Source organism: Anomalospiza imberbis, chromosome 28, assembly GCF_031753505.1.
Source record: "Anomalospiza imberbis isolate Cuckoo-Finch-1a 21T00152 chromosome 28, ASM3175350v1, whole genome shotgun sequence".
NCBI classification, from domain to species: Eukaryota; Metazoa; Chordata; class Aves; order Passeriformes; family Viduidae; genus Anomalospiza; species Anomalospiza imberbis.
The window spans coordinates 3012560-3136923 of NC_089708.1; the positions used below are offsets into that span (position 1 = coordinate 3012560).

The 124364-nt window shown below is 46.0% G+C and overlaps 2 protein-coding genes and 3 long non-coding RNA genes across 8 annotated transcripts; 2 read left to right on the forward strand and 3 right to left on the reverse strand.

The window, feature by feature from the left end:
- The first annotated feature begins 20541 nt into the window (after window positions 1–20541).
- On the forward strand, window positions 20542–73443 carry DPYSL2 (dihydropyrimidinase like 2). Of its 4 annotated transcripts, none has more exons than XM_068174529.1 (15): window positions 20542–20626; window positions 21002–21368; window positions 34470–34558; window positions 35813–35997; window positions 53205–53369; window positions 54156–54217; window positions 55294–55374; window positions 56245–56313; window positions 60269–60389; window positions 63484–63640; window positions 63800–63941; window positions 64132–64302; window positions 67375–67554; window positions 69497–69662; window positions 70652–73443. In XM_068174529.1, the coding sequence occupies exons 2-15, from the start codon at window positions 21018–21020 to the stop codon at window positions 70741–70743; spliced, it is 2031 nt and encodes a 676-aa protein (XP_068030630.1). In that variant the 5' UTR covers window positions 20542–20626; window positions 21002–21017; the 3' UTR covers window positions 70744–73443. The 4 variants fall into 4 exon arrangements, with proteins under 4 accessions (XP_068030630.1, XP_068030629.1, XP_068030628.1 ...); XM_068174528.1 differs by having other exon boundaries at window positions 20552–20626; window positions 20999–21368; XM_068174527.1 differs by lacking the exon at window positions 20542–20626 and having other exon boundaries at window positions 20992–21368.
- On the reverse strand, window positions 72097–74162 carry LOC137463379 (uncharacterized). The gene is made up of 2 exons (XR_010993901.1): window positions 74050–74162; window positions 72097–73907 (listed from the first exon to the last, which is right to left on the reverse strand). It is a non-coding gene; the product is annotated as an uncharacterized lncRNA (long non-coding RNA).
- A 14474-nt stretch (window positions 74163–88636) lies between these two features.
- Window positions 88637–89954, reverse strand: LOC137463430 (uncharacterized). Its single transcript, XR_010993918.1, has 2 exons — window positions 89756–89954; window positions 88637–89719 (listed from the first exon to the last, which is right to left on the reverse strand). It is a non-coding gene; the product is annotated as an uncharacterized lncRNA (long non-coding RNA).
- Window positions 89955–90186: 232 nt separating this feature from the next.
- On the reverse strand, window positions 90187–104682 carry ADRA1A (adrenoceptor alpha 1A). Its single transcript, XM_068174614.1, has 2 exons — window positions 103800–104682; window positions 90187–92846 (listed from the first exon to the last, which is right to left on the reverse strand). The coding sequence occupies exons 1-2, from the start codon at window positions 104680–104682 to the stop codon at window positions 92335–92337; spliced, it is 1395 nt and encodes a 464-aa protein (XP_068030715.1). The 3' UTR covers window positions 90187–92334.
- Window positions 104547–106475, forward strand: LOC137463429 (uncharacterized). The gene is made up of 2 exons (XR_010993917.1): window positions 104547–104687; window positions 106391–106475. It is a non-coding gene; the product is annotated as an uncharacterized lncRNA (long non-coding RNA).
- The last annotated feature ends 17889 nt before the right edge of the window (window positions 106476–124364 follow it).

Below are 124364 nucleotides of genomic sequence, written 5' to 3' on the forward strand. Positions count from 1 at the left end.
TATCAGCAGCTGGACTGATAAGGGACATGGTTCAGGTTCCCTGTGCACAGTCTGTCCTTTGTGGAACCTGAGGCGGCCCAAGCCAACTCTCAGAGCTGCTGAAGTACACACTGAGCTCTCCTCCATCCCCAGTGGTCTCCGGGGTTGCAATGGCCATGCACAGAGCCTGCTGCTGGGCCAGGGTGAGCTCCCACTGTCCCGCTGCAGGCACTGGAGTGAGGGACAGAGCAGTCACAGGGAGGGACACAGCCGTGGAGGCTGAACTGGCAGCTGTTGTTCCTCCTGTGTCTTGTCTGTGCTCCACAGCTCCAGCCTGGAGTGGGATTTGCTGGGTCTGGCACAGGGAGCTCTCAGTCCAGCTCTGCCTGCAGGTGATCTCAAAATCATGGAATATCCTCAGCTGGAAGGACCCACAGGGATCATAGAGTCCAGTCCTGGCCCGACACATGCTCAGGGTCACGGCCTTGCTGGTTCCCAACCCTGCAAGTGCATCCCTAGCCAACCCTAATCCAGGGATGGAGATTTCCTGCCCCAAGCACACATTTGCCTTTTGTTCCTGGAACCTCTAGTCCCTAGCAACTGCTCACAGGGATTTTCCCCCACCTCATGTGTTTTCTGACAGGTAATTAACATTTCAGCAGCTCGATTAGCCAGGAGCTGCTGCAGCCCTTCCTGATAAAGCAGCAACTTCCCTAGAAAACCACACTTTCTCTCATCCCAGATTGATTTTTAAAAGAAAAAGTCAATCAATCGACACTGATTCTTCATCATATGACCTTTGCATGTGTTGATTCAGGGTAACATGAAGAAAAGACAACATTTGGCTGGTGACTAGTGGCAAGTTATTGTCTTTAAAAGTTTTTTTTTTTTTTTTTAATCACCTATAACTTGGGTAAAACTGACCCTGTATTTTTACACAGCTGTGGAGATATTTTAGTGTTCCTATTTGGAATGTTTCAAGGGAAGTCTGCAATTCTAGTGGTGATTTTTTCCTCTTCCTGAGATGGGGGATGCTTTGAGATAAAAGAAAATTTCCCTCAGTGCATAGACTATATTGTGTTTCACTTTGAGGATAAGAACAAGGAGATTTGGCTCAAGATGAAGGGGCATAAAATGAGTAAAATCTGTATCTCTTTGCATGGTTATTGGAGCAAGGAAGAAGGTGTGATACACATTTGTAGCATTAGGCTCAGACAGGGAAATAAGGAATAGGATTTGGCCTAAAGATGCTTCTGTAAAGCATTTAATCACAGCAGCCTGGACAGCCTTGTGTGTTACTCTTTAGGTCCTGGTTTTTCTAGCTGTATTTTTCCTCTAGAAACACTACAGGGTGGGATAACACAGACTTTTATAAGGTCATTTATACATCAATTGAATATAAAGTTTGTCCTAGCTGTCTGTGCTGAGCTTTAGTCTCTTGCAGGGTGCTGGTAAATGCTTAAATATTCTGACCTCTGTTGCTTCTACCTCCCTTTGATTTTCCCTGGCCAGGGAGCAATCACCCAGAGTGTTTGTATTGCCAAAGGTATCGCTGTTGCTTTCCCTAGGTTGCAGCTGTATTTATCCTCCCACCTCTGCTACTCCAAGCTTTGTTCCAAGAGGGATGTGGAGTCCCCTGCCTTTAACCAATGAGCAGCTTCTTGTGTTTGTGCTTTCCCGGCTGCTTTCAAACAGCTCCAGCCTCAGCAGCATCTCCTAGCTCCTCAATTACTGCCCTGAGCTTGCCGTGGGCTGTTCTTTCACTGGCTGACTGCTAAAATAGCTCTGCTTCAGAAAGGTCATTTCCCAAGAATTTATAGGGGAAATTGCAGGTATATTCTGATAGATTAGAATCTGTTATGCACCTGGGTTTGCTGAGGAAGGTGAACTCCTTGAGGTGGCTATAGCAGAGCCATGCCAGCACTTGAGCTTCTCTGCTCCCACTTTCAGCAGAGCAATCCAGGTTTTGTTCCCCTGACCTGAGAGTCTCTCAGGGCTTTAAAGTTCCTGCAGCTGAGCCCCCTCTTTAGTGGCTTCTTCTTCCCTCTTTGAGGATCTCTGTCTGACAAATCGTAGAATGTTTTAGGTTGGAAGGGACCCTAAAAATCCTCCAGTGCCACCCCCTGCCATGGCAGGGACACCTTCCACAATCCCAGGCTGCTCCAAGCCCCGTCCAGCCTGGCCTTGGACACTACCAGGGATCCAGAGGCAGCCACAGCTGCTCTGGGCAACCTGTGCCAGGGTCTCATCACCCTCACAGGGAGGAATTTCTTCTCAATATCCCATCTAACCCTTCTCTCTGGCAGCTTGAAGCCATTCCCCCTTGTCCTGGCACTCCATCCCTTGTAAATTTTCTCTCTCCGTTTTCCTGTCAGCCCCTGTAGGTACTGGAACACCCCAATTAGGTCACCCTGAACCTTCTCTTCTCCAGGCTGGATAATCCCAATTCTCTCAACCTTTCCTCACAGCAGAGCTGCTCCATCCCTCCAGTAGGAGGATGAGGAAACAAAGAAAAAATAAAAAGCAAAACCTTCTTCCTTCCCTGGATCACACCTCTATTTCCTTGTCATGGAACGTGTCTCTGTTCACATGTGCCAGGAAACTGGACGCACAGCCTGCTGGAGGCAGGCACACCAAGAGTTTGGGCCTCTGTAAGACGTCTCAAGTTGGGAATCTTAATTGCTAAGCCCTTTTGAAACCCTTGCTGTAAACACTTCAGGGGTTTTCTTGTCAGGATGGGCATCTGGACAGTGGATTTCTATTGTGCCCCCTCCCTTTAAAATCAGGATCTTCAGAAGAGCCCTTCCTGACAGTGGTGCTGAGTGCTGGGCTGATCCCAGCTGTTATTTCTAGGATCAGCTGCCTGGGTTTGCTGGTCCAGAAATCCCAAGATAAACAAGCAGGCTGGCAGGAAGGTGCTGCCCTCCAGCACTGCAGCCAGGCTATCAGACCCAGTATTTCCAAACGTCAGGGGGATCCACCCAGTCTGGAATGTGAAGCTGTTTGCACTGGCTTGCTGCTCCCTGACCAGACTTGTGTCTGGGGCTGGGCTCCTCTTGAGTTTATCTGTGCTTAGGTGTTAATTCAGGGGCGAAGGATTATGTTGTTCAGAATCCAATGGAATTATCAAGACCTGAAGGTTTCAGAGCCTCCCAATCTCCTGATGGGGCTGAGCTGACAGGACTGGTACAGCTCAGAGCCTCTGTTCTGTGTCTGTGAGCAAGTGGAAGGAGGGCACTGCAGAATGACTCAGAGTCTGGATGAATTGTTCTGGCAGGGCCTGACCCTGATGTATTCAGGTTTATCCAGGCATAGCTGAATGAAATGGAATGGTCTGGAGTTCTATGGTGATCTTTGCCTAAATTACAGTGAGGTTTCTTTGATATTTTCTCTGATATTTAAGTCCCCTCTATTCCTTTACTTTATCCAAGGCTTATTCCCTTCCTTCCTCCCAAGTTTTAAATTTGGAGGGCCATACAGATGCTCTTTTATCTTTCAAAAAAAAAAAAAAATCCCCCAAAAACATAGAAGAAACCTGCATGTTTTCAGCATCCACAAAGATCCCAGGCAAAACATGTGTACCTTCTGCTGTTCACTGTGGAGTTCAGTAGAGAGCATCAACCCCCAAAGTGTTTTGGAAATAAACATGCTGTGAGGTGTATAGAAGCCTCGGCAAGATGATTTCAGAGGTTGCTTAGGATTTCTCCTTTTCTTTCTCCACTAGAAATGAAACAACATTTTTCGCAAAAGTGGAAGAAATCCTTTTTTTCTCACAGATAGGCTCCTGCAGGAGCATTAAGTTCTTTTTTTTAGTTCTATGATAGTTCTTTTTCCTCAGCTGCGAGGAATAAATAGCAAAGTATGGCCGTTTGCAGTAGTTCTTCTTTTGGGATGACTTCCAGGGGTTTTACTGCTGTGCTGCCATGAGAGAGGGGCAGCCTAAATTAAGGCGAGAACATAAAAGAAGATCAGAAGCTTCAGTGGACTAAAATAGGAGGAGAGACTTGGCACCTGTCAAGATCAGCACAGCAGCGGGAGACAGTCTGAGGAAAGCACCGAGTGGGAGCAGCAGACACTCCTAGAGCTCTGTCAGCAATGGCTGTTCCATGAATTGGAGCAAATGATGATTGAAGGGGTGCATTTGGAGCAGGCTCAGCCTGACTGCGGGGACTGACACCCCCCACGCCGTGGGTTTGCACTTCCCATGGACAGTGCAAACAGCTGCAATGAAAGTGTGAGTATCCAGCGGGTGGTAGCACAGAGAGCTCAGCAGGGCTTAGTTTTGGTGGAGAAGATATGTCCTCATCAGAATATGAGTAGATGAATAATTGTGGGGAGGCCCTGGCACAGGTTGCCCACAACAGCTGTGACTGTCCCTGGATCCCTGGAAGTGTCCAAGGCCAGGCTGGATGGGGCTTGGGGCAGCCTGGGACAGTGGAAGGTGTCCCTTTCCATGGCAGGGGGTGGCCCTGGATGATCTTTAAGGTCTCTTTCCACCCAAACAAGTCTGTGATTCCATGATAACTGCATTCTCCAGCGTGGTCCTGGCTGAAGACTTGAGAGCAGCTTGGCAAGGGACAAGTGGCTGCAAGGCCAAGTGTTTGTCCACACAGCAGGGACAAAGCGTGGCCAGCAGCCATGTTACCCCACCAGAGGGGCCCCTCATTGTGTCCAGGACATCATCAAAAAGGGGAGGTTGGTGATGCTGAGGAGGGTGGGGGTAGGACCCTGGCTGCTGTGATAAGTGCATAAGAACGATCAAAAGCTAGGCATTTTTGGATAATTGATTAATTACTCTTATTTTATTAGGCAATGTATTAAGTAGGGTTCAGTGCACTAAAAACTCATTAACTGGGGCAATCAGGGACAAGCACAAGGAACACATGCAATCTGATTTTTACAAGGCTTGCAAAACACCCTCACATACACACAAAACCCCTTTGAAGTCCCAAGGCATCCTATCCCTGCAGCCTGGAGGAGCAGCACAGCTAAACTGCTCCACCTAGGCCTGGCTGCCCTGCAGAAGGGCTGTCAGGACCCTGCCCTGGGAATTATTGGGACTTTTACTCTGACATTGTGATGCTGACAAATAAAAGATGCTTGTAAAGTTTGCTTTAAAGCTGTGGGAAGAGTTGGGAGTCCTCTCCACAGCCCCATGAAGGAGCAGGTGTTGTAGAGAGCACAGAGGAGTCACCAGGATGATCAGAGGGATGGAGCAGCTCTGCTGGAAGGAAAGGCTGGGAGAGCTGGAATTTTTCAGCCTGGAGAAAAGAAGCTTTAGGCTGACCTCATTGTGGCCTTCTAGTGCCTGAAGGAACCTAAAAGATAGATGGAGAGAGGTTTTCCAAGAGCCTGGAGTGGCAGGACAAGGGGGAATGGCTTCTCACTGCCAGAGAGAAGGATTAGATGGGATATTGGGAAGGAATTCCTCCCTGTGAGGGTGGGGAGGGGCTGGGATGGAATTCCCAGAGCAGCTGTGACTGCCCCTGGATCCCTGAAAGTGTCCAAGGCCAGGGACTTGGAGCATCCTGGGATGGTGGAAGGTGTACCTGCCCATGACAGGGTGGAACAGGTTGATCTTTAATCCCTGGATCCCTGAAAGTGTCCAAGGCCAGGGACTTGGAGCATCCTGGGATGGTGGAAGGTGTACCTGCCCATGACAGGGTGGAACAGGTTGATCTTTAATGCCCTTTCCAATCCAAACCATTCTGTGACTCTGTGATGTAAATGGACACAAGTCCATAGCCTAGGCTTGGAATATAGTTCTGCCAGACTTAATTTGGGTAGGAGCTTCTGACAGGGTCTGGGCAGTGGGTAAAACCAGAGTGCAATAACTCCCTAAGAAAGCCACCTCAATCCCCATCCTCTCAACTCCTCTTCGTGCCCAGCAGAGCACTGCCTGGTGCAGCACAGACCAAATGGGAGCTGGATCTCAAATCCCCTTGGCAAATCTTTGTCTAGGCCGTCAGGAATCGGGGTTGTCAGCTTGTTGTCAGCCTTGAATATTCTGTAGAGATTGGGACCATTCCTGGTGGAACTGAGGAGCTGCAGGTTGTTTTAGTGTGCAGGGCGGCTCAGTTGGCTCTTCCCCCATCGACATCCGTGCTCTGCAGTGGAGAACCATTGACTTAATGCAGTGCTGAAAGGTAATTCAGCTGTTCAGGGTGATGGATACAGCTCAGGAACAAGGGTAGAAAATGGTGTTTATTTATAGGCCTCTCATCAAGATATATGAACTATACAATGAAATGTTTTCCCAGCAACAAAGCTGAGTGTGAGGACTGCTGACATGTTGGAGCAGGGCCTGTGGTGGGGCATGGGGAGGCAGCAAAGATGGATACAGCAGTTATGATGAAGGCAAAACCTGCTGACAAATTGGCTGGTTCCCCTTTTTCCTTTCAGTTAGGAGTGAAAAATGATTTTATTTATATTACTTCCTACATTAAACAACAGCATGGCCGACTGCCTGAAGATCCATCTATGAACGGACTTTAATGTGTTCTCTTTTGAGAGGTTCCCAGTGAATTTTGCTTTTGGTTCTAGTCTGTTAGGTCCCTGCAATGTGGCATTTGCAAGAAGGAAGGATTACAGTGCAATTAAAATTCCTTTTTCTTTCTCCTTACTGGAACTCCTGTGTGAGGAGTGGATTGCTTCTGTCTGGAAGATCCAATTAAGATTCAACACTGAAAGCCTTAGAGGTGGCCTTTACAACTCAATATAGATGGAGCAGGAGTGCTGCAGGATATCTTATTTATTTCACATTCTTAAATGATTTTCACTTGATATGACAATTACAAATATCATAAACATATATAGGAATAGCCCTTTGGTTTACAGTGCTGAAAATGTCGCCTGTACTTTCCAAAAATGGGATTAACCAAATATAACTTGCTCTCTACACAGAAGAATGCAGAGACCTTTCTCAGTAAATATTAACATTTTAGTGAGCTCTGATTTAATTCTCCCAGACAGTGTTGAAAATTTTAATCAGGTGTTATTTTTAACTATGGCTACAGAAAATAGCGGATTTCTAGGAACAGGAGGATAGCGAACAGAAACTGTGAGCGCTGCTTTTGTTGGATTTGGTTTTTTCTTCTTCTTTGGGTTTACCCACTGACACATCCAAGTTTTTCTCAATGTGTCTGTTTGTCCAAAGCAGCCTGTGATGAATCTCTGTGAGTAATTTTGGTCTGTGCTGTGCTGATGAGTGTTCAGCACCCTGAACCCACCCCGGTGTGAGTCTTGGTGCCAAACACACCCCACCACTTGCCAGAGACCTGCTTGTAACCCTGAAATCTGACAATCCTGCTTCTCCCTCTGTAAAATCAGCACAAAGGGATTTCTTTCCTCCCTTGCCTTCTTTGGATTTTGGGCTTTGGGGCAGAGGCAGCCAAGGGCTTTGGGCACAGGCAGCACCAGTGGCGCCCTAATTTTAGTTCTGTCTTGCCACTAATGGACAACAGAGTTGTGTCAGCTCCAGCTCCTCGGGAGGAGGACACAGGCTGAGCCTAGAGTGCTCTGAGACCTACTTTGTGGCCAAACTGATACAGCAGTGCATCCTCTGCTGCTGGTTTTGTTGTCTCTGACGGGGATTTGTACAAGACTTCACAAATGATACACATCCAAGGGCATTTCCCTCAGGTTTTTTATTTATTTGATTCATGTAAATCCAGCTGTGTGAGAGCAGAAATTCCTCAGTAACATGGAAAACAGGAGCAATGCAAGGCAAAGGCAGATTCTGGGAGAGGCTTGGCAATGGGTAACCAAGGCAACGTGGCCTGTTTGGAAATCAGTGCTTGCAGCAGCCCCCCATTTTGTGTGCAGAATGGTCAGCATTAAAAATTACAGAAGACAAGGTGAGACATCTGAGGCAGACAAAGTCATCAGGGAGGGTGTCAGTGGTGCTGTGTGGAAGCTGGACAAGATGGGGATGGATGGTCATTGCTGGTGGGGTCATTGCTTCACAACCGGTGAAAGAGTCTGGTTCTGCTAATCCAGAAATGAAAATAGAGATTGCAAGATTTTTGGCTAAAGTGGTCCCAGCTTGCTCCATTTTTACACTGTGAATTTTTGGCAGAACTCAGACAGCAACTGTTTATTAATAGAGGGAGGAAATGTAGCCCAAAGCCTTCCCTGAATGGGAAAATTCCTCTGGGTCTGATTTGAACCACTCAGTTGGACGTGGGGATAAACAGGAGGGAGATACAAGGAGTGTTTTAAGCCATTTTTGTGTTCCCATCATCTGTTAAAAGCCGCGGGGGTGAACAGGTATTGTGGCTGCTTTGATTTACATTCACTCTGTGATATTCTTTGGCTGATCATGTCTTTCTTTTCACTGAATATCCCTTCAGCATCTCTCTTGGTCAATACAGAATTCTAGGGAACGATCTGTGGAGCAGGGAGATTATCTTACATGGATGTATCTGAACCAGACCTTAGCTTTGGAGTTTCTTACAATTTCAGGGGGCTGCTCTCTGTCCCAGCCAGTCCTTCTGGATCAGCATTCCCCAGGGCTCTCCCGTGTTTATGTGGGGACAATCGGATCTGCTGGGAGATGGGCTCAGTTTTGTGCCAGCACACGTGGAAACTGTGACTCCTGGAGCTGACCCAACAGCGTTGCATTCATTTCACACGAGCCCCATCCAGGTGCTGCTGAAGTTGTGTCAAACCCAGGCCCAGGGGCTGAGTCGGTTGCTAAATCCAGCTCTGCAGGAACCTCATGGCCAGGTTTGGAGCTGGTCCTGGACACCTGAGAATCCCTTGTGCCACCTTTGTCACACTGCTGGCTGGTGGGATAACGTGCCACCACCAGCACAGCTTTAACCTGCTGGAAGTGGATAAATCCACAGCTGATAAACTGCCTGGAAAAGGGCATTAGGGAGGGGGTCTGTACCCACGGATGGTTTTATTGCCCAGAGCTGTTTGTCATATAAAGTGAACCCAATCTTTTTATTGTGCAGAAAGGGGTGATTTTTTTGTCTGCTTCAGCACCTGGAGAGTGAGGGGGTGGATGGCTGTGCTTTGTCTTTAGCTGGGCCTCGTTTCAGTGAGGTTTAAGCTAAAATTCAATAATCTAAATAATCTACAGTGCGAATTTCATGGAGAGGAGGGTATGTTGGTGCAGTGGAGCTGATGGGAGTTTGCAGCCCTGCAGGACGGGGACACAGAGCCCCGGTGTCTGCAGGAGCTCTCTGGCCTCTCAAGAGCTGCATTCTGCTGCCATTGCTATAGTAACTTTCTGCCTCCTGATTTTGTTATGAATGGCAGTGGGAAAGCCTCCGTGCCGGCTCCAGCTGATGCCCTGCTGTTCCAAACATCCTCACAGCTCGCTTTCCTTTTTAACCCCTGAGTGCACAGCGCTTTTTAGCCGGGGGTTCCTTTGTGAGCTTGTGCTTTCTTCCTTTGTCTCTGCACACTCCACAATGAACCGTATGTCCACGGCACACAAAGAGGGGAAATTTGGGAGCTTTGTACAGTTGGATCTTCACAGGAGGGAATGCTGGTGGCCATTCTGGGGAGATAGCAGCTTACAGTGGTGTTTTTGCAGGATGAACTAGAGCCAGTAGGTTCAGCAGCTGCCAGTGCTCTGAAGACTGACTTTGTGCTCCTTTATCACGATGCAGACGTCCCCTCTCCAGACACAATGCAGCTCTTTTCCTTCTGCCAGCATTGCTCTCCCTCTGGGAGCTGTTGCTGCCATGGAAAACATCAGAGATCAGGGATGGTCTGTCCTGTAACCGGTGGGAGCAGAGGCTCGATGTTATCCATGCCAGTTAACAGACGTGTCCCACCGGAGGGACGAGGCTTGTTCAAGCTGAAGGACGAGAGACTCCCCTAGAACTGGGGAAGGAGCTCAGAAATTGGCCCTTGCTGTCACATTAATGGTCTTTGTTTAGGACAGAACTCAAATAACCTTGAAAATGACCCAGTGCTAAAGGCTGCACGCACACAGGAACTCCCAAAAGAACCACGATGGGAGAGAAAGTCACAGGTGAGAGAGACTGATCCATCTCCAAGGAGGGGACAGGTTTCCGGTGACCACATTCCTTGTGTTCTCATAAGGAATCAAACTCAGCTTCCCAACTTAATTATTCCTAGAGATAGTGGTGACTGTTTCCTCCCAGCACCCTGCAATTTATCCTCAGTCAGAGCATCTTTTCTATCAGACCCAATCATTTATTCCCCCCAGGTACTGGTGAAACATTCTTCTTAACTTAGTTTCTACTGCTGTTTGTTAAAGTTAGAGAGTGGGAATATATTTTGGGCTCAGGGAACGTGTCCTCTCTTGAGTTGAACGAGAGAGATACACTGAAAAATGATGTGCTTTAAAATCCTGCTCCACCAAATTGACGGGACTTTCATGGATTTTCTGATGTTGATGATATTTCAGGTAATTCTGTTGGTGCTGAGTTGTGTACATGTTCTTATTAGTAAATAACTGCTTGTCTTAGCACTAGTATTTCTTAAACCTGATTTTTGAGAAGCTGATTAATTAGTGCCTAATGCAGTACACATCTTAAGTAGTTAATTTTGTTATTATGTCTTTTTGTCTTTAATCTCCACATCTAATTTTCTATCCACTAAAGAATTAATGAATTAAAAGATCGATGTATCAATTTACTCAAGTTATCAAAACATTTATAAAATATTTATAAAATATTTATTCAAATTATCTTTGCAGGTAGTTAAGTGATTCTTAAACTGCAGCTCCTAATTTTGAAGTCAGAACTTTTCCTCTTGCAAATATTTTCTTTGATCCTACAAAAGTTCAATTCAACCTGCTTGGCCTCCAGAGGAGACGTTCCCTATCAGATGGAAACCTGAAACTTTACATTTTGATTCACTCAATTTTATTTAACAGATTGTTTGGAGTTGACCTCAGATCTTTAAAACAAAATGCCAGCACACCAGGCCAGTAAAGGCCATTTTGCACAAAATGTAACAGAAATTCTGCACCTCCTGGTACTGCTCCCCTCCAAGAGTTAGTGATACTCTGTGTTTTCATTCCAGCAGGGGTTTTGGGTGATTTTAAACAAATCTTTCCATGTGTAAAGCACATATTGAAGGGAATGCAACTTGTACTCTTTTTGAAACACTGGTACCAAGTTTATGGGATGCTAAAGAAGCATCCTGGATGCTCCCACCCTCCCTGTGGCCCATTCCAAGTGCTCCAACTTGGCAGCAATGGAATCACAGGGATGTCTGGTTTGTCAGGAGTGCCTTCTGCAAGGTTATGGAGAGGAAAAGCAGAGCCCAGGCAGGAGTTAACTCTCTGGGTGATCTGTAAGGCAAACAGATTTATGAAATAAAAGCTTGTAATGCAGTTTAATAAGATTAGATTTATTTAATAAGTGCAACATGAGGATGTTGGTTCATGGCAGCAGCAACAGCAACGCCCCAGACTTTGTGCAGAGCAGCACAAAGAGATCTGAGGCTTCAGGGCTGTTAGTCCATTTAGTCCCTTTTCTTACCACTGATGCTATTCCTGCCTGGAAATAGGGACTGGAAACTGTGAGGGCAGAGCAGTGGTGGAGGAGGATCCCCAAACAGGGCTGGCTGCACGAAACAGGAGCCTGGCCCAGTGTCTTGCTCTGTCCCAGGCTGTTGCTGTGGTTGGAGGTGAATTTGAATTTCTATGCCTCATTTCCCATGTGCACAGTGAGGCCAATAATGCTGCCTTTGTCTGTGGGACTGTTTAAAATGTAATGAGATGAGATTTTCAGAAATGACAAATGGTTTTTGGGGCTGTGTGCGAGTGCTGAGATGAAGGCTTTTCAGAGGGGCCTGGGCTCTCCTGCTGGGCAGCATGGCCTGATTGGGTTTTCAAGCTGTGTCAGCAAAATGAAGAACCTGAACAGTGCAGAGACAGCCCAGGGCACATCACTGCTTGAAATTGAAGCTTGAAGCTTCTTCTTAGCTTTATATTAAAATTCAGCAACACTAAGGTGTCTTTCCAGTTAGCACTGGCTCTCCCAGACATCACACGTGGAGAGGAGAGAAATCTTTGTGAAAACAAGAGGGAAAATAGAAGTTTTTCTTATATGGGGTTTAATGACTTGGTTTGATTTTTGCTTTGATATTTTCAGCAGAAAATTTTCAGCGCAAATTTTCAGCATGAAGTTTTTATTTAACTGTTTGTCGTCCCTGTTCTTCTTTCTGATTTTGAACCAAATTCCAGTTCCATGAGAACACTGATCATCAAGAAAATCTTTGATTGAGGCCTTTGGGAAAGGCTGCTGCTTCTGTGTATGTTTATAATATTATACAGCTCATGACCTGCTGCAATAATAATGTGAAGCATATATGAAGCTTTCGTTCCTTCTGTTTCACTTGAAAGAGTTGCACTGCTTGAAAATCTGTTTTGTGTAGTTATTTCCCATTTTTTTCCAGTTGGAATTGGTACCAATCTGGCACTATGGCCCATTTTAGCCATAGCCATTGGATTTCCAGTGCAGCAGTTCTTTCTTGTCTGTTACTGTCTCTGGTTGGCATTTTTATTGCAGAATAAAGCAGGACAGACTGTTTACCTCTATCAATGGACTCAAGACATTTTTCCTCTCCTCCACCTGGGTTCACCAGGTCAGTGATTGTGTGCATGTAAACCAGCAGGGCATTCAGGGCTGTTTTTCGGAGCCTACCTGTGCAGAGAGGTGCCCTGCATTTAAAATAGGCTCTAAAGCCATCCCCAAATACAAGGTGAAGCTGCTTAATGCAGCTTAATGGTAAGATGCTTTTGTGCCGTGAACTGGTAGAGATTCCAGCCTGTGAAGCTGATAAACAGAACCATCAGCACAAGCCACACCTTCTGAACTCACCTGGGCATTTTCATCCAGCATTCCTTCCTCCCCTGGGGCCTGATGGGCCCTCCCCTTCTTTTCTTTCAGCTTGTGGAGCTTAGACATCCACAATGAACTTCTCACAAGGGAGAGGGGAGGGATTTCTGTGCTGGTGGGATGTGCCTGTGTGAATGTGTGATGAATATTCTCAGCTCTGAGCCAAGTGGGGCTTCTGTTGCTGCCTCTGGGTGCTCAAAACTGGCTCCAGTGCCCAAGGAAGCCTTCCCTGAGCCCAGCATCCTGTAATGTTAGTATCACATGGCAGGTGATGTTCCAGGATATCACTATGTTATATTTAAGTAAGGAGAGGCACATTTCACTGAATGGGAAGTGCTGTAAGAATTGCTAGGGAAGAACAGGGACAGGAGAGAGCAATTCCAGAGCAGCTGAAAGGAAAGGTGAAGCTGGGCTTCACCCCTGATTCAGTTGCAGTATGTTAATCCAAGAATAATTTTTTTTTCATGAGCCTGGGCTCCTTCTCCTGTGGAATTTACATCTGATTTTTATTTTTAGTGCTGTTGTGCCCTGTCTCAGAGGAACCCAGGGAGCTGCCAGCACTCAAAGTCAAGCAGGTGAAATACTCACAGGCCAAGCTGTGCTTTATGACCCTTGCCATTATTTTTGACATCATTATTTATTAACGTAGCCCTTGGAAGGTGTGTGAAGTCACATGGAGCACAGCTCTGGCATGTCTGCAAGAGAAGACCTTATCTGGGGAGGTGGGGAGCAGTCAGGAGATCCCAGTTACAGGACATAAACTGATATTCACTCATTCCTCTGTCCTTTTTGGCCAGTTCTCCCTGCCTTGGAAGGTCAGATTTTAAGCCATGTTCCAATAGTAAATGTTGCCATTATCCATTCTGGCTTCTTTTGAGACAATGCTGGAAAAACTTCAGACAATTTCCAGTCCCCAGATCAATGGCTATTTCCTGCCCAGTACCAGCTCCACACGAATGTCAGTGATGGTGAGCCAGGAGCTGTCATATTCTGAGAGAGGAGTTCGAGGAAATGTTAATATTTAATGCTGCCTTTTTGTGGTTAGATGGGTGAGTTCTCTTAATGACACTGTCTGGAAGAAGCATATCTCAGTCATCAGCTGTAATTCAGCTGTGGTGGGGCTTCCAAATGTCACAGGACACTTATGGATCTCAAGGAAATCAACAATTTTAGAAATTCTGTCTTAAATACTGAACATTTCAGAGATATTCCCGTTGCTTCTGTCCATGATCATCCTAGGAACAGCTGAGAAAAATCTGATTTTAGGGTGGGTTGGTACCTTTCACATGCTGGATTAGTCAGGAGAGATTTTGATAGCAATGAGGGTCTCCACTCCCTCTGGAAGTCACTGAGTATTGTGGGCCTCATTTCCATTTGGGCCTTTGGAAAATCTTCTGGTAATTGACTCAGTTTTGTACTATTGCAGGGACCAAAACTGTTTGCATGGACTAAAACCCACTGGCAACAAAATCTGAGTGGCAGAAATTTGCTAGGGCTACTTTATATTAGCTGAGGTCACTGAGGAAAAAAACATAAAGGAAAAGTGAGGCACAGGATAAACAGAAGTAAAAAGGACCATGGGAAAAAATTATCTTTGTCTCAGCATTTGAATGGACTGTATTCATTTATCAAAAGACTTTCTGCTGGTCTTTAATGTTCCTGAAATAATGTGTCTCATCTTTGAGTGCTCACCGCCAAGAAAAGCTGTCAGCCACTCCAGCAATTATCATATCCCAAAGGGAAGTTGGCTAATGATTTCTCTATGGACAACTTGGTCTTTCAGATTTTGTGCTCTGCCAGAACAATTTCCAATCCAATTAAGCATTTTAGGATTTGATTTGATTTATAATACTCAAGGAATATTCTGGAAATGGCAGCTATTCATTGCCACATCTTGATCATGTGCCTGTGCCTTAGAAAATTCAAATGCCAGGGTGGGATGCAGGGAGCAGCAATGGGTGAGGCAACACACAGAAAGAGGGAAGGTGCCTTTCCCAGCTTCTGGCCAGGCAGGGGAATTAAGATTATTGCAATGCCACATGCAACAAGTTGATGCTTTTAAGGGCTGCATAACTTTGTAAGCAGTGCTGGTTGCAGAATTCAGCACAGCCTAAAAGAAATCCTTGCTCTGAGCATCCCTAAAATGTCGTTGATTTATATTCAAGCTTTGTTGAGCTTCTCTTTGAGAATCAGAGTGGTTTGGGTTGGAAGAGACCTTACAGATCATCCTCTACAGAGATCCAGGCTGGAGCTCTCTAAGCCATCCCTTAAATTACCACAGTGGCTTGTGCCAGGTTTCTTTGCACATTTTCACTGGAGAATTGACTCAGTGGAGTTCTGCTTCTGCAAATACCCAAATTTCACTGGGACCCTGCCTTGCATGATAAATCTTGCGCCCACTGGAAGTATAATAATTAATTATTTGCAATAGGAAGAGCCCCAGATTTGGAAGTAGTTGCTGTCATTTAGTTTAATAATAGCAATTTAGTGGTGGAATATACTGCTGTAATTTCTGTCTGTGTTCTTAATTGTTAAATAATGAAGAAAATCCTGGATTTGCAGCAATTATCTCACCTAAGGATGGAAGACAAAGCAACATAGAGCTCATATTGCCTTGTTTCTAAATCAAATCAAGTTTAATTGTTCTCTTGGAAGTAACTGTGAGGATGGAATGGAATAAAGCACCATTAGACATTTCATTCAGGAGGAGTGGAATCAGAGAACCCCAGAGCAATTTGGGTGGGAAGAAACCTTAAATCCCACCCAATCTCACCCCGTGCCTTGGGCAGGGACACCTTCCTCTGTCCCAGGTTGCTCCAGGCCCTGTCCAGCCTGGCCTTGAACACTTCCAGGAATCCAGGGGCAGCCACAGCTGCTCTAGAATTCTGTCCACTCCCTCACCACTCTCACAGAAAGGAATTTTTTCCTAATATCCAATCTAAAACTGCTCTCTGTCAGTTTAAAGCCATTCCCCTTTGTCCTGCCACTCCAGACTCTTGTAAAAGCTGGGATTTCTTGGCCAGATGGAACAGGAGATTGAAATTGCTGATCACCATTGGTGTGGCACAGGGTTTTCCAGTCAGATTCCAGGGTTCTGTGCACAAAGGAAATCTCAGTATGAGAGTAAAGAGACAATTTTCCCCTTGTTTGACAAGGAGGCAGCCCACTACCTATCTTTGTGCTCACATTTCCTTTCTCTCAGTGTAAAGTTATTTTTGCAAAAGAAAATTGAGCAATCCAGGCTCTTCATGCCGTCCTTCTCCTCATCTCTGCCAAGGCAAATCCCTAGACAGGGATTGTCTCCTTTCATGGGGTGCTCAGTGCTGAAGTCAGGGAGTACTTATGGCGCTCAGGACTTTTGTGCAGGAGCATAAAAGGATCTTAAATTAGGCCAATTCTGCCACTCTCCTCTGCAGTTTCAGGTAAGCGCTCCATTCATCACTTTTCTGAGTGTTATTCCTGTTGGAAGTCACTTGCTCCAAGGTGTCCAGAGTTTTAAGATGTTAAGAAAATCTGAAGAAGTGTTTCTACTTAGTTTCCCTCTTTTGTTCCTTTTATCAATTGATATATCCACATACTATATTATAAATTTATCCCATTTTCATGTGTTGCTAAATGGTTTATCTGCAAATAAGCATTCGGCTTATTCTGCTCTCACACCCCTATAACTGATACAGCAAGAACTAATTAATGCTCATTACAGGAGCAGAATAAAAAGCTGCTCCATGGAGACTGAAGCTGCCAGTGTGATTCCAACTGCCCTGATTCATTTCTAAGGTTGTGCTTAGGTTTCTCCAGTGTTTCCCCACCTTTGTAGGGCCAAGTATGAGCAATTTTCTGAGGAATTTTCATATTGACGCCAGGTTTATGAAATTCAAATGAGGGTTAGTGTCATTCTCAAAGTCATTTATGTGGTTCTCAGTGAAAATAGAAACCCCATGGGATTATTAAACACATGGATTATCAGCTCCCAGTGATTTTTCAGTAAAATGTTGTTATTTCTGTGCATAGAGCATGGGCATATCCAATTGCTGGTTTCATATGTTACCACTCAGGAATTGTTCTGTGTTATGTAGCTGTGAACTCAAATTGAAATATAAATTCCATCATCCCATATTCTCTTTATGATAACAAAGTTGATGGAAATCTGATAATATCTGACTGAGAATTCTGGAATCTTAAACAAGAATCGTGTGTCAGGCATTGTAGAGGTTTAATGGGACTCATGTAGGCAATAATTTCTCTGTCTGGTCCCAAACCCAGAGTGATTTTAGGGGTCTGAGTTCTCACTGCACTGGCTGGTGCATCTTTACTCATGCTAAGACTTTTCCTGGAGGAAGAAATATTTGAGGAATAAAGCTGTGGAATCATGTAGACACATTTAAGTGTTTCAGTTCAAGTGTAACAGAACAGATAGAATTTGCTACAGCTGGGAGTTTTGCAAGGTCTGATACTTGGGTTTCATAGGTGGAAATAAAAAAAAAATTATGGAATCACATCCAGCTGGGACTTTTGCCTCAGCAGCATTTACAGGAGGCATCACCCTGAGGCCATGGGAAACAGGATACTAAGGGGGGACACCTAGCCAGGTCAGGGTGAGAAGAGTGGGGTGATGGGAGCCAGTATGCTAATAGAATTATCCTGTATTTGGTCAGGCTTCTGGTTCTTGTTCTCACTTGGTTCTGGTACATATAAGGTAGTGTTCTGAGTTCACGATTGGACCCTTGCCCTCAAAGATCCCCATACCTGGTTGCATTTGCCACATCCCTGGGTCTTTGGATCTTGCCCCTCAGATGATGCGGTTTCTGCAGTTGTTATTTTGCCATTAAAGATCTTTATTTTTCGGCAAGTTCATCGTACCCATTCCTCTATTTTATGCCACGCTCACACTGCCAGAGCCAGACTAGGGGTCACAGTGAGCTGGACTGCGATACTTTTTAAAATTGCCTCCATTTTTTTTTTTCAGTGTCCATGACAGGACCATAAAAACAGAATTAGTAGGCAGACACTGTGAAATACCCAAAAAGGAGAATAAAGCCAAAGGAGGATGTCTTTTAGCAGTTCAGTCATTTTTTGGAATGCCTGAATTTCCTCTGGGTGATTGAAATCCTCTTTGGTTTGATACGAGAGTACAGCCAGCGTCTCAGCAGATCAGCAGACACAGGTGAGGTCAACAGAATTGCCATAAGCCCAACTAGAAACACAAACCCCAGATAACTGAAATACTGCTGAGTGTGTCCTCGAGTGCCTGTGGAAAGGGGAAGCACTTGGAGATGGATATTCAGTGTGAGGTTATCTGTGTGTTGTGGGGTTATTGTAAAACAGTCAGATCTGCACAGCAGGAAAACTCAGCCTCTGGCAGTGACCTTTACCAGCTCTGAGACATTTGGAGGTTTAGTGCTGTCTGCAGGATTTCATTCCTGTCTGGTTCCCTGCACAGCCTCTGGCTTTCCTGACAGATCCTTCCCACCCCTCCACAGAGCCTGTGCCTGTGGCCATCTGAGCATCTTCCAGGGCTATGCCAAGGGATGAATGAGCTGGATTCCAGGCTGTCCCTGAAAGCCACTGCCTTCATCTCAGCAAACTACAGAACATGTCAACACAATCACTCCAGGGCTTTCCTCCTGCTGGAACCTCCACCAACACTCGACACAGCTCCAGTGCTGCCTGAGCAGCAGTGCTGTGGCAATTAATATTTATAAACCTTAAATAAAACAGCACTTGTGTGTACCTGAGAGACCATCTGTTGGGCTGCAGTCCCCAAGCAAGCACCTGAGATCAGCATGGCTGTAACCCTGCTTGGGTCCTCGGGGAGGATCCCAGGAGGGGAAGGAGGTGGGGCTGTTTCCCTGGAGAGCCCCTGTCTTTGGATTCCTTCCTCCTTCATTAGTTACCAGAGCACATCATCCTCATCCTTCAGGGCCAAGCTGCAGGCTTTTTTTTTTTTTTTTTTTCCTTTTAGTCTGGAGTTTTTTATCACTGTGCTGTTCATTTACTACTGGGCTTTGCTCGGTTGTGACCTTGGCTTTGGTGATTTTCCACCTTTTGGATACAAATGCCTTGATTTGGGTGTGGTTTTGCAGGGAGAGATGGCTCTGTGATTATTATTTTTTAAATACACCTCGATTTATTTCTTTTAGTGTTTTTTGTTTTTTTTTTTTTTAATCTTGCAAAGGTGCTTGGTAGCCATTTGGACACAGATGCCTCTCAATTAACAGTTAATGCATGCATGTGCAAAGATGCCTATCAATGAATAATGCATGGGAATAAGCAGCCTGGCCATTGGGTTTGGCCTGCACAAATATTGCATATGGATTATCCTGAGGGTCCCAAATCACACATGAAAAACGTATTATCAGGTGGAGACAGCCATGTTCTACCTATTGTGCGCTGCACTTCTTACCTTTGTGACCAGACTGGCTCTGCTCCCACGCCCCCAGGGTCTCCCAGGCTCACAGGTTCTGGTGGACTCTGCTCGAAGAGTCCCTTTGGGAATGACCCCAGCCCTCCCTCCACCTCGCTGGCCCCGGAGCGGCTCGTTTAGGTACAAAGCCCGGGGAATAAGTCCCAGAGGATGCCAGACACGCGTAGCAGGCGCTGGGTTGGAGCCCGGCAGCGGAGGGGCTGCTCCGGGCAGCGAGAGTCCCCCGGGCTCCGAGCCGCCCTGCGCCGGGCGCGGCTGGTGCTGAAGGGACAGCGCCGGTGGCTGGGCCGGGACCAGCCGGGGCCCCCGCCTCTCCCTTGACCTCAACCCCTCGGCCCCATCTTCCCTCTTCCCCATCTCCTCCGCGCTGCATCTCTCCTCGCCCTGCTCCCCATCCTCGCTCTGCCCTCATCTGCTCTCCATCCCCCATTTCCCCTTTGTCCCCCGTCTCTTCTGTGCCCCCACCTCTCCTCGCCCCCATCTCCCCCCTGCCCCATCTTCTCTCTAGCCCATCTCTCCTTTCCTCCCCATCGTTCCTCTGCTCCCATCTCCCTTCTGCCCCCATCTTCCCTTTGCCTCCCTGCCCTTGCCCCCATCCTCCTTCTGCCCCCGTGTCCCCTTTGTCCCCATCTCCCCCACCTCCCCTCGCCCCCGTCGCAGGGTCACTGTCACCACGGGCAAGGAGCACGCGGGGCTGCTGTGTCTCCTCCTCTAGAAACCTGCCCTCAGCCGTAGCCGCCTTTGGCTGCCTCTCCTGGTCTCCCGCAGGGAGGAACCGGGGTCTCCTGGCACTGCAGAGGCTTAACTGACTCGCAAGGTCAATAATTTCGGCTCCTGGAGGTAAGTCCCGGTTGCCAGCTCGTTTTCCTCTCTCCCCCGGTTCCCATATCCCTCTCCCATCTGTGTCTCTTTTTCATCCTCTCTTCAGTGCCATCCCCCAGCCCTTTTTCCCCCCTGAAGAGGGTGTGCACCAGCGACGCCCGAAACCCCAAGAAGCTGAGTCAGCGTTCTGCTCCTAAACCCCACTGACCCAGCTGCGATCCCAGCTGCCCCCGCCCTCCGGCTCCGCGGCGCTCGGAAAAGTGAGGAACAATGGGATTCCCGGAGCACTCCACCATTGCTGGGCTGGGGGAGGCAGGGAACAGGCTGGTGGGAGGAGGGGACGGACAGAAGCAGAGCCCCTTTCTGCCCTGCCCGGGCAAGGGGAGCAGCCGGAGGGGAGGAGGTGCCCGGTCTCCATCAGCCTCCTGGAACAGCGAGATCTGCACGCCGGGGAAGGGGAGGGGGAGAGGGAGGGTGTGAAGGGGGCTGTTGCTCCAACCTGATCGAGTCCATTTGCCAGTTCACCATTCGCATCACTTCCGGAGCAGTCCTCAGTTTCTGCTGCAGAGTGAGCTTTTTTTTTTTTTTTTTTTTTTTTTTCCCTCTCTCTCTCCTTTTCCCTCCCTCCTCATCTGGATGCTGGGAACTTGAAGCCTCCTCCCTTTATTGCAGCAGGATCTGCCCCATCCTTGCCTCAACTTTGCGCTGCATCAAAGAAAGAGAGCGAGCCACAGGCTGGCTGGTGCCGATGGGGGCAGGGGACCTGCCGGGCACAGCCCTTTGCAGTTGATGTTGCCGTATCTCTAGGACCCAGATCCGTCTCTTTCCTATCGCTTTCCTTTTTCCCCCTCCCCACCTCTTCTCTCTCTCTGTGTGTGTGTGTGTGTGTGTGTGTGTGTGCAGGATCCTCCTGGTTACCGCTGTTATTATTCCCCCTTAGCAGGGAGACCACCCCAGCCATGGCAGAGAGGAAGCAGAACGGGTGGCAGGGCGAGGAAGAAGAAGTGCCAGCCTTCTTCAAAAACCTGGGCTCGGGCAGTCCCAAGCCCCGGCAGAAATTCTGTGGCATGTTCTGCCCGGTGGAAGGCTCCCTGGAGAACAAGACCATCGACTTTGACTCGCTCTCGGTGGGCCGCGGATGTAACAAAGTCGTGGCAAAGCAGAAGGATGTTGCCCACCTGGGTCCAGATGCTCAGTCCGTCTACTCCAAGCAGAGCGGGAAGGGAGGGGAACCATCTGTTGAATTCGGGAGAAAGGTGGAGATCAGGAGTGCCACGGGGAAGGAGGCGCTGCAGAACCTGAATGACAAGGTGGGTGCATATATATAGAGATATATTTATATATATATGTTGTGTGGGGCGAACTCGGGCACGCGATAGGCTGCAGAGAGGACGGATCCTCTCCACCTGCAGCCGCTGGCTTTTATGTCCCCTGCATCCGTGTGGCAGCCTGTGCTTTCCCCTGGGCAGCAGCATCTCTCGCAGAGCCTTCCCTCCAGAGCTCGAACGCTGTCCGGGTGCTCTCTGCAGGTGTACGAGAGGGGGGCACAAGAAGAAAGAAGATCCCCCCCCCCCACAAACACCCCGCCCTGCCCTCCTGTCTGGGGAGAAACAGCGACTTTTTTGTTTCTTAGGCGATTCCCCCAGCACGAAGGTAGGGAAATGCCCCACCCAGGCAGGGAATGCAGCTCACGGAACAGAAACGCGATTGTGAGCAAAAGAGCATCAGTGAGCCTCCACCTACCGGGATCAAATCCCTGCAGGCTTCTTCCAGGGGGGACTCCTACCCCTGCTCCCAGGGGAGGACAGGCGCCGGAGCGACCCCGGGGAGCTGCATTTCAATGCCAATTTTCAGCAGGGCTGCTGGCTACAGTGGGAATTTTTGACTCGGGAAGATCTGGGACTTTCACAGGAATGTGGCATCCTCGTAGCAACCCAGAACTCCTCCCAGGATTTTAAGACTGCTGCAGATACTTCTCATTCTCTGGATTTGTCAGGGTGTAATGAAGCCCATTCTCTTCCAGAGGCAAAACCCACTGAACCCATAGATCTCCCCGACCATGCCCATCTGCTTTCCTCAATCGATTTACACCAGCTTTACTCAGCTGTGAGCCAGGAAATACTCAGTGCACACCTCTGACAATACTGGCAGAGGCTGGAAGAGCAGAAATGAATGAATGAAGTACCCGCCAGCAGCCTGCTAAACTCCTGGTGTAGGGCAGGAGTTTTTCTGAGCAGTCTCCCAGTGGGTACAGAGCAGCCCTTTCTTCTGGAAGCTGCTCCTAGGATGTGCATTCTGGTTTTTAATTCTGATGTGGGTTGTGTATGCTGGGCAGAAGTCTGCCTGGAATTCAGAATATGGGCTTGTTCACCACTTTCTCCTGCTTTCAGAAACGTGAAGTATTACTGGAGGTAATATAAAACTATAAATTAATCAAATGTATTCGTTATAAAATATAAACTAGAGGCTCATCCTCCCCAAATCAGACTCTGCTGCAGTGACCTAGGGGCTCCATCCAGCCTTATTACCACATGTGAACCACTGCTGTTACAAAGAGCTCACAAAGGCAGGCACAGATTTTCAGAATTCCCACACACCAGCCCCAGTGAGGAGGAGGATGTGCTCCACACTGCTCCAAACCTGGTTTCCCAAACTCAAACAAAAAATTTGTCACTACAGATGCCTCAAGTTTGCTTGATCATGCTGGAGTGTCTATTAAAGGAGTAACTTTCCATGATTAATTAGTCTTGTTGGACCAATCAAGGTGCATTTCAAGAATAAATGGCTTTTTCATCTTGGGGAGTCAAAGGTTCATGACATTTTAAGAGCTAATTTTGGACAATCTGATGTCCTGTGGGACATAAGTATAAGCAGGATATACATTAACTCCAAAAAGATAAATTATTTTCTGACCAGTATAATAAAAATTTAAGTACAACATTGTGCAAAATCAGAATCCGCTGAGAATATTAATAATATTTTTTTAAAGTGTGTCTTTTGTTCTATTTTAAAGATTATTGTCTAAATGTTAACTGAGGAGATGAAATAATGGGATGGTACAAAACATTTGAGCAGTTTCTCGTTAGCTTTACTTAACACTGATGCCAATGGATCGTGATATGAGGGGTGGTGAGCACTGGGGTAAGTTAAGTCTCTTGGGATAAATGTCATGCTATGGATTGGGAATTTATTGCAGGAATGTTTTAGCTTTGGTTTTCCAGCTGACTGCACCCATAGCTTGAATCAATGGTTAAATCCTCAGCAAGTAAAATTGGCTTTATGGGTTTAAAACGCAGTCATCCTTTCTGTCACATATAGAAAGATCTTGTCCTAATCACCTTTGAAATAGTTAACAAAGCAATATGGACAAGCTATTTTTTATATTTTTCTCTGAGGTCTCAACTGTCAAGAGGATAAAAAAAGGGATGTAATTATTCCACATTAAATTGCAATATTTTGTTTTGTGGGACAAGATAAGGGCAATCAAATCTGTGTCTGTCTTGCCTGGGACATTCTGTAGCCATCTATCATGTGTTGCCCCTGGGCTGTGCTGCCTCATAATTCAGGGTTAAGATCATCTCTGGAGGCACCAGGAAGGCTCAGCCTCAGTTCCAGCAGCATTTGCAGCTCCGTCTCTGGTGGCCAATTCAACAGGTCTGCAGCTCAGCTTGGAGCCAAGCTCTGCTGCTTCCAGCTGCCAGGCCTTGGAGAACTGACTGTGCTTCTGTTTCCCATCTGAACTTTCTCATCTTCCCTGGTTGGGCTGTTCCTGTTTCTGGAGCTGCTGGTTCAGTGTCTGGCCCTGCTCAGTGCTCCGAGGCCCTGACCCCAACACTGGGATGTGCCAAGAACATAATCTTCAGATGTGGGATTCCTTAAATGAGGCAAGAGATCCTTGGTCTGGCTCTCAGGAGCTGCTGTGCACCTGGAAGATCAATTTCTGCAGTGGGATTTACCCACAGGACAATCCAGGTTGGAAAAGCCTTCCAAGAGTATCAAGTCCAAGCTGTGTCCAATTCATATCTTGTCCCCAGCACAGAGCTCTGAGTGCCACTGAGTCCAGGCGTACCTTGGACACCTCCAGGGATGGGCACTCCAACCCTCCTCGGGCAGTTCCAAGGCCTGAGCACCCTTTCCATGGGGAAATTCCTCCTGGTGCCCACCCTGAGCCTGCCCTGGCCCAGCCTGAGGCCGTTCCCTCTGCTCCTGTCCCTGTTCCCTGGGATAAGATCCCAAATCCCCCCGGCTGTCCTCTCCTGTCAGGAGCTGTGCAGAGCCACAAGGTCCCCCCTGAGCCTCCTTTTCTCCAGGCTGAGCCCCTTCCCAGCTCCCTCAGACTCTCCTGGTGCCCCAAACTCTTCCCCAGCTCTGTTGCCTATCAGCTCTGCTTTGTACTCAGTGCAGAAGCTGGAAGGTTCCTGGTCCCAGAGCAGGAATGGCATCCCAGGGCAATATTCCCCTTTTCCTTACATGACAAGTCTTGAGAGAGGGGCATTCATCTGGGGTTTGAGAAACTTTGGCCATTGATTGCTTGAGCTGGGTCATTTCTCCTAGTGTATTTCTCAGATTTCCTATATCTCTAATTGCTATTCCTTCCTCCTGCATTTCTGGGAGAATGACAGTATTTTAGGGAACATCTATAGAGAAAAGCAAGGTTTAATTGCAAGAGAGATCACAAGGGCTTTAATCTGGTTTGCAGAGAGAGCCTGAGTAGCTGCTCAGACCCTACAACACCAGTACAAGACCTGGGATCCCAGATCTCTCCTTCATTTGCCATCTCGTAGTTACTCCAGTGGTTCAGGTGTTTCCCCTGTGCACCTTTACATTCCTTTTTTGCCTCCCTTAAAACAGTTCCTGGCCCTCTGGGAAGCACAGAGCTCTGTGTGTAAACTGCTGGTCTAAACCAACAAAGCCTATTGTAACAAATAACAACGATGAATAAACAGACAGTAGGAAAATGTTTTCAGTTTAGAATTGATAGGAGAGGACTCACTTGCAAAACACTGTCATGAAGCTTGTGACATGACTGGACTTTTTCCTAAAACCTCAAAGCTCTCAGGATCATGGTTGTTCATTCCTGGAGAGAAATAATGAATAACAGGATGTTGTTGAGAGCTCAAATAATCACAGACTCTGGAACATTAATGGAACTGTTGTCTAAAACAAAGGAGCTGTTCCAGACAGCTGGAAATGCAGTCCTGAGTTTAATTTGTTACAATGCCTGCAATTTTTCTAGCCTTGTTTCGACAATCATTGCTTGCAAAATAATCATAAGGGAGGATGACTTGCACGCTCTTCCAATGGGTCAGGATGGTTTGTGGGGAAAAAAACCCAAAAAACAACAGTGAGGAGTAAAAATGCCAAAGTCCTCTTAACTTCTTCTCAAAGCCATCATTCTGCACAGCTGCTGTTCCATACGTCCAATGGGTGTCTTCTGGAGTGGTTCCACATGCAGAATTTACTAATACCACACTTCCATGCAGGAATGAGCAAGGGGTTTTGATTATAGGACCAGTGGATTATTTGGGCTAAAGATTTTATGGGAAAATTTAAACACTTGGAGCCAGATCTCCCTGCTCGGCTAGGAGCTCGGCTAGGCTGCATCCCAAGGGATTACTGGCACATGGGAGTGGCAGTTTGGTGTGCCACCCTTATGCCACCTCCCTGGACGCCACTGAACGGGCCCCATCTGGTTTTAGTAGGTGCTGAGCAGTCATTTAGGGTCTGCCTAAGGCTTTTTACCTGCAGGGCCGTGTCTGACTCCCAGTATCACACGTCTGTCTTGTGGCACATCAAATCTGGGTGTATCTCCGGGGATGTTGTTGTAAAGTTGGAAAATGACGTTGTCAACAAAGTTCAGGTGGGGTTGGGGGCATGTGTTCTCATGAACTCTCTTAGCTTATAAAACAACAGCATTTGGGAGCAGAAAACCAACAAAACCCAAACCTCTCTGCACTTCTGTGTGATTATCAATGTCCTGTCCTGTGATCCCCTCCCAAAGAGCAGGAATGACTCTTATGGTGGGAGAATACAGGTCGAAATTCCATTTTTTCCCTGAGTCATGATCATCCTCCACCTCAGAGGAAGGCAAAGCTGGCTGGCACAAGCAGGGACAGCAGTGGCTGAGAGCCTGATGCTTTGCCCTCTAAGTTTTTGGGGAAGGAGAAGGGATTATAATGATAAAAAGCGGTATAAATCAATGAAAACAGCCATTTCTTAGCACCTACCCATGCTTCCCATGGGCCTGGGGGTGCGAGGGGATGAAAGGGAGAGGCAGTGACAGCGAGGCCTGAATGTCCCATGCCTTTGTTCCAGAAATTCTGCATGGTGCAGGTCAGGGCAGCATGTGGCTGTGAGCAGTTTGGAGAGAATAGCACATTTTTTCTGTGAATTGTACAACCCCTGACAGAGCAACCCCTGTCTAGAACCCTGAAGAGAGCCTGGCTTGTTCCCAGGTACGTGATGGGGAATTGTTTAATTGCTGGGATTGTTTGAGGATAATTCACATCATGGTGCTCAGGACATTTCGTCTAAGAAACACACTCCAACATTAACAGCCTTCTTAAAATGCTATTTTTGAGCCTCCTGAAGGGTTCTCTGGATATTAAAAGAAAGAAAATAAATTGTAAGGTTAATTTTAATTTGCAGATTGAATGTACATTTTGATTGACCTGTTTGTGTGGCTAGAAAGTGAATCTTACTCTCAAAGAAAGTGATAATCTGTATGCAAAAAAATCAGGCTGTTTCTCTGAGAAGCTGTATGATTTTTACCTCCTCACAGTAACATGTTTGACCCCCATGGTCATTTCTACGCTATGACTTAATTTTAATTTTCTGCTCTAAGATAATAAAACAAGAGGTGTCCGTTGTCAAGTACAACTCTCCTCAGTAAATTTAATTTAGAGTGATTAATGAAGGACAGTTCTTACATAATCTTTTGGGAAGGACCAATGTAACTCCTCCTACCATGTATCAGCCTGGATTTAATCCTCCCTACTCTTCCTAGGATGCAGGATGTTCGTGGATCCATGGAAAACTCCTTTAAAAACATTGAGAGTTGGAGCGGATGCAACAATTGGCATTGGCAGGATCATGGCAGAAAATTAGGGCCTGATGGGTGAACTCCTGGAAGCTCTTTTGGCCTAATTTATTTAAATCCATCTCTGATCCCTCTTTTCATTATGTTTTAAAATGGATATTTCCACTTGCAGGTTTTTTAATTTCATGGCAAAATGCCATTGTGGACACACCTGTAAGTATTCAGTAGAAGAAATCTGAGTGTTGAAGAAATCATGTGGGCTTTGTTGCCATTACAATAAAATTCCACAGAGGAAGAAGCTCTTTTTAATAGTTCTTTTCCCAACCATCCAGTAACTCCACAGTGGGAATGAGTTTCTTTTCCAAGTGCTTTATGGTAATTCACAGAATCTGTAAGTTAAGATTCAGAGCTGATGTAAATTGATTTCCTCTGATGCCTGCGCTGATTTATTTCAGCATGGATTTATTTTGATGATTTTAGCATAGATTATCACTGCACAGGGACTCTCATATTCCTGTGCCATTCTCCCTGTAGACATTTGCAGGATATAAATTTAGACACATATATGTTCCTGTAACATGAAGTAAGTTTTTTGCAGCCAAGAGCCTCACAAGAAGTGCTGCAGCAGCTGGGCAGGAAGGGCTGATGGTAACCCGGGCCAATACTCCCCCAAATACCTGAAGCCTGAGGATGGGTCAGGGACACTCTTGTCTTTCCCTTTATTAGCATTAATTAGACAGTGCTCATTGATGTGACACCTTTAATTTTATCCTGTTCAGCCCCCTGTGTGCATGAAGAGACATGTGGAAGACCAAGTGCATCAGCATTATCCAGAAATCCCATTACTTCTCAAAATATCCTAGCACTGCTGTAGGGCAGCAGGGCTGCACCCAGCCCAGCCAGGATTTAACAAGGAAGTTCAATTCTCGTCTTTAAACAAAGGACCCAACTCCTGCCCCTGACATTTCATGAATAGTTACTTTTCTTCATTTGACTTATGGGGGAATTTATGCAGAAACTAGAGATTTACCAGATGAATTACTCAGAGAATCATGGAATGGTCTGGGTTGGAAAGAACCTTAAAGCTCATCCAATTCCAACCCCCTGCCATGGGCAGGGACATCTTCCACTGGACCAGATTGCTCCAAGTTCTATCAGAACCAACCAAAAAGATGCACTTAAGTAATTCCAAGTTGTTCCCCACTTGTTCTCATCCCAACATTGTCCATTAGCTCCTCTCCTCTCCTCTCCTCTCCTCTCCTCTGAGATTATACAATAGGCAATTTCCATTCCTCACCTTTTTTTTAGCAAGGCTAAATAAACCAGTTTGCAACTACAGTAATTTAAAAATTATGTATTTTGACAACGTTTTAGCTCATTGTTAAAAGCAAAGAAAATTGGGGCATATCGGTGTGCTGTAATGGAGCTAAGAGACATGCTTGGGAGCTCAATTCTGGTCCTAAATCATGGAATTCTTAAAAATTTGGTGCTGTGTAGATGTTGCATTTTCAACAACTGTGGTTTTCCAGCCCTTTAATCTCTGAATTTACTTCATTCTGTATTACTTAGGTTCTTGCAACAAGGTGATGAGAAAGACAAGGCTAAGTGTCACGTGAAGATTGGTTATTGCTTTCTGACCCTAGTCACTGCTGGATCCAAGTTATGGAATATATGATTACGGAATACTCAGTGCTCAAGAACTGCTGCTCTGAATTAAGCCCATGTTCAGTAGGAAGCCTTTTTGAAATAAGAAAAGAAAAACTGAAATAGGTGTGTTTGGGCAGCTGAGATGGGCTCTAGGTGTGTTGGTGTTGGTGCCAGCTCCCAACCTTGAGCAGTGTGTGATTCCTCTCTGCTACTCTCCTACCTGCAAATAAAAAGCATGGAACCATTCAGACATTAAACTGAGGAGGAAAACAAGCATCAAAGAGAAAAAAAGGGAACAGTTGCACTGTCTAAATTTAGAGACCTGATATAGACACTTGGTGCCATGTTCTCAGCAAAAATATGCTAAGGTTTCAAATCTTCTTCAAGCCCACATCAGAGGCTCAGGATAACTCATTCAGGGTTATCTAGTCTAATCATTAAATCAAAATAAACCCTACAGGCTGACAAATTAATCATTTTGTCACTGCCATAATAAGCCACTTTTTCATTTGTTGCTAATTGGATATTAACTGATTGACACATCAGCTCCTTAAATGTTGTGTGATATCCTACCTATACCCAACAAAAACTACTTCCCTATATTCCTTAGAGCTTCCTGTGAATAAATGAACATAAAAGGTCGTGGTAGAAGTCTGTTTGAATAGATGTTGTCTTTATAATGATTTATTGCTCTCCTAGACCAAAGGTTTCATTTCTTACTGGCTGTGCATGGTGTGTTTGGATATGTAGAGATCACAATTTCATGTCAGGCAAAGATGCCGTTTGTGTGATGTGAAATTCATCGTGAGTGAGGGAAGGTAAGTCTTTGATCATTAATTATTAGCTATAATCTTCAAGCAGAAGTGAATTTGTGGCATCGAGTTCTCAAAAAATTGTGTTGTACCTTACCCCAGCACAGCTGATGTCCGAGGAACCTGTTTGGCCACGGATCCCACCACCTTTCCCTGCACTGAGACAAGTGCACTGTAAACAATGAGGAGATATTTATGCCATTTAATGCATTTCTTTCCTTGAAGTACCAGCTTATGGAGTTCAGGGACTGAGAAATTTGACTCCAAGTGTGACTGCAACATGGAACACGGAGTTGGCAGCACTGGAGTAGTAAGGAATGGCCCGAGGGACCATGGAGAGGACCCCCACGCCCGGGTGCGTAGCTCTGAGCCCACATTTCCCTGGCACTAAGGTTTCAGGTTAGTGACCACAGGTGTCTGGGGGGGGTTGCATCTGGGCTGGATTTTCTGGACGAGGTGTGGGAGAAGGCAGACTGGGAAAACAAAGCGTCGGGAGCGGCTTCAAATCTTCATTCCCTTCCCCCCCCCGTCCGCCAATTTGCTAACTGGGAGCGCCAGGAAGGGTGGGGGTAGGACAAAGGAGCTCGAAAGCAGCGAGTTCCCCAGCGGGCATCCTCCGCTCTTTTCGTGCGGGGGCTCGGATGGAGGGCTGTCCGCAGCGCCGGCAATGGGGGATGCTCCCGCTCCTCCCGGGACGCGGTACAGCCTCAGTGGGGGATGCATGGGCGTGTCCGCACACCTGGGAATGGTGGGGTCGTTCCTGCACCGCGCAGCCCCGGCGGGGAATAAAACGCCGTGTTCGCATCTCCCGAAGGGCTCATTTCGCAGAGCCCCGCCCAGCGCTGCGGCTTACTAACCCGGGGCCCCATGGAAGCGTTTCGGTGGGAGCGGGGGGCCGGCCGGGCGGTGCCGGGCGTATCCCGATGGATGCCGGCTCGTGCATCCCGAGCTGATTTCCCGACACGTCCCGACGCCTTCCCGCCCCGCGCCGCCGCTCCCGCGCCCCGCGCCCGGGAGCGCGCAGCGCCTCTCGCCGCTCATTTACATTCCGCGCGCCCCCCCCCGCTCTCCCATTGGCTGGAGCCCGCCGTTGATTTGCATCCCGGCGGGCGCTCAGCCAATGGCGCGGCGCGCCGGGCGGGCGGGGCCCGGGAGGGGCGGGGGCCGCATGCGCGCCTCCCGCCGCGCTGCTGGGGGCTGGGCCGGGCTTGGCTGGGCCGGGCTGGGCCGGGCTGGGCCGGGCTTTGCCGGGGCTGGGCCGGGCTTTGCCGGGGCTGGGCTGGGCCGGGCTCCGGGCACAGGGAAGAAAGGGAGGCGCGCAGGGTTGGCTGCTTCTCCCGTTCCTGCCATTGCGGAGAGCCGATCGCCTCTCGCGGCGCGCCGCTTTCCCCCCCCCCCCCTCCCGCGCTCCCCTTCCCTGGATCGCAGTGATTTGGCTTCGGGGGATTTATTTTTGTTCTGGTTTTTTTTTTGGTTTTTTTTTTTTTTTCCTTGATCTGCACACTGGTGAAGGGGAGATCGCGGAGCAGTTGCTGCGCGGGAGACAATAGCGGTGCAGCAGCCGCCGCGCTTCTCTTTTTTAAAAAATATATATATATATAACATTATTGACTAAATACATCGGGGGTTGATTTCCCAAGATGTCTTATCAGGGGAAGAAAAATATTCCGCGGATCACGGTGAGTGGAGCGCAGGGGGATAGCGGCGGGGAAGGGGGAGGGGTGCGCGGAGATGGAGCCCTTTGTGTGCCGGAGCGATGCGGGGCTGGGGCAGGATAATGGGATCAGGGATAATGCGGCGCTTCCTGTGCTGCAGCGCCGGGGGGGCCGGGGTCGGCGGAGCTGAGCCCCGGCCGGGGGCGGATTCAGCGGCATCGCCCCGCGGCAGCGCAGCGCCGGCCCCGGGAGAACATCGGGGACCCCCGCTCGGGCGCCCTCGGGTTGTGCCCGGGGAGGGGTCCCAGCCCTCGGGTTGTGCCCGGGGAGGGGTCCCAGCCCTCGAGCTGTGCCCGGAGGGGCTCTCCCAGCCCTCGGAGTGTGCCCCGGAGGGGATCGGTGCCTCCCCCGGGGGCTCCATCCCCGCCCGCCCCAGCCCGGCGAAGGGCGGCGCCGGGCGAGGGCATCAGCTCGAGACCCCAGTCCCCGCCGGGCTGGCGCTGGGGATTTTCCAGGGTAGCCTTTTCTTCGCCGGGAAGCTTCTGGCAAGGCGCAGGTTTCGGTGCGGTCCTGGGGGAGCAGGGAAGGAGCCGTTATATAAACCCTTCCCTCGGTCTCCTTGTTGTGGGAGCCGATGTAGGGCAGGTATTGCAGATCCAAGGGTACCAACTTTTGGTTACGTAAGATATCCTCAACTAACGGGCTGCTGGAGCCGCTTATTTTTTTGGACCCAGGAGTTTTTCGTCCTTGGCAGCGGTTCCTCACCTTCTCCACGGACACACCCTTCCCCGTCCTCCTTCCTCATCCTCGGGGGCAGGAAAAGGAGCTCCGAAACGGGGCTTTGGCGTGTCGGGTTTGGGCAGGAGTCGCTGGATTGTACAATTGCAGTGTTTAAGGAAGGGAGAGGATGTGCAAAATGGTTATTGATAAATGGAGCATCCTTCTTTTTTTTAAATTATTTTTTCTCTGGAAAAGGGAGTCAGTTTCCCTCCAAGAGTCCAATGGTAAAGAGTTTAAAAAGCTGCCTCTGTTTAAAAGGGCGGTGGAGGTTCCTGCTGAATCCCTGTCATGGGCCAGGAGTAGCATGACGCATTTTTTCTTCTGGCTGAACGCTCTGATTTATGTTCTGTGCACCCAATCCTCCTGCAAAGGAGTAGGAAAAATCAGATTCTGCTTCTGTTTGCTGTTGTGCAAACCTGGGATTATCAACCGAGGCTAACGCTGGAAAAAGGAGGATAATGGATGTGTGGCTGCCCTGATTTTGCTGCTGAATAGACACAGATTTGGTGGCAGGCCCTCGCAGGGATGTGAGCTGTGTGTGCTTTTGTCTCCAAGGTGGTGGAGATGAGCAGGAGGATTCGTCCTGATCTCAGAGCCTTGTCAAGAGCACAGCAGCAGCCCTGGTTACTGCCAGAAGCATCATTAAAATGCTCCAGGCTGCGTTTTTGTGGCCATTTTACATATATTTTTTCCCTTCTTCTTCCCTAATTAATGCCCAGTGTGTGAGGATTTGGGCTGTTGGTGGCATCCATGGCCAGGCTTTCCCATTTTAATGGCACGAGGAGCCTGCAGTGGAGGTGGGCATCAACACTGCAGTATTTCTGGAAATGGTAAACATGTAGGACAGTTTGCTGGAGAGGCTGGTATTGAAAGACAAGTGGGTTTTTCACACCCCACATTTATTCGCTCAGGTTTATTGGCATTTGCAGCAACTCCTAAATTTAAATTTTGAGGGTTTCTTTGTATTTGAAATCAGTAGCATTTTCCAGGGGAACTCTCCATTGCAGCAGGAGGAGGAAGGAGAAGCAGAAAAGGAGGGAGATGGACTTAACATCTCCTAGATGTTAAGCAGTGATACAAAAGATGGATATAATGGTATAAATCAGTATCTGATGCAATTCATGGAGCCCTTTTGGTGTTAAAAGAGCCGTGTCAGTTGAGAATTGGGTGCTCCAACGCTTCGGCTTTATTATGAGGAATTTGGGAAAATGCCCGATTGTGATGGTTCCTTCTGTTCAACCAATGGAGTTGGCACTTCAAAATCAGGGCCCTGAGCACCACCGTCACTGTTCTATATGTATTTTTCTATAAATTATTACATATATTTTCTATAAGTCCGTGGCACCTCTGAGTTAAAAGCGTAGCTTTTGATTTCCCCCGCCTTTGGCTGCGCTGGTATTGCTTTGTTCTCTTTCAGAGGTGTTTCTGTGAGAAGGGAGAAAAGAATCAGAGTAAGTGCAAGCACAGATCTGAGGGCCAAAGGTGGGGTTTAAACCAAAGATTCGCAGCATGTATGTGCTTTGCTTTAAATATTCATCTGCTGTAAAAATGCATCTGTGATGTGGGGAATGAAGGAACCAGGGGGATGTAGCAGCCAGACACTTTTAACTCTCCTCCCCATCAGGAGCTCTGCAGTGAGTTTGACTCTTGTTTATGACTACTGCAAGGAAGAAAAAAAAAAAGAAAAGAAAGCCAACATTTGTTTTCGACCTAAAATCTTGCAGAAGCAAGCTGTAACCTGGGCTGGGATAAAATCGCGCTGCCTGATAGCTGCCTTTTTATAATTGCCTTCCTGTTCCTGCCAAAGTGTCTTCTAATTTGAGGAAATTTTAATAACTGTTTTGTATATCCTTCCCTTAACCCTAATTTGCTAAATACGTGCATCTATTCCATCTGGTTCTGCAGTGGTGCTCTGGATCCACTGCATCAAAACATCACCGAAGTGGACCAAAGGAGTTTGTTTGTGTTGTGTAACCCCTGGCAACAGACTTTTGGGCCATTTCCCTGACAGCAGTTGACTCACGTTGAGCCAAACAGTGACTCCACTGTGTGGATGCATATAGGAAATTTTGCGTATGACCAAGGCAGAAAGAAAGAAGGGATGTGGTTCTAACACATCCCTCCAAGTGTTATTTAGTGCTGCTGCTGCAGGTGGTGGTGGCAGGCTTCAGGTAGGAGTGAAGCTGCCAGAGCAGATAAGATCACTGGAGCCTAGCTCTTTCCTCATTCTGATTTTGGTTTTTTTCTTTTTTTTTTTTTTTTTTTTTTGGCTCATCAGTGATGAAAGGCCTTGCAGATGAAATAAAGCATTTTATCTTTCCAGTTGAAAGTGCAGCAGTTGACTCGTGTTTTGATGTGTGCTGGTGAATAATGTAGAGGTTGTTGCCTTCCCTCCTCTTTCATCTCTGGAGTGACACTGCAGACTGTCAGCTCTCCCATTGAATAATTGTGGCTTGTGCTGTGCTTCTTTTGTTGTAGAGCGATCGTCTTTTGATCAAAGGTGGTAAAATAGTTAATGACGACCAGTCCTTCTATGCAGACATTTACATGGAGGATGGGTTGATAAAGTAAGTGAAGCCTCATCGTGGGACTGGGTATGTACAGAAATGCACTGCAGAATGGCTGGAATAGCTTTATCTCGAAGAGATCTATTCAATTGTAGTGAAAAATGGATATTTCCACGTCTATCCGGGTGTTTAATGAAGGAGCTTTAAAAGCAGGGTATTGAATAAATAAACAACTGGGCCCAAACCCTGCTGGCTCCGAGGAGGTACTTACATGTGCTTAATTTTAGCCATGAGAGCAGCCCCATGCTGAGATGACACATGTGTTTGAAGTTATCTGTGCTGTAAAGTTTCACTGAGTTATGACTTCAGATATTTTGAATTCAGAGTTCAGCGTCCTAACACAATTCTCTTTTAGGCTTGGAGGCTGGACTTAGGTGACCTCTGGAAGTCTCTTACAGTGCTGACTTGTCTGGGTCTGTGATGCAGAGATCAGTCCAACCCCCCTTCAAGTAAAAAAGGACCCTGTAGTGGAAGAGGTTCAGACCTCTTTCTGTGTTTTCAGGCCTGGAACATGTGTTCCTGGCATATTAAATGTGTAACAGATTTCTTTGGAAAATTACTCCTAGGAAAAAACAGACAAGCCAGAGGTTACAAACAAGGAATTTTCCTGTTCTGGCTAAACAGTCAGCACATGTGCTTTTTCAATCAAGGTTAAAAGTTAAAGGAGCCAGCCAGAGACAGCTAATTAATTGCATCCACTACTGCACTGCTAAAAATAGGTCTGTGAAGAGTTGGACTGGAGAGATCTCTGAGGGTCTCACCAGGAATCTGGTGACCAATTTCTGCTTGAATTTATGTTTGTGTAGGGACTCTGTAATACTTACATATGAGAGGAAGGTAGAAAATAAAGAAGCAAAAATTCTTTCAGTGTTCCCAAACCAATGGTAACATCAAAACTGCTGTTAGAGAGCTGGAGTCAAGTGTTGAGCTGCTGCTTTAAAAAGTCCAGCCCCAGGAAAGCTATGTTGCCTGCAGTGATTATCCATCACCAGCACAGCCCCTTCCAGAGGGGCTCCTTCTTTTCCTTCCTTTAATGTTGTCCCAAAGTCCTGAAGGAATTGCACACTTAACTCACCGTTAGGCAACTGCTTCCCCAGGAAGACTAAAACACCCTCAGCCCTGTGTGTGCTGGTCCTGTGCCCTGCTTCATATGGAAAAAGACAACTGCAGCTAGGCTAAGTAGCACAGGGGTGTTTGTTTACAGGCTGCTTACCTGGGTGTGCCTGACCTGCTTCTCAAAACCTCTTTCCCCAGGCAAATAGGGGAGAACTTGATCGTGCCAGGGGGAGTGAAAACTATCGAGGCCCACGGCAGGATGGTGATTCCTGGAGGGATCGACGTCCACACCCGGTTCCAGATGCCAGAGCAGGGGATGACATCTGCTGATGATTTCTTCCAAGGGACCAAGGCTGCATTGGCTGGAGGCACCACCATGATCAGTAAGTGCCTGCTTTCCTCTTCCAGCAAAGCTGGGCTTTTCTCTTTCCCAGATACGAGCAGGAGCTGCAGGAGTCACCTTGTTCTAGACCAGTGGGTGATGTCTGGCCAGGTTGCTGGGAAAGGCTTGTGGGAATAAGGGCGGAAAAGCAGGACTCCAGGATTTCCCCATCTTGCAGTTGTCACTCATTTCACTTGTCTTCCCTTGCTGGTGGTGTGACTTCAGCAGGTTTTTGGGTCTGCTCCTGCTGGAACCAGTGTCTCTGTGACCTCTGGCTCCAGAGTGAGGAGCAGATCCCCCACATTCCTGTGCCTTGGTCCCTTGTCTGTGGAGAGATCTATTGTGCTTCTCACACCCAGAAGCCTGATGCCAGTGTTCAGTGTGTCTTTGAAAACTGGGCCACTCATTTCAGGATCTGCTTTAGCCACCAGGATTTTTGTTAGTGTAGCTCCGCTTGGGCTCATCTCCTCCTCTGGAGACAGAGAGGAATTGTGAAGTGAAAATACCTCAAAATAAAAAGGACAGACCGACTGTTGTGCTGGCAGCAGGATTAGATACTTGGGGTGTTCCCTTCTGCCTCTAAAATGCCTCAGGAATGACTTCCAGGCTATCTGTCCCTGCTTATGATGGCCACAGGATCTTAAAACTCCACAAGCAAGTCATAACCTTGTAACTTTGAGCCAGAGGAAAAATCCAAACCCCTCTGTTTGTTGCAGGGCAGCTGATCAGGTGTAAAAATCTACCATGGTGTCCCAGGCTCTGTTGCTGCATGTGGGAATGAGGGATAAGGGTGTGAAGTGATCCAAAATCTGAGCATCTCAAGTCTTTCGTGTACTCTCAGGTGCTGGCATTCCACAGGATGGGAGTTCAGGTACAGAGGAATAAAAGAAGCTGATTCAGAACATGTATTGGTGTCTATTGTCCAGCCCATGGGTATAAAGAGATCTTAGGCACAGCCAGGAACCAGCTTAACTCTGCTCAGTTCAAGCCAAGCTCTGCATGGGCTGGAACATCCTCATCTCCCAGAGCAGGATTGTGAGCAGTCCTTGATCCCTGGCCTGGTGGGTGGACTTGAACTGACTGACAGGAGGCTGGAAGCAGGTCTTAGTCTGATGCTTCAAACAAATAAAATAACTCGGGGAAATTATTTTTCATAACATTATCACTTCGGAGTGTGAGGTTTGTGTGTGAAGATAACCTCACCCACACAGGGGATGCGGCTGTGGATGGTTCCTTTGTGCACACTAATACCCAGTTCTCCTTCAAATCTTTGCTGTCAACTTAAATCAATAGCACTGAAATGGTTTTTTATGTTCAGTCTCAGTTCATTGACTTTGTTTCGTTGGTTGTTCCTTTGTTAGAGTACCTGGTTCACACTTGAATTATCATTTTGTTCTTCCTTGTTAAGTTGAATTAGATCAAAATAACATTCTCTGTCATCTGCATGTGACCTTTCAGCGGCACTGTTCCCCTCAGTGGCACTTTTTGAAAGTAGAAATTGGTTTGGCAAATTTTTTTTGGAGTAGCCCTTTACTTTGGTTGCCTAATTTTACCTCTGCATAGCTTCCTGCTTCAGAAATCCTTTATCTGTGTAAATATTTATTGCCTTTATGGCTGTAGTACCTGAACACCTCACTAATGATAATGTATCATTTTTCTGAGTTAGGGAGGTGGAAGGAGAATACCCCATTTTACAATTTCTCCTTTTACAGCTATGAAAGTGAACATAATTTGGATTATGACCATGGGCAAGCCATTGAGGAGGCTAGGGATTAAACTTGACCATCTTGAGTATCTCAGATTAAGACACCAAAATACAAAATCATCTCTGAACAACAACAACAAAAAAAATCTTCCTGAGACTGCAGCAAGGACTAATTGGACTAAATAGGATGATGGAGAGACATTTCTGATGGGTGGGAATCAGCAACTGGAGCAGTGGAAAGCAGGATGAATGATCCAGAGTAGACTTCAAAGCTTCAGAGCCTCTGCCCTGTGTCAGCTCAGCTGTTTCTCTGAGCAAAATTACAGCACTTGGAAAAGTTCTTCCACAGTGAAGCTCTGGTGAACACTCTCTTGGTGGGTGGCCCTTGGGCTTCACCAGAGCAGGTGGGAGTTGTGGTGGATGGCAATATTTTTTCTCTTATCACTAACAGGACAATATTTAGTGAGCTGGATTTGCGATATCACAAATTGCAGCCTGAAAATGACACTCTTATCTCATTGTATGTTTGAAATGCTGGGATTTTGCAAAGGAAATCTGCTCCTCCCATGGACTTGTATCCAGCTGTGTCTCTGTTCTTCAGTCTTTTTTAGGAAAAAACACTTCTTTTTGGATGTGAGATTTGTGGAAAAAAACCACCCAATTTCTCATTAGTGCTTTAAGCAAACCTTGTGTGATTTATTGACAAATACCTTTACTCCATCTGTTTCTCTGCTTTATGCAAAACCCTCACTTTGGGCACACAAACAGCTTCCTCAGCTTCATGCTTCAATTTATTTCACATTTTTGTGCTGGAGGGCACTTTAAGGCAGTTTACAATCATTTTAGGGAAATACTTGTTTTGCATGCAGTTTTCAGTGAAATTGAACCAAGAACCTTGGAGAGACTTCCACTGAAGGTTGGTCTACAAAAATTGTGGGTGAAATTCTGACTTTGTTGAGTTTTGGCATCAATCTGCATTGCCAGGAATCCACCTGGAGGATCTGCTTTGGTGAACCTCATTTTCAGGTCAGATCAAATTCAATGTTGCTCCTTTGAGTCTCATGGCAGACACATCCAAGGAATGCACAGGAATGTAACCTGTTGTTTCCAAGCCCTGTCCTCATTTGCTTGTTCCTCTCTAAATTCATCCCTGCAGCATCAGGGAGGGGGAATCAGATGGATCCTGGTGTCAAATGCAACAATTGTGTGGTTTTTTTGTGGCACCGGGGGAAATTTATCCTGGTGGGAAGCAGATCTAGCTCCGATCCAGGGCTTCCCAGCCGATCAGGGGAAAGGGGCTGGGGGTGAGGATCCAAATCTGCCCTTTTGTCTCTCTGCCCCTTGCTTTGCTGACCCCTCCCTAGGTTGCTCAGCTCAGGAGTTAGGGCTGATTGCTTTTTCTGCTGGCTCCCCTGAGGCCATCTGAGCAGGAATTCCAGCTATGATCCTTCTGTCTCTCCCCTCTGCAGTGCCAAAGGCAAAGTTCCAGCTGACTTTGCTAAGGGAGGAACAAACAGAGTTGGTTTTGCCTGAAATGACGTATTGTGATATCTTTGTTTTTCTGCAGTGACAATTTGCACAGTCCTTTTCTTGGCCCCCACCTTAGAAAAATATTGGTGTGGGTATGTTAGCTGAAAAACCCTCCCTCTGGGTTTTAGGATGACATTGCTCTGGGAAAAAAACTTGGATTGTCGCCCTTTTGAAATGTCAGAATGCAGTGTTTGGGCATTAAGTTGAAAGGAGAATTCCAGAATGCTCTGCAGAGAATTTTGATGGAGAGAGGAGTATTAAATATGCCCCAACCTGTTCTGGTTGCTTCCCTAAACTTCCCTGTATTCCATGGAAAGAGAACAGTCCTTCCAGAGTTTTGGAAAAGGACTCTGCCTGAAGTTTCCCTCTCCAAGAGGCTAAAGTTTTGGTGAGCTAAAAAATGGCATTTTTCATAGACTCACAAACCATCCTGAGTTTAAAGGGATGATCACCAAAGCCCAATGCCTGGCTCTGCACAAGACACACCTATTTTTGAGCCCCTGTTTTCAGAACCTGAGCTTGGTTAACACCCCAGGAAATAACCCAGTCCCTGGAGCTGGGAGAGGAGGAAGAATCCCTGCTAGGAACAGGGTGGCCTCTCGGAACCTGTTGATGGTTTGGTTGCTGCTTAACTGTGATGGGTGAAATCCCCATCAAAATCAGTGGAAATACTCCCCCTGATTTGAGCAGGGGCAGGATTGCCTCTGTCTGCTCCCAGCCCTGCAGAAGGGATGAGAAAGTTAAGCTCTGTATATTTACTGGCTCTCTGATCCCTGAGCCTGGTTAATGTCCCAGTGAGAACTCCATCCATCCAGGCCAGCTCCCACACACATTTGGGCCCCTCCTCCCAGACTCTGCTTCTTCTCTGGTATCTGCTGTCCCTGGGTGAAATCTCTTGCTGACATTGCCTCTCTTGACTCAGTCAACCACTGTTATAATCATAGAGAGAAATTACAGTGAGAGAAATGATAGCTTTTTCTGGCCTGGTGGCTTGGAAGCCAGCAGCCTTTTGAACTCGAGTAGCAGTTATCCTAATGACATGGGGAGGGAAGGCTGGGGAGGGGAGCCTGTGTATCTTGGGAAGTTCAGGAAATGAAGGGGAGCCTCACATGGGCTGCTGTCGGCTCCCTAATTCCTGACCCTGCTATTAAAGAGCTCCTGTGGGCAGCTTGGCAGGGGTTTGAGCAGGGTTTGAGCTGCCCAGCCACAATCAAACTCAAAGTGAGGTGACACCAGGTCTCCCAGGTCTTTCTGAAGATCACCACCTTGCTGGAAGGAGATGTTTCTAGTCAGGAATGATTCCTCACCTCTTGGGTTTTGATCTAAGTGTGACAGAGAATGCCCCAAAGGAGATCAGACTCTGTGATAGTCTCAGCTTAAAGTGTGGTTTAGACAGAATGAGGGTGTGGGGTGGTATTTAAACCCACCAGTGGAGATTAAATCCTATTCTACCTGACTGGGTGCATTTATTTTCTATTATCAGGGTTAGTCTTGTGCTGGTCTAGAGTTTAAATGGCGAGAGGAAGAGGAGGGAAGCAGAGACAGAAGGAAGTGACAGCAGTGGTCAGGCGGGGACTTGTGGCCAAGCTGGAATTATAAAACCAAGTGTTTTGCATCCAAGAGCAGCGACCACAGAGCTGCAGTGTCTCCCCAGGTCCCTGGCTGTGTGTACACAGCACTGCATTGTTCCACAGGCACCAGCCCCAGTCTGTTTCTCTTTGCACCCAGAGATGAAAGAGGAACTGTGCCCTGGGACCAGCCCTGCAGACGGGCTGCCTCGGCTCTGGAAGTCGTTTCTCTTTCTGGCAGCAGTTCTTCTGCCCCAAAGAAATGTTTAATTCTCTAGAAACATAGTGAAAATGTCCACACATTAGTGGGAATTTCTATGAGTGGGAGTCCTTGCTCTCTCTGACTGGAATAATGGCATTGCCACACAGAGGTGCAGAGTCCCTCCTGCCCTGTCCCTCCTCTCTCCAGCTCCCCTTGGTCCTTTTTACAGCCCCAAAACCAGCCTTGGCCCTGATTCACCCTAAATCTCTTTGCTTCACCAGCTTCCAGCTTCCTGCTGCTGTGTTTGTACCTTTCATTCAGGGCAGGCTTAAAATCTGTAATGAGAAAGTGGGGCTGTAAGCAGAGCTGGGCAGTTCCCTGGTGTGAGCTCCTCTTCCTGAGCTTTTAAACCCCTCTAAGTCCATTAGGCTCTGCCTGCAGTGGGCTGTGCAGCCTCTGTCCGGGGCTTGCTCCGCTCCCAGCATCCCAGCAGTGCTGGATGGGATCCCCCATTGTTCTGGTGGGGATTCCAGCGGGGGCTCATGGGGATCTGCCAAGTCCTTGATGTCCCTTGCCAGAGAGCACAGGAGGAAACAGCTGTGCAGACCTCAGATGTGTTGTGTGTTTCTGTGTGTGCTGAGGGGGCATTTTTTGACCCTTTGGGCTGTAGCTATTGTTTGCCACCTCTCTGTGCTGTGAGGAACAGGCTCCTGCGGGGAGCACACAGGGGCTCAGGAACTGCGTGGCTGTGTAGGGTGATGCAGGAGACCTGTGGTGTGGTGCGGTGTTTAACGCTGGCTGTCACATACTCAGCTGGGCCATCACCCCCCCTCAGTGCTGAAAGGTGAAATCACTTGCCCGCTGTTGGGCTGGAGTCCTGTGAAAGCTCTGCAGTCTAGCCTGGCTTGTTTCTGAGTCAGTCAGGAGATTTTTCCCTATTTTCCCATCTTTTCCTTCCCTGCTGGAGACCCCGCTCCTTGCTCCTCTCCCATCCTTCTGCCTCTTGGTAGCACTGATTTTTTTAAAGAGCAGGTGAGGAGTCCCTTTCTCCGTTTGCTTTGACCCATTCTGCTCCAGCCCCTCCCTGAGCAGGAAGGAGGGGTTGGAATCAATTCCATGCATGCTGGAGCTGGGTTTAGTTCTGAGCACACAAGTGCTGGAGTGGCAGCAGTTCTGACAGTGCAGATGTGACTGACCTAGATTTTTCCATGCATGCAAAAAGAGGGATTTATTTCAGGAGAAATTAACCTGTGTTGTCTGTTGATGCAATAGCACTTAATGCCTTTTATTCCATTTAATGCTGGGGACCAACGGTGCTGCTTTCCCACTGCGTGGGGAAGAGTTCTTTTGCTTGAAGAGCTGCTTTGAAGTGCTTTTCTTACAGAATCACAGAATGGTTTGGGTTGGAAGGGACCCTAAAGATCATCTTGTTCCACCCTCTGCCATGGGCAGGGTACCTTCCACTACGCAGGTTGTTCCAAGCCCTGTCGAGCCTGTCCTTAAACACTTCCAGGGATGGGGAACCTAAGCCAGGGCCTCACCACCCTTATAATAAAGTATTTCTTCCTAATACATCATTTAAACCTGCCCTCCTTCTGCTTAAGGCCACCCCCCCCGTGTCCTACGACTACATGCCCTTGTGAAAAGTCCCAAAAATCCCCAAATTCTTGCTTTCTTTGTCCAGCATTCTCATCCCCAAGTTCCAGGCCTTAGAGATGACACGGAAGTTAAAGAGCCAGTGGATCTCTCTGATGTATTGTTTCTCACCCAGCCACTTACATCAATGGACTTGATGTTTTCATGGGGGCAGGTGCAAAAGTTGGCTCCTCCAGGTCTGCCGTGGATGGAAAAAAAAAAAAAATCTTAAAAAATAAAATGAAACTATCCACCTCGCTTCATATAACATCATTAGCTGCTTGGGACAGGTTTTCAGAGCATGTGTGTCAAACCTTGCTAGATAAAGTGTCTTAATCACCTTCAAGTTTTGACAAGGTCTTCAAGGAGGCAGTAGGAACAAGCTCTTTTCTTGGCCTCTTTTCCTGGGCAGGGAATTTTTGCCTCCCCACCAAGTGTTCAATGCCTTGGCTGCTTTTGCCTTCCTGTGAGCTTGACTCAGCAGAAAATGCCCTGGTCAGGCAGGGCCTTTCAGCTCTCCACGTTAGAAACTAGCTCTGTGTGCCATGGGAGGGCAGCAAGTGGAGCCTGAAAGAAGCAAAGGCTGTAACCAGCTGCAGGATTCCCCACTTGGGATGGATTTGGAGTGCTGCCTGTGGAGTGGGATTTGCTGTCTTTGATCAGCAGAGCCTTTTTTCCCTCTTTCCTTCAGCCCCGGTGCCTTTAGAGTTCGTAGATCCCATCTGTTTCTTAGAAACTGGATTTTTAAAAAATCTTTCTGGTGAGAGGGAGAATCGTTTGAGGAATACAAATGAGCTCCTCCTGTCTGGCACACTTAAATCACACTCAGGAACTGCCAGTTGTTAGCAGCTTGGGGCTGTGCCTGCATCTTTTCACAGCCCTCACTCCCATGGAAGCCCTGTGCATTTGCAAGGAATGCAGGGATGGACATTTACAAGTTATGGCTTCTGGGAGAACTCTTTTCTTCCCTTAGTACCCCGCAGTTGGTGTTGGGACCCTGTCTGTGACAGTGGGAATGTTATTCCATTTCTCCGTGCCGGTTGCTGGCTATCTATTATGGGAGGTGGCTTTGTTGCTGAGGGGTTGTGGTTTCAATTCAAATTAATTAAGCTCACCTAGAGCCTCATATCATGAGTAAAAAGTGATTATTTTTACGAAGAGCTACCTGAGAAGCTGGTGTGGGCAACACTTGGAAGTAAGGGGATAATCCCTGTCCCTCCCACTTGGCATCTGCAGATCCAGAGGAAAGTGCTTTTTGGCTTCCTATTGTAGGTAAAAGAAGGAACTTGTAGATTTCACTTGCAAATATTAACTGGGAGAGGCTTTGGTTGGTTTCCAGAGCCCACCAAAAAGGGCTCAGCTTTTGGAAGCTTCTCTTTTGGCCACTTGTCCGAGTGTGTTTCCACCACGTTGCTTTTGTCCCTAGAAGCAGCTACATATGTGCAGCATGGATATTTTTGGAATCTGGGGGACTCAATGGTAGTGTTTTACATATGAATGAAATTCCCTGGCACAGCTTCCAAGCAGCAGGAGCTGGGGAAGGAGTTCCTGGAGAACCCTCCCAAATTATTGCACAGCCCTGAGCTGGTGGAGGGAAGGGGAGAAGCTCTCAAACAACAAAACCCTGAGTGGTTTGTGCCTCCAAATTGGGGTTCTTCATGGGCCTGGCAAGATTCCAGACTTCTTGAAAAGCCGGGCAGGGCCGGTTCAGCATCCAGGGCTGTGTCACAGGATTGTCTATTCAAATATCCCAATATTGCTTCAAAAAAATCTCATTCCAGAGTGGCTGTCAGTTAATGATACTTTCCACCAGGCTTTTCTTTACTTCAGATAAGATTTCTGAGGATTAGTATCAGTGTCCCAAGAGAAGAGTTTGGCTACTGATGGGCTACAAAGGACTTTTCAGCCTGATGGGCAGAGACTCTTTCCACTGTGAATGGAAAAAGTTTTGGAAAGCCTTTGTAGTGCAGCTGGGAAAAATGTAGGTGTGCAGTGTGTTCTTAGAAGTAGAATTAGGCCGTGGAACCAGGACCAGAGTTGAGGACTCTGAACCAGTCAGTCCTCCTGCAGTGCAAACACTCAGTCATAGAGGGGAAGGTGGCAGCTGGATGGAGCAACTCCCACTGAGCCATCCTGCCCAGATCCAGGGGCAATTCCGGCTGTTCACGGAATCCCAGAATGATTTCAGTTGGAAGGGATTTTAAAGTCCATCCATTCCCACCTCCTGCCATGGGCAGAGACACCTCCCACTATCCCAGATTGCTCTGACCCCTGTCCAGCCTGGCCTTGGACAGGGATGGGGCAACCTGGGCAAGCTGTGCCAGGGCCTCCCCACCCTTATAGTAAAGAATTTCCTTCTAATGCCAGGTTTGAGACAGGGAATTAAGCCGAGGAGGTGTAGAAAGCAGCAGTTGTCCCTAAAGACTTGGTGCATGGAAAAAACAAAAGTAAGATCTTGTGTGTAGGAGTTTCCCGAACCAGTTTGCTGCAGGATGGGTGGGCAGCTCAAGTGCTGCCCAGGAGTGATGCTTTGTGCCCCAAACCTTGGATCCTTCACAGGTCTAGGAAGACACCAGACAGCTTCTGAGGCCAGGCTGGGCTGGCTCAGGGCTGGAGGAGGAAGTTCAGCCGCTGGGGAAGTTAGGACCTCCCACAGGTTAATGATTTCAGGAAGCACAAGAGCTAATTTGCAGGCAATATCAGTGCCACAGAGTGGAGGGAACACCTGCAGATGGGCAGGTGTGGGCAGGAAATGGCTGTGTGAGGGCTGGATGTGCTGCTTGATCCTCGTCCTTTGGTGGAAACCAGGTTCTGCTGCACCTCCCACCGGGTTTTCTCCATAAACACAGGAACGTTTAGGTCTGATTCAGCCCTCGCTTCCTTGCCTGAAGTTGTGTGTGAGAGTTGTCAGCGGTTTGAGTGGGAACAGGATGGGGACTGCCGATATTGTAGCAGAAGTGGCCGTGGTTTGGTGGTGATGGGTGACAACTTCCTCCTTGGAGCATGATGTGACCTTGTCACAGTCGTGAGGAGAGGAAGTGTCTGGTCCTCATCCAGGCAGGGGAGATGTTTATTTGACAAATACAGGGTTTTTCTTTTCTCCATTTCTCTCACAAGATGTATTAATAAAAAGTGCTTTTATAGAATCAGAGCTCTTCACATTTAGTTTATATTTTTGGGGGGGGGTGGAACCAACTTTTCTAATCCCAAACACACAAAGCCCTCTCAGAACCACCACAAATTTCCATTGTAAAAACTGGCCTCCTGCAGTCGTGTTCCTCTTCATCTCCAGCACCCTGAGACAGCCCCAGGCCATGAAATGAAGGTGGGAATCCAAAACTTGCTGCTAAGAATGCCAGTCCAGAGCTGTTCCATGTTCCCAGTGAGTGGAAAAAGCCTAAGGGACAGGACACATCTCCAGTGACCTGAGAGGGACAGAGCTGGCTCATGGCACGTGATCTTTTGTCCTCCTGTGTCTGATCAGCTCTTGCCCCTTGGATGTGTTATTAATCCTCGTGTTTTGTCTTGACTTGAAAGTCATAGCTACAAACCGAGGTTTTCTTTCCATCTCAGTCCCTCAAGGTTTACAGACCAATTCATTTTGAAGCCTTTGAAGTCCTGTGTGCTCTTTTCATTGCCTTCAAGTGTGGAGTAATGCCTAAAAGAAAGAATAAATCTTGGAACCACTTACTTACATGTCTCTTTTGAGGTTGGTTCCCCTCCCTCTCTGCCATGGTGACCTCCTGAGATACAATAAATGCACAATAAACCTGTACTGGGAAGAGATGCAGCCTTTTTTTTTTTTTTTTTTTTTTTGATCTGACCTTAATATGCTGCCATGGCACCTGCTGGGGAGGGTTATTAATTATTGTGTGAATTCTTTATGTTTGTGTCCAGGCAGCCTCAAATTGTTAATTGCATTTTGGATGTAATCAGCCAAAAGGGCAAGTGAAATATCTGTATGACATCAGTGAGGGAATAAGGGAATGTTGCATTCTGAAAAAAGAATCAGTGGAGCACGGATGTGTCTGATTCTTCTGAGCCTGGTCCAGCGTCTGATTTCTCTGCATCACGTCTTATAAACTGGATCTGATCTGACAGAAAACAGCGTGTGGTGTCATTTAGGCTGCCTTTACTATCAGTTTGGCAGGCATGTACAGGAGAACAGTCCTTAGGTAGTTGTATTAGCACCATAAATGCTGTTCTGTGCAGGGCTGTAACTCTTCAGAATAATCTCTTTATTCCAGTATCTTTTCTTGAGGGAAGGGGGCAGCGGGGAGGGAACAAGAATAAAATACTTTGGGAATAAATCCCCACAAATACACAGAGCTAAAGATCTGGTGGCTGGAGCCAGGACGTGAAGAAAATTCTTTATTTGATTTCTCTTTGGCTGTGGTGTGTCAGGTCCATGGAGCCGTTTCCTTCAAAGCGATTTTGTCGCTGTCCTTCCTTTTCCCAGATCAAACCCATGACCCGCAGTGTGGTTTAGAGGAAGAATTGGGATGGAATCAGAAAAAATGAGGTGTGAGGCTCTTCTGGATCTCTTGATTTGGGATTTTTGAGCTCAGAGAAGGGCTGTGGTCTCGGGATGGGTGCAGGGCTGCTGAGCTGGAAATTGGGGTTTAATACTTAAATCAGAATTTTTGCTGCTGAAAACAGCTTTGTTACTAGATGAGGCAGGTTTTGGTAGCTCAATTCCTTGACACATAAAAGGGTCATGATGCATAAAGGTAGAAGGAATTGTGATATTTTGCCAGCTGAGAACTGGAAGCCTCTGGATGAAATAAGGTCTGTGATTATGGAATAATCTATGGGTCAGTCAAGGGCCTGACGTTCAGTTCACAGAGATTGATTTTATTCCTCTTGCTTTCACAGAATTACTCCCACTTCACATCAGTGCCAGGAGAATATTCCTGCAGCCACAGCCTGACAACTCCAGACTTCTAAGTAGGGACCTGTGCAATTACCAGGGCTGAATTTAATTACAGTCTCTCAATAAAATGCCTTGTGACAGAATGTACAACTCAATAAATTCACCAGATTTCATCACATGCAGTTGCTGTGGGGATTAAGCAGTATTAAAAAGGCAGATGTGTTTATAGTGACCAAACTGCTATTTAAAGTTTTCGGTTGGGGAGATCTGCCTGCTAACAGTTAAGCTTAAATATTAAGGATTTTCACCTTATAAACTCCTCTTAAACAATAGGCACATTTAGTGCTGGTAGGAGCAGGAAATAATGTGTAAAACTGCAGTCTGTAATAGCAACTGGCACCCTGAATACATGTTTTTTATTACATACACAATTTTGGTAACATCTGACCCTAATTCATGTTTATATTGTCCATTTCAAACACTTTTTCTCCTTCCTGGTAGTGGCATTCATGAGCTGAAGCCCCAGGAAATTTTCAGGCATGTTTTGGATGACACTTAATGAAACCAGTTGAAAAAAATCCTTTCCAGTGGAAAGCTGGAAGCATGGGCTATTAATAGAAGCTCCAGGAGTGGGCTGTTTGCAAGCCAAGGCTTGCTCAGCTGAGGCAGGATGCAAAAAAGAAAAAAAAAATGCACATGCCACAATGCCAGGAAGCTATAAAACCCATTAATCCCCACCCATGAGCACATCCATCCCAAAAGCAGAGTTTTGTTTTCAAGGCAAGGCAAAGAGCTGGATCCAGCTCTCCCTCTGGAGCGATGATTTCTCTGGAGTTTAGCAAGGGGTCAAAAATATAAAGGCATTGCTCTTCATCTGCAATTTTTTTTTTTTTTTTAAATTTGAGAGAGATTCCAAGTGCCAGAACGAGATCATACGGGATTTTTCTGCCTCTGGTCTCAGAATATCCTGCAGGCTGTTGAGTATTCCCCAGCCTTCTGTGCTGGATCCCTCTTGCCCATCTCCCTTCTTGCTCAGGGTGCAGGTGCCACCCTGCTCCAGGAAAGCTCTTCAGGAGCAGAAAGCCCCCGAGCTGGGAAGAGGGAGCCAAGATGTGATGCAGCATTTCCTAAAGCCACCGTTTAAAGCTGAGATTGGCACCATTTTCAGTGGGCTGTGGAAGTGGTTTTAAAGTCTGGGAGCAGCTGGATGAAGACAAGGAGATGTTTCAGGCCAGCCTTAACTCTGGTTCAGCTTTTAGGCTGTCCTTTCTGGAATCAGTTGTTGGACTTGATCTGTGTGGGTCCCTTCCAGCTCAGGATATTCCATGATTCTGTGAATTGTGTAAAAAAAGCAGTAGGAATGATCTCAACTTCGAAATTACTTGTGTGTGGGGGGGATTGTGCTGGGACCTGATTTTAGTACAGGTTTTATGTTAATACATGGTAAGAATGTGGTAATAATGGGTGATGCTAGCACTTCTAACCTGTGTAGATTTTTCCATGGTTATGTTAAAACAACACTGCTTTATTTTCCCTATCCTTGGAGCATTTAATCCATTCCCCTAAGTTTTTGCCTTCCCCTTTCATTTCACACCCAATTATCTCCCCACCAGCATCTCACCAGTTTGGCCCGTGAGATGCAGAATATTCCAGCATGGCTGGGTGCCAGCTTTGGTGCAGAAGAGCCACATGGATCACCCAGTGCTGTTGTCTCACTAAAGCTCATTGTCTGCCTTTAATCCTGAGCCGATTAATCTGCCCGAGGAGGAGGGAAGGACCCTGAGCTGAGTGGGGCAGGCAGGAAAGCAGCCCTGGCTGGTGGGGGATGGCGGCTGGAACACTGGGAAGCAGGAGCAGATGCACCTTGTAAGCCTGAGTATAATGACAGGAGAGCCAAACCAGGAATGGGAAGGGTAATTAAGAGTCTGGATGATTAAGGCTGGAGCATGTGTGTCCACAGGTGTTCAAATCCCACTGCTCTCAGAGGGGAGGTGAGAGCTTGGATTGTCTGGGAGAAAGAGTATCCAGGTATTTGGAATCCTGTCAGTGTTCAGCAAGGGAAAAATTAGAATATTCGTAATGTATAAAATAGTTTTTCTCATTTTTTAAAAAGAAGTTCCTCTGCTGGTGTAACAGCCTTGTTTGCCCTCAGCCCTGGGCATTTTGGGTTCTGCAGCTCAGAAGGTTAAAAGATAATCTACAGAATGTTTTCTGCTCTTAGCTGAGAAACCAGTGTAACCCTGAGCTTGGCTTTGCCCTATGCCTTGCTGAGAGTGTGTTAAATAAAGAGAAACATTAGGATTAGGCCTGAATTTCACTCAGATTCAGGGAGCCACTACAGAGCCCACAAAGCTATTTAATTTCTTCTTTGAAGATTTCAGCACTGATTAAGTGATTCTTAAATTATCTTTTCTTTTTTTTTTTTTTTTTTTGTCTCCGTTTTGTTTCTGGTTTTGGAACAAGCTGTGACCTTAAAAATGAGCTGGCAACTTCCTTCTCAGACTTCAAGCAGCCGAATTAATTTGCACAGAAAAAAAAAAAAAAAAAAAAAATCAACAACAGGAAGAAAACATCTGGGCTGGGAAGCACACCAGATCAAGGCTGTGGTGGTGGAGGGAATAAAGGGGTGACAACAGCCTGTGTCACAGCAGTTTGTCCTAAGTGTGCCCTGCAGCCCTGGGGCCACCCAGGGGTTGAACATTCCTGGTTCCTGAGGTGATGGAAGGGAAGATGGGGGAGTGGGATGGGATGGGATGGGATGGGATTCCCAGGGAGAAGGAGCACGGTGGGGTCAGGACAGCACTGCTTTTCCCATGGGAAGCCTCCTGGGAATTCTCCAGGAGGGAGATTTGCTGTGAGCTGGGGTAGGTCAGCCCTTGTGTCCATGGTCGTGGGACAGATCATCCCCAGGGGTCATCCTGGAATCCTGGGGCTCTGGGAACAGAGGAATGGAGCCTCCATCAGCTTCTTGTGCTGCCCTGGAGCACAGGCATCTGAAAGAAAAAGCTTTTTGTTTTACTCTGAGCTCTTGAGCTGTGCCTGAGAGCTGGAATTCCTGGCCATCTCAACAGAAGCAGTTTGAGAGCTCAGTCCTTTAAAGAGCAGATAAAGAGTCAACCTTGACTACTCTCCTTTCCTGGATCTGCGCTCATTTTTACTTATTTGGTCTCCCCCAAAACCCCACCCTGAAAGAAGGGATGTAGGCCATGATCTTACAATGTGTTTGGCCCTTCCCATTGCACAGAGGATGGGAGAATGGAGGAGACAGCCGTTTGTGTCTGAATGGCCTCCAGACCAGGATTTGCTATTACACCCACCTTCTCCATGCCTTTTGTGCAGCATCCACCCCTCCTGCTTGCTCTGCTGTGGCAGCATTGCTTCCACCCTGGCCAGGTACAGCATCCCAGCTGATGGGCCCCTCTCCAGGGACATCCCTGTCACCATGGCTGTCTCTTGGTGTGCTCTGCTGGGTCCTTTCCCTGAGTCTCTTCAGACCAGTTCAGTCCCAGAGCGCAAAGGCTGTTGCTTACCTTGCACTCTCAGGCTGCTTTCCTGCTGAGTTCTTCCATGTGGATGTGGGGAAGTGGTTGTTTGCTGATGTTTGCCTGGCAGAGCTGCTGTGGAGAAAAAGTGTGCTGTGTTTTGAAGGGGCTAGAGAGTGATTTGGCTGTCAGGGAGCTCAGGGGAGCTGCCACAAGGAGATATTCCCAACCCCTGGAGCTGACTTCCCTGCACACTTGCACCAGCACCTCCATGCCTGACTCCTATTGCAACCAGCTGTGGTTTGGCTTTGTCAGAGAGCTAGGAGAGCTCCCTTACCCCTGGTTCCACTGCCTCCAGAAAATCCCACTAGTCATCCTTGGGCACTGCATGAAGTGAGGTGGTGATAAAGCTCTGATCCCTGACAACACAGTCATTCCTGGCAGCTCCAGAGCATTCACAGGGTCTCGGTGCTGGGCTTTGAGGACTCTCTGTTAACCCCTTGGTACCTTCAGGCACAATTTCCCAATGCCCACAAGCCATCCATCGTCTTCGGGCTGACAGAGCTCTGAGGGCACCTTTAGTCTCAAGTGGAGATGGATTTACTCCTGTGACATGTTAGAGATTAAATGGACGTGGGGTTTTTTTTGGCTTTTTAATTAGACTTGTGTGCAAACCTGGGCTTTCTCCACATCCCACTGGAAAAGCAAAGTGAATGTTATTTTTCTCCTTGTTGTTCACTCTACTTAAGCTAAAGATTAACTTTGGCAGAGTGACAGGGGCTCTGTACTGGCCAAGAAACAATTCAGGCTGGAAGTTAGTGGAAGGTTTCTGACCACTGGGGTGGAGCAGATCATGGGACAGAAATGGGATGATTTTTTAAAAAACACGTCAGTTTATTGTCTGCTTATATTTGGGCTGCTTTCTGCAAAAAAAAAAAAAGCAGAAAAGCACATCCTCGGAGTGGTGCCAGACAGGAGGCAAATTTCCAAGTTTTTACTCATAGATTGGATTTCTGTGATGGGTATGGAGGGAACAAAGACACAGACCACCAGCCATTCCTGGAGTGATTGAAGCTGCAGCTGCTAGGGCAGTAAGGATGTGCTTATCGTGTCCTTTCCTTGGTGTGATGCTTCCAGGGGAAAAGCCTTTTGGAAAGCACAAATATTCTAAGCTGTCTCCCTTTGCAAAGGGGAGAGGGTAGGCAGAGTTTTGCAGCAGGGATGGTTGTTTTGGGTGAGCTCTTGGCTTTCTGCAGTGTGTGCACAGCTCAGGCAGCTGAGAGGGCTCTGCTGACTTTGGTGACTGAGGCTCATGGCTGCTCAGGAGAGCTGGGCTGCCTTTTCCAGTGTGAATCTGGTTCTTTAGGCAGTGCAGAACCAGTAAATCTTGGCTGCTGTGTCTGCATGGGGGCAAAGCAAAGCTTTGTTCTGTCCTGAGATTGAGTGGAACCCACGGGCTCTCTCATCTTAGCTGTGACTTAGAGCAGCCCTGATCATCACCATAAAATTAAAAAAAAAGCTGCTGGGATTTCTGTGCTGATAATTGAAGCAACTTCTTGTTTTTCTGTGTGTTTTAATGAAGAATCAAGCCAGGCCCTCTCTTCCTCCTCAGCAGTGCTTCCCAGTTTATAACCCCTGAAATCCCCCAGGCTTTTCCTACTCTCTCAGTTCAATACTGGAGATACTGACTTGCTTTTTTTATTTCACTGTGTCTTTTGAAGATCTCAGAGACTCCGTGTGCTCAAATAAAAACCAGGAACACTGAACCTTCAGATCCAGGTCCCTTGCATCACCCTTTGAGGCTGTCCTGCAGCTGCAAGCTGCCTGTGAATCCACTTGCTGCTGGATTTGGTGTGAGGATCAAACTGAGCAGGTGCCAGAGGCAGCAGGACCTTCTCAGTGTCAGAGAGATCTCCCCAACCACAAATTGTTGGTCCTGCTTCCTCCAGTCCTCTGGAAGGTGCTCCTGCTTGGGATGTGTAGCACCAACAGTTGTAGTAACAGCTCCTTTTCCTTCAGCTGCTGCTCCATAATCAACATCCATGGCTGCATTCTCTAGAAACCACTGGTAAATTGCAAACTTAGAAATATTGCAAAGGGAAAGAGGATGCCTTGGTTTTGCAGCAGCCTCTGCACAGCTGTGCTCGCTGTCCTGGGCACCCAGGAAAGCTTCAGCACCAGCAGTTTACCAGTGCTTTGGTTTTCATTCCCAGTTGACCACGTGGTTCCCGAGCCTGGGACCAGTTTGCTGACGGCGTTCGACCAGTGGCGAGAGTGGGCAGACAGCAAATCCTGCTGTGACTACTCCCTGCACGTGGACATCACTGAGTGGCATAAAGGTGTCCAGGAGGAGATGGAAGCTCTGGTTAAAGATCATGGTAAGCTCAGGGAAGCCTTGCACCTCCTTGTTTTTCAGGATCCCCTATTATTTAGGGCTGTCTCTCGTGCAGTATTTTACTTTTATATCCCAATAAAGCTGTTTTGGGCCCATTCTGGCTCCTTGAGAAGGTTTGGGCAGTTGGGATTGCAGAGGGCTCAGGGGCTGGGGCACACTGGTGTTGCAGCACTGGTTTTCTAGAGGTGAATCTCCTCCTGCTTTTCCCATGCAGAGCTGCTCCTTTGTCCAGTAAAGGTCCTTTGGGTTCATCAGTTCCCTTGATGATACCTGCAGCCATTAAAGTGCTGTAAACAAGGAAAATAGGAGCCCCAGGAGGACCAATCCAGCTCTGGATGCTAAAAGTGAAGAGCTGAGTAAAATTACCTCATAGGTTTTCCCCCTCTTTATTTCCTTGGCATTTCATCCTCAGGCTGGAGTAATTTTCCATCCTATTTGTAGTTTCAAAACCCAGCATTTTATGCTGTAATGGGAGCTTCCCACACATGCTGGGTGAGAGCTTTTGCTGGTTCCAAAGGCTGCAGAGGAAAAGCCAGCTTAGGATCAGTGGGTCAGTTTGGACACATCACAGACACATATTTCCCACTGTTCTCCCTGGAGGCTGAGGGGGATCAGCCATGCAGGCCCAGTCTCTGCTTTTGTGTGAGATGCATTTTTGCTTTTATTTTGTTACTCATCCTCCTACAGTGAATTCATGGAATTATTGCTGGGGGCTGATTTAGGGATGGTAGTCCATGGTTTTACCTGCAATGTGCTCTCTTTTCCCCAGGTGTGAATTCCTTCTTGGTGTACATGGCTTTCAAAGATCGCTTTCAGCTCAGTGATTCTCAGGTAGGAAGGAAGGCTTCATGTTTAATTTGTCACAAATGAGTGTTTAAATTCAATATCCTGGGATCTGACACTCTCACCTGTTTCCAATCTTTATGTGTGTAACAGTACCCAAGGTCGGCAACAGCACCCATAGCTCTGGTTTGAAGATTGTATTTTTAATTAAGAATAAAACCCAACCAACAGCAAACCCTGGAAGACTTGGCTGAGGGAAGCAATAGTAAAACTCTCATTTTGAGAGCTCGGAGGTTTTTTCCAGCTCCTCTGGGGTAGAAGCAGTGGCAGTTCTATGAATTGCTGCTTTATGCCTCTGCACAGGGCAGTCCAGGGAGATCTCTGGGCTAATTATAATTATTCTGTTTAGAAGCTAAAACTGATCCTGGTCCAGAGGTGGATTTTTGGTGGTAGAATCACTGGGACTTTAGAAAGGAATTAATTGCCCTCCTGTTTGCTGTTCTGGTGGGCACATTTGGGCACATTTAGCTGTTCAGAGGGGCAGTTTGTGTTTCTGAAGGTGTGGGAGGAGAGGAATGCCTGGCGGTGTTGGTGTGTGAGTTATCTCTGAGGGCTCTGGAAACATTTTGATGAGGGAGCATTGGTGGCGCCAGCTGGGGGTTACTGGACCTGAGCCTGCTCAGACTGGGTGGAGTGGGGAATCACACTGCTCCTACCTCCAGATACTGGATTTCCATGGAGGACACGCCCCTACCACTCCGATATAAGGGATGGTTTTCATGCCAGGCATCAGTAAATGAAACATCCAGCAGGTACAACTCTGCAAGTCCTTTAAAATCATCCAGTGGTGGGGTTTGAGGTGTTGCTGTTTCTTCCTCCAAGGTACTCCAAACCTGCCACTGGATAATCCTTCTTTGCCCATCAGCAGCATCCAGCTGTGGAATTGGGAAATTCAGTGACAGGCATGAAAATGGTTTGCATCTGTCCAGCAAAGCACATCTTATATTGCTTAGTGCTCCTCTTTCTCTTTTCTCTTTGGCAAAATTCTGTTTTCTGTGGGGATCTGGGGCGTGGCCTTCCCAACAGGTGTGCTCCTTTTGTGATGTGTGTTATCTGTCACCCAGATTTATGAGGTCCTAAGTGTGATCCGGGACATTGGAGCCACAGCCCAAGTGCATGCTGAGAACGGTGACATCATTGCTGAGGTATGGTCTGTTTGTTCTCTCAGCTACTGGCTTCAAATGCTGGGAGGGGTTTAAATTCTGTCTCCTTCTTTGCAAACTGAGAGCCACCCAGCCTTTTGAGAGCATGGCATGGCTGTATCAGGGGTGTGAGGAGGGCTGTACAGCAGTTTTTAACCCCTTTGACACTAATAAAACAGGTTTTTGTGGCAGGCTACAGTTTGGGGTGGATATTGGGCATTTCTGCCTCTCTCCCCAAAAGTGAAAAGCTGGGTGTGACTGTCACTGTGTGCAACAAAACGTTCTGAAGGAAATAAGAAGCCGGGGAGTGGGAAGGGATTTAGCTTGATACAGTACATGAGGTGCTGATGTTTGGGGTCTGTTTATCCTTCAAAGAGCAGCAAGGGAGAAATGTTAATAATGTATCCAATTTAATCTTATCTCCAGCTCATTTTGTACATTGTGTCTCAAGCACCCAGAGGATTTCTGTGTTCTTTGGCTGGGCAAGAGCCCACCCCAGTCCTTGAGCCCAGTTGCAGGACGATTTTTTCCATGAGTTAACATTTTGCCACATCTTAAAGATGATTTTATAGATGCAAATGAGTGCTGAAAGTCGAGGGGCTATAAACCCAGTGTGAAGCAAATAGAAATAAAAGGTTTCCTTGAACTCCTGTGAACAAATCAGCAAGGTTTTGTGAGCTCTGGTTATTCTCAGCAAGGGGAGTTGGACAGGACTTTCTTGCAGGGCCCTTATGCAAAGCCCCATGTGATTTTTAGCCAGTACAGATGCTCAGGATCTCACTCATGCCCCTTTACAACAGCTGTGTGTGCTGCAAGAAAAATTCCCCGTTGCTTTAAATCTCATCCCTGCTCTTTTTTTCTTCTCTGCTTTAGGAGCAGCAAAGGATCCTGGAGCTGGGGATCACAGGCCCTGAAGGGCATGTGTTGAGCAGACCTGAAGAGGTGAGAACTCCCCTGTCTTTGCATCTATCCCCCCTCCCCAGTTTATAACATCTCTGCATTGCCATTAAGTACTTCATGTTGGGATGAATGTGGCTGGAAACAGATTTTTTCTGCATTTGGGGCTGTGTTGGTGGAATTCTGCTACTATCCTTTCCAGGTCCAGTGTCTTGGTCGTTATTTTGTCTCTCTTGGTTGTTATTTTGTCAGACTTACAGTGAATAGCAGAATTTTTAATATATGCCCAAATCGTGACATTATTTTTAGGTACTTCATAGCTTCCATTACTGTGATATTTGATATTTTCATGAAATATTACCAATGGGATGGGGGTTTTCACAGCAATGGATTAAGTGGTTTGCTGAAGGCACAGAAAATATGTACCAGAGAGGGGAGGTCACGCTCAGGCCTTAACCCAGCACTTTAATATAGTTACCCTTCATATTTCCCCATGGATTTCTCCAGGGATGAGCACTCCAATCCCTCTAAGCTTTTGAAATAAATCCCAGAAGTATGAAAGAGCCTTAAAACTTTGCCTTTGAGGTTGGTTCCCATTGCATTCTTCACTCACAGTCCTTCGCTGTCTCTAAGCCGGACACCTCACCGTGGCATTCCAGGATTGAGGGGTTCATCTGTTTTGTACAAGCAGCTCTTTTTGTTCTTCCAAGATCCTGGGGCTTTGCTGCCTTCCAGATGTGGGAGCTGGGGCTGTGAGATCATCCACACGTGCCCCTCATGCTCACTCTCCGTTTCCTCCCCTTGATTCCGACAAGCAGCATCCAGAGGCATTTCAGTAGGAACATAAATCATTCTGTTGCCTGGGGAAAAAAAAAAAAAATAAAAAGCTCCACTTGTAAGTGAATCCTCACAGAACACAGAATCTGTGTGTGGCTCCCAGAGCTGGAATCTTTTGCTTCCTGAAATTGTGAGCAAACACTTTGCACTGAGCTTTCCAGTCACCCATCCAATTTGTGGTTTTTTTAACATATTTTTTGGCCTGCATCAGGGGAATGGGAACAGATGCTGGTGTGACACTTCAGGGAGTTCAGTTTGTGTTGTTTTCAAAGGAACGCTGCTCTTACCTTAAAGGATCTGGACATCAAACCAGCCAAGTTGTGTCTGGCTGTTTAAGAGCTCATCCTTTATGGAGCAGGAGCTTTAAACTGTGAGTTGTGTGGTTCCAAGGCATGGATGGATTGTTAATCTGTGCAGGACTGTGCTCTGCCTCAGTGCAGGGAGGAAAAAGGCAGCCTGAAGACACGTGGCTGCCACAGATGAGGCTCAGTGAAGCCTCTCCCTGATGTCACATGGGGCAGCCTCTGTGCAGCTGAGCTCAGCTGTGCTCTGCCCAGGCTTGGGAGGCGTTTGGTCCAACATTCTCCTCCTTTAAAGTCATAGGAAACAGAGCAGGAAACGATGTCATCTGGTTCCCTCCTCCTCTTTCTGCAGCAGGGGAGTGACTCTGTGCTTTTAAAAACATCCAGCTCCCCTTGGGCTAGCTGGTGATAGAGGCCAAATTCCAAGGGTGGCAGCAGATCCCTAATTCCTGTTGACTTCAACGAAGTGGATGTTTGTTGTATCTCTCTGGGGTGCTGTTGACACTAGAATTGGCTTTTCCTGCTGTCCCCTAGGGAATGCAAAACCCGTCCTAAGGATGATTGGCATCTGACTGGAGAGCTCCTTAATTCAGACCTCCATCTACAGCAAACCAGCAGGAGTTGCTGAGCAAGTCTAAAACATTTATTAACTCAACACTCCTACTCATTTCAGGTAGAATAAATCAGAGTGAAGCATTCAGGGGCTGGCCACATGCACTTGTGTCTTGGAGTGCACACATCTGAATTCCCAGGCTGGCAGGAGGCTCACACTGAGGCTTAAGTTTCACTGCTGACTCGGGGGTTTAGCTTTGCTCACCTCGGTGTTCAGCACAGAGGTGAGCAAGAAAACAGGGCCTGAGTTAAGACAGCACCATCTCAAGTCAGCCTCACCCATCACTTTCTGGAAAACTCTACCCCTCACAGCTCAGTTCATTCTGTGATGACTTTTCAGAGCAATCCATTATTTTTTTGGTTTTTTTTCAGCCACAAAAATGCTGGAAGCACAAGCAGTCAAAATGCTCCAGGAAATGTCTGTCTTTTGTTTTGTTTTGTTTTGTTTTTTTTTTTTTATTTTCCAAGAGAACTGCTGTGCTAGGGCTTCTAATGCATCCTAGTAATTGCAAACATTCCCCTTTGGACTACTTGTTGGGTTATTGTTATATGCCTGTCACCATAGCATCTGGGCACAAGGCAGGAGTTCAGCAGCCTTGTTCAGAAAATATTCTCCTGCTGCTTCACAGTTGCACAAACGCCTTCTGCCCAAAAGTCTGGGAGGTGTGTGTTGTTTTATCCCTGCTTTGCCTGCAGGGAAACTGAGGCACGGAGTGGAAATGGGGTTCCCAGGTGCTGCAGAGGCAGAGCCGTGCCCAGACCCGCTCTAGAGGGGAGTTTGCAAAGGGAGGCCATGGCCTGGAAGTTCTGGCCTGTCTGAGTCCTCCCCTTGTCTCTCAGAAGGGACAATGGGCTTCTCTTGGCTCTTCCTTTCAGCCCTGGTGAGTGGTGCTGGCTGTGATACTTTGGGTCTAACATCCTGGAACAAAACCCTCCCTCACAGCCTTTCCCATTTGCCTGGGGCATCAGGGTGAGAAAATACTCCCTTGTGAGCATCCCCTGCCTGGGGCTGTAACCCTTTGGGCCCCAGAGAGCACCCTGCTGACTCTGGGGGGCTGGTTTGCTGTAAAAACTCCTGGCTGTTGTTTTCCTGGAGCATTCTGGCTGCAAACAGGGCATGGGTGCAAGTGGTGGCTTTGCTGGCATGAGCAGAGCTGTTCAGGACATTTGGACATCAGCCTGGCCATGGTTCCCTAAGCTGGTGGTTCTTTTCCTCCAAGGACAGCGTTAAGAGCCAGCAGTTACAGAAACCCAGAGTGGTTTGACTTGGAAAGGACCTCAAAGCCCACTCAGTCCCACTCCTACCATGAGCAGGGACACCTTCCACTACTCCAGGATGCTCCAAGCCCCATCCAGCCTGGCCCTGGACACTTCCAGGAATGAGACACAACCTTTCTGGGCAATGTATGCTGGGACAGGTGATGATGATTTGTGGCACTTGGGCTATCAGTCACTGCAGAGCAGATTTTCACAAATGCTGATTGTGTGCCAACGCCACCAGAGTCCATGGGAGGGGTTCTGGGAGCCTCTTGCATTGGGGAATCTGGTGGGGCATTGCTCTGGGTTTGTTTCCTCTGTCGTTCACTTGGAAAATGTCTGTGGCATTGCTGGCAGCAGGCACAGCGAGCATCACCCGGCCGTTCAATCTGTCATCTGGGTCTTTTGATTAGGACGTGTTTGAGCCATAAAATCAGAGCAATGCCCATATCATCCTGAGGCTGCAGTAGCAACAAGACCCTCAGTTTGGCTGAGGTTAATTCTGTGTACACATGCAAGGAAAAACAGTTGATTTATGGGGTGGTTCACACTCTCTCAGATCCCAAGCCAGAGATTGTAGTGGAGGGTACAATTTTAGGAGGCTTGTTTGCAGACGTGGTTTACCAGAGTATGTGGTGCAGCATCTCCCTTCTGCGTGGGCTGGAGCTGGAGCAGTTCTGTTGAGTCAACATTTAGTTGCTTATTTTTGTCTAGGTTAAAGAAGGGGCTTAATCATTCTGACCCTGAGCACCTGGACTGGTGTTTTAGTTCAAGCAGAGAGGCTCTGAAGCATCCTGGGGGAAAGGGTGGTAATGAGAGGGGACTGCAGCATGATGTCATTTAACTGTTGTGATTGCGCTGTGCCTTTTCAGGCTCAGAGGTGGGAAATGCCTTGTCACTCCCTGTTTTCTGGGAGAGCAGGGTCTGGGACTTGTGAGGATGAGCGGGGTGCTGTTGGGTGTCCCTGACCTACTGCTGCCTCTGTTCCCCAGGTGGAGGCAGAGGCTGTGAACCGGGCAATAACCATTGCCAACCAGACCAACTGCCCCCTGTACATCACCAAGGTGATGAGCAAAAGTGCTGCTGATGTCATTGCTCAAGCCAGGAAAAAGGGTAAGTTATTTCCTCCTTAGCTCATGCGCTTCAGCTCCTGCCAACATCAGCTTCATCCCTACAGGAAAGGTTTCTTTTTCATTTCCCCCACACAAGGATTCAGTGGTTGTGTCAGAGCCAGGAGCTGCTTGTTCTGTTCAGTCCTGAACTTGTCTATTCTCACTCATCCTCCCCCACCAAGCCATGTGCCTTCATGATATCACTGAGTCATTCCATGCTCTCTCCATGTAGTAAATTCACCTGGAGACTGCAACTGGGTCCTTCTTCCAGCTGCTGTGGTTTTCCCTTGGTGCTTTCTGCTGTGCTTCCTGGGGTCAGCAGTGATTCCTGACGGAGTTCTTGACTCACAAGCCCTCTTGTATTTAGCTGGAGTAGCCAAAGAGGCCACCAGTTCCAGCTGCCTGCTGTGCTTCTTGCTTGTGGGATAGATGCTTTCCATGTGGTGTAACTCATAGCCTGACATCCGTGCAGGGGTAGGAATCAGCAGGCTGGGTTAGGTTTGGGAATTGTGACTGCCTCTGATAACTCTGCTTGGGGATGCTGCAAGAAGCAAGACTCAGACCTGCTGTGGATGCTGCTGCCCGTGTCTCCTCTCTGACTGAGGCTTGTGAGGGAGCTGAATTGCTCTGAGGGATGCAGGAGCTTCCTCCAGCCCTGCCTCTGTTGCCTGGACCTCAAGGAGTCAGGATTGCTCATGGAGTGAGTGCTGTCTGCTGCTTTACCCTGTGACTAAACCTTTCACTTCTATTTAAAGCTGCTCAGGTTGGGTGAGTAACCAGGAGGGATGATTTACCCCCTTCTTTCCTCACAAGGCTTGGATTTAATTTTCTGCAGCCTAAATGAGCCTGGATGGGTATACAAATGACATCACTTTCCATCTGGGTGTTTGATGTGAGAGGAGCTGATTTCCAGCAAACAGATTGGTGTTTGTGCGTCGGCTCAGGAGTATTTTGGTCCCATGATTCCTGTTAAAGGAGTTGGAGAGGAGGACTGATTTTCAAGGCTGTCTGTGAAAGCAGCTCAAGCCGTTTGGAATAAACCTTTCTCTCCCAGCTCCATCCGAGGGGATCATCCTGAAGGAGGCTGCATTGACTTACCAATGCAGCTGCATGCTGCATCCCAGAAAAGAACTTGATGTCGTAGTGCAGCTGTATCCTGAGAGCCAGGGAAGCCTCTCTTCCCTTTTCCAGATAAAATATTGAAGGCATATGCCCCACAAAGGTGGAACATCAATAGAAACACTTCTTGCTACACTCAGTGTCCTGAGACCACCAGTTGCAAGTGGAGTGGGGCTTTGGGATGAGGGACCACACACCTGGATCACAGAAAGCCATAAAACACAACTTGGCTTGGGTGGATGTTACCCTGCCTGTGGAAGGTGCTGGGATTGTCCCAGATGAATGATCCACAGGGCTCACTTCACTCAGCCTCCTGAGCCAGCCAGAACACGCAGTTTTCATTCAAAATGCTTTTTCTCCTTATAAAGAGAATTTGGGGTATAAATGGTGCCCCATCCTCAGTTCCTTTATTCAAATAACTCAAGTTGAATGCTGTGCAGTAAACGAGGAGGGCCACACACACTGGTCTTGCCTTCCCAAACAATAGAGGAAACAACCAAGACTATCCAAGGCAAAACCAAACCAGGATTGATTTGCTAAATGACAAAGAACAGACATTATTTAAAGCCAGATGTTCCCAGTGGCTTTTGTATGGAGGAGATTCCCTGCAGACTCTGTTGCTGGCAGATCTGGAACCCGAAAACATCACTCCCTGCAGAACAATATCCCCAGTGTGCTGGACCACAAGCGGCCTCCCATTAACAGCCAGCATGTGTTAGGCCTTGCTTTGATTTCAGAACCCTATTTGTGGCCAGTGATGTCAGGGAGCCTCTTCCTCTGCTCCTGGAAACTCTCTAGCAAAGGCTGTTCCTGGACCTCCTGTGTCAGCAGGCTCCTGGGAGCAGCATTGAGCCAGTTAATCATCGTCCTGCCTCAGCTAGTGGGCTTTTTCCCAGCTGTCTTGAGACCCCAGAGACATAACAGTAGCTCTGGAAATATAGTGAAAGAAATATTCTGTCTTTTCACTCTGCATGGTGAGGTGTGTGACCCTGCTGACCAGCTCTGGTTGTCCCTCTGCCCATCTTTCCTGACTGAAGTATTTAGGGTTGGCATCTCAGCCACCCACATCTTTGGTAGGCAGATCCAAACCCATGAAGTTTGGAGGAGGGGAAGTTTGAAGCTTGGGGAGGCAGGTGGGTGGGCACAGAGCAGATTTTGGCAAGGTTGCATTTGGTGAGCAGATCCCTGGGACTGCCAGCTCGTGCTGCTTTTGAAGTTGCAGCATCTGCTTGGTGTGCAGATGGTGCTGGTACATTCCAGCTTGCAGAGTATCCTGGCCTTAAGGATCTGCTGTTCCTTCATGTGGTTCCAAAAATGTTAATGAGGAGGAAGGATGCACTGGTGGTGAGCGCACTGGACAGAGTCAGGAGATGCAGTTCCATTTCCCAGTTCTGCCACGGTTTTGCTGTTTGGGGAGGTCCCTTGCGCTGCGTTTGTGAGCCAGGAACTCTGATATTTCCCCTGTGATGGGTTTTCTTTGTAAAAAACTTTCCTGGTAGGAGTTTTCTCCCACGTGGTCTGTGCACAGACCCTACTCCAAGAAACCTGGCCTTGTTAGAAAGTCTTTAATTCATGCTATAATTTACAAAAACTCTTTAAAATTCTTTTTCTTGCACATCTCTTCTAGATCAGACTGAATTTCCTCACTCCCTTACAGTTGCTGTCAGCTTCTTCCACAAAGTTCTTGGCTCAGGATAAATAAACAATAAAATTATTATAAGCAATAAAAAGAATCTTTACAGTAACCATTTCAAGGACAATTAATCAGTGCCAACCTCTGCAGTTGTGTAGAGGATTGTGCACATTTTGCTGCTCCCAGCTCTGATCAGTAGCAATATCTTTATTTAATGCTTCAGAGGAAGTACCAGGCAGCCCTGCAGCATGTGTCCTTTCCCAGGAGGATGCCTTCTGCCAGGAAGCCAGGCTGGAAGTGCACATTCCTTGGTGTTCACAGAGGGTTTACGTGTGTCCCACAGGCACTGTGGTGTATGGAGAGCCCATCACAGCCAGCCTGGGCACCGATGGATCCCATTACTGGAGCAAGAACTGGGCAAAGGCAGCGGCTTTTGTTACATCCCCACCACTGAGTCCTGACCCGACCACTCCTGATTTTCTCAACTCATTACTGTCCTGGTGAGTAGAGCTTTCTGTGTTCAAACAACATGTGATTCATCATGAGGAAATGGGTGATAAAACAAGGGATGTTGCTGCCAGCAAGCAAAAAGCTGTTTTACCTTCAGGAGCATTCCTGTGACAATAAAATACCTTAAATACCTTTTGTTTTTCTTCCAGTGGAGACCTCCAAGTGACTGGCAGTGCCCACTGCACCTTCAACACTGCTCAGAAAGCTGTTGGGAAGGACAACTTCACCCTGATCCCTGAAGGAACCAATGGCACCGAGGAGAGAATGTCCATCATCTGGGATAAGGCTGTGGTAGGTCACACCTGTCATGGGTTTACATTTCAGCTGGACATTCAGAGTGGAAGGAGCTGCTGCAGGAATGTGTGATTTTCTTGTCATGGTCCTTCCACTTGGTGTTTTTACCCCTGTGGAGATCCTTGGAATCTGCTGCACTGCCAGCTCTTAGCTGGCTCATGCAGTGGCTCCTGTGGTGTCCCCCCAGGTGACTGGCAAGATGGACGAGAACCAGTTCGTGGCTGTGACCAGCACAAACGCAGCCAAAATCTTCAACCTGTACCCGCGCAAGGGCCGCATCGCCGTGGGTTCTGATGCCGACCTGGTGATCTGGGATCCTGACAGCGTCAAGACAATCTCTGCCAAGACTCACAACATAGTAAGGATGTTCCCTACTGTTCCCTGCTTCCTTCCCCGCTCTCTTCCAGTGCCAGGCTGTGCTGCCAGCAACGGGAGCTTGTGACAACTCAGGACTCATTTTCCCCGTGCCTGAAGCCCTCTCTGGTCTCACTCTGGAGCTCAGTTGTGTGAGCAGGATGAGTCCATCTGAAACCAAGTGGATTCCCCCTGGAGCAGGGAGCGTGTCTGCTCTTTCTGAGTGTTGGGTGCATAGATCTGAGCTCACAGAAAGCTCTTTAAATCCTCTAAAATATGCAAAGACCTCTTAGGACAATGTGTTGTTTATGACATCCAGGCTTGCCAGTGCTGGGAATGGCAACTGCCCCTTTTCACTGAAGTATTATCAGCTTGCAGACACTTTTTCTGGAAATCTGGCCCCAATCTGGGGTCTGAGTGGATTTATACCACCTACTGATGTGGCACATGTGTGTGGAGTCAGGATTTTCCTGGTGGTCACCCCCACATTAGCTGGCAAAGGGCAGTACCCAAACCAACCAGATCTTCCCCTTAGCTCTTCTGCAGCTTGTGGCTGTTAGCTTCTGCAGTGGTGGCACTCTTAGGGACACCTTTGCTGAGTCCCATGCCGTACACCTGTGCCCTGCAGTGGCCAAGCTGTCTCAGCCTGTGGGAATCTGCAGAATGGTTCCAGTGCAGGGGCCTGGCTGGAGTCTCCCTGTGACATTCAAGCCCTGCCTCAGACAAAGCAGCCACTGTTTGCATTTGTTGACAACTTGTTTCACTGTTGACCATGAACCTATGGAATCTTTCCCTGGGAAAAAAAAAAAAACTGCTTGTTCTTTCTTCCCATGAATGCTTTCATTCACTCTGGAGCTGAAGGAGCAAAATTTTCTTCGACACTTGGATCCCCGGGCACATTTACAAGGAAACAACTTTTTTTTTTTTTTTATTTTAAAGGTTTGGTTCACTTCCCCGTGACTTAACTCTCTGTCAGAATTGGTCACAGATGGTTTCGCGTCATCCTGCCTCTGCTTAGGCTTCTGACAGAGGAATTCCAGGAGTCTGGTCACTTCAGTCACCTTAGAGGTGCTTCCAGACTCCTTCCAATCTGGAGAGGAATGACTTAAGAAGAGGGAACTCAGGACTCACTGCTTTTAGGTGCCAGAATTCATGATCTGAACCTAGGCTCGTACTTACGAATAGCTCAGAGAGCTGGGAGGAGTTTGGTGGAGTGCTTGAAAGTAATTTCTATTTAGTGGCTGTTGTCTTTGGGAAATGAACTGGGCTCTTTCCGTTTCCTGACACAGAATTCATAGACTTTCTCTTTTGTGGATATGCTCTAGTGCAGTCAGGATTGGTTCTGTGATTTTGCTATGGATCTGGGCAAGGCCAAGGAGGACCAGCTCCATTCAGAAGTATTTTTGTCTGCTGAGAGCTGCAGATCCCCCAAAACCCTGACAGTGTGTAAGAGGCTCCAGCACTCAGCTGTGGCCAAAGGCTGCATCCTTAAGCTGTGCCAAGAGCATGGAGGATGAAGGGCTCTCGTTCCCAAGAATTTGAAAAGCTGAGCAATCACAGCTTGTTTGCTTACAAACACATCTCTGACCTCGTCCCCTGTCATTGCTTCGCCTGTTGTACCTGGCATCACACCTGAAGCTACATCAGGAGGAATTTCTCCATGGAAAGGGTGATTAGACATTGGAAGGGGCTGCCCAGGGAGGTTTGGAGTCCCTATCCCTGGAGGTGTCCAATGAAGGCAGCCTGGACATGGCACTCAGTGCTCTGGGCCAGCGACAAGGTGGGAATCAGGCACAGCTTGGACTCAGTGACCTTAGAGCTCTTTTCCAACCTTAATGATTCTGAAATTCTGTAATTTTTGGGGTCTTACGCTGCATGATGCCTTGTGTTAGAGGAGAAACTGATACAAGTGATGCCCTTGGAGTCCAGGCATCCTGGTTTGGCCAAGCAGAAAACAAAAGGCCCCTTGACAGTCAGGGACACCCTCTGATTATGTGGCCTTGGACGATTGCTACTTTTTGAAATGTTTGAGCAACTTACAGATATTTTCCAAGAATTCACACTGCTCTTGCCACTCTCTGGCAAGGAAGCAGCGGGAGCTGGAGAGGGAGGTGGTGTTGTTCTTGGAATCAGCCCAATCCATAAGCTCCTGACCCAGCCTCCTCCTTTACCACCCGTTTTTTTTCAGGCTGGACATGGTTCAGACTCGGTTTAACCACTGGTCTGGCTAATTGCAAAGCTGCACTCAGGCCTGCCCATACTTATAACACACTTCAAGGGCAAACTCCATCATTAACTTGGTAAAAAAGACCTGCATTTGACTCAGAGATGGTCACCAGAGTAACAGTCCCCAAATAACATGGTTGCAGTGCATCTCATTCCAGGATGTTTCACATTTGCAGTGATTTCTTTCAAACTTGTTTTTTTTCAACGGTGTGATGTTTCCAATCCAGTTAATTGAGGATGAGCAATCCCATTAAAATAAAATAAGATTGTCCTGGTCCCTGACCCATCAACCAAAACACTGGTTTGAAATACAGATTTTTCCAAATTATTCTTTATAGTAGGAAACTCACATAAAGCTTTCTGTGGCTCCTAAATCTGCCCCCAGCTCAGCAGAGATAGGTGCCTAAATATATTTAAACTTGGAGGCTCTAATTTGAAATTGTTTTTTCTCTTCCTCAGAGAAGCTGTGGCTGCTCTGTCCCTGGAAATGTCCCAGGCCAGGTTGGACAGGGCTTGGAGCAACTGGGTCTAGTGGAAAGTGTCCCAACCCATGGCAGGGGTTGGAATGGGATGAACTTTTAGGTCCCTTACAGCCCAAACCATTCTGGGATTCTTTGTGAACCTCATTTCAATGGGAATTTTGCATTAATAAACCCCTAAACTTAGACTGATAATTAAGAGCAGCCTTTATTAAATCACAGCAAATACAGCTCAGGTAAGCACTGTTGAGTTTGCTTCAATCTGTCTTTAAAATTTTGGCAATTAGCATGGCTGGTGATTACTGATTAAAGCCCAGCTGGCTCTGCTGGGTGAATATGTTTGCTTTATGTGCTGTTTTTGCTCATTGCAGTCTCTGGAGTACAATATCTTCGAGGGCATGGAGTGCCGTGGATCTCCCCTGGTGGTGATCAGCCAGGGCAAGATCGTGCTGGAGGATGGGAATCTGCACGTCACTGAGGGCTCTGGGAGGTACATCCCCAGGAAACCCTTCCCTGACTTCGTTTACAAGCGCATCAAAGCCAGGAGCAGGGTGAGTGTCAGTGGTTGGCTGCACATTTGTTCTCTGACAACCCCGAGTTAAAGTGACTGGAAAACAGATGCTGTCCCCTGGCTCAGGCCACACTGCTGTTCCCTGCAGGGGAGCCACATTTGTCTCATTCCTCTTTCGTTCTTGCTGTTCACTCAAGTCATTACAGGAATATACTTTGGGTTGAGCTTGGGTTTTTTGCAGGTTTTAATTTTTCCCTGTCTGAGGACAGCCGAGCTGAAAATGTGTCCAGGAGCCCTTGAATTTGGCCATGAGTCAAACTACCCAGAGCCCACCAGGTTTCTCCTGTCACAGAGGTCCCAGGAGAAGTTAGCATTAGCATTTATATATCAAAGCTCTCAGCAGCAATTTAGAATTGTAATTTATTGTTACAGATATGTTATACTGCTTTCCCTTCTGCCTAGATACAATCAGATGCTCTTGTCTGGTGATCAGTGAGTCACAGGCACAGCCTACAGAGTGCTTAAAAGGAGCAATGTTCTATTTTTAAGAGGCTAAAATAGTTAGAAAGTGATTCTGTAAAATGCACCCATTCGAAACTGAACCTGTCTTTTGATATGCCTGAATTTGCCTGACAGGGGAGATGACAGTGAACTCAGTTGCTGAGAATTGAAGAAGTTTATTTACAGATGAAATAATTTCTGAGAAGAAATTATTGTGCTGTTGGAAGTGTTGCCCTCTCCTGGACAACTCCTGAGCTGTGTTGGTTCTGCTGTCCACAAATGATCCTCCCACTCCTTGCAATTACCTTTCTTTGATTGTTCTTTTGAAGAAATTGCAAGTTATCAAAATTACAACCTGGCATAATTACGCCCCATGGAGAACACATCCCTGGTTTCTGCTGTGTCCTCCCACAGAAATACGTGTCTGACCCATAAATCAAATTGGGCAGCATCTCAGCTGGAATAATTGCATTTATCCCCATCTGCAGCTCCAGGGCTGGCAATTGAAGCCAGCCTGGCTCCTCTGGGCTGCCCTGCTGGTCTCAGCACTGCTTGACTTTTTGGGGATGAGTAATAAGGTGCATTTGAGACCTATCAGGAGCCTTTAATCCAGTGGCAGGTAGGTTAGGATCATGAAAGGATAGCACCCTTGGGGCAGGGGACAGACTGGCTGGAGCCACAGCACATTCCATATCACATACTAATTAGTAGGCACCTTGTCCTGCACAGAAATCCAGAGCCAAAATAGGAACGTGCCCTGTTCCCAGCTCACACCAAGGATGGTCCAAAAGTGGGGTTTTTGGGAGTGCAGAGCAGCCAAGTCCATATTGCCAAGGAGCCTTGGGGTGCCACGGACTCAGAGCCCCTCAACTCTCCCATCGTGGAAGGTGTTGAGCTGCACAGACACTGGTTTTAGCTTGTAGGAAAATAGTTGTTTGCTGCAAAACTCTTTGGGTTGGAGAGAGACACAGACATGTTTTATATAGATAGATTTATATAGATATGGATATAAAACAGAAATAGATGTAGATGCAATACTGTTATAGATATAAACTTATAGCTATATAGATATGATATAATATAGGTAGAGATATAGAATAAATATAGATATAATACAGATACAGAGCTAGCTATTAAATAGAAATAGACATGATATAGATGTAGGTATAATACAGATATAAATATGTTACAGATATAAAGATACAGATATAAAGATCTAGATATGGATATAATATAGATGTAAAATAGATACAGATAAAATCTAGATATAGATACAAAATAAATATAGATAGAGAGCAGCTCCCCAGGCATGAGTACGGAGGAGATGCTGTGTGCTTTCAAATTCTCTTACCAACAAGCAATCCTGAAATGTGTGTCACTGGCTGGGCCACATCTGGGCAGCTGTTGGGCTGTGTTGTGGCTGTGTTTTAAGGTTGTTTCGTGGCTGTGTTTTAAGGCAGTGTTGCCCTCTCTCCCTGCAGCTGGCTGAGCTGAGGGGGGTGCCCCGAGGCCTCTATGACGGCCCCGTCTGTGAGGTGTCGGTGACACCCAAAACGGTCACACCAGCGTCCTCAGCCAAGACCTCTCCTGCCAAACAGCAGGCACCCCCCGTGAGGAACCTGCACCAGTCTGGCTTCAGCTTGTCTGGTATGTGATTTTGGGAATGATTTATTGCTGAGTGATTCACTGTACTGAAATCGTGGCTGGTTTGTGTTCCCGGGCTCCGAGTTCATTCTGCTGGGATAGGGATGGAATGAGAGAGGCTGTGGGGGGATTTTAGCTGGGAGCTTTTCCCTTTAGGGGGGAAGAAGAGTAGTACAGGAGCTGTCCTAAATTCCTGCTTCTTCTCATGACGGCACATGAATGCTGAGCACTCCGATGTGTTCTGGGCTCAGTCCTTGGCTGGCTGTCTAGAGAGGGCAGATCATGGAATCCTGGAATAGTTTGGGTGGGAAGAGACCTTAAAGCCCATTCAATCCCACCTCCTGACATGGGCAGGGATATCTTCCATTATCCCAGGTTGCTCCAAGCTGCATCTAACCTGGCCATTGACACTTCCAGGGAAGGAGCAGCCACAGCTCCTGTGTGAATTTCATCCCAGCCCCTCTCCACCCTCACAGGGAGGAATTTCTTCCCAATATCTCATCTAACTCTGCCCTCATTCAGCTTAAGACCATTCCAACTGTGTTTAGAAATGAGAATTTTCTGGTTTTAAGAGGCTATAGCACAAAACCCTTTTTTTTTAAGATGACACACATTGCCAGCTGAGAGCAGCTGTGGATCTGGGATGTGGAAGATTTGATTTCTCAGCTGGTGTTGCAGTTGCAAGAAGGGCAGATTATAGAAAGGGATAGGAGAGCTGGCTAAGGGATAATCATTCATCCAACTCTTACTGTGCAGGGCTGGGTGCTTCAGGTGCTCAGGGCAGAGATATTATTAATGCAGAACAGATTTCAGCAGAATTAAGGCAGTGTGGGCCAGTGAAGTCTTTTCCTCCAAAGACAGAGTCACAGAATGGTTTAGTCTGGAAAAGCCCTCTAAGAGCAAATCCAGCCATTAAGGCAGCATCAAAGTGCCACATCCACATGGATTTTAAACACTGGCAGAGTTGGTGACTCCTCCTCTCTCTCCCACAGGGGCACAGATCGATGACAACATCCCACGCCGCACGACCCAGCGCATTGTGGCCCCGCCGGGTGGCCGTGCCAACATCACCAGCTTGGGCTAAGGAGCGAACCCTCCTGTGCCCACCGGGTACACCTGGGGGGGACCGGGGCACCTGGAGACCCTTTTTGATTCTTTTAGAGCCTGTGACAGTTACTGCGGGCACCCAGTGTGGGGAGGGGCTGAAGTAAAAGCACCTCTTTCAGTCCCCTCAGGTTCCTTTCTCATCTTCACCAACCCCTCGCACTCCCTCCCCTCAGCCCCTTACACATTTAAAGAAATAAACCCTGTTTTGACACCTCTGACATGAAAGAGTAAATGTAAAGAGGGTATTTGAGATATGGTCTCTGTCCTATTCAGCATCTTTCTTTTAGTAAAGGAAGGATAAAGTGAATTTCCCAGGAGCTGCCTTCAAGACACACACACACACAGAAAAAGAAAGAAATAAAAATAAATGCATAAAAAAAGTTTTTTTTAATGTCAAGCAGAAGAGTAGTTCAAGGGTTTTAAACTGGATATTCTGTAGGGTTCTGTGTTCCAGCAGAATTAGCTAGGCAAGCATGGAGGGACAGGAATCCCAGCTTGTCTATGACCATTCTCCACCACCAGCTCTGAGGTCACTAGATGCTGCCAGGAGAGAGAAACAGGACCCAGCACTAGGAATGGCAGAGAGCATCACCCCAGCCAGCGGGTGAGCCAGAATCCTTGGGGACTCCGTTCTGTTCACTTGGTTTTTCCTTGGTTTCTTTTATCTTCTGGATTTTGCTGCAAATTAGGTCCTTGAGGAAACTTCTTTTTAAATGTTTGTGTGTGTGTTTTTAATATGTTTGTGTCATTGTGTTTACGAAGCCTTATCTGAGAACTGGGAATCTCCCTGTTCTTCCCGAACCTCATCCAAGTAACAGACTCCTGCCAGTGTCACTGCCACTGCCACCCTGGTCCTTCAGGTGTCCCTTAGTTGCATTTTCCAGCCATTTCTTGTCACGTAGCTGCAGTAAGGGCATGGAGCAGGTCCATAGGATCTTCAGTCCATCATGTCTTGAGCTGGTGCAAACAGAGGAGCTGGACACCATCCGAGCTGCTGGGATGGAGTATCTGGAAGAGTTTGTAGCAGTTAGTTTTTCTTCTGCCCCTGAAGGTGGGCATGGATGGGCAGGGAGCTGTGGGCGAAGAGCAACATGTTGCTTGAAAGGTTTTTGTAGCAGAAACCCCCTCCCTGGCCATCAAGGAGAGGCTATTTAAAGCTTTGAGGGCTTATCTTTAGCTCTCAAAGGGCAGTCAGGGAGTGTGTGCTGAGCACCTGTGGCAATTCCAGTCCAAGCCCAGCTGCTGTAACTGAGAGCTGGCTGAGTCCCCAGCAGCTGGGAATCTCTTGTACAAATGTCACAGCTACCCAGCCCTGCAGGAATCCTGCACATCCCCACGGGAAGGCCTGGCTGTTCCCCACCCAGCCTCACATGCCTAGGATTTGAGACACCATCAGTGGTCCTTAAAGGAATGCCTCAGCTTTGGGGCAGCCAGCAGGGTCTGGGTGTTTAACCACCCTCTGGGATTGAAGGTCTGGTAGCTCTGGGACTGGAGGCTTCTTGTTTTTGGGACATGGAGGACAAGCCTGCGCCATCAGGTCCCTACTTAGGCATAGCTGGAGGGCTCAGCAGTCCCAAGGACTTGTCTTAGCACGGAGAGCTTTTATTACCACAGCGTTGCCTCCACTGTCTGCCTGCCCTGGCACTTGGCTGCGTCTTCTGCTCCCTCTTCTCTTTATGCTTTGCCACCTCCATCAACCTTGTTTTTCCATAGCTGTATTTTCTTAAATGGAGTTTACAGGTTCTTTTAGGAAAAAAACCTATATATATATATGAAGGCTTTCGAGAAACGAGTACCAAATTTGTTGTTATGAGGTGTCAATGCTGGGATTTGCAAAGTGTCTGGAAGCTACTCAGCTACCCAAACCTTCCCAGCTGCAGCACCTAAACTCTTTAGGCCCCTTTGAACACAAAAGTTTAGAAAAACTTTGCCATATTCCTCCACGCATTTTGCATTTAGGTTCAACTCCTGGGTCTTCTAGTTTTGCATAAAGAGTTTGCACTTTGTTTGTTAAGTAATCCATAAACTTAATATATATATTGCAGCTATTTTCATTTTTTAATTTTTTTCTTTGTCACCTGTATGTTAAAATCGATTTGAACGAGTTGGGGAGAAAAAAAAAAGAATTGTGGATCCGTTTCAATTCTACGAAACACTTGCGGCTCTTCAGTATTCACTTAAGTCTTCCTTTTTTTTTTTCCTTCATGACTCATGATTACTTGTTAAATTTTAATTTGTTCTTGAAAAGGAAAGAAAAAAAATCCCAAAAAAAAGTTTTTTGCAGGCTATGTAAGCATGTTTTTTCTGTGAGAGCTCGTTCGCTTTGTGTCTGTTTAATGAATGTCATATGTAAATGCTAAAAAAAAAAACCACGATGACTTAATGAATTAATTAACCGCAGTGACTTGAAGCTCTAAAAATAATAAAAGAAAAAAAGTAGGATTTAATACTAGCTGGATTTAACCCTTGGATTTGTGATTGTGAACCATGAGTGGAGGAGCTGTAAGTGCTAAAGCTGATCATGTGTGTAGACAAAGAGGGGTACTGATATTTGACCATTGTCTCAATGGCAAAAACAACCCCCTGTCCCAACCCCAAGTCTTGTGTTTTATTCCTTAAGAACTCTGTGTTATATTACCATGGGAACTCCTAATAAAGACAAAATGTTGTTGTTTCAGTAGGTGTACCTGTGTCTCGAGGCGCTGCGTGTTGTGTGTCGCTGCGTTCTGGGCTGTTGCCTTCAGCAAGGACAAGCAGCCCTGAAAACCAGGCTGAGGTGGGCTGATGTGGAGCTGTGCAGGGGCAGAGCTGGAGAGGAACTCCCGTGGTGATGACAAAGATGACTTGATGGGCCATGGAGTCCTTTCCTCTGGAGAAAGCGAGCGGTGACTGAGGGCACTTTGTTTAAAACAGCATTTGGCAAAGCAGAGACAGTTGCCTGAAAAATCCTGGCTCTGCATTGCACGGATCACTGATGGAATGTGAGCAAAAGCCCGTAAAAGTATTGGCATAGCTCTCAGCCCCGCAGTGTGGATCTGCTTGGACCCTCTGCCAGCCAAGGAATGGGGGCAAAAAAGCACAGTCATAAATAGGAGCCACAGGCAGCAGCTGAGTGGGGAGAGTTGGAGCTGGCTGGAGCAGCTCCAGTGGAACTTGGGGTGGTGGTGCTTGGGTTTTACAGGGAAAACACCAGCGGAACTTGGGGTGCTGATGTTTGGGTTTTTTTAGGGAAAACACCAGTGGAACTTGGGGTGCTGATGTTTGGGATTTACAGGGAAAACACCAGTGGAACTTGGGGTGGTGGTGCTTGGGTTTTACAGGGAAAACACCAGTGGAACTTGGGGTGGTGATGTTTGGGTTTTACAGGGAAAACACCAGCGGAACTTGGGGTGGTGGTGCTTGGGATTTACAGGGAAAACACCAGCGGAACTTGGGGTGGTGATGTTTGGGTTTTACAGGGAAAACACCAGTGGAACTTGGGGTGCTGATATTTGGGTTTTTTTAGGGAAAACACCAGCGGAACTTGAGGTGGTGGTGCTTGGGATTTACAGGGAAAACACCAGTGGAACTTGGGGTGCTGATGTTTGGGTTTTGCAGGGAAAACACCAGTGGAACTTGGGGTGCTGATGTTTGGGTTTTTTAGGGAAAACACCAGTGGAACTTGGGGTGGTGATGTGTGGATTTTACAGGGAAAACACCAGCAGAACTTGGGGTGGTGTTGTGTGGATTTTACAGGGAAAACACCAGCAGAACTTGGGGTGGTGGTGGTTGGATTTCACTGTCACAGGGACAAGCATCCCTGTCAGCTGCTCAGAATGTTGGATGCTGCATCCCTAGACCCACCAGCTCAATCCTCTGGGGGATCTTCCCCCAAATCTGAGCACAGCTGAAGTTTGTGACTGACTTTGTGAGGAGTTTTAGCTCTTGTTCCTCATCTGAACAAACCCAAATGTTGGGGCGCTCTGTGAAATGCATTGAGCTTCCTCCACACAACTTTAAACTTGGCACCCCACAGAGTGGCTTTTCCTTATTATCTGCTGTGAAGGGGTCAGTGGTCATCCCCTGGTAAAGAGACCTCTGGTTAACATGAGGATCCTGGCTCTGGCACCAATGACATGCTGTTATTTGGCCACTTGCATCTTAAATTAAGTATTAGTATCTGTGCAATCAGGTCACGTGGGGCAGGGTTGGTGGGTAGCTGTATATAAGATTTATCAGCTAATCCCAACCATAATATCCCAGTGAAAGATGCATTCAGCCTGAAGCACTGGTACTCAGTTAACACACACATGCAGAGCCTCCACTTGGTTTTATTCTATCATTAATTTTCTCCTCCAGCACCTGAATTGGAATGGAAGAAACCTCTTCCTGGGGAAATAAATGTCAGGGACTCCGGGAAGCTGTTGGAACTGGCAGAGTAGAGAAGGTTTTAAGGTCAGGAAGGATTGCCAACAGCCAGATCTAAAACGAAACATGTGCTGTGGGATCTAGGCAGGGAGAAAGCTCTGGGGGCTATTCGGGTCAGTGGGGCAGCCCTGGTTTGGTGCTGCACAGGAGCACAGGAATAGTTGTATTTGGTCAGCCCCTTAATCCAGGTAATTCCTGATCTGGCAGCCCACAGCTCATTAATAGGTGCTAATTTGGTTCTCTGCCAGCCCATTGTGTAAGGCCCAAATTAGATTCAATCTGACCTTAACATCGGTGGAGAATTCTGTGGCTGAAAGGAGTAGAAATAAAGCAGGTGATGAATGTGACTCTGACCTGGAACAGGAGCTGTCACTTATCAGAGATGGGGACAATGCAGCCTGATTTTATCCCTTGGTGGCAGAGCAATACATGTCACTATACTATAGAAGCTTTAGGATCAGTTTTCCTCCTTTTTTTTAGCCTCAAATTTGCCGGTTTTGCTCAGCACCATCAGGTGGCAGCAGGACGTGGGGAAAGGTAAAGGTTCAGCTCCCTCGAGGCACGTGGATCATCTCGGGAATGATCTGGGATGTAATAAATGTGGAAAATGCAGAGGGCTTATGATTACTGTGACGTGACACACACACACATCCTGTCAGTTCTATTAAAATATTGGAGGGTATTTCAATGTTAAACAGATATGAATCACCTGAGTGTGTTCTCTTCTTGTTAAAGCCTCACAGGACACTTGTCTCAAATCAGATACAGAGCAAGTTATAAACTTTACCCCTCAATTTATTGCATCAAACTTTCAAGACATCTGTACAAGGACTTTTGACACGGGTCTGGAGTGCCAGGACAAGGGGGAATGGCTTCCCACTGCCAGAGGGAATAGATGGAATATTAGGAAGAAATTTCTCACTGTGAGGGTGGTGAAGGGCTGGGATGGAATTCCCAGAGAAGCTGTGGCTGCCCCTGGATCCCTGGAAGTGTCCAAGGCCAGGCTGGACAGGGCTTGGAGCAACCTGGGATAAGGGCAGGTGTCCCTGCCCATGGCAAGGGGTGGGACAAAATTCCCTTCATTAAAGAGATAAAGTAAGCAATTAGAGGAAATTATTTTTTCTCTTCTATAACCCAGGCCAGAGGAGGTGCCCTCTGCTAATTCCTGTAAGCTGTGACTGACTTCCAGCTCTGGCACTCCAGCTGTGGATTTACCACTGTGTGCTTGAATGTGTTCTTTCCACAAGCATTTTTTTGACCATTAACCACTAAAACTTGGTGAGCGCCTTCCAGTGTTGACTTGAGGAACCTCAAATGGTCGGAAATCCCTTGGTAATTTATTCCACAATTAATCATCTTTATGGTTCATTTTTCTCTGCTTCTGATCTGAACTGGCCTACTTTGCATCTCTTGCCATCAGTTCTTGTTCTGCATTCCCACAAAAAAAAAAAAAAAAGAAGACCCCCCCTGACATGTGTGGGGCTGTTCTCTGGGATCTGGGGGCTCATTTCTGGAGCCATCCTTCCCCCATCTCCTGGGGCTGTGTTCTGTGGAATGATGAGAACAACCGATATCAGGGAACCGTGGACTGGTTTGGGTGGGAAGGAACCTCAAAACTCACCCAGTCCCACCCTCTGGCATGGGCAAGGACACCTACCACTGTCCCATGTTGCTCAAACCTGGCCTTGGACACTTTCAGGGATCCAGGGGCAGCCACAGCTTCTCTGGGAAATCCATCCTAGCCCCTCACCACCCTCACAGGGAACAATTTCTTCCTAAAATCCCACCTAACGCTGCCCTCTGGCAGTGGGAAGCCATTCTGTGTCCTGTCCTTCCTTGTCTTGTCCTTAAGTCCCACTCCAGCTCTCCTGGAGCCCCTTCAGGCACTGGAAGGGGCTCTGAGGTCACACTGGATCCTTCTCCTCTTCAGGTAAACACCCTCAGCTCTCCCAGTCTGGCTCCAGAGCAGAGAAGGATCTGCTCATTAAATCCACCCGGTATTTGCTCCTCTCATTTCCACAGGAGGGCACCAGATATCCGTGTTTAAATCGAGTTTTTATTCCTTTCCTGAGGCCCTTGTTTTCCTTCCTGTTCACATCACTTGTCCCCAAAGCATAGAGGCCTTGGCATTTTCGTATGATGCTTTTCAACACCAAAACCTGCCACATTTCACATTATCCTGGATTAGAAAAATGCTGGTTCAGGCACATCTGAAATAACCCTCTTTTAATTCTCTTAATAGAGAATTCATCAGCGCAACCCTGAAAAATCTCCCACTTTGTGTAGCTGAATGGGTCAGAATCTGGGAACAATACAGAGGGGAAAAAAAAAACAACCAAAAACGGTTCTTGCCCTTTTTGCTCCGGGGGAGCCCCTCCAGTGCTACCAGACACATCCTCTGTCACTGCAGGCTCGCCTTCCCAGCACACTGAAGTTGGCTGGTGGGGCTTTTTTCCTAACCCAGCTCTAGAGCAGTTTTTACTGATACTTGATTTTGCAACAGCCACCAGAGAGCAAGAGCCCTTCATCCCCGGCTGGAGACATCTCCCTGTGGACCCATCCTGGACTGAAAACACACTCACCCAAACTACTTAAATCAATAAGAGGATTTCCATCCATTTCATCTTTGGATTGGGTCCTAGCGTTCTTTAAAAACCACAAAGCGAAGCTGGCGAGATGTTTTATATAAACTTAGAAACAAGGTTTTATAAACTGCAAAAAGCCCCTGGCATTTATATGCTTTGGGTTTTGCTGTAACCTGTCACTTGGCTATGAAATAGGCCTTTTTATTTATAATAAATTTATTTTCTAAATACCCAACATGTTATGAACCGACCACGGCAACAGAGGGGACATAATCCAAACCCCTGCAACTTCTGTTTTAAATCTTTGAAGAGCTGTGTCAGCCTGGTGCTGTGTAATGGCGCTGGCAAAGCTCATTAATGCTCCCATCCAAAGGCAAGTGCCTGCAAGACAGCTTTAGGACATAATTTAGTGGAATTTGTTGGCTTGTGCTGGGTTTTAGGCATGGAAGCAACTCCCTGCCTGCAGTGGCAAAGGATGGAGCCTGAGGATTGAAATCCCAGAGGAAAAGCCCCACTCCTGATCACAGAATCATGGAATGGTTTGTGTTGGAAAGGATCTTAAAGCTCATCCCTGCCATGGGCAGGGACATCCTCCACTAGACCAGAGTCTAAGTCCATCCAGCCTGGCCTTGGACACTTCCAGGGATGGAGCAGCCAGAGCTCCTCTGGGCGAATCCCACCCCCAGCCCTGTTTGCCTGCCAGCTCCCATCACCAGCCCCAAAGACCTGCAGAAGGAGTGATGGACATGACCCTGGACACACCATTCCCACCGAGCACAGCGGAACCTTTATTTCCCATAAAACTGGAAAAAAACACAGATTACCCTGAGCACCCTCAGTTCTGTGTCAAGATTATTTCAGTCTTTAGGGTTGCCAAAACTCGCACCTAAACCCACTTTGCTTGGGCACCTTTGCTTGGGAAAAAGCTGCAGAACATCTGAGCAGATAATATTGGGACATATCCCAGTTTAGAAGGGCAGTTTGCTCCCCACCATCATGGCAGAGGGGAAACTCCTATTTTCAGAAAAACCTCCTGCCCTCAGGCCTGTCCTGTGAGTTTAGAAATCAGGTGAAGTGCATATGCCACAGGTCTGTGTGTGCTCTGGGAGGGAAATCAATTACCCCTGCCTTTGTGCAGGGTGAAAGTATTCCCAGAGACAAGCATTTGTGGGGGAAGGATGTGACAATGACCAGCCTGACATCCATAGGAAGGAAAATATATTCCAAAGCCTTGGGAGAAGCCTTCAGGCTTGGAGATGAGAGTGAAGTGAGATAACATGGCACAGATAGGATTTTGACTGGAGAACCTTCAGTGAAAGCAGCATGGATGGAAGTGTCAGGCTGAAGGCACAGGGAGATCTCCCTGGAAAGCTCCCTTCTTGTGTTGCCTTCCTGCTTCAAAGAGATTTAATTCATCAGGCACCAGTAATGAGTTGTCAGGCCGTGTCCAGTCCTGTTGCTGCTGGTTGCTGCACTTCTCTCTGGAATAATCTGTGGTTTAAGGATTAAAAAAAAAAAAAAAAACAACAAAACCACAAAATGCTTCTTCTCTTTAGAAGAAAAAGCCTCAAATAATGAAATATCTGTCTGAGAAAATGATCCATGTTTTGTGCACTTTGAAAGGAGAAAAATATTTCCAGTTTTGTAGCTGTCAAAGATGTTTGAATTCCTAAATGTTTAACCTGTATTTATAATTTATGGTTCTTCGGTCAATTCCCTGATTTGTTCCAAGACTAGGCCCAAGATTTTGAGCCTGAGCTATCATATTCTTTAGACACTCTTCTAGTTTCATTAAAATCTCAGCGATTGTGTTGATTTGGCACAGACTCCCTTTTGGTAGGGGGAGGGCAAAAGAAGTGTCTTTTCTGAGAAGCTGCTAGAAGCTTCCATCATGTCTGACAGAACCAGTCTCTGATGGCTCTGAAGATGGACAAGCTACTGAGCCAGTTAGAGAGGTTGGTAATGCCTCTGTGATGTCATATTTGAGAAGAAAATCAAAACAGCGCATGTCGCCGTAGAGCAGGATGGGAACAGAAATGACTCCAAGTCAAAGGCAAGAGAATGAACTCCTTCTTCTCCTTCTCCTTCTCCTTCTCCTTCTCCTTCTCCTTCTCCTTCTCCTTCTCCTTCTCCTTCTCCTTCTCCTTCTCCTTCTCCTTCTCCTTCTCCTTCTCCTTCTCCTTCTCCTTCTTCTTCTTCTTCCTCTTCTTCTTCTTCTTCTTCTTCTTCTTCTTCTTCTTCTTCTTCTTCTTCTTCTTCTTCTTCTTCTTCTTCTTCTTCTTCTTCTTCTTCTTCTGATTTATTTCAAATGCACCGCTCTATATATAGAGAACATCGTGTGGATTAATTTCATTGGTCTTAGAGTAAAAACATCTCACACCATTGGTGTGCAGTGAATGATGCACGGTGGCAGAACCTGTCTATAAACAATGTGAACAACAAGATAGATTAGAGAATTATTTTCATTCTTTCCCAACTGTCTCCCAGGCTCTTGCCTGGTTAGAAAACCTTCTCTTTTCCTCTCTGACTAAACTGAGAATATCCACAAGCACACATGCAGTTTTTTCCAGGGGTGGTGAGGCGCCGCCGCCAGGGCCATCCCTGGAGCCACCACGGCCACCTCCACCTCGGTGCAGCCTGCGGCAAGCCTTGCCTACTTGACCGCCCCTGGCCAGCCATGCCATGGGCAGAAGGGCAGGGTGGCACAAGGGCAGGGTGGCTTCTCCTTCCCAGCACCCTGTATGAGGAGAGGCGTTAAATAGTGCCAGCGCCACGGCGGCCACCACTGCCCACACCATGGCAGCGGGGCCGCCTGGCCGGCGGCAGAAGCATGACGAGCGATTCCCTGACGCAGAACCCAGGTGAGATCAACCTCTCAACACTGCGAGATCTTGCAAGGGTCTTTGCATTAGTGGAACTTGTATCTACAAGCAGCAATTTTTCTTCTAGTCAGAGAAGAGGAGGAAGTGAGGACATGTGAGGGAAAACAGCATGGTGACCCGAAGGTCAGTAGAAAAAGAGGGGGAGGAGAAGCTCCAAGAATCGGAGCCGAGATTCCTCTGCAAGCCGTGGTAAGGACTATAATGAAACAAACTGCCCCCCTGTAATGAATGAAGTCCAAGGGGGATGCAGAGAACCACTCGCAGCCCATGGGAAAAGTGCTCACGCTGGAGCAGATAGACACTAGAAAAAGCTGTGATCGAGTGGGAGACCCGAAGAGAGAGAGAGGGCCCCTGCTTCCAGATACAGAGAAAGAGAACCCTTGCTTTCAAACTAGAGCAGCCTATCCTTAGAGGACTGCACCCCAGGGAATAGTGACCCATGCCACAGCAGTTTTGGGAAGACTCTTTGCCCATTGGAGGGACCCCACGGCGTAGCAGAGAGAAGATTCCTCTCCCTGAGCAAACAAAAGAAGATCTCGAGTGATGAACTGACCAAAACTCCCATGCCCTGTCTCCCTGCACTGTCTGTGGGAAAGGAGGAGGGGCTGGGGGGGGGGCGGGGAGGGGAAGTGTTTTAAAGGCTTATTTTACACTGGGATCTATGGGATGGAGTGGATGGTATGGAATGGCATCAATGTCATCAATGGGATGGGCTGGGATCAATGGTATCAATGGGAACAATGGGATCAATAGGATTATCCCCCTCTGACTCTGTTAATAAAAAATTTACCTTGTAGCTTTAAATTTGGACCTGTTTTGCCCTTAGAGTCAAAGTCCTTAGCTCATGAGCCCTTTGTTAATTTTTTTCCCTCTCCTCTGCCCAACTATGACAAACAAAGGTAAGCAAACCTTCATGGGTGCCTGGCACTTGGCCACTGTCAAACCATGGCAAGGGAGGTGAACAGGGATTCTGGGGTGTTTAGGCATCATCTCTCGGCAGCACTAGGGGCATATCATTCTCAGGAATCATCAGAAGCCTTGCAATATGTCCAGATCCACATAGAAATATAGCTTGGGATGAGATTTATATTCAGATATTTCCTGGGTAGACACGGCAGGCATGTCGCAAATGAAACAACAACCCAACCAAGCTTTGTAATTTAATTTAACTGCCTCTCTTTGGGGTATGTGGCATGCATTCAGAATCAGGCAGCTGAATTCCCAATCCAGCATTCCTTGGGTATAACAAGAGAGTGTAAGGCATAGAAGTGCCTGAAAATAGCTTGCTAACAACCCCATGGAACCTGTGCTTTTGGCAAAAGGAGGAGGCAATTTATGGGTCTGGGCTCAGTGCTCATAAATAAGTACATGTTCCTTTTCCTCTGCATTGGCAGGGGTTTGGCTGTTCAGATACTCTATAATTCCTCATACACACTATAAATTCTCATACAACTCCTCAGGCAGTTGATGGGAATGCACAGACTTTTTGGGGATGTGAGTTTATCCTGTTTGAACTGGCACGAGTTCTCTGTGTGTACCTTGTGAGGAAATTCTTCCTGCACTGAGTACTCCAAATCCACTTCTGCTTCACCAGGCTGAACCCAAGACAAGCTGCTTGTCTTACTGAACATGCTTGAAATATTGTTTTCCATAAAGGAAACAGCAGCAAACAAAAATTTTAGCTTCTTGCCTTCATATTTTGTGACATCTGGTAGCAGCAAAAGTACTTTTTGAATTAGATAAACAGTAATGGAGTAATTGAAGTAGATAAATAGTGCGGAGAGGAGAAGAAATAGGAAAAATAGCAGAAACACTTTGAGTTTGGTGGTTAAATTCAGCTGCCCCAGTGCAGGGCACTAGGCAGCAGTGCCTGAACTGTGTACTAAAAAACAGAATGAAAAGGTCTTTTTCTCTGTGATTATTCTGTGATGGGGCTCTGACAAAGTAACACTGAAAGCAGAAAAGAGTCAGTTTTCTAAGAGTGTAGAAAAATGTAAGGCCAAGGGAATCGGAAGAAGAATAATAGCAATAATAAAGATAATGATCACAGAACAACAGAATGGTTAATGTTGACAGCAGTCACTAGTGGTGTCACAATAGTAATAATAATAGTGACAGAAATATTAATAACAATCCCCAAATAGCCCCCGTTCATCTCTGAAATGGATCTCTTTCAGGATTTTTGAGAAAACCGTGTTTCTTGCAGGTCAGCTGACACACTGGATAATAAGTAAGCAAAAGACAGGCTTTTATAAAAAATCCACCACATGTTAAGAAGTCCACAATGAGTGTGACAACTTCAAAGCTTGAATACAAACAAAATCTTGGGGGTTTGTAAGTATTTTAGGGACAGGCTGCTCATTGCAGTGCTGGCTGTGTTCTCCCTGCACACCAAGACATCTCTTTCAGGAATAACTGCTTTCCTAAGGGGAGCAGCTCCCCCTGAAATCCCTTTTACATGACCCCATTGGAGTTCAGGGATGGGATACTGCTGGACTGGGCATCCTCAAACTACAAAAAGCCAGTGCAAGAAGTTCTCTTTTCCAAAATAGCTGATATTCTCTAATTTTTAGAATTAAAACTAAATTAAAAAAAAAATATTAGCAGGTATTTGGTGTCTTTTGCTTTTGGGGGTTTAATTGGTGATCCCTGGCTTTAACAATAATTAAGTTTGTCCTCCATTTTCCAAGTGCTCATGGAAAGAAATGCTTTTAAACCCTGGCAGTGTTCCTCCCTCATGCCCCCTCCTGCACCACAGCTCTGGATATAGCCCCATTACTTTGAGATTTTTATGGCTCTCAGGGGAAACTCAGAACATTCCTGAAACTGAAGTAGCATTTTGGAGTCCCTGAGCTGGAGTTCAGCCTCTTTCAAGGATAAATCATGGGAGCTGCCAACAGACGGGATACTTAGGTTTAAGAGGCAGGGGGTCAATAAACACCAATACTGTTCCTTAAGTCATTAATAAATACTAAATGTTTCACCTCAAAGTAGCTCAGAGTGATTTCCAGCAGTGGGTTGATGATAAAGAAGCAACACAACTGGAGGAAGGGAGTGGTGACAAAGAACTCACTTGTCAAGAAGACTTTGCTTGCTGCCAGCTGCCTCTATCTCTGCAGCTGGAATGGGGGGAGGGAAAAAAGGCCAGGGAAGGAGCAGGTAGCAGCTCTTCAGCTTCGTGTCAGCACAAAACATCACAGTGCAATGGTGGATGGTAATAAAAAAGGCTTTTTAGTGATGCAAAACTCTCAGCCAGCAAAACAAAACCTTTTAATATAACACAGCCCTAACTGGGATGAAATACTGCTGTGGGTTTCATTGAGCGCAGGTGGAATTGCAGCAGTTTTCCCTCCTGAGGAGCTGGTGAAAAACTCAGGAGTATTTCAGGGGTATTCGATGGGCGGGAAATACTGCCCTAGACAGAGAATCTGTAATTGTGCCCAAATATACTTCACTCCTCTAAATTATTGCTCCTGGGAAGGTTTAACAGGAAAAATGGGCAGGAGGTGAGCTCAGCAGTGGGTGCTTACTGACTGGCTGGCTGCTCCCCTTTCCTCCTACAGCTCAAGACTAATATTGGCAGTATTATGTAGAATTAAGCCTGTCTAGCCCAGGATACTTTCCTGGGGAAACCCAGTTTTCTGTGAGCTTAAGCCTGAAGAAGAATACTGAGATGTGAAAGTGCTGTCTCCTGGGCATGGCCCAGTGGAGAACTTGTCACTCAGAAGGGATGCAGCTGCAGAAAACCCTTCTTTCCACAGTCTTGGAAGGGAAGCTCCACCAGGAAAGGAAAGGAAAATCAGGCTTTGTTGTTGGGAAGGACGGAAAAATGCAGAGCCACGGGCAAATGTGAGATTAGGGTTGTCCATGGGGAGGAAACAATCAACAAATGAGATATTTAATGAAGCCCTCCAGCAGTCTCTTCCCCTTCCTTTGAAGGAGTGAAAGAACATGTTAGGAATGTGCAGGATCAGGTGTATGCTCTTAGACAACAAGTTCAGGGTAGGTTTTTCTGTGTGAAAATAAATCTGATACAGAACTCCATTTTCTAAAATAACCCTTTGGATCAACTGAGAGATTCCAACTCCTCTCAGGCTGTATTTTTTCCCCCAGTTTTTCCAGTCTCAGCTATGCAAACGCCTTCAGACACTGAACAGGAACTCTGGGCTAAGCTTAGATGGGTTCTGGGTGTGCACACAAAGGATAATGTGATGCTGAGTTGGCTTCACTCTGTCTACTTTACCACTGAAATTTTTTCCTAATTGCTGGTAATTGTTCTATTGAGATGGTGTTTGCATTTATCAGGAATTCTTCAGCTTCAGGTTGAGAAGCCAGAGGTAATTCCACAGCAAACTGTCCTGGGGCTCCTTGTGACTGACTGCTCAATATGGATAAGGAGTGCTGGATCTGTTTCAACACGTATTTTTAATTGGGTTGAGAGGAAACAGAATCAGCCCTTCATTCTTTTCGTTATGGGAGGCATTAATTTTTTTCCTGTTTTTTTTTTTTTTTTTTCCTTTCTCTACTTTGCCAAAATATGTCAGGATGAAAATGCCAAAGAACAAGAAAACATACCCAGAAAGCTTATATCCATCATGTACTGTGTTCTCCTGAAAACATAACAGAGCACTTCAGTTATAACAAACTGTAAAAGCTAAAAGATGTAGTGTGGAAGTATATTTGGGAACGATTCTCAGCTGAAATCAAATCCCATTCCTTATTTTTTTACCTATCTTTTCACGATTTTAATTAAACTCTTAGAAATGTTTATGCAGAAATCTTACCCATCTGCCTGATGCAAACTGAGCAGGTTCCCCTTGCTTTGGGAGATGGATTATTAGATTAAAGGAGCATTTCTGATTGTATCTGGAATCTGTCCCCGATGGAGCTGATCATCATAGTGAGAAACCAAACTAGCAGTGCCACATCACTGGTGGCCTGTCCATGAAGCTGCTCCAAATTAATTTGTTTCATACAAAACACCAGCTGCATTTCCAGGCCAAAACTGGGGAATCTTGGTGTTAATGTTGATATCAGGGAGAAAAAAAAAACAACAACATTTTTTCCACAGTTGCTCTGACATTTCTACAGCTCCTGATAGAAATCAAGGTCTGGTAATTGTCTAGTAATTCATCATATGAACTGGTGGATTTAAACAAATCCAGTTTCAACAGAAATTTACTGCAGAAACCTTATTAGGCCAATAAGCAGCTGAATGAAAAACTGTGTGTTTGCTTCTCCTGTAATTACCAGCACGGTGTCCCTTGTGTTAGAAGTGTTTGAATCTCAGTAAAACTCCCAACTGCTTTGACCTTTGCCTGCAGCTCGATTAGCAAAACAAAATATAAGATTTTTATCTTGCAGGAGCCATGATTAAAACTGTCATAGAATTTCTCTTGAGGTCTGATTCTCAATAGACTTGAGAGCAGAATCTGTCTGGGAAATGAGGCAGTGCCATCATCACCAGCTGCCCATGGGTGGGCAAAGTATCAAAGAAATCTGAGGAGCCAGAAAGGGGTAAATCAGTGGCAAAAAAAGCAAAAGCAGAATTGGATTCATTCATGTCCTTGTAGTGAAATTCAACAAATACACTGAAATGTTTTATTTTTTTCCCTGACATATGTCAGTTTTTCAAAATCATCGATGGTGTTTTATGAGACTCAGCATTCCTGGGACAGCTGGGATAAATCACACCCATTGCACAGAGGGAATTTTGGACACAGAAAAAGTGGTGACTTGCATAAGGTCAAAAATTCACTACCCTGTTAGGAAAATCCTTATCCCTAAGGATATCCCTAATCCCAGAATCCTTAACCAAAATGCCAAAAAATGTGATTCCTTCCTCTCCTCACCTGGCAGGATCCAGCAAGGGAGGGTGACCTATAATACAAGGAAGGACCTACAGCCACATTACCAAGACTGATAATTATGTGTAATCTTAGCTGAACTGGATTTAAATTATAAAGCCAAGCAAAAATGCATATTTTATTTCAAAATTCTTCTTTTATCTGACAGCAAATCTGGTGGTCACAAGGGAATTCTGACACTCCAAGTTATTCCTTAGAGTTGCAACAGGTTTTGTGGCCAGCTGTAAGTTCAGGAGGGAATTTTTTAGAGCAAGGTCTGTGTCTATTAAAGACCAAATCCTGGTCCTTTGCTGAAGCTCCCAGACTCTACTGAAGCATGAAATTATTCAGGATAAATGCACATTTTAATCCAGAAAGAGAACAGACCTGTGGAAGAAGCAGGAGGACAACTGACGATTGATTTTGATTTGGTGTTTTGGTTTTTTTTTTTCATTTGAGTTTTCTCCAGAGTTTCCCTGGATGAAATTTCCCAGGGTTTCACTAGAGGCAGCCACAGTCATTTCGAGGTTCCTGGTGCATCAGCTGTTTCTGAAATCTGTCTTTTCCTTCCCTGTGTCTCAGTTCTCCCTTTATAAATCAGGAAATAATAACTCAGCGCTTGTCTTTCCCATTTACATTCTTGGGTGGATGAGGATTGTTCTGCTGGTGTTTGTTTATAAGGAATACAGCAAAATGAGCTGGATTTCATCTGGGACCTGATGTTTTACTGTAAGCAAGCTGAAAGAGGAGAGTAAGGACCCGGGGTCCAAATTAAATTGTTCAAAGTTTTTTTAAGAACTTCAACTTCTTACAGTAGAAATTTAAGTTTAATTCCTTTATTCTCTTTGCACCTTGCTCCTAATAAACCCCACTAAGATCAGAAGTATTGGGAAGAATCTCTACCTGATCCTCTGCCTGAAATGTTTGTTGAAAGGGAGAAGACAAAACTGTATGAATAATTTGGAGAAAAAAAAACAACCAGCCAGACCTACAGCGCACATATCCCAAAGTACACATTTCCCCCCCAATAATTTATTTGTTCACCTTAGCAAGATTTCATATGCATTCAGTATTTTGTTCAGGAAATTACCAGCATGAACTGTTCAAACATGATAAAGCTGGAAAACAGCATGTAGAAAATTCAATGACACAGGAATACCACATTCAGAAAATGCAGTACCTGTTTCAGGAGGAATCTTTTAAAACCAGCCAAACTTGTACAACATGCAGGCAAAAATCTGCTGCAGGCAGAAGGAAAAAAAAAAAAAAAAAAGCCCCCAAAAAAGTCCAGATCAGCTTGTATACAATTCTCACAGTCATATTGTCAGGAAGAATTGAGTATTCAGTGAAATTCAGGGAAGTTTTCTATTATTGGCTGAGTGGACTTACTTTGAAAGTGGAAATATGCTGAAATGCTGGGTAGGTTTGTGTTTTCCTACTTCAGAAAATGGTTTACTAGGGCTGAATTTTGGCAGCTGATTAGAAATTTGGATTAATGCAAGAAAGTCTCATTCTTTGGATGAGATGTTGAGCACTGAAAAATTATGTTTATTTTCACTATTAACACGTGGAAGTTTTTGACTCTGAAAAAGATCTTGATGTTACCATGATGATAAAGGAGAGGCTGTTACTCAATCTGGGTTTGAGCCCAGTTTTGCACTGAGAGAGAAATGTTCATTAAGTGGAGCTTTGAGGCCGTTGTGGGACTGACAGATGTGTTCTTTCTCACGTGATGGTTGCCATCCATAGCTCTCATCCTCAGCAATTAATTTCCCCTTAGCACACATTTGCTATTTTCTCCTTCTCTGTCAGCATGAGGAATATGCAATGTGCTCTGCAGAGAAGGAATGACATTTCACTCCAATCCCTGAGACAAATGCTCCATCTCCTCCCAGGAAATCAGAGATTCAATTACATCTGTCAAGCTGGGAGGAAGATCTGTATTTTAATGCACCACAGGCTACCTCTGTAGTGTCTTGTGCTTTTTGTGGCACTGTCATATACGAAATACCTTCATAAATATTTGAGTGTGTGAGAGGTGCAGGCAGAGAGCAGGTGCTGCTGTGAGAGCAGCTGTCTCATGACCTGTTGGATTTTTTTTTTTCCTTCTGGCAAAGGGTAACACTGGCGCAGGTCTCATATTTGCCTGGAGCTAAGTGCAACACTTTGAAGACCAACTGGCTTTCCTCTTTGGCTCTGCTGTCAGAAGAGAACATCCAGGAAAAAATTGGTGTCAACAACCTGTCCCCTCGAGTTCGTTTTCAACATTGTCTTCCTTATCCAAACCATATTAAGACAGGAAAGAAGATCAAGGTATCTCTGGGTAGGATGTGGAGTTAATTGCCCAGCATGGATTCAGCCTGGGACAGCTGAAACCTCGCTGGATGAATCACGGAGTTGCTCTGCTCCTCAGTAGCTTTATTTTAAAATGTAGTGCCTAATAAAACCCCACTGAGCCATGAGCAACAGTAGCTCAAGGCCAACAGGCACACCTGGGAACTGGACACTTCCACTTCAGCAAAGCAGTAAGACATTTTTTAACTGACTTCAATCAGTATAAGGTGCTGCAGCCTGTCAGTGTTGCCCTTCAGAAAACTGAAAAAGTCAGGAAGAAAAATTTTGTAAAGAAGCTTTGTGAAATCCATTTGCTTACTCCAAGCAGAGAAGCAAGAAATATTCCTGCCTTAATATTTCTTTTCATTGCTATGGGTCTCCAGTACATTAAGACCTAGCAAAGGAGAATATTCTTCTACACAATGCACAATTTATCCTTGGAGCTGGCAGAGAGAAATAAAGAATATAAAAATGAGAAGACATTTATTTGGATAGTGGGCAGAACTTAAATATTTTGGATTTGAAAAGTCTTGCAAAGTACATGAAGCCTCAAAAACATCAGGTAGTATATCTGAATTGACTGTGGCAACTGGACTTTACCTGCCCTGGGATGAAGAGGGGTTGGTGATCTGCTTCACCTCAGGCTGTGCAAATTAAGAGTCATCTCTGTGGTGCTCCAGCTCTCAGCTCTTTGCAGCAGATACTGTGCTCCACCCAACATGGAAATCTTGGCTGTCACTCCCAACAGAAAACCCTGACCCGAGAGGATGGTGGGATGTCAGAGCCATCACTCGGAGGTTTCAGGCTGGACACATCCACTGCCAGGTCAGTGTGGGTCACTGGATGTGGCTTTGAGGAGAACTCCTGGCACTCCACTGTTCTCACTTCCCATCTGGCCACTCTGATCTCTGCTCTGTGCTCCTGCCAGGTTTCACGCGACAGAATCCTGATGCTGGGAAGGTTTTACAAGTGATGATTGATGTCCAGCCTCTGGGAAAACCTCTTGTCCTCTTCATGCTTTTAGACAGACAGCTACATTTAGCCTCTGTGACTGCAGCTCTTTCAGCAGTGCCAAGTTCACTTTAAATAACAGAAAAATTTGGGCTGCCTAAATCTGCACTCCTTTTTTTTTTTTTTTTTTTTTTTTGTTTTTCTGTTTCCTAGAGCTCCTTCTATGGTTTTTGAGACTTCTCAGTCCAAATATCCACCAAAATGACAAATGCCAATGACCCTTCTTGCAGCAAGGGAACGGGGCCGTTTTCCTGCAGAAATTCTCTGAGGGAGCCAAAGAAATGATGCGTTTGTTGTTGCTGGCAAACCTGGCAGCAGCAGAGGTGTGGCTGGGATGAGGCTCACCTGATGCTGAGGACTAGGAGCTTTTCAGAGTCACTGGACACAGAGAGGTTCTTTAGAATCTGTTTGGTGACAAAAAAAAAGGATGAAGATGAGACCAAGACTTCATTATTCCAAACTCAGTCTCTGCTACACAGGAGAACTGTGCTACATCCATGTCCATCATGACACTGCCAGCAGCAGGTTGACTTATTTATCCTCGTCTTACAGGGTCAGATAATATTGCTACATCAGAATTGCTCTGGAGTTAAATTAATCCAGTTGTGGAAGCCTCCATGTGCAGCTCCGCAACAACTCCATGCCTGACACCGTGAAACCACAATAAATCTGGACTTACTGTAGCAGCCCTGTGTAAATCTCCCTGCTCCAAACAAGAGATGGCAAAAAGGGTCTTACTGGTCATAAAACAAATATTGGTTGTAGAATAAGACAGGGTTAGGCACCAAGAGTGTGCAGTGAATACTTTAAATCTTGCCAGTCTTGCTGAGTTTAAGGAGTGTTTTTTCAAAATGTTTCAAAATTCAGGTTTTGTCCCAATACACGTCCCACATATCTGAACATTTTTATACTGGAAAACTCAGCCATGAGTCTCACGTGACTTTCTTATGAGATTTCCAGCTTTTCTCCTTCTGCTCTTGGCTTGAAGCACCATAAGAATATTTTCTTACATGGTATTTCCACAATTTTAGCTTCAAATTCTAGGGCTGAAGATCCTTAAGTGTGAGGTGGATTTCTTATTTAAGCTAAAACTGGGATCATGCGACAGATTTGTGTTCTGCGAGTGCATAAATAAAAGACACATGAGGCAAATCCTCTTGACACTGGGGACTTAATACTGAGATAAATAATGATTTCTCATCAACACCACCAAGGTGTTGTTTCAAGACCCTGTCCTATGATAATGACTCTTATCTTGAGCCGTTTCCCTTTTGGAGGCAGTGGATCTTCAGCACAGGAGTTGACACAGACAAGAGTAGGGGCTCGTGTTGTTTCAAGGAGCTGAATTCTTGGCAGGCTCAGGAGGAGCTATGTCAAGAGCTGCTTATTTCTAATATTGTACAGAGAATTCCTCCCACTATTTCTTCCAGATGCTGGCCATCTCATTTATTTATTTATTTGGATTAGCTGTATTAAAATATAACATGCTTCCAAATGCTTTGCTCCCAAATTCCCAAGGGATGGCCCTTTCTCGTGGGGATGGATGTCCTTAAGCCTTTTAACATGTTTAACTCCCTCTGCTTAGAACAAGGGGAAAATTCCTGACTCTAGAGTACCCAGGATCTCACAGAAAGCTTTGAGCACTTGGTTACTTCCCGACTTGAAGGAGTAGGGAAAAGGAATGTGGCAAAACACTGGGCAGGGAGACAGGAAAGATCTGTAGCTTTTCCAGTGGCTGTGGCACTGATCTGGCCATTGAGCACCTGAGCAAAGAATTACTGAGCCTTTCAGCAGGTTCCTGATGGACTCAGAAGATGAAAAACAAAAGGATGAATGCAAGTGAGTTCTTTGAGCCTTGTTTGATAAGAACTTACCTAGTTTTGAGTTTTATTAGACCTGCATCAAGGCGCACGGATCGTCTGAACAAACCAGGGACACATGCAAATTTTCATTTGGTATGGTGTGAAGATTAGGGAGGCTGATTGTACAAAAAGGAAAAGTTCTCCTTGGTCTCTGCAGCTCGGTGGAATGCAATCATTTGGATCAAGTTTTCCTTGGCAATGGAGTTGACTGAAATCCACGGGTGAGGTTTGGCTTTATGGGGAGAGGTGGAATCACAAAGTGGCTCTGAAGGTGGAGCTGCCAGAGAGTGCTGAGGCTGAAATCAGCACAGGGTCTTTGTGGTCCTCACTTTCTCTTCCACTGCCCCTAAATGAAAGCAGTGGGAATTTAGAGGAGAATAGAGGGATAAAGCCTTTAAATGCCAAGGAAACATCTGGCAGATGCTGGACCCTCAGAATGCCATCCGCTGAAGCCATGCACTATCTTTGAGGAGCTCCATTCATGTTCCCAGCACTCATAGACATGCTTCCTCTAAAGATTTGGCCCTGTTTCACCTGTTCATACCTGGATCCTTTCAACTATCACGCCTATTCCTACTTCCCCATAAAAAGAGCAACATCCCATGAGGCCCCCAAACTGCCAGCCTGGTGCACCCAGCTGGTTAAACATCCTCCCCACTCTCGCTCAGGGAGATTGAGTGGATTTTAATGGTTGGCCCTTTGCAGTTCTCATGGATGAGACTCCCTGAAGTGCCTGCACAACAGCATTCCTGCAGGAACCCTTTGCTCTTGGCTTTGGCAGCTGTGCAGTCTTTGGAAACGGCGTTTTTGGTGGGCACACCCTGCACGGTGGAGAAGATCTTCCACTCGCAGACCCCGTCTGATTTGGAAATCTTGTAGAAGGTTTCTCCTGATCCCACAGGGATCCGGACCACCCCTTTGCCACTCTCCATGCTCTCGCCAGCAGGATGGTTGAGGTTGAAGCTGGGGGTTTGCTTCATTGCTGGCGGCTTCCTCAGGAGGCACTGAGCTCTCAGGACGTTATGGAACGCTTTCTTGAACTCTTGACTTGAGCATGGATAGATGATGGGGTTGATGCAGCTGTTTAAATATCCCAGCCAAAATGTTATTTTAAAAAGTGTGTCCGGGGGTTTGATTGCAGGAAAGAAAGAGCCTAAAATGGAAAATACACAGAGTGTTAGGGCAGAGGCAGTGAGGAATTGCAGGTAACCAAAGAAACTAAAACACTGGAAAAAAAAATAAATAGGATTCTGTTCCGTCTTGAAAAAATTATGATTGGAAACACAATTCCTGCAGGAACAAGTGTTTCAGGATCTGTGATGTCATACAATTGCATGGATGTTCCATCAGAAATCAAGTCAAGAGTGCTATTTTATAATTACAAGCATTATAATTCCATTTACAGATAGAGAGGCAGCCAGAGGGCTGATTCCAGGGATAGAGGAAAATTCCTTCCTCAGGGACTCCTACTTCAAGATTAATTACCCAAATGACAGCAATATCTTGGAGGTCATCCAAGGGGCTTCAGATGGCAAGAAAATGACACCATTTCAGAAGGGTTAGAGAAAAAAGGGATTAGAGTTGACTGTGTTACAGCTAAAAGTCTTTGAAATGATGAAGTATTGGGTACTCATATTCCCTGAAAACTTCAGAAAATCTAACTATCCACACCCTGCCTCAAGGAATGCATCTAAAATTGAGTGAAGTTAAAGGAAAGTTTCCTTCTCATATCAAGGAACACAGGGGAGGGTCTCATAGGCAGCCATGAGATGTGTGTATATATATTTTTTTTAATTTTTATTTTTATTTTTTATTTATTTATATACACACATATTCTGATATATACTTGCAAAGCTACCTTCCAAAGATGATTCAAAGAGCAAGAACTTTGACGGCTCCTTAGTAAGGAAAGTACTTTGGCACTTCTTTTTCTATAGAATGATGAGTTATCTGCTGATTTAAAATCTTCCAAATGTTTTTCCTGATACCAAACCTTTAGTTTTATTAAAAAAAAAAATCCCAGAAACAAAATTGACTTGTTTTGGATTTATAATTTATAATAAACAAATTTATAATAAACAGGACTTTTAGCACTGACAAATGCTTTTCTTCATGCTTCCCCTGGAAAAACTGTAAGCACGTGGAAGGAAATACTGTGGAAGGTTTAGGCATCAATGCATCCATCACCCTCTGCAAGTTTAACCGTGTCTGGGAGCAGCTCCTAAGCTTTACAGGGTTTGATCTGTTTGCTGGACCTCTCCTGGCCAAGGAAAAACTGATAATCCCTCTGAGGATGTGCTGATTGAAATCTGAGAGCTGCTCAACTGCTCAAAGCTTTTTCCTCAGTCTTCGTCAAATAAAGCTGCAGCACTTGCAGCAAATGCTTTCAAGTGGCCACGGCAATTCTTAGGGTTGTTTTGTCTGTGTGGGAATGCATCAAAATCCTGCCTGGGCCAGAGACGCTCTCGGTGCAGGGTGATTAATAACCTGCTCATCCTCCTGAACACAGAAGCTGCAGGGAAATGTGGAGCGATTTTGTGGTGGCAGCAGCTTCTGCGCCCTGAGCAGAGCCCATGGCCCAGGGACACTGCCGCCAGGGAGGGGACGGGACATGGGGCAGGGTGAGCAGCCTTGCAGGGGTCTCTGACCTGGGACCAGGCAGTGTGTGTGTGCTACAGCAGCAGAGAAGTGACACACAGTCAGGATCGTCACAGGATGCTTTGGGTTGGGAGGGACCTTAAAACCCATCCAGTGCCACCCCCTGACATGTGTAGGGACACCTTCCACTATCCCAGGTTGCTCCAAGTCCCATCCAGCCTGGCCTTGGACACTTCCAGAGGTCCAGGGGCAGCCACAGCTGCTCTGGGAATTCTATCCCATCCCCTCTCCACCCTCACAGAGAGAAATTCCTTCCCAATATCCCCTCCATCCCTGCCCTCTGTTAGTTTGAAGCCATTCCCCCTTGCCTTGTCCCTCCAGGCCTTGCCCCAAGTCCCTCTCCAGCTCTCTTAGAGCCTCTTTAGGGGCACTAAGCCTTTCCCAAAGCTGTCTCTTCCACAGGCAGTGCGGGGCATGCCACAGGAGCTCTGTGTCTGTACTGGGGCAGCTGAACCTCTGATGGCAATCTCAGATATGACCTGGGCACCAAGCATGGGTCTCGCTGCCTCCGTGGTAGCATCTGGTTGCTCTAAGCTGGCCCAGGTAGAGAAGTTTCATTATTACTTTCAATATCAACCGGATTTTAAGACCAAAAAGGTTAAAGAAAAAAAATGCTGTTTTGCAGTGAAGCACAAGCAAGCACACATATCCACAACCTAACCTAATTTTATTTCTCAGCAAATTAATGCTTCTCTCCTTCAGTGAAAAACAACTAAATAACAGTCTGTAAAAACTTTCTGGCTGAGGTCATTGGCAGATGAAAAATAACGAAAGGCTTCTCATGCTCAATTTTTTGGTTTGTTTCCTCATTTAAATGTGGTGTATCTGCTGCTTTTTTTTTTTTTTTTTGTGGTGAGAGAAAAGGTGAACCAAATCCCTGTTTAGGGAATCAGCTGTGTGAGGCCAAGTGTAAAAATGCGTAAACAATAACAATTCCTGTTTGCTGCAAGTCCTCGCTCTCTCCAGATGGAATGCAAGGGTTGTGCCAAAGTCTGATAAAAATAGAAAACAGCCAATGTCAGAGTCTGTCCCTTGCTCTTTTTTTGGGGTGGGATCTGCATGTTAATTTATTAATGCAGCCTTTTTTGGTTCATCAGTGGAGACGCTCATTGTTGCCTTGGAATAACACACAGTGAAAGAAAATGAAGGAGCTTTAACAGCACAGAGACTTTGCTATCTACAGATCCCACTACACACTGGTTTTCAGATAATCATCGAATGGTTTGGATTGGAAGGGAAATATCATCTAATTCCAGCCCTCTGCCATAGGCAGGGACATCTTCCACTATTCCAGGGTGCTCCAACCTGGCCATAGGCACTTCTAGGGATGGAGCAGCCACAGCTTCTGTGGGAAGTGCATCCCAGTCCCTCACCACCCTCACAGGGAGGGATTTCTTCCCAATATCTAAACCAAGTGTACCCTCCTTCACCTCAAAGTCATTCCCCCCTGTGTTATCAGTGCATACCCTGGTAAAAACTCCCCCTCCAGCCTCCCTGTAGGGTGTGACACTGAAATATCTGTCCTTCTATTGCAGCCACACAGTTACCTCTGTAGCTCAGAAATATTCCCTAATCTTTCCTGCTGAATACCAGAGTATCTAGGAAAAGGGGAAAAATATCTTATTTTCCAAATCCTTGAGGGATGGTGTTCCTCCCCGCAGAATCCTAAGAATGTGTCCCTTTCTTCCAAACCTTTAATATGCAGTGATGTTGTTGTGATCAATGTCAGTGGCTGATGGATCTGGTAATGAGCAGGAGGCATTTTCAAACCTGGTGACAAAGTAATTTTTTCAGTGCTGAGCCCTCAGAATGGACAGCTCAGGTCAGATGAACTCAAAGGAGAAATAAAACAAAGATTTTGTGTTTTTTTTTTTTTTTTAAACAATGACCGTAATTTATCATGACATCAAACAAGAGTGGTGAATTATCTTTTTTTTAGGGTGTATGGTACACATTCCCTACAGAGCAGTGAGCACAGGGAAAGCGTGTGGAGCTGGGATGAGCATTTCCATTCAATCCTTGACCATTTGGTGACTGCCAGTTCATTCCAGTTAAAGTTTGGACACTTGGACACCATCAGCTATGGCTGAGAAAACAGAATTATTGCACCCAATTCTCAGAGCAAATTTTTCCAGTCCTCTCACTCCAGACCAAGTGGAATCACAGGTGCCATCCAGGTGTCCTATAGGAGAGCTAGAGGGTGAACAGCAGCTAAGATATTAAGTTTTCACCCTAGAAATTAATTCTCTGTGCTATTCACTGGCCTTAATCTCTTCCTTTGCACACTGTCAGGAATTAAGTCATAAGTAGCAGCAAACCTGGTTAAAGTTTAAAGGCTTCGCCTTACACTGTCTCCCTGCAGTCTGTGCTGGAGGAACAGTAAAGAAAGCTTCAAGGGGTCTTTTAATGCATTTTGAATAATGGCTTGAGTAAATGACGCTGCAATTCCTTCTTTGTTTTCAAAAGGTTGAGGAGAATCAAGTATGAGTAGCACAATACAATTGCTTCTTGTAAAAGTAAATAAAATAAAATGTACTATGAGCCTCCCGAGGTCTTTTGCCATTAAGTACTTCATCACTCATCCCTTGAAATGTCAGGATTGCATTTTCTTCCCTCATCTTTTATTTTCCTGTTTGCCAGCTGGAAGTTTCTTCAGCTCTGAGAGATAAGATTGCCACATCCCTCCTGGTGAGTAAGTGCCAATTCATTCTTAAAGATGAAATTTGACTTTGTCATTTGTCACAAGTGCTGCCTGATTATGGGTTGTTTAAAAACCAGCCCTGATGTCATGCATCATTTCACTGATGGACAGCAGAGAGGGTTTTGGAACCTGCCAGACTGTAAAAACGTGTGTTATTTACTCTGCATCATCTCTGTCAGCACCATGGGAACCAGATCCCATATATTTGTGTGACCCATGAACCTTTTGTGGTGTTAAAAACCATCTCACCTACAAACCCATCTCTGCTACAAATCTATCTCAGCTATAAATCCATCTCTACTACAAATCCATCTCTGCTACTGAATCTTGCAGCTCTCTTTAGGTTTGCTGCTTTTTTTCCCCTCTTTTTATTTTGTGTAGCTTAATTTTGGAGACTGAGGCAGAGCACAAACGTCAGGTGGGGGTGATGCTGCTTCAGTGTATGGGGGAGATCAGGGTTGTGTCCAAAGAGAATCCCAGATTGGTTTGGGTTGGAAAGGACCTTAAATGCTATCCAGTGCCACCCTCTGCCATGGGCAGGGACACCTTCCACTATCCCAGGGTGCTCCAAGCCCCGTCCAACCTGGCCTTGGGCACTGCCAGGGATCTGGGGCAGCCACAGCTGCTCTGGGAATTCCCTCCACACCCTCCCAGGGAACAATTCCAATATCCCATCTAACCCTACCTTCTGGCATTGGGAAGCTATTTCCACTTGTTTTGTAATTCCCTTGTCCCAAGTCCCTCTCCAGCTCCTGAAGCCCCTTCAGGCTGGGAACAGGAAGAGTGCTGTGGTTACAGGGAAGCAAGGCTCAAAACTCAGGTCCTGGGATCTGCCTAGAAGCAATCATTCCAGAGGGCAGCAACTCTTCCAGAGCCATAAAGACCCAGAGGATGAAGCACAGAAAAGCACTGATATTCCAGAGGTAATTAACTGTGTACCACAGCCTTCCTAATCTCTCATGGCTCTACAAACATTGATAAATATGCTACATTTTATGTTCCCAAGCCAAGTGCTAGCTCTAAACTTTATTCCCCAAGACAAGTGCTCCATCCTGCATCTTAGGTCATGATTCAATCCACCCTCTGGAAAGTGGATTAAATATACTTATAAAATATACTTATATTAAATATAATTATAAAAATAAGTATATATAAGTATATATCTATATACATTAAAATATATATACATAAATACACACACACACACACACACACACACACATATATATATATATATATATATTTTGCTGCAGACATTCAAATCTGCCCCCTGTACACACATGACCTCTCCAATATGCTCTCATTGTTCCCTTATGGGAACTATTTTTTATGGAATAAAAAATGGTATCAAGGAACCGTTAGGCAGTAGGAAATGATCCTGGACTCAGCACAATCCAATTAACACAACCAGTGCAGAAAAAGCAGTGATATGAGGATGTTTTGCACTTTCCAGTTGTGCCTCCCCAGGGCCTAGAATATTGTGGCTATTCCAGAGAGAAAATGAGAAGGACTTTGTGCTTGGCTATCCCTGATCCATAATAAATAGGCATACAAGGAGGACCGAGTTTGTTTTCCCTCCCAAACCCCTGAATTCAGCTCTCTGTGGCACCATGAGGGTGTCTGGGCACAGGTGAGAGGTGAAAAGGTCAGGCAGCAGGAATGGGTCAGTCTGGGAACACTGCTCTGATGATTTGGATTATTTCAGATCTAATTTATGCTCTGTTTCATATTGTACCCACTTAGAATGGATGATATTTCTGGGAAATGTCTCAGCAAGCAACTATTTCCAGATTTGCTGTGGGCAGCTGCAGATTCAGAAAGCTGATAAAAAACCATGGGAAGGTAAACTGAGGTTTTGTTACCCGTGTGAACCCAAACAATCATATTGTTTCACAAATCAATGTAATTGTCACTCCAATTCCAGCTCCCAAGCTCTTAATGCAGTGGAATGGGTCTGCATCCCACTGCTGACATTTTGGAGATATATGATATTTGCCCTGAAGCCCTCACTCTTCAAGTCCTTCACTTAAAATAAAATAATTTTCCTTTAAGAATTAAAAAAAAAAAACTAACCAGAGAATAGTTTGAGAAGCTGGGTAAGTCTCAGGCCATCTCATGAGTTTGTTGTCTGTCATGATTTTGGAATCCTTGGAGTTAGAAACAAGAAATTATCTCCTTCAGCAAGAGCCAAGTATCTCTCCCATTATCCAAATTGCAGACAAATCCTGACATTTGCTCAGTGGGGTGGGAGAATCACTCACCACGGTCTTTCCATCCCTCCCCAGTGCTGAATTGTGCTGTGGCATTCGGGAGCGAGTGAAAAATGACACTCCTGCTTCCTTTACTCTGGGGCCTTGAAGGTGGTGGCTGCATGACGAGGGATATTCTGAGACAAGGATGAGGCTCCCGTGACAGGTGACACACACGGGAGAGCCACGGAAGTGGCTCTCAAAGCAGAGCACAGCTAACTGACCTTCCCTCCCTTGATTTTAGTATAAGTGGTTTTTAACATGGATTCCTCCCCTCCTTTGCTGTGTTTTCAGTCACTGGGACACATTTCAGGATTTGGGAATGGTGGAGAAATGTTGGCCCAGGGATGTCTACGGGATCTTTGTCATTAGCGGAGTTATCAACGCAGACCAACAGTGCTGTTCCAGTTTGTGATTATGGAAAATGCCCTTTGTCATCAGCAAAAATCCTAAAAAAACCTTTGCCATGGAAATGTCTTGTCTGTTTATCTTCATGGCTGAAATTCTCCCCATTCAAAGGTTTAACTCACACACACACTTGTGCTCCGTGACTCAATCAGTGCAAGCATCCTTCCCTCTCCCTGAGCTGGGATCCAGAGAAAGAGCTGGGGCTTTATTCTGAGGGATTTTTCCCACTTTTATATCTTTTTTTTCTCTCTTTCTCACTGAGAGAATGCTGAAATATTAATGTGGGGAGTCTGTGTTGGTGTGTGTTGCTACTCTGAGTCTTTTGACCCTCTGAGAGGTCATGTTGTGTCAACAGCAGAGACAGAAAAATGCACTTTATTTTTTTATGTCTAATGAAAGTAGAGTGGTTCGCTTTGACTCCATTTAAAAAAATTACCACAAAACAGTAAATAGAAACCATCTGCAGACAGGATTAGAGGATTCCCTTGACAGTGTTTGTGTCAGTTCACAAGACTAATTTACTCCTCGACCGCAAATACAAACACCCTCCAGCAGATCGTCTTTCTTACTTTCTTAATCACGAGAATGATTGACAAATGCTAAAACACTTCCTCTTCCTTGCACAGTTTAGGATTTTTTCCCCCTGTGGCCTCCTAGCTCAGACTTCTCCTTTTTATTTCTTCCAGCTTCAGAAAGCAACACCTACAAGTTGATCCACAGAAAATAGACCACAAGAAAAGCTCTGGGAACTTGTCTTCTGAGGGTTTGTTAAGATAAATCATCAGTCCCAGTCCAGGACCATTTTTGCAACACCCCCAACCCTTTTTTTCTATCAGTTCTGTGCATGTTTCACCTCAAAACGACCTCCAAGCACTGTCTTTTATCTTGCTGAAAATAAACTTTTTGAAGAATTCCCAGAACAACATATAAATGTCTTCCAGTTACAGGACAAGGTCTTGTAACACGAAAACTTTCCGTCACTGGGGGCTTTCACTGATTTCTGGGCTCTTCCAGCTCTGAGTCTTTCCATATCTGTCCCTCTATCTACATATATCCTATATCCCTTTCTAGAAATTGCAAGAGGAGAACAAAAAGCCAGATTGGGAATGCCAGAGCCCAACAAGCCCTGACTGCCCAGAGGAAGCTGCATCTGAGCCTCTCCCCACAAACCCCCTGCCCCTTGGCCCAGGAGCTGCAGATAAGCTCAGGCTCTTCTCCGTAGCCCTCTCCGAGAGATGCAGACAGGCTCAAAGCTGCTCTTTCCTGTCTCTGTTTTGTTGTTTTGTGTTTGTCAGGTGGTCACTGAACTGTCAGTTGAAGCTGTCATTGATGCCAGCTCTGCTTGGTTCTGCTCACAGGAATGAAAACCTGACTTCTACCAGTGGAAACCAAAGTTCTGACAACCGAGTGTGTTACAGAAGTTTTGAAAAGCAAATAATGGCCTCACTTGTTTTTCTGCAACAGGATTATAATTTCCTGGGTTTTTTTTTCCACAAACTTCAAGCCAAATAAGAAGAAGGTGTCTTAGATTATTGGGCTGCAGGATTTTGCACAGAACCTTTGGAATTAAACTTAATCCAAGATACTAAGAGAAAAAACATTCCTTACACAGACTTCATCTGGTACCTTTTCACCCCAGTTTCAATTAAAATAATTTCTTATGGCAGGGATACTCCAGTTGCTTCTCCAGTTATTTTCAGCAGCATGAGCCAACATGGGTATTTTGCCTTTCTCAGTATCCTTCTATCCCTCTTGCCCTTCCCATACCTACATTGCAAAGGTTCCATCCTACACTTCTGTAAACCTAGTGTTTCTTAATTAGATGCAGTTCTTGGCTGGTAGAGTGGATGTTAATGGATGTGGAAATCTTGAAGGTGCTGTAGATCACAGTGAAATTAATCTAGGTTTGGGGAAGTTGTGCTGCATGGAATGATGAGCACACTTGTCTGAAGAGGTTTCTGTAGCAGTTAAAGAGTGTCTGTCTTGTGGGCAATCTGTATCAAGTGGTCTGGCTGATGGACTCATGGAATTACAGGCATTTACGTTGGAAAAGACCTCTTGGATCATTGAGTCCAACCATCCAAGTCCACCTATAAATGATGTCCCTGCATGACACCTCCACATTGTCAAACCTCTCCAGAACTGGTTCATGGGACCATGTTTTGGTCTGTCCCATGGCCACAAAGCTGCAGAGCTGGTCAAGTTCTGGTTGCCTAGCCATGGATGTTGTGAGCCTCCAGCAGGATTTCAACAAGGAGGATTTTATACATCTGAAAAGTCAGACCCTGACAGGACCCCAAGATCCTATCAGAATCACTTCCCTTCCCTATCCCAAATGAGCCTGGCTGCAGGACAGAATTGAAAGTGATTGTTATCTTTTGGAAAGTGCCCTGCACCAAGATGAGTCCTTGGCTTTTTTGAGGACTTTTTTAGTGCCACTCATCTGTTTAATCAGTTTTTGGTTTTTTTTTTGTCCTTAAACAAAAGCAGCAAGTAGGTTTTGAAAGCCCTACAACATATGCTTTAAAAATGACCCAGTAACCCCCCAAAAAATAGAAAAAATACCTCCAGAGTTTCCTTACAAGGGATCAAAGAAGGATACAAAGCCATTCTGGAGCCCAGAAGGTTTTTTAAAACCAAAGCAAATTAATTAACAGTTTTGTGTGGGCAACCATATTTGCAGATGAAAAGTGTGTTTAATGCATTCTCTCAAACCCTTTTTGAGTATGCTTCAGTCATCTTGGCAAGCAGCATTCTGGCGTGCTGACATCCTGGCCAGCACGAGCCAGGCTCTTGGGGGCTTCTCCTTAGGAAACAGTTTCAATCCAGCCTTCCCAGTATTGACCAAGCGGAAAAAATTCTGAATTTTTTGTTTTTTTCACATTAGCAACAGGTTTATGTGTGTCTTGGTAAATCTTGGTAAAACCAGTAAAGGTTAATTGAAAAAGAACCGTTATTTATAAGTTTGAAAAATCAGAATTAAAAAAAAAAAAAAAAAAGGAAAATAACCTCCCCAAAATCTTTCTTTTCATGTGAGGCTGTTTTACCTTTTCTGAATTGTCCATATTGTTGTCTTACTAACTAAAGCTTCCATAAAATCTTACTTTATTTTTCCTGTACAGCATAAGCCCTTTCCATAAGAAAAGCCCTGAAATTGAACAAGTCACAGATTTTAGTTTCCATGTTTGAAAAACCCAATATTTAATGGCAGGGCCCAACTCAGGGAGATGAGCCATGTCCCTCTCCCTCAGCTATAGGTATGGAATTAGTATTCTGCTTTTCCATCCTGCAACTGCATCAAAGGTAACTGAGCAAGGTTTAATTAAAATTCTAATTACTTCTTCATATTCCAGCAAAGCAGAACAAATTCCCAGCTTTGCTCCTGTTTGGAATGACAACTGGAGAATAAATATTCATCTCCAGCATGGTGGCTGAGCCAGTGTTTGGCCAGTGGGCTCAATGGGTTCCCAGAAAAGATGCAATCCAGAACAGTATAAAATTATTTGGAAGGACCCTCACTGCTGTCTCCTGACTGCTCATATGAAAAATTGGATTAAAAGATTAACTTTGTTTGGAGTTATGGTATCGCACAGGATGAATTTCCTCTTAGGAAGCAGGTGTTTTTTTCTTTAGAATGGGAATCATCAATGCTGAGCACTCCAGGAGATCTGTGAACAGCTACTTCAACCCTGAATGTATTTATATCCTGACCTTTTACACGTTTAAGTTGCCTGGCTGCAAACATAAACACACAAACCCCTAAAGATACTATTCCTATAGCAGAGATGGTCACAAATATCTGCTCTAGTTCACAAAAGAGGATTTTCTATGTGGAAAAAGTACAATATTACTTCCCTGGTTTTCACAATTTTGCTTCTCATCACCAGGGACCACTTTTGGTCTAATTTAAGACTCGTGTTTTTTTCATGGTCCCTGCTTTGTGGTGGTGAGTGCTTTGTTTTTTGACAGCTTTGCAGTACAAAATTGTTCCCTCAGAGCTTTTCTGGTCAGCGTTACCACACCCAGCCACAAGCACAGCCCTCCCTGCCCAGAAGGTGCTGGAAGACACACAGGGCTTGGCTCTACTTACCAAGAGGCATTACTACAAAAAATGGGAGCCAGCAGAGAACGAAGCATCCCACAACTATTCCCAGGGTCTTGGCAGCTTTCTTTTCCCTGGAGAACTTGAGCAGGCGCACGGAGAAGTGGTGCTTGCTCTTGGGGTTGGGTGCAGAGCTGCTTGCACCAGGTATGTTTTTGCGGTGGATGCGGAGGGTCACCTCCTCGGAACGGGATTTCTCTGTCTTCAGCCCGGAGGTCAGCCCTTTGTTTTCCCTTTTGGCCACCACGTAGACCCTGCAGTACATCACCAAGATGATGATCAGGGGGAGGTAGAAGGAGCCCAGAGCTGAGAACAAGACGTAGCCAGGCTCCTCGGTGATCTGGCAGATAGTCTCATCCTCCGGGGCTGGCTCCTTCCAGCCAAAAAGGGGCCCGATAGAGATGACCAGGGACAGTGCCCAGACACACAGCAGGGCCAGGAGGCCCCTCCTCTCTGTCACTATGCTGGGGTACCTCAGTGGGTAGCTCACCCCGATGTATCGGTCGATGGAGATGATGCACAGGCTCATGATGGAAGCAGTGCAGCAAAGCACGTCAACAGCTGCCCAGATGTTGCAGAAGATCCTCCCAAAGACCCAGTAGCCCAAAATCTCCATGGTAGCTGAGAAGGGCAGGACGGTAGAAGTCAGGAGGAGGTCAGCTACAGCCAGGTTGATGATGTAATAGTGGGTGACACTCTGTAGGTGTCTGTGGCAGGCTACGGACAGGATAACCAGGATATTACCCAAAACCCCAAAAACAATCAGCCCCCCTAGAATAACACCCAGTAAGATGGCCTTGGAAATGTTCACAGGCTCCACAGAGTGGGTGCAGTTGGAGCACTCGGAGGAGTTTCCAGGGAGGAGAGCCATGGCTGGTAATGTCCATGTGAGGCTGCTGAACTTCACCCCCTTTCCAGGCAGGAACGGTGACAAGATCAGGAAGGTCCTATAGGCAACATTTGCTTAGCCTTGCTGGGGAAAAGAGTTTTGGAAGAATGTTTTAGGACTGCAGCACCAGCAGCAATGAGAAAGATCCAGAAACATATCAGAAACAAAGCTTTCAGCAGAATAACATGGTTGATACTCACCAGTTCCAAGTCAAGTTTAACTCCTTCTGCATTTTCCTTGGGGTGCACAAGTGGGGCTACACAAACCTGAGGCTGTTTGTCCTACTTTCCAGGGTCATGTGATAAGAAATACTGGAGCTGCAGGTTAAAATAATTTCTGTCTTTTGGGGAAGGTTCTGAATTTAAGGAAAGTAAATATTCCAAAGGGTCTTCAATTTAGCTTCTGAGGAAATCACTGATGCTTTTAATTGCCTCATGTTAGTCCTGATTCTGCCTAAAAATTGGCTTAGAAACCTGACTGGATGGGGGTTTCTGCTGTGTCTGCTCTGCAATTTTGTTTGAGATACCCATCACTCCCCATCCTCAGGGCTTAGGCTGTCAGTCAGAGCTTTCCATATGTGGAGCACTCATCAGTTGAGGTCTTGGGCTGCAAATTAAAGCTCATATACATCTGCTCCTGGCTTGCTCTGAGGGGGAGAGTGGAGTTTGCCATGTGCACAGGGCCACGCTCTTGTGCTCTCTGCAGATCCTCACCCCCCTGGAGAAGACAAAAACACGAACAATGCAATTCCCAGAAACCACACTCGCTGCTAGGGTTCCCATATAAGAATAGAGCAGGAGGCTATTTTAGGGCACTTTCCTCAGGCTGGCTCCAGCCAGTGGAACCAACCTTTTCCAGGCCAGCACTGTCTCACAGCAACTGAGAGATCCAAGTGGATTTTCCCACCTGAATTTTCCCTTCTTTATAGGGCTAGGCATCAATCCTAATTATTAGCTCACCTGCAGAGACCAGTTCTAGGAAAGACAGAAGCCTGCAAGGCACAATTCAGGATTATACAAACTGTGCAGCAGATTTAGAAGCTTGGAATTTAATCTCAGGTTTCTTTATTAAGCGAGACCTTTCCCCACTAAAGTGTTAGTCCAGTTGAGCAGCCCATTTTGAAAATCTATAGGGAAAAGCAACTCCAAGCCAAGCCGAAGACGTTGCAAGGAAGAAGCCTCCTAGTAAGTGGCACAACATTTCAGAGTATCTGGAAGCCAAGCTCAGCCTTTGCTGACTAAATATGGAGAAAAGGTACCTCAGATGAAAAAGTGAGGATTAGCCTGGGAACTGAGACCTGGGGGGCATGGAGAGGAGAGCTGCAAGTGGAAGCCGCAAAACCTTCCCCAACATCTCCATGTGCATATAGAATTTCCATCCCAAATATTAATCAGAGGTGAAAAACCACCACTAAGACCGTGGCTGTAAAACCCCAGATGAGGAAGGACTCTGTAAGTGTCCTTTGGGATGAGTCCCTCAGGTCACACTTTAAGCAGCAACAACTGTCCCATTTCCAAACCTTCACGCTGAACTTTCCGGCAGACAACAGCATTTCAAACCCTGAAGCCCCAAAATTCCCAGTTCACAGGCAGGGAGGAGGGGGGAAGGGGGAGATGGATAGGTATCACACTGTGGGAATTTTACTTCAGCACACTAAAATGAAATAGGATCTTATTTTCTTTCCCACCAGATGGAACAAGTTGAGGAATAATCCCAAGGAAGAAAAGCACAGATTATCTAAGCGCATACATGAAAAGTGAGTGTTGCATCGAGCATCTCTGAGCATTATACTTGTGGTCATTACCAAATAATGCCCAGCCTGTGAAGATAGCTGATGCTGGGAAGAGCAGACCCCAAGCTGCTATGCCTGCCCCACACCCACCTCTTCGGTCTCCAGAAGGCAGCACAGCTCCTGTGAGTATCTGGAAAGGAGATTCTCAGCACAGCAGGCTCCTCTTTCATGCAGGGATGGGGCTCTGTGCCTGGAAATCCTCTGCTTTGCTCCCTTTATTGCCCCACTGGTATTTCAGCAGCCGGGAGTGGGGCTGGCTCCCTGTATGCCGCGGCTGTGAGGGGCTGGCTCCAGGCTCCCTGGAGGGATCCGTGCCCGTTCAGAGCTCAGCTCCACACTGGCAAGGAGCAGCAGGAACTTTGCTGCTCTGCTATGTAGCAGAGCAGTAGTCTTACCATTACCGTAATTCACTGCCACTCCCGTATTGGCCAGAAAGAAAGAGCACCCTCAAGTGTGGTTTTAAATCTTCCTTTCTTTTCTTTTTTTTTTTTTTTTTTCCACTCAGACTCCTGCAGAGACCAGAGAGCGGAAGACAGATGACAAACTCCTGTTCATGACTTAATACAAAATTTTTGGGATCTAAAAAGAGAATTTCCTGCAGGACAAATGGAACAAGGAGATGAAGGCAGGACACACTGCATGGGGATTCTGCATGGTGGGGTAAAGCACAGCTGACTGGAGATGGGGGTTTAAGGGGGAAATTCCTCCAGCAGAATGTGCTGTTGAAGGGAGGTTGATTTTTCACATAGCTTTTAATGGCAGTTAAAAAAAAGAAGTGTCCAAAGTCCCCAATGAAGAACAGATACAAAAGTGATGTCCTGAAGTGAAGGGGACACAGAGTGGTATTTCATAGCCAAAAGCCAGCAAACCCTGCAGCCACAAGGAAGCAGATGAACTATGTGCCTGTTCTTGCATGACAGACTCTCCACCTCCTCCTCCTGGGCAGTAACTTAGAGAGGGAAAGTTTGGGTTTTTGGGTTCAAGAGTTTCACAGACAGAGGCAAATTTGAGTGATGCTCAGATTCACCCAGGAGAGTACTGAAAGCAGATCTGTGCTTATCAGCAGCTCTGATCACTGGTCCAACAAATTTAGAGTGCCTGCTTGCTTCTGGGATAGCCATGGCTACTGGAGGAAAAATTGAAAAAGCAGCTCCCAGGAATGTGCAATTTGTGCAGGTTGGGCAAAGAGTCTGGGACAGTGTAGTCACTCTTTTAGCAGCTCCAGCTACACCATCATTTGCTGTCTGTTTGAAACTAAAAAAACCCATGAGAAGAAATGGCAAAGTGAGGGGGGGGGAAAGAATAAAAAAGAAAATAATTCAAACTGATTTTGAGGAACTTGCAAACTGCAAAAATGATGTGCTTTCTAAATGCTCAACTGCACCTTCTCCACAGTTTTCTTGCCACAGGCGGTGCCTATTCTGTTGTACATCTACAGAAGGTAGACATTTTTTTGGAGGCTGCTTGGAGGTCTTGTCCTTCCCTGAGTAACAAAGGGTGCTGGAAGAGAGCAAACCCTAAATGGATGAAGGGAATCCTGAGTTACTAAGGATGCTTAAAGTCTGTGATTCAACAGGTTTATTTCAGATGCCTGACTTCAGGTGAGACAACTCTGTTTCCATCAATTCATTGGGAAATGAGTCTAAATGACTGACGGGAGGGAAAGGAGCTGAACCCCACTCTGAGTTTTGTTTCTACTGGTACATAGACCAGGCCATACTGATGGCTTATTTCAGGCTCTTAAATGCACCATGGAAATAAATACATTTATATTAATGGCTTTAGTCATTAGTATACTCAACGTATCAGCTCATCTGTGAGCAATACCCTTGTTAGAGCCATCTCTCCAGAGTGCAGGGAAGCAGAAGGAAGTGACAGCAGATTTTGTCCTAAAAATCCTCAGAGAAAAATGAATTTATGGCAGTGAAGAGCTCATACACCTGGAGACCACCAAGAGGGTCAAGAGGGTCATTAAACACAGTGCAGAATGTCCCCAGGCAGGGACAGACAGGGCAGGATTAGTGGCACATCAACCTTGGTGAAGCAATCTTTGTGCTTGGCTCTGGCAAGACGTGCTGGAATTGTCTGTGTCCAGTGTAAAAGTTTTGGATTAATCAAAGTTTGGGAGAAAGCAGTGAGAGGGATGCAAGTCTATAAAACAAAAGGAGGAGCTATTTAATCTCAATGTTTGCACCTCTAAAGACAGATGAAAGCTTGTCCATGGGGTTCTGAGTATCTACCACTGGAATTTTGTAAGAACATATTAGGCAAGGATCCATGACAGGGTTTTACTCAGTTTTCATCCTCTATTGAGAAAGGATGAACTGTCCCCTGGTGTTCACAGTGTCATGGAATGGTTTGGGTTGGAAGGGACATTTAAAATCATCTAATTCCAACCCAAAGTTTTGTGCCACCCAAAATGATTTTCCAGACAGAGGCAGGTCTCTGAGTTGTGTAAGGAAGGAACAAAGTCCTGGATGAGCTTCTCATTCCATCTTTGATCTTTGGCAGGTCCATTTCTGGGTGTATCTTTATCTGTGACATGGAGGAAATAATGTTTTTGTCCTCTTTCTCTTATTCATTTGGATTTCAATCCTTCTGAGTAACGTTTGTACCTGACTCTGCCCAGTTAGCATCCACAAGTCAGATCCTGTGCTTTCTGTGTTGTTAATTATACTCATTAGCACAAGAGTGTCCCTAGAGAGAGCTCCTGGCAATCCACAGCTGCTCAGCTGCTTTTCAGCTAACAAATGTTAAAATCAGAACTCAGAACCTTAAACCCTGACTTTTGGGCAGCAATTGTGTCTTCATTACAAATATCTCACCAAAGGGCCTGAAGGCATTTGATGAAGTGTCGTTGGTAATCTGCTCAGCTCAGTGCCAGACCACGCAGGCAGCTGGACCAGGAGTGGAGGAAATTCTATGAGGTGCTCCAGACTTTGAAATGACTATTTAGTTGCCCAGAAAGAAGTGAAAAAGGTTGTTTTGATGAATCATCCCTCAGATTTTAGCGAGGGTTTAACTTCTGCTTGGATAAGAAAGAAGACCCAACCCAAAGGCAAGAGATGTTAAATGTTGTCTATTAAACTTGAAGCTGGACTCATTCCACTGTCTTTTAGGACTAGGACAGCCTGAAGCTTTTAGCATGACTGAGTTGAAGTTAAACTGGAAAATTCTGAGTGTTTAGAAAGGAAAAAACCCAACCTCGCATAGGGACTCAGAGTGAGCATTCAAAATGTGGATTGAAAAAAGTGTTAGAAATAAAAAAGACTGAAATTTTCAAACCACGTAGATCTGTCTCTGATCTCATACTTAATTATAAGATGTCTAAGTATTAGAGGTTTCTTCATCTTGGGATTCATAGGGACTTTTTCACCATGTTCCTAAATCACTTAAGCACAGGCTGGCTGAACAAGATCCATGCTTTTGCATAAATCAAGGTAGCCTCATTAAAACCTCAGGGTACCTTCTTAATTCTCCACAGATGAAAATCTGAGCCACTGGATTTTGTGTACAGCTGCAGGTCTGAGAGGAGCTGTTAAATGTTTATTTCTATGTAACTCACAATGAATTTCCTGGTTTGATTTATTACCTGATCTGATAAAATCTGACCACATATGAAAGACAGGGCTGTTCTGTAGCCTCAGAAAGACTCATTTTACCTAGTGCTGAAATAAATCTACACAGAGATGAGTGCTTGCCCTAGCTTTTATCCCTCCTATGTCTTGCTGCATCTTTCCCATCCTGGCACTGCTGCTTCCTTTGGGTGAGAGCTCACACTACTTCTCTGAGCTTTAGCTCGACATTCATCTTTAATATGTAAAATAGTTGGGAAATTGAAGATGTGTCTAAATCATGCCTTCTTGGACTCATTTAAGTCCTTCCTTCACTCTTTTATTTGCTGTCTGCCCACCTGTGAGAAGCCACAAGATCCAATGCACTGGAACACCTCCTTCATCCCACTGACTTGATTTCAACACCAGAGCATCTCCCTTCATCTCCCTTTCCCATTCCAACTTTTGGCAAGAGCCCCCCTCAGGGCCGGAGCTCTGACTGTGTGTCCTGTGTGGCACATCCAGCTCTTTGGGCAGTGGAGTTCACAATCCATATAACAGAAATAAACCCAGAATTCTGCTTTATCTTTCCTGGATCTGAGCTAGATTGAGGTCTGGTCCTGTGCTTCAGCCCTCACCACAGGCCTGTAAGATTTCCTTGCCATCCAGGGCACACAATGCAGTAAATCTCTTAGGGAAACATGGTTCTGAAAAATCCCAGGGAAGAAATTCCATCTTTAATCTTATTCCAGAGGGGCTGGAAGCCACTGTGAGTGTGTTGTGCCCTGTTTTGGCTGATTGTCCAGGCTCAGACTTCTCTTGCCATATGACTTTGTGTATAATTCTGAGCCTCCACCTCCCTCCTGTGCTCCGACTGCAGCTTGTGTTTAAATAACCCTCGAGACAGCTCAGCCCATAGTGATGCTACATTTGATAGATGGAGCCTCTCATTTTCAAGGAGCTGTGGTACTTGGGGACTATAAATGCAGAGCTCATGTCACCCACTGCCATGACCCTGGGCAGCAACTGTTAGAAAAAAAATTGTTTAGGGAAAGGATGGGAAAGAAGATGCTTTTAGTGATGTATCAGTCTTTCCATAGGAACATATTTACCCATTATTTGCTTATCACCACATCTTGTTTGAGATCCCCTTGGAAGGAAAGGGGCCCGTGCTGATGACAGCAGAAGTCAGCAGCCTGGAAAGGAATGTGGCAGCAGAGTCCTCTTGGCTGTGTGTCCCAGGGAGCAGCACTGTCATGGGCAGGCAGGAGATCTTAAGCCCCCCAAAGTCAGAGTCAGCAGCTGGAGATCCAGAAACGTGTCTGCTGAGTTCACTGTGCCCTGTCTTTCTCATGTATAGACACTGTCATGCCAGGACAAATCAGGAAAATTTAGGAGCCTGTCACACAGCAGGAAGCACAGGATGTTCCAGAAGATGACATATTTGTAGAACAAGCCCGCAAATCTACAGAAGACCAGACAATCAACACCATACCTGTGCAAGATCTCTGGAGCTGCTGCTTTAACCTTTCCCAGCCCAACCTGTTTCCCTGGCAGCCTCCTCCTCAGCTGACAGGTTTGGCCAGACAGAGGATGAGCCATGTCATTCCTGTCTCCTGCTGCAGCCTCTGCTCCTTCACCCATCTGTTCTGTTGTGTCTTAAGCACAATCCCTTTTAGCCCGGCCCTGAAAAGAACAGAGCACTCTTTGTTCCTAATTAAGATATTAAGATATTGCCATGACACCAACAAAGAGCCGGGCTTTATTGTTTCTCACCTGAAGGGTCTTTCTCTCAAGAACCTCAAATCATGAAAGGACTTAGCAGCTTCCATGCACCTTGTACTGCAGCCAAAACCGTTTCCCATTTCTTCTTTAATTTGCACTAATGGACCTAAACTAAGGCTGTCTGTGGAAATGTACACATTTTGTATATTTGGTGGGATGCCAGCAAACATAGATCCTTGAGAGACACCAGACAGATTTTTTATTCCCTTAAAGGAACAAGCTGGAGCTTTCTTCCAAAGGATGTGAGCATTTTAATGATATGTTTTCTTCTGTCTCTTTTCTTTTTTTTTTTTTCCCAGGCTCTCTGATGGTTATTACTAAAATACACACACCAATAATTCCCTTCCTCTGAGCCAGGCTCTCATGGCTGCAGAATGCAATTACCACAAATTAGCATCTCATGAAAAACAAAGAGACAACAAAAAGCTCAAAAAAACCCAAGCAATACCTCCCAACTGCTTGGGACTCTACTGAAAACACCAAACAGGCAAGGGTGGTAATGAGATTTGCAAAGCAAAATGGTTTTACATGTTAAAGACCTTAATTGACCACCACCAGGGGAAGGGATTCTCCTGCTTTGCCCCACTCAGGTGAGACCTCACCTGCAGAGCTGCCTCCAGATGTGGGGTCCAACATCAGGAGGATGTGGAGCTGCTGGAGTCCAGAGGAGGCCAGAGAGATGCTTCAAGGGCTGGAGCCAGGCTGGGAGAGCTGAGGGTGTTCACCTGGAGAAGAGAAGGATCCAGGGAGAGCTCAGAGCCCCTTCCAGGGCCTAAAGGGGGTCCAGGAGAGCTGGAGAGGGACTGGGGACAAGGAGGGACAGGACACAGGGAATGGCTTCCCACTGCCAGAGGGCAGGGCTGGATGGGATATTGGGAGGGAATTCTTCTCTGTGAGGATAGTTATAAATACTAATTGAAAATGGGAAAAGCAACGCAGACTATTCCACTCTCCCCATGACTCTCTCCCCATGGCCTAGGGTATTTTTCACAGCCCTTATGGGGTTGTGAAAAAACCTTGGTGGTTTTTTTTTTTTTGTGTGTGTGTTTTGTTTTGTTTTGTTTTATTTTGTTTTTTTTAATAAAGTGGTCTCTGAATTTTAGTGCAGTGAGGAACTGGTTTGGGCATGTGGCAAAGTGATTTGTAGAGATGTTCCGTGGTCCTTTGTGAACCGACATATGGTTGATGATGTTCACACAGGACTGGGCTTTGAGTTAGGTGCTCTTGATCACTCTTGGAAAGATGACCAAAATACCAAGACTCTTTAGAGCTGTTGGGTTGGAGCCTTTTCCCTGGTTTATGCTGGTCACTAGAGAGGGCCACTTCAAAGGCAGATGAATCCTAATCATATGCATGTGTCAGAAAATCATCCTTCCCTGAAGCTTCAAAACCTATACATGTGGAAATCTGGATTTCTCAGGCTGTTCTGTACATTGAAACTGTCCCCACCAATGCTCCCAGTCTGGCTGGAGTCAGTGTTTTGGTCTTTATATACCAAAGAATGGACCCAAACCAAAGACTCTCTCTCCAAAAATTATTCAGACAAACAATACACAGAATTCTTGTGACTCAGCTTGAGAGAAACCCATCTCAAGTGCTGGGTTTTGCAATTAAACCTTGTCCTAAAGTCAGTGCGACACAAGGAGGGGAAGGAAGTGGTCACATATCTTATTTTTAATGCCTGGTTCTAGGCACAGTACTAAGTACTTGAAGGAAAGGACTAACTGCTGAGTTAAGTTCTTGTCTCATAAGCAAATAAAAAAAATCCCTTGCCAAGGACAGTGAACCAGCAGAGGTTTGAGTTTACAAAGTGTCTGTGTGGATTTTCTGAGCCTGTCTAGGAAGTGTTGCTCCTTTTGCTGCTTATTTGACTGTTGGTTGATCAGGCTGAGGAGATGAAAAATCTCCCTCTTGCCTAAAATTTGAGCCTGGTTTGCTTAGGATTAATACTACCACTGCTGCTGCTACTACTACTACTACTACTACTACTACTACTACTACTACTACTACTACTACTACACCTACACTAGAGTTCCCAGTATTTAGGGACACACCTTTTCTAAACCTTATCTCCAAAAGCTGGAGCCCATACACTGATTTATTTTAGCAAAGAGATGCAGGGGAGAAAGTAGAAGCGGTTAAATAAACAAATGAATGAAAAAATTAATTAATTAATTAATAAGCCTGTTCATTAATTCACTTAATCAGGTAAAGGACCTGTGATATCTCTCCATGTGTTTTTCTGCATCTGAACTTCCTTATAAAACCAATACTCGTATAAAAATATAAAAAAGGCCATGCTGATTTGCCGGTGTAGTATTGCCCTGGGAAACATAAAAACTCATGTTAAATAATTTGATTTCAAATGAAAAGAGCTGCATAACTGGATTTTTCTCCTTTAGTTCAGTATGATGAGGGAGACTGTCTCAGTGAAGTGAGTTTTAAATGTTTTGGTGATGGAGGAACCAGAAATCAATTGTTGTTCAGTGCATTTTTCCTTCCCACTGAGCATGCCAGGACAGAAAAGTCCCAAGTCATCAAAGCTGGCCAGAAGTACAGCAATCCTCTCAGAAACTGGGTGTCTGCAATGATGCGTGGTCTGGAGGAAAATTTTTTTTAAAAAATCAAAAAATGGAACACCAGGCAGCAAATACAATTCTTTTTGCAATTCCAAGCCTGCATGAATGGTAATGTAAGACACTTCAGAGACAAGGAAGAGAGCCAGGAAGCCCTTAATAAAGGAATCAGTCATTGAACTGGAAAGATGGGCAGCATCCTTATGTTCCATCCAGAGAAATTCAGCTAGGAAAGCTCTCGCTGGAGCAAGATCACACCTCAGTGAGTCAGTGCCAGAGAAACTCCTGTTTCCATCAGTGCAGTGCCATCTCTCAAAAGAGGGAAGTTACCCACTACCCGTGCTGCCTTCCATCAGCTTCTTTTGTCCTAAAGGAATGTTCTGGATTATTGAAAGCTTTGTGTTGGCACCTGGCCATTGCTAAGGAATAGCAGGAGAAGCAGGAATTCTCTCTTTAGAGACCTCAACTTGGCCTGTGTGCCCTTCCTGACCTCTGGTAAAATATTCTTATCAAAATCAGAGAATCATTGAGGGTTGAAAAGACCTCTGGGACCATTGAGTCAAACCTGTGACCAAACCCCACCTTGTTGCCAGCCCAGACTACGGAGTGCCATGTCTAGGCTTTGCTTGGATACCTCCAGGGATGGGGACTCCAAACTTTCCTGGGCAGACTCTTCCAAGAGCCCTTTCCTACTGAGGGAGGGTAAATCCCCTTTGTTATAACTACTGAACTTCCAGATTTCATCTTTGCCCCACGTAAGAGCAGAAGGAAAAGCTCTCTCCAAAAGAGAAACACATCAATCCTCCGACTTTGGGACTGCACCAATGTTCCCATGCATGTCAAGCCTTGCCTTTACTCCAGGTCCAGAAATACAAACCAAAAAAGCTCTGGACAGAAGCTTCTGTTTGACAAAAACTGTTCAAACAAGCACATCACTGCATAGGAATTCACTTTCCATATTTCATTGAGCTGAAAATGTTCTGAGAGCTGTAATTCACTCCCTACTTCCACTCCCCTTTGGAGCATCACTGCCACAGTGCACTGCATGAACTCAGGACTAATTCTAAGCAGATGGACCTGATTACCTGATTTTCAGTTGCTATATTTTTTTTTTTTTCCTCTGCCAGCTCCTCCATTTCAATGCCAGCAAGAAAGCCAGCCACACTGGAAAACATCCTCCTTTCACTTCTATACAAGGCAAATGAAAACATTTCTGCTGGGGCATCTCTTTTTTGGCCCCTGTAAACTAAATGGATGCTTTCAACCAGCAGCACAGCCTTCACTTCAGGTCAGTGTTCAACTGGTTCCCAAGCTTTTCTGCTGTCTCTCATTGAGCAAACAGTGGATTCCTATTTCCATGCTGAAAAAAGGTTTCCTGGCACTCACTGCTTTCTGTAGGATTGAGCTCTTAAGGGCAGACAAGTCTGGGAAGTTCCTACTACACTGAGCTGAGAAGTCAAAGCAGAGACAGCAGAATGGATCCAAACATTTGTGTGGGAAAGGAGGTTTTCTAAGGAAATTGACAGGTTGGACACATTAAAACAATAATGCCAGCAAAATCAATAGAATAGTTTCAAAGTGGAGAAGAACAAGGTTATTTCAAATTGCTTGGGCTGCAGAGAAGTTGACATGGCTGAAATAAAAATTAAACTTTTTAGTATAATTAAAGTAAATGTTTCAACTTATACAGCGTATTTCCCTCTATGATTGATTCCCTAAAACTCTTTGAATTTGGGGTTTTTTTGGCCACCTGGCTCTGGGGTTTGTGATGTGCAAGCTCCACACACTGAGGAAAAACAAACACCTCCTACTGCTCCCTGCATTGAGGGCAGAAGGGGGTACAGCTGCCACCAAAGCATTGCATCCTTAATGCTACCCCTTTTCCCTTCTTATGATGTCTGTATTGAGGACACCTCTGCTGTGTCATGGTTTGAATTAGTTTAATTTTCTGAGTGTGGCATAAGCACAGAAACCCGCTCCTTTTGCCTAGAAAATGTATCTTGCTCTTTAGGCTGGAATTTTCCATTTGTGCCCCAGCACTAGGATAGGAGTGCACATCATCCCAAACCTGCTGGGCTTTCACTGCTCACATATTTATATTCAGATACTCTTGTTTCATTGTTCTTCTTTGCAGGAGTTGCAGTTTCTAGAATAACTCTTGGAAGCCTCTGATTTTTAAGCAGAGCTCCAGTTTTGGGGGTTAAAGATCCAGGGAACTGATGCTGAAATGCAAAGTTGCCTTAATTTTGTTATTTGTTTGTTAAGCTTATATTTTGAAACTGTAAAAATCACACCCATCACTCATCTCTCTTGTGCCTTGCAGGAAAATGACAAATGTCATAAAACACTGGAGGCAGCTCCAGCTTTGGAATATCAGAGACTCCTCAATATTAAGATAAACAGCCCCTATGAAATAAAATTTGACTGGGGAGTGGGGGGAACCCAAGACACAGGGATTTAATAATATCATCCATGGGCACCAAATTGATCCCAGACATCCCAAATAAACTCCTGCTCTGCCCTCTTGGCTTTTCTGTTCTTGTTGGTGCCACATATCTGAGCCAGCTGTAAAACTTCCACTGCTTTGGGTTCTCATCAAGACTCAGAGCCGGTCTGCCCAGAATAATGCCCCTGTCGCAGACAAACGTGGTGCCTTTAAATTCAGTGCTGGTGACTCCTGGCAGGGTACAAGGGACACTTGCTGCTGGAATTACTCCTTGGATATGTTCCTGTATTTGTTTCTCCCCATATGCTACAGCATATTTTACAAATATGACATTTATTTGAGATCAAGGTAAAAATAGTGCAGGAGTATGGGAAGAAAAGGATGAATCATAAAATGAATCATGGAGTGGTTTGGGTAGGAAACAGCCTTCAGGATAATCTATTCCTACCCCCATGTCATGGGCAGGGACACCTTCCACTATCCCAGGTTGCTCCAAGCCCCATCCAGCCTGGCCTTGGACACTTCCAGGGATCCAGGGGCAGCCACAGCTTCTCTGGGAATTCCATCCCCGCCCCTCACCATCCTCCCAGGGAGGAATTTCTTCCCAATATCCTATCTAACTCTGCCCTCTGGCAGTGGGAAGCTTTTTTTTCCTCTAATTCCCTTGTCCCTAGTCCTTCTCCAGATCTTCTGGAGCCCCTTTAGGCACTGGAAGGGGCAGTTTCTGTGAGTGTTCACTCAGGCTGAGGATTTGCTGACTTATTCCATGTAATGTGGTATATTGGGAATGTCTTTGTTTTAAACAAAGTTGCTGCCTTGCCCTTAGCTCCATTCCAAGTGTTTAAAACCAGCTGCTCAATTGCGGTCAGCATAAATTTCACTGTAACTCCATTAGGAAAAGAAAAAAAGCACAGAATGAGAAATAATTAAAACCCTTCTAATGTGTTAAAGGACGGTGTGTGGAGGGGAGTGGAATATCAGCACAAGCTCTTCCAGGTTTCAAATTAACTTTATTAGTTGGTGCAAATGAGAAGCCTGTCTTTAACAAATTCATTAGAGGTCCTGGTGATCCCTGAATTCCCTTGTGCTGGTGTGACTGCAGCACCTGGCTGTGGGAAACAAGGAGCTCTGACTCCTCAGGTGTTCCCCACTGTCTGCAAACCATCCAAAGCCCATGGAAAGCAGCAGCAGCATAAGAAAATCAGGGATTTTTTTTTTTTTTTGTCCAAAGAACAATCCTGATGGGTGCATCATCAAAAACAGGACAGCTGCTGTTTTGTTCATAAAAACCTCAGACAGAGAACATCTCCTAGCTCTGCTTGCAGCATTATTCCCTTTGGCTTAATCTTGATTTTGCTGATGCTTATATAGCATTGCAAGAGGCAAGAGTTCAATGACTCCCATCTGAAATAAGACATTTCTCTTTATTCCCAGCTGTGAATATTCCCAACATCCTGGGAATGCAGCCTGCACACAAAAGTAGCACATCTGACAACAAATCTCCTTCTCAGGAAGGCTGCCTCCTTTCCTGGTGCTCCAGAAGATTGAATTTCATCTGCAGCTCTGGAAGCAGCATTTGAATATTAGAGTAAATATCTCTGTGGATGGAAAACAGTCCAATGAAAATTTTTCCCTCTCTGCAGTGAAGCAGGGACTGGATCCATTCATTTACCTCAAACTGCTCTGGTTTTGTAATGCAGGTTTTTCTGCAGGAAACAGGTAAAATGATATCCACAGAGCATATAGGAGAAAAAAGTAATGTACCCATTTTACATTTTCATGGATTTATTGCTAGTTAAAGATGCTCTCAGGGTGTTGGTGTGGTGGGGAATTACGGTTTTTCTGCTTAGCAGCCAGGCACAGCAGTGAACTCAGATCAGCCTGGCTTACCAGGGAGGCAGACTTTCATGATTATCCCAGTTTTTTGTTCTCCATTCATAGATATTTCCTGACACCAACTCATCAGGCTGAGAAGATGTCCAGGACTCCAAACATCAAATTCAGGAAAGCACATGATGAAGATTCTTGTCGAGACCTCCTACCTGAGCTGGATTTGGCCAGGAATCCCCTAAATAAAGCAGTAAGGAACCAGGATAATTTCTACCTGCTCAGGCCTGGCTCACACCTTGTGGAATCGAAGTGGGTCCTGCTGACTGGCCAAGGGAGAGGGGATGGGCAAAGCAAAATGTGGTCACTGCAGTTATGGATCTTCAGACCTGAGGGAAAAAATCGTGTTCCAAAGTTAACTGAGAGATCCATCCCTGACCTGACTTTCTCTCACCCCAAGGACTCTTCCCTTGGATGGAGCAGGGAGTGGCTCAGTTTTCATTAAACTAGGAAGGGATAGCAGGGCTCAGGGGGCAGCAGGGACTGTTGAGTTGGCAACTTGGGGAGTTTTGAAAAGCCTGTGGTTTAACCCCTGAGTAATCTTCAAAAGCAAAGCTTGTTGCCATGAAGCAGCAATGCTCCCAAATCCCAGTCTTCCACAAGTGAAGTGGAAGCTTTGACTGCTGCTCAGCTCTGCCTCAGCCAGACCCTCCAGGCTGCAGCAAGGCAAGGAGCAGAACCTTGTTTTGGGAGAAAAATCTCAAAATCCAGACAGCTTTGAAAATCCAGGGGGATAGGATCAGGCTCCATTGCAAAGAAAAGAGCAATCTGCAGAAAAAAATGATGGATTTCTACAGCAACACTGCTTATTTCTCTTGTTCAAATCTGTGGCAGTCTGTTATTTTACAGTTTGCTCTTCTGTAGTAGGTTTTAAATATTCCTTGTTATGAGTCTGTAATGGTTCATTCCATGTACCCCATTTGTCTTCCATAATGGTTCAGCCTGAGTTGTTTACCCCAAGATTTTCCCTCCAAGTGTATGTCAATCCACCTGTCAGTCTCCTTGTACCTCCCTTGTTCCCTTCTGGAATGTTCCCTGTCCTTCATCCCTTCCTCGAAGCAAGATTGGATTGCAAGGTTTGCTCCTTCCCCTTGCTGGCTTCTATTGGATAGCCCTTACCCTGCACTCCTCCCCTAAAGCCTTCCTATTGGTAAAAGGTTGTGTCCTCCCCTTATTCCCAGCCCTCCTTAAAAGCAGCTTTTTGCCCTCGGCTATCGTCATTTGTCCCTGGCGCCTCTGAGGAAATAAACCTTCCTTGGAACTCAAACAGGGGATCCCTCTCTATTCCTTTGCCTTGGTCCCTCGTGTTGGGTTGCTGCTGTGTCACCCACGCCACAGCCATCTGCTGCAGGGAGCTGCGAGCCCCTGTAAGCACCGCCACACAGGACATCTCCGTCGAGACCCCGGGGTGGCCACTCTCGTGACTGTCCATCAGTCTTGGGGAGTGAGCTGGCTGGAGAACATCTTCCCTGTGACCACAGCGTGCAGTTACACAAATCTATGGGTTTAAGAGCTGCTGTGAAGGGAAAAGGAGCTGTGAAAGCCTAAAACTTTTTGCCTGCAGCAAATTTATCCAGAGGATACATTATATCCAGGGTTTCTTCCTTCAGATAATTTGTTGGCAAAGTAAATGCAGCTTCAGCAACCTTGGACTTCTGCTCTCAGTAAAATAACTTGGCTGGTAGATCAGCCTTTGACTGTAATTGTTCCTGTCAACCCTCAAAATATTTGAAATAAAAGGATTTTGGACCGTGCTTTTAGAGTTGGGTCTAACAAGCAGCTCCAAACCTGAGCAGTATCTCAGCTCTCAAGGGAAGGCTTGGCTCAGTCCAACCTCAGATCTTTAAATCTTTCTGGGGCTGACTTGGTTTTTCTCTGGTTGCTCCATGTGCTGGTGCCAGCCAGGGAATTGTATTTCTGCAAATGGTGATGTGCTTTTGGTTGCAGACCCCAGTCCAGGGGAGTTTTTACTGTAACAAACACTTTTCCCACATTTAATTTTCTCAGGGAAAGAAATTCTTCTTGAGCTCCTGATTAGGGAAATGACATGGACAGTAACAGTCAGTGACATGGACAAAGCCTGAAAGAGATTAAACCCCACTGTGTTAACATGAATTGACAGTATTTTTAAGAGGAGGATGGGAAAGAATATCTATTTTGAGGAAGAAATTATAAAAATACTTGGAAAAAGGGAGAAAGGGCATGGGTTGGACTTGAGGATCTTTGAGGTCTCTTCCAACCTAGTCATTCTTTGAATTCTGTGAATTCTGTAAAACTATTTAATTGTATGTGTAGTGTATGCAAATGTGCACATGACACCAGAAATCAGGTGAAGGAGAAACTGTACGTTCTTAAAACTCATAGGAATCCTGCTCTTAGAACTTCCCTGATCCACCCAAAAATATACTGGGCTTGGAGGAGCACAGGAAAGAACAACAACACCCATTAAAGTTCTGTGTCACTGATTTCTGACAGGCTCTGAAATGTATCGATTGATCCGCCACACCGTGATTTGGAAAAAGCTTGAAGTGACAATAATTGAAAACTAAACCCAGTCATTTTGTATTTTGCTTAGTAATAGGATTTCTGGAATGGGAAACCTTGAGAAGGGCAGGATAAGGAACCTGCTTCCATGTAATTAAGCTGTAAAAAAATCCCTTTTGTTGGGACTGAAGGCATGTTCCTTCCAAATCAGCCTGGACTACAGATCCTCTACAGCCCATCCCTCCCTGTCCCATCTGGGTGGTATCTGATCACAGATCCCCATTTGCTGCTGGGGCAAATCTATTATTCTGTCAAACAATTACATTAATTAGTGCCCCTCATCCTCCTACCCCATGTTCTGGTAGATTTCCACTGATACTTTCAGCCTAATGTGTAGTGAAGTAAAAAAGGCAGCTCTGAGGCAGAGAACAAGTCCTGTCGTGCACAGATTACATTTGCTGTAGATTTTTCTTTCCCAAACTGTCAGTTACCTACAAACTGTTCGTATTCAGGTTTTAATGAATAGTACAGCTCAGTTTTTAAAGTGGCTGCATGATGATTTCAACCAACCTATTTAAGGTGGGATCCCCCTTAAAAATTGGCCAAAGTTTCTAATAATTTCTAAGAGCAGCTTCCTTTCTGTAAGCAAAGAGAACTATGTGTCTTCCAAACTCTTTCCATCAGTAGATATTGATCACTTAACCAAGCCAGCCTTTCAGCTGAGAAAGGCCTTTGATTAAAATTTCCCTTGGCAGTGCCTTGGGTTAGGTACTTTATCATCATCATGAATACTAAAGCCCCATAATGTAAAAAAAGGAAATGAAATGAGGCGCAATAACCTTATGAAAGCAGTGGAAAATTGTGTATTAAATGTCAGACACACTCTTAGATATTCCTGGCCCATGTTACATATTGTACAGTCAGTCAAAAGAAAATCTCGGGCTGAAAAAATTTGATTTAATTTAAGCACTCTGAGTAGCACCTATAAATCTTAATGAGTTTGTTAAGAGGCTGCAAATTTTCTGCTGTGTTCTTGTGGTAATTGGAATTCTCTCTCTGCCTCAAAAAACGGGGAGTACTTGAATACCAAACAACATGTCCACCACAAAATCTGCTCTGATACAGCTGAAGTGTCAGCTTTCTCCTTGTTTTTACCAGAAAACTTCCCACCACATGGGTAGAGAGCTGGTATTCCAGATAAATCTCACTGCAGATGAGTCAGCTGCAGAGGAGGGTAGCGCTGCTCAAGTATCTTTATGTAGAAAGAAAAAGAAATACCTTTCAGGATTCAACAAAAAGGCAGAAGTCTGCACTTTATTTAGTAGGGAGACAGAGGTGATGATTAGAGCTGATATTTAGTGGTGAGGCAGCAGTGATGACCAGACATGACAAAGGATGATGTGGATTTTTGTGTTATAACCAGGAAAAAATTGTATCTATTGCAAGTGATCCATTCTGGCCCTGATAAAGTCTGTCAGTGGCTGGTTTAACCCTCTCTTTTGGTGTTCTTCAATCTGTTTCAGCAAGGAACTCTTTGGAGGACAATTCTACTAATGCCACAGTGGGTTTGATTGCGTGTTTCTCCAAAACAACACCCATTTTTACGTTAATGATGCAGAGTTGCAGCCACAGTCATTCAGAGAAAATGAAGGAGGAAAAGCAGCAGTGCTAAGACCAGGTGGTTTCAAACCCACAAGATTTAATGCTGATTTATATGTCCCCCTGGGCAGCCATAAGAAGCCAACAGCTGACTCAGTTTCTTTTTAAGCAGGATTTGAGTGCTTAATACTCATATCTATGGATAAAACTTTGTTGTAAAAGAAGAGGTCAAGAGATGCACGAGCCAGAATTTCCTATTTAACTCCATTGTAAGGTGAGCTTTAATTAGAATTATGTCTGCAGAATGGGTGTGCCTAGGGGCAGGGTAGTTTTGAATCCCACTCCTTGCAAAATTACTCTCAGTGGTTGTTCAAGACATGGATGGAGAGCTGTGCTGGCAGAACTACACACCTGAAAGGTTAAGCCTGTCAGAATGCAACCTGAAGCACAGAGCATTCACTCTGCTATTTATTGAGGTAAATATTTATTGGCCCCTGCAACAGGAACCTGCCCAGGGGGCTCCCAAATTCCTGCAGAAGATGTGGAAGCAGCAACAACTGCAGGAGCAGAAGCTGCCCAGACTTTCATTGGTTCCTCTCCCCATTTCAGCTCCCAGTTTACAATATCTTGATGATAGCCCAGCCACAAACAAGCTGGCTGTTCATCCAGCGTGAAATTATTATTTGAATTTGTACCCATTATCTGAGGCAGAAAAAAAACGCACTGCCAGTGTATAGAAAACGTGGAAGAGCTGCAGGGAACGATTGAGTATGTTCAAAAAGGGAGAAAAATGAGACAATTTTTTTTTCCCCCTACTCCACCAAACAAAGGTCACTCACCCATTCTGATCCAGTTTCCCATTTTGCTCTTAAGACTGCAGCGTGTTCCTCCTCTGGCCTCCAACCCACCTCCAACCCCTTCTAGGGAGGCCTAAATTGGTTTTTTGCAGTCTGACCCGAAACAAGCCGAAGTTAAAATATTTTCCCTTTGACTTCAGTAAGTGCTCCATAAGATCCTTCAAACCCAGCCCTGCTCGCAGTTCTGCTGCCCTGATGGAAATTCATAGACTGCAGTGGAGTTGGGATAATGATGGTGTTGTAGAATAAGAACTAAATCAAGGCATCAGTGATGAAACTGAAAAAATAAACTTTGGTTTCAAAGTCTACTTCAGCCAGAGGTTGTGCAAACATTCTCACAAAAAGCAAAGCATGAAGGGAACAAGGAAAATAAACTCTTTAGCAGTTATTGCAGCAGTTTCAGGCACTGGGTCCTGTGATTCCATGAATGACAGAGAGCTGAAAATACTTACTCATCTTATTTTGAAGTATTTAGTTATGTTCAGCTGTGATTTAAAGAGAACATGCTGGCATGTAATTTCTCATGTAGAGAAAAATCTACTCTTTATGTCACCAGCAGGTATTTTATTTTACTTCCCTGAACCCCGTGTCAGCAGCACAAAGGCATTTCTGATCCATAGAAATTCCCAGGAGGAGTTAGTGACACAAACAGCGGGAGCCTGGGCAGCAGCAGGAGCAGGGGAG

Coding starts and splice junctions, on each gene's coding strand:
- DPYSL2 (XM_068174529.1), top strand. CDS start 21,018: ATGGCAGAGAGGAAGCAGAACGGGTGGCAGGGCGAGGAAGAAGAAGTG. Junction 63,641..63,799: donor CTCAACTCATTACTGTCCTG/GTGAGTAGAGCT, acceptor TTTTTCTTCCAG/TGGAGACCTCCAAGTGACTG. Junction 63,942..64,131: donor TCATCTGGGATAAGGCTGTG/GTAGGTCACACC, acceptor GTGTCCCCCCAG/GTGACTGGCAAGATGGACGA.
- ADRA1A (XM_068174614.1), bottom strand. CDS start 104,682: ATGGCTCTCCTCCCTGGAAACTCCTCCGAGTGCTCCAACTGCACCCAC. Junction 92,847..103,799: donor TTTTGTAGTAATGCCTCTTG/GTAAGTAGAGCC, acceptor TTTCCATTTTAG/GCTCTTTCTTTCCTGCAATC.